The 101,979-nt window shown below is 36.9% G+C and overlaps 5 protein-coding genes across 10 annotated transcripts; 2 read left to right on the plus strand and 3 right to left on the minus strand.

Moving 5' to 3' along the window:
• Positions 1–7,857: 7,857 nt before the first annotated feature.
• Positions 7,858–45,085, minus strand: NLN (neurolysin). Of its 2 annotated transcripts, none has more exons than XM_065739793.1 (13): positions 45,053–45,085; positions 33,018–33,274; positions 30,793–30,941; positions 24,291–24,398; positions 22,754–22,856; positions 21,686–21,846; positions 20,192–20,327; positions 17,663–18,029; positions 16,102–16,303; positions 13,159–13,345; positions 11,641–11,769; positions 11,040–11,176; positions 7,858–8,366 (listed from the first exon to the last, which is right to left on the minus strand). In XM_065739793.1, the coding sequence occupies exons 1-13, from the start codon at positions 45,076–45,078 to the stop codon at positions 8,232–8,234; spliced, it is 2,097 nt and encodes a 698-aa protein (XP_065595865.1). In that variant the 5' UTR covers positions 45,079–45,085; the 3' UTR covers positions 7,858–8,231. The 2 variants fall into 2 exon arrangements, with proteins under 2 accessions (XP_065595865.1, XP_065595866.1); XM_065739794.1 differs by lacking the exon at positions 45,053–45,085 and adding an exon at positions 39,686–39,847.
• A 174-nt stretch (positions 45,086–45,259) lies between these two features.
• Positions 45,260–61,831, plus strand: SGTB (small glutamine rich tetratricopeptide repeat co-chaperone beta). 2 transcript variants are annotated; one of them, XM_065739831.1, is made up of 11 exons: positions 45,260–45,339; positions 46,283–46,407; positions 49,474–49,577; positions 50,256–50,325; positions 52,482–52,581; positions 54,764–54,868; positions 57,644–57,782; positions 57,870–57,932; positions 59,568–59,605; positions 59,848–59,931; positions 61,171–61,831. In XM_065739831.1, the coding sequence occupies exons 2-11, from the start codon at positions 46,308–46,310 to the stop codon at positions 61,280–61,282; spliced, it is 915 nt and encodes a 304-aa protein (XP_065595903.1). In that variant the 5' UTR covers positions 45,260–45,339; positions 46,283–46,307; the 3' UTR covers positions 61,283–61,831. The 2 variants fall into 2 exon arrangements, with proteins under 2 accessions (XP_065595903.1, XP_065595902.1); XM_065739830.1 differs by having other exon boundaries at positions 45,316–45,339; positions 46,287–46,407.
• Positions 61,832–65,749: 3,918 nt separating this feature from the next.
• On the minus strand, positions 65,750–87,147 carry TRAPPC13 (trafficking protein particle complex subunit 13). Of its 4 annotated transcripts, none has more exons than XM_065739816.1 (13): positions 87,064–87,147; positions 80,133–80,201; positions 79,263–79,362; positions 78,386–78,470; positions 77,651–77,778; positions 77,384–77,456; positions 75,634–75,678; positions 72,399–72,416; positions 70,150–70,283; positions 68,889–69,087; positions 67,004–67,104; positions 65,981–66,128; positions 65,750–65,889 (listed from the first exon to the last, which is right to left on the minus strand). In XM_065739816.1, the coding sequence occupies exons 1-13, from the start codon at positions 87,107–87,109 to the stop codon at positions 65,782–65,784; spliced, it is 1,254 nt and encodes a 417-aa protein (XP_065595888.1). In that variant the 5' UTR covers positions 87,110–87,147; the 3' UTR covers positions 65,750–65,781. The 4 variants fall into 4 exon arrangements, with proteins under 4 accessions (XP_065595888.1, XP_065595887.1, XP_065595891.1 ...); XM_065739815.1 differs by having other exon boundaries at positions 65,981–66,131; XM_065739819.1 differs by lacking the exon at positions 72,399–72,416.
• SHLD3 (shieldin complex subunit 3) lies at positions 83,872–87,151 on the minus strand. The gene is made up of 2 exons (XM_065739835.1): positions 87,064–87,151; positions 83,872–84,952 (listed from the first exon to the last, which is right to left on the minus strand). Exon 2 carries the CDS (start codon positions 84,821–84,823, stop codon positions 84,074–84,076), a length of 750 nt encoding a protein of 249 aa, XP_065595907.1. The 5' UTR covers positions 84,824–84,952; positions 87,064–87,151; the 3' UTR covers positions 83,872–84,073.
• A 376-nt stretch (positions 87,152–87,527) lies between these two features.
• Positions 87,528–101,708, plus strand: TRIM23 (tripartite motif containing 23). Its single transcript, XM_065739802.1, has 11 exons — positions 87,528–87,644; positions 87,847–88,009; positions 93,406–93,527; positions 94,288–94,566; positions 95,101–95,283; positions 95,395–95,610; positions 96,603–96,737; positions 98,628–98,757; positions 98,874–98,984; positions 100,408–100,532; positions 100,871–101,708. The coding sequence occupies exons 1-11, from the start codon at positions 87,528–87,530 to the stop codon at positions 101,048–101,050; spliced, it is 1,761 nt and encodes a 586-aa protein (XP_065595874.1). The 3' UTR covers positions 101,051–101,708.
• Positions 101,709–101,979: the final 271 nt, after the last annotated feature.

A 101,979-nucleotide genomic window follows, 5' to 3' on the forward strand; every position in this document is an offset into this window, starting at 1 on the left:
AAAGAAGGTAACTCTCGCCATTCCAGCCTGGGCAATTGTTCTCATTCAAGAATTTACAGTGCTCAGGCCCTGGCCCTGACTTTAGACTTCCTGTCACAGGACTTAGGTAGGACTCTCAAACTAATACTGACTTTTTTACCTCAAAACTTATGGATGAGTTACCATGTATGTGCTTCTGTCAAAGAAAAAGCCCACAAGATACAGATGCATGACTAAACTGACTGAATTTGTTTATGGTATGTAGACAAATCTTTCCCTGTCATGAATGCGTTGTTTCCTGTGATCCTGGGTCAGCTCTTGGAATTCATCACTCAATTATTTATATTTTCTCAGCTGCTGATGAACAGTTTTTAGATTCTGTATTTGGTTTTCACGCATTTCTGTAAGAACAACCACCTTCATCACAGAAAGCATACTTTGTACACCACATTTACATTTTACCAAAGCAGAAGTATTATGACCCTGAGGCATTCTAAAAAGAATGTACCCAGTGCATTCCAACCCAGACATCATACTTTCTCTGATGAGCTCATTTAGGAAGCCTTTTTCCTTCTTTGTCTTCATAGCAAACATGTTCCTACTCACAACTTATCACACTGCAGAGCAAATGGTACAACAAGAGTGATAAAATTAAATCAATCCATGATTTAAGCAATTTCCTTCAAAATCTGCAGACTTGTGTCATCCCTAGGGTATGACAGATATGAAAGCCAGACACCTCAGATTTCATCAGTGTTACTGAGTACTCTGTAGCTGAAAAAAAAACCAACAATGTGATTTGGCTGTTCAGTGTCATAACAGAACAGAAGATCCTCCTTCAGGTTAAGAAGTGCAAGTTTGTACTGATGTTTCCAGTAGAAAAGTGTGCACATAGAAAACAACCTGGAAGAAAACAAAAACACAAGCCAGCAGTGTGCCCAGAGGGTCAAGGCCAGTGCCACTATGGTCTGTATCAGAAACTGTGTGTCCTGCAGACCTAGGGAAGTGATCACTCCCTTCTGTACTCAGTCCAGGTTAAGATCATACCTTGAGTACTGTGATCAGGTTCGAGCCCCTCACTACAAGAATATGGAGTTGCTTAGTGCTTTCAGAGAAGGGTAATGAAGCTGCAGAAGGGACTAGAGAACAAAATTCATGAGGAGCAGCTGAGGGGACTGGGGTTATTTAGCTTGGAGTAGAGGAGGCTCAGAGAGACTTAATTGCTCTACCAGTACCTGAAAGGAGGATAGAGCAAGGGCACCCTTGGCCTCTTTTCTCTGGTGATAAGCGATAGTACACAAAACAATAGGCTCAAATTGCACTACAAGAGGTTTCAGTTTGGTAACAGGAAGATAAAAAGGGTGATTCAGCATTGGAACAGTCTGCCTAGAGAAGTGGTGGAGTCGCCACCTCTTGAAGATATTTAAGAGATGTGTGGACATGGCACTAAGGGATATGGTTTAGTGGTAGACTTGGTAAGGTTAGGTGATGGTTGGACTTGATGTTTTTTAGTCTTTTCCAACCTAAATGATACGATAAAGAAGACAGTGATTGACCAGTGAATGAGAATTTCAGGTGTGTTATTTGCCTATATACAAATTCACAATTGCTCATTAAGTTCAGCCTTAAGAAACAGTGTAGGGATCTACAGCTGTGCTTAGCCACGGTTTACCATGTCTGATCAAAAACATACAACAAACATTTTTCAGTAAGATAATATTTACGGAATCAGGGAATTCTGAAGGGGAAAAGGCCAACAAAATCAATCTGATTTTTATTTCTCCTGTCATTCTATTTCACTGTTTGTCTGAATGAAGCCTAGTATCTTGTGTGTATCTTCCAGAAGAGCTTTATTTGTCTAGCTATGAAGACATTAAGAACTAACACAAACTGTACCCATCTTCTGAGCAGTTTTTTCATTATTCGGACTTCTTCACCACTAAAATGCTGTTATTTTCTCTTTCAAATGATGAAGTCAGCTTCTAGCTAACATTCTTCTACTAAACTGAAGAACCTTTTAGCATATGATGTCAATACCTAGTCTACAATTAAGTCTTCATAGAACCTTTTTGCTAAGCTGAAAAGGTAAAACTTTTAGAAGTATCTCTTTGAAGGTTTTCTCCATCTCTCGCTTAAGTTCTGTGGCTCTTTTTCCACAAGAAGTTTCACCTGGTACTACAGCAGATAAAGTGTATGCCTTAGAAGTGAATTAACAGATAATTTCTTCTATTATTCTGATCTTCACCTTGTAATTTGCAGGGTCTTCCCAAAGACGAAAATGGCTCTACGTATTTAGATACACTCCATGGGTTTCTCTTGCAAGACTGCAAGAATTTTGTTCTTGTACCTTGTTCTGAAAACACATAAAACCCATAGTTCTTAATCCATTGTGCATACTGATGCCACCTTGCCTTATTCCAAATGAAAATATACAGCACTGAGTCAAATAACCCTTAATCCTACCAACAATCACCTTAATCAGCCTTGTAAAGAGCACAACTTGTTTTTAGTAACACCACTTACACTCATTAATTACACTCACGGTTTAATTCTTCAACGTCAAAACTATATTGATTCTGATTATTTTGCTGAAGACAGATTTCAGACCACGTGAACAATAGCCACCTATTTGCTCACTGTTCTGGTATGACACCATATGCGTGTTATTCCAAAACAGACAGCACTGGTAAAAATCTATCCCCATCAATTCTTGTAGTTTGTAGAGTGCAAGTCACTCAATCCTAGTCATTCAAAGATGTTTAGTTTTCAGTAGATGATGCTTAATATACTCCTCACTTAGAAACAGACTGGAAAATACCTGACTGTTCTTGTTTGATATGATTACAGCATGTTGTTTCTTTCTAAATGCAGAAGACAAACAGTAATTAAAAAACCACATTTTCTTGCCATTAGCAAAATTAACATTTCCATCTATTAAAGGTTTATAATATAAACAGGATTTATTAGTTCTTAATATGTGCTACATGTTATTGGCTGTACACCTGGACAGTTATTTTTTCCTGATAGTTTTCTTTAACATTTTAACACTTTACAATTTCTCATTTTATAGCTGTTTTCTACTTCTGACCTCACTTCTGCTTTGCTTATTTTTCATTACTGGTTTTGCCTGTGAGCAGGTCAGTTCTTAGTCAGAATTGTTCTCTAATTCAATTGTGAACAGTATTGGCCAGTTATATTTTAAAGATGTACTACTTCTCATTCACAATTTCAATTCCACTTGATTTTTTTCACCAGCCCACTTAACAACTTTATATTTAGCCATTTTAATCCATCAGGAATATAACTCAAGGAAGTACTGGTTGAATCTATTCTTTGTTAATCAATACTGAACAAAATTAGGTTACAATTATTCGTTTCTAGGCAACTACTAATTTGCAATTTATTTAATCATCTTTATCCATCCTAGTAAGGTCTCAGATAGATACTATATTTTTCTATCATGATTAGTTATACAAGACTTCCAGTATAGGCCCTACAACTTGAACTTTCTCTGTGCAGCATCACACATTTTCCTTTCTCCGTTATTTGTATTATATTCATGAACAAAATACTGGTGGAAAAAAAAAATCAGCTCCAGATATCAGGAAGAAACATAAGCATTTAATCAACAAGCTGATTCAAAATCTTACGTTCTTTGGCATTCAAATAAAAATACAATAAATTTATTCAGAGACTAATATTTACATGTCTTGTTTCTAAGTCATTAAAAAAAATCGTTAGCCTTTTATAAGTCATTATGCATTAAGCTACTACCTTTTTCATGATATCTTCCCAACATTTACCCCAACCATTCTACAACTACTGCCCTAACACCCTGCTCAAACTTAGTTCTTCAACCTACTATTTTCCTACCTTTTCCTTTGCCATGCTACCACATAATTTCTTTATGTCTGGTCTTTCTAATCTCTCTCAGTACTTGATTCAGTTCTCAATACCTTCAGACATACAACTCCAACTCAGTACATCTATAGCTGCTAGCTCTGTCCTTACCACTCCCTGTACTAACAGCTTCATTACAGCTTCCCTGTACTAACACTTTCATTTTCTAGACTATCCCTTCAGGAGTTTCCATCTAACTAACCTTCCCACAGCTAACCACCACAGATAGCTGAAAATCATTTTATTTTTCAGAGGGAAAACAAAGATCTTGACTTTGTGATTCATTTCTTGCTGCAGTAATTTTACTTTTCCCATACCAAATGTCTACAGTTCCCCCTTATCATCTCTTAAAATAGGGTTTAACAAAATTACTTGTCAAAAAACATCAGCAATTGACTGACCCCAATTACTGATTAAAAAGAGGATGCTTTTATACTAGTAACATACAGCACAGGGCTATTTGGGTGGGAAAACTAGAGAAGTACAGACTCCAGTTGGTCTCTACAAACATGGACTCTCTACATCTTAATGCTTTTTCTACTAAGTTAGCAAAATAACCAACAGCCAGTGCAGTTCACAGAGCAAAATTTAAACCTTTTCTTATGGCCTGCAAGCAATTCAGACAGCCTACATGCTGGATGTGTATCAGATGACCAGCAGTAGGGATGGGTGAGGCCACTTCCTAGCCTTCTTGTGACCCGTTTGCATGGCAACCCATCCTATCTTTTGCAACAAAACAGCAGAATGGGAAAACCATTACCTGGTAACCACTTCCTGAGTGCTTAAATCAATTCTCTCCCATATCTCCCATCTTACCCTTTCTGTTGGTTTAAACTTCTGTAGTCAGGCCAAAGTGTAATACGAATTGATGAAGAAGAACAAAAAATCTAAATACAGCTAAGTTCTAAAAAGAAGCATTTATAACTTCAAAATGCAGCTGATTTTTAGACCAAAATTTTGTTACATTATTATTAATTTACAGTGAATACTTTAAGTTGGGTTGGAATAAACACTGGTTTTTAATGTTTTGAAATTGAATTCAGTGGATACATGAGTCCAGCAACTATGATACAGGCATTTTTTGCCAGATACCTATGTCCTGGCACGTTTGAATGTAGGTAATTTTTTTCTGTACAGTGTTAAGACAATTAACTTGTGTTTCTAAAACAGAAGATAGTGATCATATCACTTGCTTTCTTTGGGGATTTTATGTCACATGCTTGGAATAGCTTGGAATTTATTGTTTCACATCCAGAAAAGGTTTCATGTGTACAACAGAGAAGTGCAAGACCAGGAATGTGGTTTTTATCCAGAGGTTATCTTTCCCATTTCAAGATCAATTCTTTACAGCTTCAATTTGATTCAGAAGGTCTTCAAAAGGTGTCATGGTTTTATGATTTTTGGTACTCCACATCATAACATCATGTACTGCAGTAAGAGTTAATGCTCCAACTCCATGGATCATCGATAGTTATGGGTATACCTGTCTGAGACAAGAACTATGCTCCCCACAGGACTTTGCATTGCTTTGTATTTTTACATATTTCTGCTCAGAGGGAAAGATAAAAACTGTCTGTGGTCACGGGACACTCTCTTTCCTTTGGGATGGACTCAGCAGTGGGTGCTCGCTGCCGTCCGCCTTCAGCGTTAGTGTAAGGCCTTCGGTTTATCAGACACTCTCTCTTGCTCATTTTATTTGATTTATTAGCTTCAATTCCAATTATATTGTATTATATTGTGTTATTTTGCTTTCTGATATCTTATTTAGTAAATTAGCTTTCCTCCTCAGATCGTTGCCACTGTTTTGTTCCTAGGCCCATCTCTCTTTTCCCTTTTTCCTTTCCCCCTTCCTCTTTCCCAGGGCGTGGGTCTATGGGTTCCCTGCCCTAATTGTCACGGAACCAGGCCAATCCAGCCTGTAAACCATTGACAAAAGGTAACATAAAAAAACAGCAGATTACTTTGATACACTTCTACTTTAAGATGATTTCAAATCATTTTAGAACATTACACATTTCTTTCTTCAGAGCAATTTTATCCATAAGATGACCTTAATTGCAACCTGATGCAGACTTTTGGAGATGGATTCTACAAAACAAAATTGCAGAAAAATGATACAGATCATTCTATTTATCTTTGTGAGCCACTACTTGGTTTTAGATTTTCTTCTTCCTGCACACCTGAATATCTAGCTGATATCCGTACAATCCTGTAGGCATTTTCATATACATGTAAGAGCAGGCATTTTACTGCACTACAGTATCTTAGTCAATAAATAACTTTACTATAGTATAGTTACTATAAATTTTGTTATGCACACACACTGAAGAACAGAAAAATAAACAAGTCAAATTGTCATCATCAACATCAGTACCATCCTAAAATTAACTATTATATTGTTAATTATCACATATTTTAGCTTATAATTAATGAATTTCCACCTATCTACCCTGATGGGAATCTGCTGGTTTTGCAGAGAAAGGTCTCCCTCATGTGGAAGTCTGCCTGACAGCTGCAAAAGAAATACTGCGTTTTATGTCTTAATAGAACTCCTGTTACTTACTTTTGGAAAATACCACTGAAGATCCTTCTAGAACATATTAGTTCATTGAAAGGTGAATGGAAAAAAACCTTTCATAAGAGAGAATCACAAGAATTTTAAGAGGTTCTAATATAATTGATTTTCATGTATCACTTGCAGATGACCTTGCAAAACTCAGGTCTAAAACTGTAACTATTACAAGCATTGGAGCTGACTTAATCTTTTGGAAGGGTGAATGGCTTTAAACTAATGAGGGGAGATTCAGGATAGAGGTGAGAGGGAAATTCTTTACTCAGAGTGCAGTGAGGCACTGGCACGGGCTGCCCACGGAAGTTGTGGATGCCCTATCCCTGGAGGTGTCCAAGGCCAGCCAGCTGAGCTGGTGGGGGGCAGCCCTGCTCATAGCAGGGGAGTTAGAACTGGATGATCTTTAAGTTTTCTTCCTTCCTTAGCCATTCTTTGTTCTGTGGTAAACCTACAGTTAGTATGTTTTTGCTACAAATTTTTGTTTCCTCCCATTCTTTTCTCATAGTGAATGCTTTCAGTTTTCTTTTGCTAGAAAAAGAAGAAAACTTTTGCATTCACCAGGCACATTTTCTTACCTTGCAGCTGAACAAATAAAAAAAACAAACATGGTTACAGCTACAATTCAAATATCTAAAATATATTAGCTAGTAACCAAAATTAAAACTTTGTTAATTCATGTGTTATAAAACCAGAATCAAGGTAAGTATAACATCTAATTATGAGTGCATTTGGACCAGCAATTTTGTATTAGTGGTGTAGAATTGGCATGTAAGATTGATTTTTTCAGATTGTGCAGGAAAAAAAAAGGAAAAATAATTATTAATTAACAAATATTTGATGGCTGAAAACATCAAATCTATGAGGCTGTTTAGTATTACTTTTGCATTTCAGTACACTGAAAAGGACCAATAAGAAAACACTGTTTTTTCAATTGGGACGCATGTTCTTCCTTACTTTCCTTATATATCTCAAGGTTTTTCACAACCCAACCAAAACCATTTTAATTGCTTTTAGTGCCACTGTTGATACTGCTTGGAAAACAGAACCCTGAGTTTTGATCAACAACAACAAAAAAAAAGAGCAGATGGGTAAAAGATGAGAAAATTACAAACATCATATTTTGATTTGTTGTTCCTCTATGAAGGGAAGAAAAGAATAGCTGGACTCTTTTTTTAAAGTTATGCTGATAGGTTTATAAATCATACAACAATTTAGTATGCATCAAAATGAAATCTAAACATATCATATAAATGTGTGTGCTGTAAGGCTGTCTTGTCCAGGTTCTCTTTCTTGGCATTTGTCAGAAAGCTAGATGATGAAAGCATAATGATATCAAACACTTCCACTCTATCAAAAACATTTGTAAGCCATTGATACAATAGAACAAAACAAAAAAAACCCCACCAGAATATAAATGAATGTTTCTTTTATTGCTGGTAATGTCCCTTTTTATCCCCAGTTTTAAGATCCATTCACAAGACAGTTTATTTAAGTGCATCTATTAAAAGAGAAACAAGGCATCATATCCCCATACTGATTCGTACTATAACAATTCAAAAAAGAAGTTACCACCCAAGTTTTTCAACTTCTGCACACCTCAGAATTTTTTTTCCCTGATGTTTGCATTTTGTAGTCCTGTGCCATTTAAAAACCACATTTTTATAAAAAAAAATCATGAAAAAGTAACCCAATTTGTCTAGAATGATACACAGTTAAAATATGAAACACATCGACATTTCCAGCTCATCCCATACATACATGTCACTACAAAGGAACCATAGTTTTACTGAACACACAGTCCCTTACTCAATAGGAAAGCTCTCTGGCTTGGTTTGCGCTCCAAGAAATTTTGAAGCATATCCATCCCATCCAAAGATCCTCCAGGTTTCAAAATAAGATTTCTGTATTTCATCCCAGCCTGATAAAAGGTAAAGTAGAATGTTAGTATCTCTTATCTTGAAAGCTGCCACTTTCATGTTTTTGCCATGTCTAATTGTGTAGGTTTTTAAATACATCTCCTCTCTTTCCAGACACTCTTAACAAAAATATACTGCAAAAATAATTTAAATCTGTTGGAAGAATTCAAGATGGGAGAAATTTAACCTATTACCTAGCAAATCATTTTTTCTTTGGTTTTGCATTATTTTGGGATTTACAATCACATAATTTGCCCAAGTTATAAAAGTCATTCAACAAGCTATACTATGACCAATAGGCAGGCAAACAGAATCTAAACATCCATTCTCCCTTAACTGACAATTTCTCTTTCTTCCATACCTATTTGGAGACGTATGCATTACAAGTATATTACATATCCATTACAGAGATAATCAGAGATAGCAGTGAGGAATAACACTGCACATATACACATTTTATATGCATAACTATTTAATATATACACAAACACACATGATTTCCCAATTAAAATATCTTAAAGCAATGGAAACTTAACTCAGTTTATATTCTCAGAAAGAGCAGTATTAATGCAAGAGAAACAGATTCTGTTAGATAAAATGAAATGAACTTCTTAGACAACATTAAATTCTTAAAAGAGAACATACTTAAAAGAATGTATCCGGAGAATTAGGGGCCTCGGAGGCACATGTATGAATGAGAAAATATTTTCTCAGTGGACATCCTGGCTACTTTTAGTATTACTTTTACAAAGCTCTTCCCTTCAGTCACTGTACATATACATATACATTTCTGTCACATGTCAAAGCTATGAGACAGGACTATACCACTTCCTGCTCACCACTCCAAAATCAGGCTTAGGTATTTACTGACTGTCTTGCTATGACTTAATTGCATTCCAACTGCACTGCTTGAAAGAGCAGCTCAAAAAAGCTAAGACAATATATCACTGAAGAAGCATTGCTTACATTTTGCTATTTGTGTTAGATTCCTGACTGTTAATAGAAAAAGATCTATATTGTTCCTCTTGGTTTAAAAACACTATTTGAGTAAATTGACTTTTTGCTGTTGTGTTTCCAATCAGCAGATTACTCAGTTCTAGAGAGACCAGAAATAATTTCAGATAATGTGCATGAACTTAGTGACAATTAACAGTATTAGTGTTTGCTGAACAATTGTTACAGATAGAGATGCTTAAATGAGTTGCAGTAACTGCTGCTCAAAACAGGAAGAGAAGTCTTATTCTAACAGGAAGAGGTAAGCCAAACTTCTAAAGCCCTTGTCATAATACTGTACTGACTTCCTTTCCTGCTGTTGTGAAAAGTAGTCTAAATCTAGATATATGAATGACTTCAAAAATCTCACTAGCATCTATCATCTTTTATAATAAGATCATTTCCCCACCATAGAGAACTCTGTTACACTTAAATACCAGTACAAAAAACAAGTTAAAAGAGAACTAACTTGCGAAGATGGTATTACCCTGAAGTACAGCAAATCTCCAGTGGAAGTTCCCCCGAGGTTATGTGAACACCCAAACAAAGTGTGTTTGCACAGATAAGAGAGTGAGCATGGGACACGCATGGCCATGCACGCGGATACACATACACAAATAACCGTTTTGATTTCTATCTTCTTAGCAGGAACAGGAAGTTTCATGTTATAAGAAGCACTAGTTGCCTCTTATCTGCAAACACACTCACTTGGTCCACGTGTAACTAAACTCTTCTCAAAGTGCCCTGTTCAGAGACTGAGAAAGAAAACAAAAACCTACACACACAAAATCAGAATAAACTGCACTTTCATCCCTAGGGTGTAATAAAGGTCACAGAGCAATTGAGTTAAACTATGGCTTAGCGTTTTGACTGCACAATCACTCAAAAGAGTTCTGAAGGCCAGGACCAATGTTGACAGAGAAAAAGTCTGTGATCACCCTGGAGGAATGTGAATCATGTGAAGAGGGAAGAGGCAGGAAAATCAAACGGTCTTCACCATTACAGAGCTGTCGCATCTCCAGTTAGAAGTCTAATGCTATAATTGGTGAGAAATTAAAAAATATTCCAAATTGGTAGGACTACTAATTACAACACTAACTGTCCCTCCCCCTTTCCTGTTTGAAGTAGAAAACGCTGATGAATTACACAACAGAAAAAAGCCCAGTAAGTCTAAAATCCATCAATGGCTTGACCTTCAAAAATCACTTGGGAAAAAAACTAAGCAGGAAAAAAAATTAAGTTATACTGTACTGAGTAAGAACAAAATAAATTCAATTTCTTAAATAACACCTATATAAAATACCACATATTTGAGGCACTACTCAAGGAAATAGAGCACTATCACTATAAAGCTTTCATAGTGGAAGAATACGTATCTACACTTACAATGGAGAAGTATGTCTTTTTCTGTTTAAAACTGAAGAGGAAAGTATTAAGATACATATGTTAACATCTTAGAAGTCATAAAACAATACTAAATATATGACTTTATATATTAAAATCCATGCAGTCCTCAAAATTTCAGGATGATTTTCAAAAGAAATTATCTGTACACCACTTTTTTCAGTTGATCTGAACTTGACAAGAATACTTAAGATGTTATTTTTATGGATCCTAACTGCAATAAATGTGGCTTTAGAGACAAAGTGCACTTTATTCAAAATAAAGTGTTTGTTGCCTACCTTTGGATTCATTATGCCTTCCTGCTTAAAGCAGCTATAAAAGATGTCCATGGAAAACACTTCACTCCAGAGGTATCCGTAGTACTGTCCATCATAACCACCTGCAAGATGCCCAAAGGTAGCTGGCATGTTTGTTCCTTAAAAAGTAGATACATGTTAATCATTTTAAATCAAACAGAATAATTTATGTATAAAATATACCGAATTTGAAGAAATTAATGAGGAATTTGTATGAGATAATTTGAAACTTCTAACGTAACAGGTCTGAGTACATCTCTAGAAGCATCAGACAAATTTTGGTGACTACAAAAGGAAAATTCCATTTTGGTCTACTTGTACATCCAGCACAGATGTCACAGAATATTTAATAAGATATTCATGTCATCTCACTCCAAAAGATAACCTGCAAAAGTACAGCTTTTGATACCTTCACTTTCTTTAGAAGAGATCTTCGGGATTATTTCAAATTTCAAAATAATTATTTCAGCTTCACAAATTAGATACTTTTACAAACAACAACTTTGCTTTTTTTGTAAGACAAACTTATTGGGAAAGGAAGGCATAATCGAATAAAGCATTTGGGCATACTGTGCTGATATACCTGGGGTGGCAGGAATTCCTAGAATCTCCGTACAGTATTTGGCGTACACATCTCCTGGGTCAACAGATGGCTTTGTATGGAGTGCCTGGTCAACCTTGCTCAAAACAATCTGGCGGAGGGTTAAAAGACCTGGTGGAATAAGAACATTCAATTAAGTAACATCAAAGGAGCTGGAGTTTCTTCAGCACATTTCATTCAGCGATCTCAAAAAAACATTCTAAACTTTTAGAATTTTAACTACAGAAAAAACTTGGAGGTATGTCTTTCCATTCAAAAGCTTTAGCTAAAAAAAAAAAAGGTAAACAAGTGTAGAGAGGAATACTTTTGAACTACTATTATAAGGTCCATATTTTCAAATGTTACTTTCCTCACAGATTAAAGACTCACTAAAGCAGGTATTTTAAAAGCAAACATCAGTACTTAAAATTGTCTTCTCAACTGTCATCGGTTCTAGTTACCATTTCATTCAGGCTTGCACAGGTGATGGTAAGTGTGCATAATGAGACTGCCAAAGAATGGGAAGAAATGCTGCCACTTCAGGCTCTTCTATTTTGAAGAAACAAGATATGAACCTCTACTCTACATAAAATGCTTATGCAGCTGCAGTGCTTGTACAAGCCAGAAGGACAGGCACTTCTTGTTCAAGATAGGGAAGAAGTATGAAATGAACAGCAGTGCTTTAATGACATAAATTACACCATAAATAATGCTTTGAGGGGAGCTCTGACAACAAGGACAGAGTGGTAAGAAGGACAGAATAATAATGAGACAATCGGCAATAACATTTGATTAGTCTTACTTTGGAGATAGCAACAATGCGGAGACAAGTTGAGGACAGACAACAGAAGTGGGACCCTGGTTAGGGAATGCAGTGTACCTACTGAAGTGGGGAACATGGAGTTAGGATTCTAGATAAAGAAGTTCAGAGGCTGTTTGAGCAATGAAAGCCTGCAACACTTTGTATCGCATTTGTAAAACATATGTTTAGTAAACTTGCAAGCAACTTTCATTTCTGCCAAATAACATGTGCAAATGAAATGTGTATTATTTATGCAGAAAATCTGATACTTCTGTATCAGTAATGCAGTGTCCGCCCTGGGCTACTAGAAAAAATGGAAAACCATGGCTCTCCCTCACCAAGCATTAAATAAATGGAGTAAAAATAAATAAAAATAACAGAAAAAACTGTAAAAACTGTAAAGGTACATCAATCCTTTGGATAAGTCTGGAAAACCAGAGCTGCTGATGTTACTGCATGCAGTGGTATGTGACAGAACAGCCTTTATTGATGGTTGTAACTAAGCAAATAAAACCAGGAATTATTAAGACAATAAACTAAGCTTTTTGGTTTAAAATGCTCACTCAATTATTGATAGTACTGACAGCGATAGTGTACACAAAGAAGAAAAGTAATGGGCTTGTTATATTTTACAGAAGATATTTTCTTTAAAGTTTCCAACCACATTTTTTAAGAATTATTCATTTTTTACACATACAAAGTGTGAGAGAGATAGATACCTGTATTAGCCAGCCTAGAGGCAGCAAGTTTCTCAAGGAGAGCATCTGCAACATGGCTCTCATCTCTGTAATGTCTTGACATTTGCTGTAGTGGTTCTTTTTCCCACACCCAGTTCTCAAACATTTGTGAAGGTACCTCTACGAAGTCTGTTTCCACATTAGTTCCACTAAACCTGGCAAAATCAGTCTGAAAGGAAAAGCCATTGTATTAAATCAAAATAGAAACCAAGATTTCTGGATGAAACTTTCAGATATTGAAATTTAAGTGTTTCAATTTCAATAAAATTTCAAACTTTTAAGAAAGGAGGACATAAATACACATACACGACAACTAAAAAGCAACAAAATAGATTATGCAATAGTTATTTCTCCATTCTATACTAGTGATTCTCTACTTCAATTGTTTTAGTACTATTCTTTTCATCTCTCAGGTTATGACTGCAATACAAATGTTCCCATGGCATCTTATGACAATGACACAATTTGTTAACTTCTATAAAATTATGTTATATAAGTAAAAAAATTAACTCTAATAATACATTTGTAAAATTGTTTATTGTATTGCAGTTTAACACACTCATTTACAGATTTTACATGATCAACTTACACTATCCAAGTTTTCCCTAATAACTGTCTTTATTTGTAAAGCATATAGTTAACTTACTGGCCAATTTTTGGGTCAGTAATATGTGGTCTGAAATAAATGAATCCTAGCAGCTTTAGCCATGAAAGGTCCCCCAAACTGACACTAATTCATTGACAGAAGAGTCTTCAGTTTGAAAGACAAGTACATTAGATATTTTTCTCTTCTTTTATTTCACTGTACCATTGTCAACCACTTCATGTTTAAAAAGTCCACCACAGATACTGACTTCGAAGGAAAGCTTCATGCAGTCAAAAATCCATAAACATATATTCCAAACTCAAATTACTCCTGAAAAGATGGTAACTTTAGAAAGATAAATGTTCAAATATCCACAGAAGTTACTTCATCTCACTCTTGACTTGCCTGGTGACTCTGACTCTTTTGTTAACCCAATTTTATTCTTTTTCCTTCTAAGCAACATTCTAATAATCAAAACACTTCAGATCTAAAAAGGAAAAACAAGCAAAGAAAACCTCCCAGCTTTCCAAATGGGGAAACGGGCATAGATATTCCATTGCAAAACAATGCCCAAAAGAGGGGTGGCTTTGGAACTTGCTTTCTTGCAGGGCTACCAAGAAAATCACGTGTAATAACTGGGCATATGTTGTACTGATGACTATGTCACTTGCGTATCAAAAGAACAGGAGAAAAGAACATTTACCTTTAGTAACGCCCATTGACAACTCAGATCTAAGGTTGTAACAGCTGTCGTGATTTTATGATTAACTCTTTATCTCCCAATGCCTTACATGATATTACGATGTGGAATACCAATAACAAAAATCATAAAATCGTGACAAACAGCCTAGCCCTCCCTCCTACAGCTGCTAAACAGTAGATATGAAGATAAGTGAAGAACCATCAGATAGGAATACATTAGTATTAGATAGAAGTAGCTAGAGTAAAAGGCAAGGAAGTGTGCAGGAGTTTGTTGGACAGCAGATATTCTCATTTACTCAAAAATGAGAAAGAAAAAAAAATTTGGTTCAGGTTCTTGGTTAGCTGTACTTCCCTAACATCATAAAAAGATCCTGTCTCTACCCCGATATTTCACATGCCAGCAGACTCCCAGCACAGTACTGCCATTCAAACACTGACCTCTATTAATTACTCACAGATTCCCACTCAGCCAGATCCCCCTACATCCTTTAAATGGCAAATTTTAACATGCTTAACAAAAAAATAAAATAAAAAAATCAGCAGATGAAACAAGATACTGCTTTGCATATGAGAATCCCAGAGTACAGGATGTTCCTGTGTGGGACTGAGAAGTTATTTGCAGGTATATATACTAATCCATTAAATTATTCACAGAAAATCCAACAGCAGCAAGCACAGTAGCAATGCAAGCAGAGTACAGCACAGCAGTGAGAAACACTTGGACAGAAAGCTCCCTGACCTATGTGCAATTTGCAGCAAGTGGATGAATATGTGCACAGTGAGGCTGTTGGCTGGGCTGCCCAGATGCAGCTCTGCAACACCCAGGGACATCTTCATTGGCTACCAAAATTTTGCAGTAAGACTGAACGTGTCTCATTCATAAACACCTTCCAGTTAATTGAGGGAAAAGAACAGGTTTTATTTCTCAATTTCTTGATTTATTTCTCAATTTATTTCCCGATTTCTCAACTGTCTTCAGGGAAAGATGATCAAATTATCACCTTCAAGATGCAAAAATATAACTGAATGCCTAGCTACTTGTTATTAAATGTGCTTGAGTATTATTTGTCTAATTCTAGATTTAATATGTGGATTTGTATGTGTCTATTTGCTTATTCCTCAGTCCCAGGTTCTGGGATTGAGGACATAATTAAAATGTTTTCAAAAGGAAGAATGATAGCTCTCAAATGTACTAAATGCAAAAATGCTGGAGGGTAAGGACGTAACTATATGAAATCATAAATCAATTGCACTAATGAGGATAGTAGACTTTTTGTGTGTTTCTCATCTCTAGCATGCTACTAGGAGTAGTAAAGAGTTGTTAGAGAGCTGTAACAAAAGTTACAACTGAGCACTTTCTCTACCTTGCGCATGGATCAATTTACTTGTCACTAATACCCACATGGTGCAAATGCAAAAGTATATGCTCTTCTGAACATGGTTTTTTTTTTTGAAGTCTATTCACTGCTGTGTTCTTTTCAATTGAAATTAAAAACAGACAGAACAACCAGTCCCTTTGAAACATAACCAAACAATTCATATATACTTTGCTAAAATTATAAGATTGCCAATAAAACTTATCTCTTGCTTCGAGGCTGTGAAAAATGTAAGAAAATTGGAAATGAAAGATCACTAACCTGTGCACATATCTGATGCATTACGTGACCAAATTCATGGAAGTATGTCTTTACTTCATCATGTCGCAACAGAGATGGGCAATCTGATCCTGGTTTTGTGAAATTGGTTACCAGAGCAGCTACAGACATCATTCTACTGCCATCAGAGAGAAGACAGCCAGGCTGGAGACCAAAGCACGCTGCGTGCCCATACTTTCCCTCTCTGTACAAGAAAATGTATCAGAAGTTATCTTGAAATCACAATACTGCTCTTTGGAATATCCAAGAACAAGGACAATGAACTGGTGTCTCTTTAAAGTCTTAAATGAATAAACTATGTCTTTTCATTAGGATGACCATACAGAATTCCTATTATGACTTCTATGAGTCACTAGGCTTAAGATTCTGCTTAAGAAAAGAAGTGGGGATATAACAGTACCTAAATTATACTATTTTAGGATTCACAGCAGCATTTTACAAGAATCTGATTTTTACTCAAATTATATATATTTTAGATGTCAATTCTATCTTGAATTGCTCATAAACACTGTAACAATGAGGACTCTGTTCTATCCTCTGAAGCAGTAACTTTTCTTTCATTATAGGAGACAAAAGAATACAGTTTAAAGCATTTGCAGTGTGATCCAAGTTTAAGGAAGAATAATTTTGAAATGTCAGACCCAGACTCAGATAATGGGGTAGTAAAAGCAAAAATGTCTTACCAACAAATGTTTTCAGAAATTCACATTATATGCAGAAAGGAGTGAAGAGACAAATGGGTAAAGCAGAAAATACGTGCCTACTTTTAAAGCAAAAAATTATATACTACTGCATCCACTAACTTTCTTTACCCATAGAAGTGTTAAATAAATGTATATTTGTAAAAATAATATCTATTAGTAAATAGATATTATATTTTTACAAAATATAATAATATCTATTACTAAAGAAGAAATTAAAAAAAGCAAGAAACAGACAAAACAAAAAGGAATAGCTGAGAACCATTTTCGTCAAATTAGTCAACTCTCTTAATCTCTAATAGAACACAGATCATCCTGCAAACAGCTAAAGAGGAATGAAGATTAACCTAGAAGTAAATTTCAAGGTGTGCTCAACAGGAATCTTTTCTGGGTCATAATCTAACTGACACCTTCTTTAGCAATTTACAGAACTGGCTACACAACAGGCATACGAAGTTTAAAGAGGAAATGGGAGAAACTATAAATGGTGAGCAGAAAGGAACATAACTGATCTGAACTGTTCCAATATTAAAGAGTTGTCAAACATATTTCAGTCGGAAAAAGAGAAATGGTGGGTAACTGACTAATCAGCAATAATACACAAAATGAACATAGTTTTAATGCTTCAAAAAGGGAATATGAACAGGAAATATGTTAGTACTGAAGAAAAACAAATGAAGTAGATTATCTCAAAGCAGCCCAGGCAAAAACTTAATGAAAGAAGCAACAAGCTCACCAGTGGGACAAATATTTACCTCCCACATTTAATTTCACCCTCACCAGCAACCCATTAAACCAAGTTCCAATTTAAAAATACATGTAAAACACTAAGTCATAATTACCGAGGGTAAAGGTCCAAATAGAACTGTCCTAATGTTTCTCCTGTTGAACTGTCCTTTACTGTATAAAGAGTAACACTGTCATGCCACACATGAGCACTTTCTATTTGTTCAAATACAAGTCCAAGCAACTTCTGGTAAATATTCAGTAAGCCTTCTGTAACAGCCTCAATTGGAAAGTATTCCTTCAGCTTTTCTTGATCTATGGAGTACTTCAGTTCTTCTGTTTTGTTCATATAATAATGAAGATCCCATGCATTGATTCTTCCATCATAATCACAGTTTCTCTCTTCACACTCCTTTTTCTTCAAATCTAGAATGAATTCTCTTTCCTTCTCTACCAATGGCTTTAGCTTCTTACTTAAATCATCTGAAACAAAGATTGCCTATCAATCAGCTTGTTCCCTGCTATAATGTATATTCTCATAAAATGCAATCACATTTATGTAGCACAACTTTAAGCACACGTCTCAAAAGTTCATGCTTGAGTTTTCTGTCTGCTAATGAACAGAAAGCAAATCGCTTTTTTGTCTTAATGAGTTTTAATAAAGACATGCTGTAAACAACACACAAACCCAGGGGGTCTTGGAAGTACTGTGAAGGGTTTTGGTAAATTTAGACTTATTCAAATACATCAAAAATGGAAAGTAACACTTGACATACGAAGTAGTACTTGACATGTGCTTGAAGCTTTATAATTTACCTCAGCTAACCTCAGTTCTTTTGTTGTCTTCCCGCAGTAGCAGTATTTGGCTGCTTCTGTTAAGTTACTGGAAGTGCAACAAAGAATTCACTTTTTTGGAGATCATTGAAAAATCAGAATCTGACCTATTTCTAGCTAGAGTTCTATTAAACAGCAATAAACCAGAAATTCTTGCCTATATGACAACTATCTACTCTTCTAGCAAAGCCTCTGCATACAAAACTTATCAATCCCAATTTTTTCCAATATAGCTTTTATTGTACAAGTAAGGGTCATTAGCACTATGAAAGCAATACACTGAATATAAAATGTGTAAGTTAACTGAAACTCCCTTGAAGTACATGCTATATCTGTTCTATTCTGAATATTTCTAAGCTACCAGACACTATTCTTTAAGATTTGAGGTTAATGGTCTGTCTTGGCATACAGAGTGTAAAATTTAATTATTGTCACTTCTGTTTTTAGTATGGCTATAGGTCACTATATTCTTGTACATGGCTGATAAATACTAATAGTTCGCAACTCAAAATACACTAAATTACCAAATTCATATTATATTATTGAGCAGAATGGTAGATTTTCCTTCTAGCCATAAGATCAACTTATAAACATTGATTTAAAACATGAATATATATGAACAAAATGTAGCAAATTATACTTTCATGTTTGTGACTAAAGATCAATCAGAATTACTAAATTAAAGCTTACAGTTTGATGAACATTCTCTCTCTACCAAAATTACCACAAAATATTTTTTAATAGAAATATATATGATCTTGTAAAAAGCTAAATTTTCAACAACTTCAATATTTTGAGGTATGACAGCTTCAAAACAACAACAACAAAAACACAGTATAATGTAATCCTACTTAGAATTAGGGTAGAAAAGAGTTCAAAATATTGTAAATGTACTTAAACTCAGGCAATTTTAATAATTACAAATCAAAAGAGGCATAAGTTAATTTATAAATACACAGACAATTGGTGTTGCCAAATATGGAGCTAAACTCACAGCATAACATGAAAAATGTGGAAGAATTAAAGGTAAAGAAAGAGATGCATTTGAACTGTATAAATACAAAACAAAAACAAAAATAAAACAACATGCTATCATGAAACAACTTATTGCTGCTCTAATTAGTTTTGGGGGTTTAGATTTTATATGATACCTAAATATACAATATTCTTAATTAAAATGAATAGAAGTGCTCAGAAATCAACAGGATGGCTATAAAATCTGCACCACTGTCGAAGTATCTCAGTTTTCAGATCGAAGTCCATTAGAGAGCATTTGTCTTCAGAGGAGTCAACTCATTCCCAATTTAATTTATTTTATACAGTTCACTGAACTAGCATCATCAAATACTCAAATCTTTAATTATACTTATTGCTGTTGTACCAGTGTACAGAATGAAACACTTAAGGCTGCACGGGCAGAAAAAATTGTCACTAATGTAAAGGGAATGAAAAGCTGCAACTCTGATACAGCCTTCTGAATTGAGAGAATACACTGAAGCACTACATGTTATTCTGGTTCCAAATTAAGAAAACTGCATTTTACAGCAGATAATGATAATGCTTTTTCTATATTGGTTACAAAGCAGTTATTTTCAGATTTTTATCTTATATTCCCCTACCATGGAATAATTTGTACTGCTATGATATAGAAAAAAAATTAAAAAAAAAAAAAACTCAGTGGTAACAGGGAGTTCTTTTTTCCACCACAATATGATGGATACTATTGCCAATTATGTATTTCAGCGTATCTTTACTGAGGAGACATCCTGCCAGTGCAAATATAAAAAGATTGTTTATAAATTAAAACAAACCTAAGAAGGTTGTTACGTTATCTGTGCTCTTTGCTGTGTTTACCTCCAGAACAAAGTTAGCATGTGTATTATAACCAAGCAGCTCTGCTACTTTTGCCCTTAGTGGAAGCAACTGTTCAAGAATTCTTGTGTTCTCCTGAAAAAGAAAGCAGGCCAGTCTATGAAATGAAACCAGGAAATCTACATTATCAAACAATTACGTGAATAATATCTGCAATCATAAGGAAAACATTTAAAATAAGAACCTTTAAGACATAAATATAAGAAAACACACGCTTAACTAGATTTTTGTAATTTTTTAGTCACAGTACTTGATCCTAAGTGGCTAGTTTTCTAGTTGATATGAACCATTACATTCCCCACTATAATTAATAATATAATTAATTTCAATTAATTAAATAATATACCAGTTATTTTTAGGGTAACAAATCCTGGACTCTTGCAAAAAGATTATTTTACCAGCCATTTACATGTCACAGACATGGTTGACAAAATTCTTAATTGCTTGTTAGTTAAGTTGGACTGCAAAGCTATTGTGCTAACATTCAAAGCTTGTTTGCAAATTTCCCTCTTTTGACATTATAACAGCAACCAGAGAAAGGGATCAGAAACACAAACACCCCGGGCCCTGACCTAGATATGGTGAAGGATCCCTGAGAAGCCGAAAATATAATCATGTTAACTTCCTTTACTGGTAAAACATGATATCTCAGGAAAAAAACTTTTCCAGGTATATATAATGTACCAAGTTTGAAGTTGCACCCCTAGTTACAACAGCCCCTTTAAGTGTCCTGACTTACAGCTGTCGGTGCCATTTCATCTTACCTTGTGTTCTTTACATTTCACAGCATTTCAAGTACAGAAACACAAATCTGACATTGTTCTCTATTGAACGGTTGGTACAATTGCCTGCTGAAAGACCCTTCTATCTTTTCTAGCCTTTTCATCATTTTTGTTCCTATTTAGGTGTCTGCTCTCATCAGAATCAAACAAACTATTTGTAAAATTATCTCTTCTTTCAATAAAGTATATTTCCTGATATACACTAAATGAATCTTTTTTAATAAGGGTTTTTTTTTTAAATATACAATTAAAGACCATCTCAAGATGTATTGCATTAATTTCACATTTAATCGTGTTTCCCAATTAAAACACATATTCAAATAATCACTGCCATTCTGAAGAATCTGAAGTTCTATACAAACCCTATTCTGAAAGTGTCACCTGTGAAGAAAGTGCAAGCAAGTGACTACAGAGCACTGTAGAGAAATTCATTATTTTCTCAAAATCCCACTTCTATAAACAGTACCCACTGACTTTTTAAGACACATACATACACACACAGTTGAAGCAAGGAAATGCTGAACATCATTCTAACAGGTTTTAATTTCACAGAACTAGACAATATACAGAGCTTAAATCAAACATTCGAATGTCCACCTCTATACTGTAACCCCATCATTGCCCTATAAATAAAGGGAATATACAATGTACCTCTTTGCATCTTGTGTTAAAGGCAGATTCCATTTTTCTCCTTGTTTCTGAAATGGAGCATTTCTTCATGACAGGAAAATAGTGAGGATATTTTAAAGTTATTTTATATTTTTCTTCTTCAGTCTTCTCTAAACTCTTAATAAAGTCATCAGGAAGGCCTTCTACAGAACACAATTTAATAAACAACGTTCACCAGAATTATCTACTTACCTCTTTTTTATTACATTATTGCATTTCTTTTGCTGCAACTCATTTGACACCAGGAGTTTCTATAGAAATACAATTCTTCTATCTGCTAATACTAATGATGCTACTATTTGCTAATACTTGCTAAGCCAAGCAAAATAAGTTTTACTGGTATGCAAAAGAGAATAAATGTAAAGATATCAGATAAAAACAAATCATGACATATCTTAAGTTATATTTTATGCTATGCTCTCCAGAAATGCACCTCTAGGTCTCTCTGTTATGTGAAATAGGTTTAGGTCAGCTACTAGTAGGAAATTCTTTACTTCTAGGGTAGTGAAGCACTGACACAGGTTGTCCAGAGAAGGTATGGATGCCCCATCCCTGGAGGCATTCAAAGATAAGCTGGATAGCCCTGGACAGCCTTATCATGTGAGTGGCAATCTTGCCCACAGCAATTGGAATGGGATGAGCCATAATGTCCTTTCAAACACAAGCATTCTGTGATTCTATGACGTCTATACCAATTTAAATGATTTCAGTGGCTTGCATGACAGAAAAGTTATTCAGATAACTGTAATGAACATAACACATGCTGGATTGCCTGACATTGCAGAGTGAGAAAAGAAGCAAAGATCAGTAATGTTACAGAAATAAAAAAAATAGAGCAGATATCTAACTTTATGCAAGGTATACACTTCAGTAAGCACAAGTCTACAAAGAAATTTCAAGGTTGGCAAATTGTAATTCTAAACTTACTTTGAGGAAGAATGGAATACAGCTGGAATTTAATTTTATCTAACCACCTTTCAGAGGGCCAATAAAAGACTACTTGTAATACTGGAAGGTGAAGAAATGACAAAATGCAAGGATAGTACTCACCAAGTTCTTCTTTGGAGAATACAAGAGAAGTGTTTTCCTCATTCAGGTTTTTGTTGAAGTCTATACACAGCTCGCTTAATTTTTTCTTCATTGTCATTATTTCCTATATTGGGTATAAACTAAAATTAGTGGGAAAAAAATATCAGCTGGCAATTAGTACCTTCTGCATGAACAGTATTTAATTTTTTTTCCAGTTAGGTTATCTACTAGTCTACACTGAATGCTGCCACTGGCTAAGGATAATACCGTAGGAAGTATCACATCTCAGTTGCCCCTTGGCTCATTTTTACCTTTCTTTTGTCTAAAGTAACCTAGTTGCCAATGAACCCAAGGCTGAGTCTAGTGTTCCAACAATTTCAAATGTGTTTCCAACTGAGACTGGGACTGAGAATGTAAACAAATAAGTTCTCAGACAGCATTACATGCTAACATCCAATTATTTTATTTTACTTGAAACTTTAGGTAAAGAGACATGCTCTGAAATCACAAAGAATCAAACAATTAAAAATGGATGCAATCTGTTAAGAAACACTTTGAACAGAGTACAGGCAAAAAGGAGAATACCCACACAAGACAAAAGCATTCCAAATCCACTTTAAAATCTTCATGCACACCCATCTGAAATATTTTCTAATGTATTTTATAGCACGACTGCCCTTTACTGGCAAGCACTCATAAACACTGTAATCACAAGGAACAAAAATATCAAACGAATATGAAATTTGGCACAGAATAAAATTAGTAAAAATTTTACTTAAGTATAGCTCAACTATTATCTACTTATAAAGTATTTAAAAATCCCTTTAGAAGAATTGGTTGTCATTTAGGTAATGCAAATACACATGAAACAACATTCTCACTAATTTACGTATGTGCATTAAGAATTATTATTTTCAGAGAAGACAGAAGTGTACTCGAGAAGCATAAATCTTGATCGTTAGATAACATCAGTTCTGAATTTAAAGAAGATTATGTCAGCCTCTAAAACACTAACAATTTTACTTCTATAACTTTAGGAAGTGAAAAGTGCTTTTATGTACTTAAGTTCTCCTTTAATGGGTCCAAGATTCTCCAAGCTCCCTTGAAGTTACCTAGTGCTAAAATCTTGGAGTCATTTTACCATGTTTGTTAATATTTGAAATTAAAATATCTGGGACTTGATAACAATTACTACATATGTGGTTCTGAAGTTTGGACTCACAATTAATGTTCTTGAGAAGCCTTTTAGTCATGAATCTAATTTAGACATCCTCTATAGTCTGAATATAAAATAAAACTTTCAGATAGCCTTCCAGAGTTAAAAAAAAATATGAAAAAAAAAGGTAATGTACACCATCTCCATCTACTGAGTATGGTGGGAGTCCAAAAATTAATTTTAAAAACGTAAGATAATTGGAGTTTAAAGGATGGATACAGAGCTAAGAACAGTTAAGATAAGGGCACTAATTAAGCAAGACTAGAGGCACAAATGCTTAGTACACAAGAATAACATAACCTCTTCAACAGGTTTCCCTTATAAACTATGAACCGTATTTACATGTTGTACTTCTTTAGGAAGATGGAGTCCATTTCTTTTTCCCACTTGAACTGATTTGTCTAGGTACCGCTTAGTTTCAGGCTTTACATTTTCAAGACTGCAGGTTTGCTGAAATGACAAATACAGCATTATTTAATTTACAATACATTTGAGATATAAACACTGAGGATTTATAAGGGTCTAAATAGAAAGCTGCTCTTCAGAACACCACCATAGAAACAATGTAGTATCATGAACTCTAGTGTGATGGTGTCGTGGCTTTATGATGTTCATTATATCACCTTGCCACGATCTCGCAATGGTAAACTTTATGTGCTCACCATGGTGGAGGTGACCACTGGGTGGCTTGAAACATATGCAGTACCCCATGCTACCACCCAAAACACCATCTTAGGGCTCAAGAAACAAGTCCTGTGGCGACATGGCACTCCAGAGAGAATTGAGTCAGATAATGGGACTCGTTTCAAAAATTCTCTGGTAAATACTTGGGCCAAAGATCATGGCATTGAGTGGATTTATATCATGGTTTTATGATTTTTGTTATACTATTCATATTCCACAACATAACATCATGTAGTGTATTGGGAGTTAAAGAGTTAATGCTCTAGCTGTGGATCATTGATATTTACATTGATATACCTGTCTCAGAAAAGAAGTACTACATTCCCCAGAGGACTGTGCGATGCTTTGCATTTTTACATTGTTCTGCCCAGAGGGAAAGATAAAAACTGTGTGTCACAGGACACTCTCTTTCCTTTGGGATGGACTCAGCAGTGGGTGCTCGCTGCCGTCCGCCTTCAGCATTTAGCATAAGGCCTTTGGTTTATCGGACACTCTCTCTTGCTCATTTTACTTGATTCATTAGTTTCAATTCCAATTATATTGTATTATATTGTGTTATTTTGCTTTCTGATATCCTATTTAGTAAATTAGCTTTCCTCCTCAGATCATTGCCACCTATTTTGTTTCTAGGCCCTTTTCCCTTTCCTAGGGTGTGGGTCCGTGGGTTTCCCGCACCGTCACGGAACTGGGCTGAACCAGCCTGGAAACCACTGACAGAAGGATTTTCCAAAAAGTTATTCTACACAACAGTATTCTCATATTGATGTAGCATGAAATTTTCAATAACTGTATATCTCAGCAAGAAACAGGAACATAGGCATGTTCTGTGTACACTTTCCCAAAGTAGCACATTTATATGCTACCATAAAAGCGAGCCTTTTTAATTACTACTGCAGTACACTGAAGCTCCTTCTGTAGAGGTAGCTTTTGTGTATATCATTAACTTGAAGAAATCAGTGCCATAAGGTAATATCATAGCTTAAAATTTGAAGGGATTAAAATAATATTACTAATTTAAAAAATACTTAAAATGTAAACGTCTGGAGAGTTAACTGGAAGTTTTCAGGAAGTAAAGCTAGTATATCTCTCCACTTTACAGCAAAGCAACCCATAGCAACAAATAAAATTGTATTTCTGTGTCTGGCTGTGCAGTTACAGAGATTCTTGAATGACCATTTTCTAAAGCAACCAATATTAAGAGACAAGACACTGGTTGTAACAGAACATGGACCAACATCACAAGGTCTTCCTTCTAACTGACTAAAGCTAAACTATTTAATTCAGAAAACTGTAATTTTATCCTAAGTTGTAAATGCTGCTATAAAACAGCATTTTACATTATAGCTTTGTCTTCCATGGGCTAAAAATAAACATTATAACAAAATGCAAGCTACAGTACTTGCTAAAAGAGATATATTCTATTTAAGTTCACCTTTAAAACAGGAAGCTATTGGGATTAGTTCTGACTTGTCTTAACAACCACCTCATCAGCCTACCTACATACAATTACTTTATGACTAGCATATCTGAAAAATAAGAATGTTGAAACATGCAGACTTTATGTAAGAGCTTAGAATGGTTTAGCTCTCCCTTTAGACTGAAAAGAATCACAAGTCACAGAAGCATTACAGCAGAACCACTAAGCATTACTGCAGTTGTATATAATACAATGTCCCAGGGACATGGCTTCCCCCACACCTGTGGGCAACCTGTTCCAGTGCCCCCACCAATCTCACTGCAAATGACTTTCCTTATATCCAACCTAAATCTATATTCATTTAGATTGAAAGTATTTCCCCTTGTCTTATCACAACAGACCCAGCTGAATAGTCTGTCTCCTTTTCTGTAGCTCCCATTCAGATACTGAAAGGCTGCTATCAGTTCTCCCTGAAGCCTTCTCTTCTTCAGTCTGAACAGCATCAGCTTTCTCAGACTGTCCTTGTAGGAGAGGTTACATAACTTGGATCATTTTTGTGGCCCTCCTCTGGACATGCTCCAAGAGGTCCATGTCCCTCCTGTGCCGAGGACTCCACATGTGGATGCAGTATTCCAGGTGAGGTCTCACCAGTGCAGAGCACAGGAGCAGGATCACCTCCCTCGCCCTGCTGGCCACATTTCTTTTGATGCAATCCAGGATATGGTTGGCTATCTGGGCTGCAAGGTCACATTTCTGGCTCATGTTCAGCTCACCATCCACCAGAATTTCCAAGTCTGCTTGTATTGGCAGTGCATTGCCTTGACCCAAGTGGAAGACCTTGCACTTGGCTCTGTTGAACCTCATGAGGCCCATTGATCAAGCCTGTCTAGGTCCCTCTGGATGGTATCCCATTCTTCAGGCATGTCAGTTATATCACACAGCTTGGTGTCAACTACAAAATTGCTGAGGGTGCCCTTGATCTCACAGTCAGCCTACGTGATGTAGGTATTAAAGAGTGCTGTTCCCAACACTGAGCCCTGAGGGGCACTCATCACTGATTTCCATCCAGACACTAAGCCATTGACCATCACTCTACGGGTTCAATCCCACAACCAGCTCCCTGTCCATTGAACAGTTCACTCATCACATGCACATTCTTCGAATTTGGATAGAAGGATGTTGTGGAGTACTGTGTAAACAACCTTACTGAAGTCCAGATAGATTACATCAGTGGCTCTTCCCCTGTCCATTGATGCAGTGATACAATCATAAAAGGCTACTAGGTTGGTCAAGAAGGAGTTGCTCTTGGAGAAGCCCTGCTGGGTCTCCCATATTGCCTTGTCTTCCATGTGCACAACTTCCAGGAGGATCTGCTCCGTGATCTTTCCCAGCAAAGAAGTGAGACTCACAGGTTGGTAGTTCCCAGGGTCACCCTTTTTTCCCTTAAAAATTTGGGCGCAATTTTGCCTTTTTTCCTGTCACCATGGACTTCACCTGACTTTTTCAACTAAGACTAGCGTGACAGAAAAAGTACAACTTCACTGTAGTAGAGGTGAAATATACAGACACAGTCACTTCATTAATGTTTATATTGTGCTAACTGCTGAATGCTCAGAAATAAATGACAAAAAAAAAAGAAAAAAAGGAATTCCTATAACAACAGTTAGAGACAAAGGATTCTCAAAGATTTCAGAGTATAAAGGCCTTGTAAAGAATTTCCCAACCTCAGTGTCATGGATATTTGAAAAATGGAACTGCCACACTACTGAAAATCTCTTGTCCCAAACAGATTTAAAGAAGAAATAGAAAACTCATAAATACTAGTTTTATGTCCTTGAAGCCAGATAATACTGGTTCCTTCTACATTAAGCTAAGTAAGAGGAAGATTATTTTAAGAAAAAGGGAGTGAAAACTGAATGAGTGTTCTTCATTTTTCTCTTATTGACTACATGACTACATATCTCTCCATACACTTTTAAGATATCAGTGTTAAATAGCTTCTAGTATTTATGGTAGCTAGCTTGTAGTATTTATAGTGGGCTTTGAGCAGTTTTATCTGCATCGAAGATACACTTAAGTCAAAGACAGTCCACATTCAGAAAGACCTGCCAGGAGTTTAAGGATAAGGCCTTGTGAGCACCAGGGAACCAAGTGTACTCCCTGGTCAGGAAGAGAGCCCCTATGCAGTTCAGTGAACAGCCTTCACAACTGAAGTACTAATTTTGAATATGCTAACACATCTGACATTTTGGAATTTTCCAGAAGTTTTTAAGTGGTCACTGTTGTTGATTCTATACGCCATTTCATATTTGTTCTGAACAACCACGCTACCTTATTCCATGAGGCAGTCTTCAGGCAGAATAAGAAACAGAGCCAACTTAGAATACTGTGAACAAAAACTGCAGCAGCTGTTTACATCAAGCTAAGATTCCTGAGTATGTGTGGGTGGAGAAGATTGGCAACATTCTTAAGCATGCCTATGCTAGCCAATATGCACAGATGTTAGGAGTAAAACAATTTTAAATGATAGCTTCCCTACTAAATTCACTTTTATTCTGGAATCTGAAGCCTGGAATAAAAGTTTTCTAAAGAGCGAGTTCCAGGGTATATTTGATAACATAAACCTATGAAGAATTTTTCACCTTACATATGCAGAAAAGAAAAAGGCTACATTTTTTTCACTTTTTCAAGCTAAATACAAAAACCTCACAGATCTTCCAACATCAACAGTTCCTAAATAATGCTGAGCTAATGAAAGTTTAGTCCTTCCTCAAATGTCGATTAAATGTGGCATATTTAGTCCTCTTTTTGTGGAGTTCTTGTATTATAAATAAAATACAAGAGCACAGGGCTTCAATCTCCACACTGTATTTCAGCTGCCCCTTGAGTAGGATCATGACACTGATTTCTCACATCAGAACTATAACAGAACACTGAGGTGATGAAAAGCGTGATTTACTCAAAATATTTTGCTAGCTTCTTTAAACTGCTGAAAAGATTGCAGGAAAACATATCTGTTTGTTGTCCCTTTTTGTCCAATTCTGGAACCTGACTTCTTAACGAAGAGTTTCCAACAGGATAAAAAGATAGAAGTTTAGTAGAAATTAATAAGAATTCTGTATCATTATTTGAAAATAACAAGACTATCAGTCTGCCACTGTTGGCAATTTCACAGGTGTTCTGAAGAAAAAGGGCACTATTACTACTTTCATGGTTATTATGAAGTTGACACATGCTCAGATCTTAGTGCACTTCACTTCCCTGGAGCAGTGACTGAACATTAAAGATGCCTGCATGCCGCAGTTAAGCCACATACAATCTAAGAAACACTAATAGGAGATTTAAACAACAATTGTAACTACTACAGAAGTCAAATATTGCTGAAGGGAAAACAAAGAAAGTATTAAATGAAAAAGATTTTAAGAAGAAGTTTAACAGAAAGTAATACTACTTAATAACAGCAATAAATTTTGCTAGCTACTAACAGAAATACCAGTAAATTAAAAACAGACAACTACACAAATATGGTACATTAGCCCTGGATGTATCTGTGTGTACTATACAGAGGGGTGAGAAAATGGAAGAAAATAATACACATATCAAGCATTTAATTAATAGCAACTGATTTGGGTAACTGACACCTCAACATAAGGCACTGTCTGTCAAAACATACTGGAAGATACTCAAAATGACACTATGAAACACCTACACACACACTTAAATAACAATATCCAGTTGGAAAAAAAAACACTAGAACATATGCCTGGTAAATACACAAACAGAAAACAGTGCTACTGAAAGATTATTTAGTAAGGTGCTGCTAATATTACTCATGCTACCAATTTCAACAAAGCAAGAAGTACAATGACTTCAAGAAATAGGACTCAAGTGTATGAGTCCTGCTCCAAAAGTAATGTCTCCTGTTTTACTCTGTAAGTCCATGACATCACAGGTGGGTATTAGTAGTGTGGTAGAAGTTGAATTTTTCCACCAATATCACTCTACATTTTGTTGCTGAGTGTCAGATGGCAGCAGATAGGCATTCTAACAAAACGGTGTCTGATGTGGAAGTGCAGATGAAGCAAAGCTGTGCCACCGAATTTCTCCATGCAGAAAAACTGGGACCCACGGGCATTCACTGACACTTAGTAAATGTTTATGGAGACCAAACAATGGATGTAAGTACAGTGTGGGGGTGGGTGGTGCACTTCAGCAGTGGTGACAGCAGGTCACCTCCACTGGAAGATTTTTACAAGCTCAGTATGCAGGCTCTTGCTCATTGCTGGTGAAAACGCATCGTGGTGACTGTGTTTAAAAAGAGTGTTTTGTAGCTGAAAATTTGCTCTGTCAAACAGTGCTATTGCGCTCTTTGTACCTGTTGTAACTTCCAAGGAAATAAATAGCAGGCATTACTTTTGGAGCAACCCACATATTATTATCATCACTAGAAGTTTAAAAATTGGCAGGGTTGAAAGGAAAGATTCACACTTGGACCATGGACAAATGTACATTTTTTTTTTCTTGGTTCATGTTTGATAGTCTCTGCATTATCTTTATATTACAAGTCTGGAGATAAATATTAAATGTTCCTAGATGGATTTGAACAAACAGAAATGTTATTCCTGTTTTAATTAAATATGAACTACAAAGGAAACAGTGCAAATAGAGAATACCAGGTTCATTTAAGGAGTGACAGGGACTTTGAAAAGCACTGTGCATATACACTTCTTTACTGTAATTTACCTGCAAATAAACAATCTTCTGAAACACATCTTCTCTCATGCTCATCTCCACATCGAAATTGGAAAGCTTTTTGTCAGCTTCTGTACTTGCTAAGCGTATCTCTTTGTCAGGTGAGACATGCTGGGGAAAATCCAACATGCTTCTTTCTACTGTTTAAATAAAAGGCAATGAACACTTAGACAGAAGGCTAGAAACATCATGGACAAAGAAAATGTTCCTCCCTCTTGTGATATTTATAGAAGATGAAAGAAACAAGAATCAAAAGCCACCAGATGCTCAAATTAGGCTTGAAGGACATAAGTTAACATAAAATTGAACGAGTCATGGGATAGAATTGCATAACATTATAACAAATAAATATTCCACAAAAATAATCCATTGCCTAAAACTAATTATCACTTTTGTTCTTCTGTAAATTCAACTGAAGGTTGTATAAATAGGATACAAAATTTTTGGAAAATCTAACACTTGTAAGTAAAGACTGACAATGTTTTATAGCTGGCAAAGAGGCTTCCATACTAGTCTTTAAAGTGAAATATTCAGAATCTTTCAAACATGCCCATCTGTCCTGAAGTTATTTTTAAACTGGTACAAACGAACAGTGTCAAATCACCATCTCCTTCTACATGTTCAAGGGAAAACAATTCAGTAACATAAAGATGGTATGTATTCTGAACTTCTAGAGATTGTAAACTACTGGTATTTTTAGAATACCAGTACCTTCTTTCTTATTATTTTTTTGCAATGAAGTAAAACCTTACTCACTAAACACATACTGTATCTTTCTAAGGAATAGAACTGCAAAATAGAAATGAATTGTTTTGTCTAGCTGAATTAACTTAATTCAATTATAATTTAATTCCCCTCTCTCCAAAATGATGTTTTAGATTAACAATATCTTGAGATGATGTTGTAAAACTTTACGATTTTATTTACTCTGAAGTTGTTTATAAAGCACTATTCTCAGTGCTTCAGAAACCTTCAGAATGCACACACGGGCATACAGTTCTTCATGAAAACCACTGAAACTTTTTTTTCCACTCTCCTGTTCTCAGGCCACTGTGATTCAAAACAATAAATTGAATTCTGGCATTGTCTAAGGAAAATGAAATGTGCACCTCTTCAGATCATGAGCTCCAGTTATCGGAGTGATGCTATTTTTCATGCAGCTGTGAAAGGGATAAATGGGACTAAAATCCAAGATCCTAACCAAAATTTTACTATATTAACATATCATACATTAATGCTATTTCAGAAGTAAGTCCTGGTAATTTCACATACAGCTTTGATGAATGGCATGAAAAGGTTAGATATGACCCAATTCTGCACTGGCAATTAGAAAAGGAAATACACCTTAGACAGACAATGCATGCAAGTCTCAGTGGCTCTGCTTAGAGGCTTATGGCCACTATTTTCTGAATAAAATAGATTTGAGTTCTAATTTAATTTAAAGCAAGGAGGTTTATACATAGGCGGAAAGAATTACAATAGCCGTACCAAACACAATTATACAATTAAAACTGAATCTGACAAAAATCTGTTTGGATAAAGATTACTCAGTCTATCCACCAGCATCAATTCCAGACAATTCACTGTGAAATTCGGTAATGTAGAAGCAATGTACTAATATTAAAATGCAATCATTTGTTATACAGGCTGCTCCCTTCTGGTAGATGAAGACTGAGCTCCATGCCAGAGCACCTGTTTTCAGCGCTCCTCCTGCAACTGCAGTTTTGAGAATTTAAGACAATTTGGTATTTATTACAGAGACTACTACTGGGGAAACATGCAACCACTGTATTATAGGTTCTTCAAAACAAAGTCACTACAACCATAGTTTTATTATTCCCACCTCCTCTAAGATTATTAACAAGTTAACTGACTGACCTGTGCTTGATCATATATTGCATCAATACATAGGAAGCTCTTGGTAATTTGTTCAGAACAGTCTAGATGTGACTGAGAAACCAATAGCTCTCCTGTATTGCTTCAAGTCCTTACAGGACATAATGTAAAAGTGAGTAGGTAAAGTATTCTTTTCTTGAAAAATCAGTGACAACATTTCTCCATTCTCATCTACCACCTTTTCTCCACTAAGAGCGTCATCAGTCTTTCAATTGCTCCATTTGAGTAGCTCATCTCAGTCATATTCTACAGCAACTGAGATAGGCACTGCTTTTCAGACTTGAAAATGCACTTTGAGGAAAAAAGAAGTGTGCACTAACCTGCATATTCCACTTCTATATCTGCCAAGGCCTGTACAGTATTTTCATGCGTCACTTCTTCAATATTAAGCTTGCCAACAATGTCATATACATGTTTTGTCTTCTTGATTAGTTCATCCGTTCTTGATCTGATTTGCTCTGGTGACAGGTCCCATCTCAAAAGGTTTTGGCCTGGTGCTATGTATGAAGAAGCCTTGAGCTGGTTAGTGATTTCTGCTCCTAATGTCATTCTCAACAGAAGTCGAGGCCCAATGGACCTGAAAGAAGAAAAGATCTTTTCATAAGAAGACTCTCACTCATGTGGAAGTTTATATTAAATACTATAAAGGCAGCAGACCTTTAACAACCGCTTAGTATTTTTATACAAGTAAGAACAGAGTCCTACTTAAAACCATGTGTTACTTTTCCAGCAGGACCATTCACAGTTGTCACCCTTATGAGTCTAAGTTTAGGTAAGACAAAGGTTTGTCTTATACCCTTTTCCATACAAGTGCCAAATGTTAGACAGAGGCAAGAACTTTGATACTGAAAAAATAGATTGAGTTACTATTTAATATTGCAAGAAAAACAGAATTTCAGTTATTGAAACTTTCAGACAGTATTTGCATTTTTGAAATTGGGAATAAAATCTACAGTAATTTGCATATTATTATGGCCAAGAACTACAAATGTGCATACAACAAGATAAAAAACAACACATTTGCTTGTGTTCACTATAACAATTTTATATTTGTATGCATGTCTGCCACATAAGCAGTGATAAGAAAAAACTTCTGGTTCTTATCTGTTGAAAACTTGCTCTTAATTTTTGTGGATCTTATATAAGTAGCTTCATTCTTGCCAAAACAAGCTAACTGTAATTTACATACTATCAATCCTGATTTGTATCCATCAGACATATTTCAGCATTAGTTAGCAGAAAAACTCACATAACTGATCATAACTGTGCAGTGCAATTACTGCCTGCCTTTTTTTACTAACTCTTGTGATAGTATTTAAAAAGATATATCTTGAAGCAATGAATCCAAATAAAAGTTAAAAAGATACTGGCTTTGGAAATACCGACTGACTTCCACACTCCTACACCCTTGCCTCAAAAAAAAGCAACACTCAACTTTGCAGTATAAAGGAGAAGTAGGCAGGTTTGGGCAGCTGACTGAAGCTGAGCTAACAAAAAAACAGTCAAAAACATATCACAGTAATATCTCACTTATGGATAAACTATTTGCTGAAAGACATAACAAATATAGTAATTAAAAGTCAACTTCAATTCAAGAAGTAGAATGCCACAGAGTTTAGTATCTTAAGAGAACAAACCCACACCTTCAGAAAAGTAACAAGGACCATACATTTGAGTTAGTAAGTACAGCTCTGGATGGCAGAGGCTTATTATTTGCCTTTCAATTTCATTCACATAATTTAAAAACCAAAAGCATATATTGTTACAGTAATAGTGACAATTTATGACATTCAAACATAACTATAGAACTATAAGAACACACACAGATTGCTCCTTTCTAGAAAGGATGATTTTTCACAGTTTTGTATGAAAACCTTTTTACATAAGCACCACTGTCTTGCCTGTACTAATTTTATTGCAAAACCAGTCTCGTTGTGTACTTAGAAAGGTTTTGGAATACCATGCAGAGAGCTTACATTAAAGGACCAGCAATTATGGCTTGAAGGAAAAGCAAAGTAGACCGGTGAAGCGCTAACAACCTGAGAAGAGCAGCATGCAGAGCTTCTGTTTGAAGGCAAGACGTCAAATAAAATGTCTCACTGGCCTAAACAAGGAATTTTCTAGATATGGAATATTAAGATACATAATGTTAAGAAATATATTTATTTATACAGGACATAAATGAAAGGCAACATCCCTGATCTACATTTTATTCTAATATTTTTTCCCCTTATTTTGTTTTTCAAATCTTCCCATAGCAGTGTAGACAAGATGTTTCCTTTTAACTTCTACTGGCATACAAAAACATCAATCTCTTAATAGTATTAAACTACCAAACTCTGAAAATGCAGCCTGAATAAAAAGCTTTCCTTCCATCTCTGCTATCTCTCTCCAGTACAAACACAGATCTGACCAGCTCTTCCTCTGGACTACTCTAAATTGGAATCTCATCCAGAAGTTTCTGATAAATGAAGCTGCTTTCATGAAAACAAAAGGACAAGTGTTAGCATTCTCAGAATGCAACAGTTTCCAAGAATCTAAAATTACCAAATTCTACTCTGAATCTATGAATCTATTACAGAACAGTACCTCATTAAGCCTGCTTCTGCTCGACTGTGTGCTATGTCAGTCTTTAACACATTGTAGCCCTCATGAGTGCTGAAGGGAAAACCTCCTCAAAGCAATTCCAGGGCTCTGAACACTCCCTTTCCACCCTCCGGAGGTTATCAGAATATGAAATGCACCAAATTAAGGTCAAAATAAGAGTGAAACATGATCACAAGAGAACAACAACCTGAAAAAAATAAAAATTCATGTCTATGCTAAGGTGAAGAAAATAAAGCTAATATATTTTTAAAGGGAACCTACAGCTTTCTGTAATTCATTACTCTCACATACAGAAAACACAGCTCTGCTACTGACCAACAACTAGTCCCAGAAACAGTGACTAAACAGACATGGCAACATTTAATTTCAGCCTGTCAAACAAGTTCAATTAACAAAGCTGGACATGTTTAATTAATTAAGAGTCCCTGATGGCTGCTAAGCACTTCTTTTAAGCACCAAAAAAGATCAGACCACCTGATTTTGTTAGCACATTTGCTAATTACATGGTGGAACTCAGAAAAATCAATACCTTCATAAATGACTGGCATAAATGCATTCAAGCGAATGCCTATGCCTACTTGAGACAAGTAACCACAGAAAACTGGCTTTGTTTTGTATTGCTGACACCTTGTCTCCTTCTGATGCAACGATGCAGGCATTTATGTAGAATAAAGCCAGTGAAAACTCAGAAGGACCCACAAGTCTTTCTAACTCACTAAACCAATGTGGGTTTTGTAACACATACTGTTACCTTGCTGCCAGCTGAGCAGGCTGTACTTTGGGCCAATGTGACTCACATACCATTAATGAAAAGCCACATGCAACTGAAGTACGTGCACAGGTGAAATCTTATTCCAGCTATTTCTTTAAGTGGATGAGTATTTCATATTTGTTGTTTACATAAAATTGTAAGCAAATGCCTGAAACTTCAAATATCACACAACAAAATTAAGAATGCCTTATTTGTTCAAGAGAGAAGCAAAGAAACAACATCAAAGTAAAATGAGAGATTAAACAGAATATAAAGGAACAAGAAAGGAAAACATAGCTAAAAAGATAATGAATGTTTCAAAGATGCTCTGCAGCTGTATTTGTCATGTTATTAGAAAATGTGACTGTAAGTTCTGCCACTGAGATGAACCTTAATTTCCCAGATACAAACTGGAAAATAAAATAAATTACACTAATAACAGTAGGAACTAGATGAAGCAGCAAGCAGTGTTCTTCAAGAAGTAAGTGAACCAACATGTGGCAGTTGTATAAAAGGACTGCTTTTGGTAAATGACAGCAGCATCATTATAGGGGAGCCAGCCATTACTCAGACAAGCCATTAGGAAATGATTCAGTTTAAATTGGGCAGAAGAATAAACAAATGTAGTTCTGTAAACAAGATTATGCATATACTGCAATTTCCTCATGTGGCCATGGGTATGTTGTTGCCAGTGTGTGAACTGACCAGTCCAGACTTTAAGACATTACATTTGACTGCAGTGGAATGTGGAACTGTTGGCATATCTGAACAAGCACAGGTTATGGATAGAGCCCGCATTCAGCAGTTTAAGATATTTCTCTTCCCTCCTTCATCCTCTGCTACTTATTCCTGCCCTGTACACAACTTAATCTTTGATGGCAGAATAATTGCTACCAAGATCATAATTCAAAAAGAGACAGGATAACATATAGGTGAACAAAATGAATTACTGAATGGTTCTGACTGGAAGGGTTCCTAAATATCACCTAGTTCCAACTCCCTTGCTGTGGGCAGTGACACCTTCCACAAAGCCAAGTTGCCCAAATCCCCATTCAGACTGGCTCTGAACACTTCCAGGAACAGGGCAATATTTTCCAGCAACTCATCACCTCATAGTAAGTAACTTTTCCCTTATATCTAATTTAAACGAAAATAATCTAAATTTAGAACTTGTATGCCTTGTCCTACCACCACAGACCGTGATGGAATCTCTCTCTTTTTTCATGTAGGCCCCCTTAAGTACTGGAAGGCCACACTGAGGTCTCCCCACAGCCTTCTGTTCTCCAGGCTATATAAACCCAGCTGGTAGAGAGCTTCTGCAGCCCTCTGATAATCCTTGTGGTGAACCCCCTCCAACAGCTCTACATCTTTTTTGTGCTGAGACCCCATATCTGGATGCCAGACTGTGAGTGGGGCTCACAAGGGCAGAGCAGAGGGCAACAATCTCCTCCTCCTCACTCTGCTGGCCACTCCCCTCTTCTGATGCAGCATAGAGCACATCTGTCTTTCCAGGCTGCAAGCGCACGCTAACATCCCATTGTCAGTTCTTTATCAACCAAGACCCCTAAGTCCTTCTCTGCAGTGTTACACTCAATCCATTCTCCACACATCCCATATCTGTGCTTCAGATTGCACTGACCCAGGTGTAGGACCCTGCATTTGGCCTTGTTCAATGTCAGGTGTTTTGCATGGCCCCACCTTTCAAGCACATCCAAGACTCTCTGGATAGAATCCCTTCCCTCCAGTGTGATGACTTCGCCACATCTGTTAATGCCATCCACAAAAAGACACGCACACACACAAAGAAAGGACCAGGGCAAGCTTTTTTTCCTTTTAACCCACAACATGTAACTTCAAAACAGTTAGGCCAGCATAAACAATCTATCAAAAGATTACCAAAAGCCACCTAAGCCTGCACCACTGCCTGAAAAGACATACAATGCATGAGTTTAGTCGAGCAAACAAGTCTGTAGATGATTGCTAATGATAATTTCTAACAAAAGCAGTGTACTGTAAAAAACTCAGTACCAACTTCCAGGGGGGTTGGACTCAGTGATCTCTAGAAGTCCCTCCCAACCTCTGTAATTCTGTGATTCTGTGTGTGATGCTCAAACAGGATTTTTAAAAAGAAAACAAAGCCTCTAAGTCACAGACTGCAATCACTGCTATTTTTGCTAGAAAGTCAGGTAATTTGTTTTGCCGACAGATCTAAAATTTGATTACTTGCTGCTTCTGGAAAATATGAATACAATTTGATTTTAGAAAGAAGGAGGACTTTTATTATACTGTATTAGAGCAATATAGTGGCCAACATAACTGCTGCAAAGACAAGCAAAGCAATTAAGTTCATAGGTTGATTTTTAACATGTGCTGTAAATACTTCGAACTTACTAAACATTTATGTAAGCCTGGTTTTGTTTAAAAACAATTTTCCACATCTGCAAGATGCCTAACAACCCTTTGTAACAACTCACTATTAAACAAAAAAAGCCTCAGACTATGAAGCAGAAGTAGCAAATGGTAACACCAGCTTAAGAAAATACAAGCACAAAAACCTGCAACCTTGTCCACAAGGTGCTTCTGCTACCAATGATCACTTTATAACAGGTTCACGTTCGTAGTCTCTAAATGAGTGAACCATGACTGTAAACAGACAGAAATCATAGAAATTCTTGGGTTGGAAGGGCCCTCAAAGATCATCAAGTTCCAAACCCTCCATGATTCTGTTCAAGACTTGTTCTTTGTTCATACTTTCAGTTTTCAAACTAATCTTTACCTAAACAGTATGAGTTACATTGACACGTAAGGATCTACAGACTAACATAATGTATTTACAAATGTGTTTCTGGGAATATATACAGATTTATTGCACATGCTCACAGAAAATTCCATGTAGCCATGCAAAAATCTGACTGTATCATCTTCGTGAAAAACTATGTAGGTTGCTGTATGGGAACTGCTGAATCACGGCCTGAACCACTGATTGGTCACCTGAGGTGAGCACCAAGTCAGCCATGGGGCCACAGGTGAAGGTGATATTCCTGTGTGAGTGGAAGGGGTGGAGCCTGGCTCCACCTCTCCCAAACCCCATTTAAGGGCTGACCACCACCAGGGAAGGATCTCTTCTTGGAGATCCCTCCCATGTGGAGTCCCCTGCAAGCCTTGTCATCCTGAAGGTGAGCCATCTTCTCTTTTGTATTATTTGTATACTGTTTATATAGCACTACTTAAAATATACCATCCTCTATACTATTTCTTTGTGGAGTACCATCCTTGGGAGTTATTTACCCCACAGCTGCTTTGAAATTAATGCTGGCTATTTATTTCCATGCAAACTACAACAGATACAAAGAATAAGGGAACACTGTTTGACAGAGACAATCCTCAGCTTCAGAACACATTTTTCAACAGTCACCACTATGAGCTATGCATTTTTGCCAGCAGTGAACAACAGTCTGTGTGCTGTGCTCATAAAAATCTGTACCAGGGGATGTGACCCACTGTCACTATCACCAGTGCTGAAATAAACCACCCTCCACCTCACTGTACTCGTGTCCACTGTTTGGTCTCCACAAACTTGCAGCAACTACCAGTGAATATCAATGGGTGCCATCTTTTTCAGCGACACACCTTTGCTCCATGTGCCCTTCTATGTCAGACCTTATTTTGTGAGGCTGCTTCTCTGCTGCCATCCATCACACAGCAACAAAATGTAATGTGATACTTGTGGGAAGGTTCAGCCTCTGCTGCCATACAACCAACATCCACCTCCAATGTTGTGGAATAATGAAATAAAAGAGGAGGCATTACTCTTGGAGCAGCCATATTCACTTCTGATAAAAACTGTGGGATAAGTTTCAGGGGTAAAATGTAAGCTGAGAAATGAGATTAAATTAAGAATAAAACAGGCTAAGAGAGACGCAGGCAGTGTAATTCAGAAGTGTTAGCACTGAATATATATTCCCACAGGTTTATACATATCAATTTAAATCAAAATGGAATGTTACACTTTGTGTGCTTCTGTAAGTTAAAAAAAAAGGGTTCTCAACTTAAAAATTGCATCAAAATGTGTGGATTTTTTACACAAATGAAACTGCCACACACATTGTCATTGTCTTGTTTTTAAATATGCTTAGGCCAAACAAATGCTGAGCTGTTTTTCTTGTTGAACCCCATATACACTCTGGGGAGAATTCCCAATGATGCAAATAAGAGTAGATTTGCAAATCACAACAAACACAATGAACATATCTTTCAACTAGTAATTCACTTTATAAAGCTTCCTAAGAGTGCCTAATCTGAAAATTAGAGCAGCAACAGGAGCATTCTGTTCTTTCTAACTCTTGAAATAGCAGATTTTAGTCAAACAATACTTCCTAGTCATGTGGTTTGCAAGAGAAATAGCACTGCATGCTGGAAGCCATCGTTGTGAATCAGAAGACAAGATTAATCAGGTGACTGCAGTCAGCACTCACAGGGCCTCAATGCTTCAACGCCACCTAATGGTCTTGTTTACATTAAAAAAGATATGTTCCATTAATGCAATATAAAAAAACCTGCAGTTTGCCTCAGGAACACTGACTTAATTAATGAATAAAATGTGATATACTGGCATTTCCCTGTGAGTGCTAGCATACATATATATATGGTAACAGATAGGCATGATTTACATAAACCTTTGAAACAAGCAAGTTTAGAGTCACAGATTTAAGCAAGGTTTTTATTGTTATTATTTCAGGGTAAAGAAAGAATAAAATCAAGCAAAGTCAGCAGAGGACTGAGTAACCCCATGCAGAAAACAAAACAAAAGAAAACAGAAAAAAAGAAACCAAACCACCACCCTCAAAATAAAGTCCGAAAAAGAGCAAACTAACGAAGTACAGCTGTATTACTCAGAGTTAAATCACAGCATTATTTCAATTAAGCATAAGGAATGGGACCACAGACACAGAATTTAAGTAATCACTTTTTTCTGCTGGACAAACACTTCTGAAATCATTATTGCACTTCACCTCTCACTCCCTTCATTAGTTTGGCTCTTGACAGCGTCTGGAATGGTGAACACATCTTGAATTCTTGGGTGATTTTCCTTGGCAAAGTGCTTGGCTCTGTGTCATGACAGAGTTTGGGACAGACAGATCCCACTACGGCAAGAGGACAGCATATTTTGTATTTCCTAATCTAAAGCTCCAAAAACTTAACAGTTGTTAACAAGAATCTTACTCATCTTAAACAGTGTTTGATGGAATAGAAGATGATCTACATTCTTTCAACACTAAATAATTAGTTTTGTCATTATATCTTTCAGGAGAAACATTATCTGCAACTCAGTTCACAATAAATTCTATGTTGATCATACTTCTGTATTCTTTTTGCCCTTCAAGCCAAAGAAGCTGGAATTTAGACGAACATTTCAGAATCTTTACTTAAACACATTTTTCTTCATTCTGGTTTTACAGTCTTAGCAGCTCTCAACAAAGGCCCACTGGTTTCTCTGGTGGAAGTAACACCAACAACAGTAAAGTAACTGAAAAAGATACATCATATCAACTGAAAAATGCAGACCTGAAGTAGAAATTTATACACGTGCACAACAAGATACACGTGGCTCAAACCCCAAGGGCCTTACTACTTGCAGCCTCTACCCACGTCGCCTGAGATCTTCTCTCTTTCAAATCTTAAAATTCTAGTACCCGTACTTCTAAAGAAAACAAACCAACAAAAATACACAACTCTTACTCTGCCTGCTAAAACTGGCTTTGAATCCAGTCTGTGAACTGAATCCATGTGTCATCATGGTATACTTCCATACCTGCACACTTTGCTTGAAGAATCTTAAGAAGGAAGTGAGAGACTTACCAACATGTGCATAGAGACTGCAGGTGAACTACTTATACTCCACTGGATTTGATTCAGGAGGCATGTATCAGGTATCTTCTACTACACAACACAGTGGAGAAAAGCATTCACAGTTCTCTCAGGTTTGCTGCATGAGCAACTATCACAGCTCTATCATGCCTGCAATCTAAAACACGTAAAATGTATGCCCTGTAGTGAAAACACCACACACTGTTATCACCAGGGCAATTTGGTATGTGAATGTAATCAGTTTATGAATTAAAAAATAGCCTTTTGACTCCAAATAAAAAAGAGGTAGTACAGCAAGACAGAGAAAACTGTCAAGGAGGGTTTCTAAATATGCAAGGCAAATACATACATACTGGAAAAGAGCCTCCTTGACAAAGGGAATTCATGACTCAGTGACCTACTGGAATTCTTTGAAGGTTTTTTAAATAGACAGGGGTCAGATAGTGTCATCTGTTTGATTTGCAAAGACTTTTGAACGAAAAGGTCCTTAAAAAACTGACACTGCTATGAGATGGTAAAGAACGTCATCTTAAAAAGACTGGAAAGAAACAGAACAATGGAACTCAGTGACCTGAATAGTTCCAGGTTGGGTTCTGTATTTTTTAACATACCTAAACCTCATCTAGAAAAAGATGAGATTCATGAAATTACAGCACTTACTGATGTCTGTGCGTAGAAAAATATGGGACTAAGCGAAGAGGTATGAAAGATCAAAATACTCTGTAATACGTGAAGCACACACACTATGAGCAGTTCTGCCGCTCCCAACCATTATAAACTCTCTTGTTCTTTATTCTTCCACTTGCGCAAATCTTTCTCCTCTTCTACCACGTTCATAAAGATCAATGAGGGATTAATTCCACTCAAAGAAGAACTAGATGGGAATTCTTCCCTGACAGAAACAGACAAACAGAAGTTTTTAGGAAAGTTACACAAACACAAGAAGTGTTTAGATGAGGTGCTAAGGGATTTGATTTAGTAGTTCAGTGGGTAGGCATGGTGATAGGAGGATGGTTGGACTAGATGATCTCGTAGCTCCTTTCCAACCTAATGAACCTATGAACCTATGAACAAACCACACAGAGGGAATGAACAGTGGTCAGTTCTTTTCCTGCTACTTCTAACACAGAATTTTTTTGTTTGGTTGTTTTTTTGCACAAAATCCTGAGACAACTGTCTTGTATTGGCAAGTCCCCAAACACACAAGATGATTCTGCACAGGACTGCTCAGAAAAGTGACTGCAGTGTGTTCCTGACTGTCATATATACGTCCTCATATGTCCTCAAAAGATGATATCTGCATTGATTTTTTTAGTGTGATCCAACAGATGGCCCATAGGTGAAATTCAGGCCCAAAGGTGAAAGTCGGGCCCACAAAATGCTTCCAATCACAACGTGTTTGACTCAGGTCCAGGGAGCAGTTTTGATACGCAAACACACTGCTGAGAAGATGAATTGCTTTTGTAGATTCTGTTGCAGTTAAAAAGGTGGCAGCTCTTGCTTTTGTCCATGGGAGACAACTACTGACAGACATACGGAGGAAGCTGTGCAGCCCCCGGTGCACAGGGAAAATGAAAGATGGTCTGTTTGCCCTGTCTGGACCTTGCCATCGTTGGCTTTGGACCTGACAGTTTAAGGAAAGCACACACCTGCAGTACGGTCACAAATACGCTATCAGAAAGTGACAGCAAGAGTTTTTCCCGCTCTTCTGCTATCCTCCTGACTTTTCCCCCAGCCCTGTTTTCTGTTGGCTTAATTCATTTTCAAGAGAAAAGTCAGTGCTCAGAGTACCTTTCCAAAAGTGAAAATCGAAATTTGACTCTGAAAATTTTGAAAGAATATCAAACCCTGCAGAACTATTTTAGGGTAACATTATTTAAGTCACATTTTCCACTTCTGCTTCCCAACCCCTCCCCCCCATTACACACAATATCCTCAAAGCGTAAATAGACTGCCATGCTGACCTATGAAGTCTCTATTTGGCTTTTGAGATCACTCTTATTTTGTGAAACAATTACTTAGGTGCACTCAAATGATGACTGACCAATCAAATAAAATTACAAAACAAACCTCATTCCTAGATGTACTTATGACAAGTGATGAAAAAATAAAATCAATTCTGAAATCAATATCAATACTTTGCTATTACTTAAGAACTGTCTTCACTTTCCAAACACAAATCGCAAAGACAGATCTTTTGGGTTTTGTTTCTTTTTTGCACGATGGAATAACTTCTATCCTTTGAAGACTTATTTTCCTATTTTTGTTTCTGTTTGAAACATCTTCAAGACAAAGAATGTCAGACAACATTTGTGATCGACGCACCATGGAAAACAATGGAAATGACTGTACGAAAAGAATGCAACAGAGTCAATCGATTAATTTACAGCAGTGGTAACTGTGTGAAAGAAAGGATTCTTAATCTTATTTCCTAACTGCTGGGACCCTCCCAGCCTTAACTCAGCCTGAAGACGCCGTGAATTGGGGCAGAAATGACAGCTCCCACGAGCCAGCCACGCCGCACCCAGCCGTCATTTCTCAGAAGCCCAGCAGAGGTAAGCAGCCACCTCCTCCTTTCACCCTTCAGCTCAGGTCCATCCACGCTCCCACACGTCGGGAGCCCGTGCCCACCCGGCCCGGCCCTTTCCGTGACCCGCACGCTGTGCGCTGCGGCGCAGCTCCTCTCCTCCCTTTCCTTTTTCACCTCTCGCCGTCTTCCACGAGGCTTCCCTCGGCCCGCCTGGAGACAGCGTTCACTACAGAGACAGCACTCCTTCCCTCCTCTTCAAACCCTCCGCACCGCGCCCGCTTCACGCCCCAGCCCCGACAGGCGGCGAGCGGAGGTACCGCGCCCCTCCGCATTGTCCCGCCGCGCTCCCCACGGCAGCTCCGTGCAGGCCGCAGGAGCTTATCTCCCGGAAGGCGTGCGAGCCGCAGGAGCCGAAGGCGTCACCTGGGCACGCCGTGCAGCCCCGGCCCTATTGTTTGCCCGGCCCCGCGCAGCACAGCCACAGCCGGGGAGCGGCGGCAGGGGCCGGGCCAGGCGCTGTCGGGACGGCCGGCCTGAGCCCAGGGTCGCGGCGGCGCGGGAACGCCCGGGCACGGCGCCCTAACCCGCGGCGCGCCTACCTGCGAGCAGCACGCAGGGCCAGCATGGGGGAGGACGGACACACGGAGGGAGGGACGGAGCAAGGGAGGGCGGCGCGAGGAGAGGCGGGGCCGCAGGACGAGGACGAGGAGGAGAAAGAGGAAGGGCCGGCGCCGCTCCGCTGTCACCGCCGCCGCCCTCCAGCCGGGCGCGGGCGCGGCCGCCGGGGTCGCGCTGCCGCCTCGCGCATCCGCTTCCGCCGGCCCCCCGGCGCCTCTCCGCCCCCGCCCCACGCGGCGCCGACGGGACGCGCTCGGCTGGCCGCGCGGTAAGGCCACGCGTGGGGTGGACGCGCTCCGCGGGCTCTGCCGCCGGGCCGGGGGAGCTCTCGGGGGGGCGTGGCGGCCTTCGGCCGTGCCCGTGGTCCCGGAGCCCGGTGAGCCGGAGGCGCTGCCCGGCCCGGGAGAGTCTCGGCGGGCGTTGTTTCGGCTATTCCGTCGGGCGCAGCCCGCGGCGGCCGACCTCGGCGCTGTGGTGTGAGCTGCGGGAGGTGGGGTGGGGATTGAGGATTTCGCCGGCGCCGTCCCTGGCGTTGCCATTCGTCGATCGCTGCGCGCTGACCGCCTTTCCCCGAGGGCTGGATGACAGCTTGTGCGCGTTTGATTCAAAAAGGTCTAGGAGAAATAGCTTAGAAAGTTGGAAATAGGGTTTTCCTGAAAGTTATGTAACTGGCAGCTGATGCGGAATGCGAATCGGAGCCGCCCGTGTCCCCGATCCCCGCGAGAGCCGCGGGGCGGACGTGCAGCTTCTGACGGCACGGCGTCCGGGGCGCGACGGCTGCTGCCCGAGTGCGTTTCATCGCATCGCCGCTCTTAGCGTAGGTCTTAGCAGATTATGACTCAGGCGTGTTTTCCCTCTTCAAATTGCGAACGTCTTCGGAAAAAAATAAATAGATCCCAACGGTATCCTTTGGAAACAGAAGTTCACGAATTATCCTCTGCGAACCCTCCAGCAGAAATGAATCTGAGGAAATCTGAGCCCTTCTGATGGCAGGTTGGAGGTGCCTGTAACCTGCGCAGCCCAATGGGTTGTTTCAAGGTGGTGTCATATTGGGCTGTTTGTGAAGGGTGATTTTTCGTGTGTTGTGTGCTCTTCTAACTGAGGTGCTCCAGGAATTCACAGCTACGCCCAAAGCGTATGTTCTGACATAGTATAAAGCTTTTCTCCCCTTTTTTTCTTTCTCTGAAATAAGAGATCATATTCTTTTTAAGACAGGAGAAATTCATCAATTTAAAAATGTCATCAGTCAAGCGCTTGGTTTATGCCTTCATCCATTTCTTGAGAGAGCAAAGTCAGATAGAAACTTTCACTCCAGATGAACAAGAAAGCTTGGAAGGTAAGTGGTGAAGACAACAATACCTGGACAGGTACTGTGCATGCATACCTTACATTATTTTGTGTATGTTACCGTAGGAAGTAAGAGGAGTGATCTAACTGAAATTGCCACAAAATGGCATGTGAGTAAGACCACAGTATTTCAGAAATGATTGATTTAAAACCATCTCTCTTTTTATGAATGTTGTAAAGTCACAGAAGCTGTAGTGATTTTAAGTACTAGATACTTTGAATCACATCAAGATAGACAGTGCCATAAAGCAGACTATGGGAATGTATATGCATTCTTGTATGAATTGGTCACATTAAGAGTGTAGTTGTAACACTGCTTGCCAGAGCCCCCCTCACAAGTTCCTAAATAGACATCTGCCAGCATTTCCTAAGACTGACACCAGACAGCTTCATACACATCTAAAAGGAACAGATGAGTTATTGAAGTAATGGACAGAACAGGTTTGGGTCTGCCATTGATAAATGAATCAGCTGCAGTGGTGCTAAATGTGCGATGATTGTGCCAGCAAGATGCATGCCAGCCCAGGTGCCCTTTTTAAGAAGGATAAAAAGGATGATGCAGGTAATTCCACAGAACTGGTTTTGCATCATTTATTATGTTGGCTCACAATGTCAGAGGCAGATGTTGGTGGTACTGGTTGAAGTTGAATCCATATTCCCGCCACTGTTCCATTCCATGTTGTTGCTGTGTGACAGATGGCAGCAGAGGGGCATTCTGACAAAATGGTGTCTGACGTGGAAGTGTGTATGGAGCAAAGGTGTGGCAGTGAATTCTTCCACATGGAAAAATTGCCATGCACTGACGTTCACAATGCTTGCTGAATGTTTATGGAGATCAAGCAGAGGATGTGAGCATAGTGAGGCAGTGAGCGGTGTGTTTCAGCCATGGCAACAGTGACAGTTTACCTCTGCTGGTACAGATTTTTACAAACACTTCATGCAGGCTCTTATTCATTGCTGGCAAAAAATGCATAACTAATGGTGGTGACTGTGTTGACAAATAGTGTTTTGTAGCTGAGGATTTTCGCTGTCAAATAGTGTTACTGTGTTCCTTGTGTCTGTCAAAGTTTATGTGGGAGGCATTACATTTGGAGCAACAGATATGCATGTAGAAAGTGAATTTAACTTGTATTAGGTTATGATAATATTATAGTGAAGTTATATTCAGCTCATGAAAGAAAGCAGTATTTTTTGAAATTGTATAATAGATGAAGAATTTTTTTTTTTGTTCTTATTATACCACTCTTAAACATTGGGTTATGGCTGTGAAGATTTACCTAAATACATGTTTTAAAGCAGTCTTAGGCACTGTTTGCCTGAAAGAATCAACATATTACTGATTTTATTTTCTGAATATAAATATTATAAACCCTCACTTAAATGCTTATGTAAAGTTCACCATTTTAATACAGATATGAAATCCTAATTTTAGAGCTGTACCCTGCCAGCAGTTTCTTACCATATGCTATGTGTTAGAGGATCAGAGGCAAGCATTCTGAGTAATGGACTCATTTTAATTGTGCAAAAAATCTTTTCTGCATGTGGAAAAGCAATAGTCCAGGTCTTACCCATGGAATTGGTTAATGTCGGGTGGAAACTCAAAGGACAAATTAATTTGATTGGTATTTTTCATTGGTACCTTACTTACCTTGGTGTCTGTGGAAAAAAGAAAATACAGTGTGGTAAGTGGCTGTGCAAGGAAGGAGTTTAAATATTTTCTATTTCCCACAAAACAAGAAGTAGAACATTACTAATAAAATTGAGAATTTATCAAAATTAAGTCAGGTATATATTCAAACTCTGTATGTTTGCATTATAACATGATATTAATGATTGTGCAAATTTCCTGTGCTTGCATGATGAATAGAATGCCTTAATTTAATAAAACAAGAATAATCAGAAGGTAGACTGGAGAAATATATTCTTCTACAGTCCAGAATCTAAATGAGTGATAGAAATCTCTGTTGGCTAATGCTCAGCAGTATTGTATGAATTAGCAACTTTACTTCTGCCAAGTTGTATTTTAGATAGTGTATTTAAGAGGCAGTCATTTCCCTTTTGTATTATGGTTTATACATGTTGTTCCTGTTTGTAGCACCTATTACCATGGAATTAAAGCAGAAACTCTATACAGATGGAGAAAGGCTGTGATTTACTTAGAGAGGCTGTGATTTATTTATTTTTATTGATTCTTACTGCAGTGAGCTCTCTAAGGCAGAGCTTTTGAAACTGTACAGTACACTCCTTAAGGTGAAGGATGCATGCCTCACTTTGGATGAGGGATAGTTATATATAAGATAAAGTAGGTTGACACTGAGCTGCACTGATAAGGAGTATTATTAATGCAAAATTCAGAATTCAGCATGATCAGTGCTAACTTTACTAAAAGTTCTTCTGCTTAGCAGGAAACAAAGGTGAATAACTTTAACTCAAGTCATTCAGCACACCTACTGATTAATTTTTTAATCTGACAAACCAATGTATGTTCAACATTTATAGGCTGTAGGAGCAATTTGTGTGTGCATGTTTAACCTTTAATTTTAAAGCTTTAAAACTTTAATTTTGTTACACTTGGTATGTTATGCCTGTACAGATAGGGCATCCACAACCTCTCTGAGCAACCTGTTCCAGTGTGTCACCACCCTCTGAATGAAGAACTTCCTCTTAACATCTAACCTAAATCTCCTGTCTTAGTTTAAAACCATTTCTCCTTGTCCTATCACTATCAACCCATGTAAACAGTCATTCCCCCTCCTGTTTATATGTTCCCTTCAAGTACTGGAAGGCCACAGTGTGATCTCCTTGGAGCCTTCTCTACTCTTAATGAATTCTTAATGAATCAGATGATTCAGGGGATTGAAAGAAATATTATACATCTGTTTAAGAATAATGGTAGAACAGCTTTTAGTCAGTCCTATGGTGTGTCCCATACTGCTGCTCTTAGTAGCTGAATGGAGGTGTGAACCACAATTTTGTAAGTACATTAATGACATTACATTTCTGTTGAGAAACTAGTGAATTAATTTTTATTATTACTTTTTTTTTCCCCTTTAAGTTGCAATTCAGTGTCTGGAGACTGTTTTTAAGATTAACCCAGAAGATACACATCTTGCACCTCCACAGCATTTGATAGAAATGTTTGTAAATTCTTTCCACAAGGTAAGATTTAAATTTAATTTTTAGCATTGTTCTGCCAGTATGTGATAAGATTTTGTGTCGTGTACACAGCTTTAAAGTACTGTGTAGTCCAAAACTTAAGGAAAGTCCAAGCTTAAGGAAAATATGTGGAAAAAGTAAAATTTCTGTAGAACGTAACAGAATGAACTCTTTTGGGACAGTAGGAGGAATTAATTTCAGCAAGACAAGGACAATTCCTTACAGAAGATTACTAAACATTGGAGGTCAGGTTCTTACTTGAAGGACTTTATTCCTCAGTTAAGCATTTTGCAGTTCCCAGAGGCAATTGTTTGCACAGTGCTTGAGGTCATCTGCAGTTTTCTGTTGCTACTTGTTCCATTGTGGAAGTAATTTAGATGAACACTAACCTTAAAGTTGGAGCTTTTCAAATGTGCTCTAATAAGAGTTACCTGGGAGTTTGCAATACAGGAAGCACAAAAACCATGAGGAATTGATTCCATCTTCCTGATTTCCTCAAAATGTGTGGTGACCCATAAGGTTTCTTTGGTAGTAGAAGGCAAACTATCTTTCTCTTCTGAAAAGGTTTTAGTGATGTTTTAGTTCTTTCATGCTTCCTCTGCAATTCAGAAAATCTGCTTGTTGATAGAATGGTGTCCAGGATTAAAGATTTTTTTTAAATGCTTATTTTTTTCCATACAGAATGATAAGCTGCCTCTCTCAGATTCTTTACCAGAGAATATTGAAAAGGCTGACCATCTGAAGGATGAAGGTTTGTAAATTAACAAAGAAAAAAATCTTTTAAGTTTTTTTTTTTGTTGTTGTTATTATAGATAATGATGGTAATGCATCTGTGCTGAGCAACACAACCCATACAAAAAAAATTCAGCTTATTTTCCATGGTGATCATTATGTTCTGAGGGAACTAAGTGATGTGCTCTGTCTGGAGTCTGAGAAAGTACTTGCAGCTCTTGGTATGATTACAGGACTGTGAGGATACCCAGCACTTTGTAGACATGGGTATTAGGGAATTCTGTGAGCTTAATCAGTGTCTTTCACCTCCTTATCTGTCAGGCCGCAAGGGTTTGTGAAATGGAATAAGATTTTTTTGTTTTGTCTAACATAAATGTGAAATATTGCAGTTGCTTTTCCTTTTGTCCTGAATTTCTTAATCTCGGCAGAAATAGTAGGTCTCTGTATTTTCTGTTTCCTTTAGCCAGTTTTTAGCTGGAGAGAGAGACCAATAGGTACCCCTGATACTTTAGTCTCAGGTCACCTTTGGTTCAGAGCAGTAATAAAAATTCCAACTTTGATGGCCATCAGTAGTTGTCGTGTTTTAGAGAAATGACAGGTCGTACAATCTTGTTGAGTGCAGGTACCTTGTGAGTCTTAACTCTCAGTAGGATTTATCTGTGCAGAATATTAACTTTAAAAAATGATGTGTGGGTGGTAGGCCTGAAAAATTTTGCTCTCACAAACCCCACCTAGAGATTCAGACATGTGAGAGGTATGGACTGCCAGTGAAGACTGAGGCAAAGAACTTGCTGAGTACTTCATTTATCAGAGGGAGTGCACTCTCTTTGGACTGCCTCTGCTGCCCAGTGTACCTGTAGAATCCCTTGTTATTTTTCACATCCCTCACCAAGTGTAGTTCCACTGGTGCCTTGTCCTGTTTCTGCATGTCTGGATGGCATCCCTGTGTTCTTTCTATGCCATGTGTCCCTGACAATTGCAAATGAGCAATTACAGTTTCAGTTTGGCTTATCACTGGTGGGGACTGATGACTAATTACAGTCTAGTATATCATTATGGGGAAGGGGTGTACTACATTGTACGTTTTTACTACACTGATGATACTTCATTTCCTAAATCTGGTTTTGTTTATTAAGTGTTCCATGGTCACAAACAAATGCCATTATAATTGTTTTCAGTCATTACTGTCACGTAGAACTACCTGTTCTACAGTCTTGCTTTATTTGCTTTTATGTGGTTACCTATGGCTTTAATAACCTGTTGGCCTGTCCCTTTTCTTCCTTATTCTGGGAGAGGGCTGACATATTTTGCCAAGGTGCAGGGAAAGCAGTTGAAGTATGTAATTTTCCTGATAACTTCTTGACATTGTTGGGGACCCAAGGCTTCTATGGGATCTAGCAGGCCAAGAATCCATAGTGGTGGCACCAGGGATGATGTTAGGCTTAGGCATCCTGTAGTAGGACTTTGTTTATCTGTTACTTTGTTATAAAGAGTGAAAGAAAACACCACAACTGCCCTATGTCGGTGAGGAAGGAATGTGGAAAATAGCTTTTGGTTTGAAAGAACTTGCTTCAACAGTCTTTTCCTATAGAAAGGAAGAGATGTTACTGAGCAGAATGTTGGTGTAAAAGAAAACAAACAAACCACCTTTGAATTGCTTTTAGGCTGCCTCTGCTACATATATCATTATCCTAACTAATTAACCTTGTAGTGACATCACAGAAGTGTGGCTTACGTGCTTGGTTTTATGTTTTTATTCTCCTTACTAAATGAATAGTTACAGTGAAGATTTTTGATTGATGTAAGACCAATAAGGAGTTAACAAATAGCCTACTGGATTACTGGTTAATCTATATTGGAGTGGTACTGTAACTTTCTCAACAAAGTGATCTTTACTTAGCAGCAAAAGCTATCTGGAAAGTATGAAATAGCAAAAAAAAGATAAGAAGAGAAAGGCTAATGTAATGGACTGCGATGTACTTAATAACCTTTACAGTACATCATAAATGCTTCTGTTTGCTTTATTCCATGCCAGTTACATTTTAAAGAATATATCTCAAAAACCATGCCATCAGAACTGCCTTACTGAGGTGCTATAATGTGGCTTCTCTACTTTCTTCGAACATAGTGATGTGTCTTCTAAATACTTAAGAGGTTTTTTGTAATTTGCTGCAGGTAACAATCATATGAAGGAAGAAAACTATGGTGCTGCGGTGGATTGTTATACTAGGGCAATAGAACTGGATCCAAACAATGCGGTCTATTACTGCAACAGGTAAAAACAAAATAATACAGACATTTTATCCCAAACCTCATAAACATTTTTTAAAATATAGAATATTAAGTAGATCAAAACCATGTGAGGCTAGAAGAAAACTTATACGTGTAAGTTAGCATGGTAAATTAGTAGCAGATGTAAAGCAGAAGTGAGATACTTCAGCAAATCTGTATGAGAAGGTGTCATATGGGCTTTAAAATTACTTTGACACTAGTTGTCAGCTTTTTGTGAGTGAGGAGGTTTGGAATAAATCATGACATAGGCTGTGGTTCCCAGTGTGTTGAGAATAATAACAGCCTTTTCTTCTGGTGGTCTACCTGTCATTTCTGTCTCCTGTAGTATTGACTAGCCTTAGAAAAAAGCACTAATGTAGGTACAACATTTTGGAGATGTCAAAGATTGTATAAATATTCTGTAATTTTGTGCATGATCTGCTGAGAAGTAACAAGACCACATTCTTATAATTTTGTTGTATAATCAGTTCTTCACCTTAGTACTGACATGGGACTAGATGAAGTCCGGAAGGGCTTGTCATTGCTGCAGCAGCAGCAGGTTGCATTTTCATTATATTCCCCTGAGGACCAGTGTTAGAACAAAGGCAGTATATTTTGAGCCCATCTGCAACTAGAGGCTCTAGAGGCAGTTATGCCCTGCCTCTGCAGCAACTCTGTACTTCACTCTTGAGTGCATCTGTTACCAGAAGGACTTAAAAATTTGAGTGCTGTCAACCTGTCCTTGTGGTACTGCACAGTATGGATTTTTCCTTTCTGGGGCTGTGCTTCCATTACTCCAGAGTATAGTTTGTCATAAATACAAGTGAGACAGTGTTTTGTGGCAAACATAAAGAGAAAGGGGATGTACAGCATAGTAAAATTATTTTCCATCTTGAAGATGGTAGTTACAAATGTGAAAAATCTATGTTAACTGAGAAAACTGATCACAGGAATGATTTTAGGTATAAAATGTTAATATAAGACCTGGTTCTAAAGTCACAGAAAATTTCTTCAGTAGAATGAGCTTCAGTAGCAAATCCATAGTCGGCAAAAAGGTAGAAATTTTTCATTCTTTGTGCAACATTTGTGAGAAACAAAATGAATCTTGATGTCTGGGAGCATAGTATTGTACGAAGTTACATAAAAGAAGACTGGCAGTTATCTGGAGTCCCCAGAGGTATGCAGTATCTGAATAAGTACAGCCTTTATTCTTCTCAGGAGTTACTGCTTCCTCAAACATTGCTTTTTACATGCAGCTCTGCAAGAAGGAGAGAGATTAGATACCACTGAAGTTTAACTGTCTGCACTGTTTTGTTCTGTTTTTGTAAATATGGAAAGAACATTTAAAATTTTCAAAACGTGCTACATATCATGGAAATACTTATTCCTACTACAGTCTTTTTTTAATAAAGGAAGGATAAATCAGACCTTTCAAAGTGTAAAAATATTGTGTGTTAATTTGTTACAATCATCTTTTTAGTTTGGGGCAACTGCAAGTATACTTACCCGCAGCATTTAGTGTTACTGCTGTTATAGAGGTGCAGTTTTTATTTAGTAATTCAGAAATTGTTGACAAATGTCACCCCAATTTATTTGCAGGCATGGGTTTTACTGAGGTATAACTGTGCAAAATAAATGTGGCTTCAGTTCAAAAGTGGCATGAAGCTATTAGATTTTTCTCCTGAAGCCAGTTTCAGAGATAAGTGGGATGGCTTCAATGGGAAGGCAGTTCTGTGCTTCCTGAAGCACAGACTCATAACTGGTAAAAAGAGCAGAGGGAAATTAACAGCGTTCCTTTAAACAGCAGTAAATATATACTCTTTACTGGAAAAATGATTTTACTTGAGAGTTTCACTTCGTGCAATAGGTTTTGTGATGTATTTTGTGCATGGTCAAAAGCTGGTTGTAGAACAGTTTCTTAGGATTGTTTCTCCTTTGTGCCTTCAAAGACAAGTGAGTTTTCCAAAGCCCTAGTCCAGCAGTACAGCTTAGCGCATTAAGAATGTTCACTTGTCCTACTTTATTGAGGAAAGCTGACACATTACCTAAATAGCAAATGAAAAGTCTAAAAGATTAAACATGTATGAAGTTAATCATCAACAAATGAAAATGTAAGCTTGTTTTGATCTTGCTGTTACTGTTTTATTTTGACTAAGCTCTCTCCTTTCTTTCCCACTTTCTCCTAGGGCAGCTGCTCAAAGTAAACTCAATAAGTATAGTGAAGCAATAAAGGACTGTGAGAGAGCCATAGCAATAGACCCAAAGTACAGCAAAGCATATGGAAGAATGGGGTAAGCTATTGGAAAACTAAGTAAATGCTGAAAACCCATGTGCAGATCAGTGTATTTTTTCAGAAATAAGTGGAGCTATGTTGTTTTGCTTAGTTGATGTTCTTATTCTGGAAGTGTAGCAATTTTCTGAGGATGACCCTGTTATGGTGTCAGCTTTAAGTTTTATTAAGTTTTAATTAATGTTAATTTTTTCATATCAAATCTTGTCCATTTTTTTGGTTTTGTTTTAATTTCATTTTGTCAACATTGCAAACTTTGTTTAGGATGTCATTCTGTGTTTTTCTTTTATACCTCCTACCTAATTATGACTAATGTAAATTCTGCTATTGGAAAAAGGAATCTTTTAATGAAGCAGTTAGAGAACAGCATCTTTTAAAGTACTGGGACTTCAGCACTAGCAGTAGAAGCCTGATCTTTCTGTTCAGTAGCTCCCAGGAAGCAGATGTTTTAGCACAACTAAGCAATTTCCTTAATCTAGGCTGAAGAGTTAACAGGATTGTCCCTTTAGGCAGAGGATCTGTTAAATACAGACTGAAAAAGAATGTCAGAAACGTTCTCCTAAATGAGATATCTATTTGTGTGAAGGGCCATACTGCTAAGATGTATAACTTTGCATTTTTGATAACCAAGCATATTGTGAGGATGTGGGGTGAATACTGCTTCAGCCTTTTGGCTTTTGAAGCTTATCTATACTAGTAAATTTAAAAGTGCCTGGGGTTTTTCTCTGGGGGCAAAATAACCCATGTCCATATTATTCTTTAAAATTGAGTTATGGTGTGACCACATCCAAACTGCCTATTGCTAAATTGCATTGGCCTGTGTTTAGCTTCTGAACCATGTCCCAGAATTGTTTGGGCTAGTTGGCCTGGGACAACACCGTCACAGGGAACATTTATTTAAAATCAAAGATGATAAAGTTCTGTAATTTGAAAGCCTTCCCAGACAAAGTTTATTTTACTAGTACAAATGTAGCCTGGCTGGCCTTTGAGATAGTGCATAATTATTTCACTTTGATATTGTAAGGATTATGTAACTCTTCTTAAATGTTTTACCTGCATGTGGCAGAATTCAAGGTCTTCAGATTTCAGTGAGATAGAAGGAAACTACAGGTTGATTTCATTAGAAATTGGAGAGTATTTTAGAGTTTTGGATGTAAGATAGGTGTACTGTTTCTTGTGTCAAGTGGAATCATTCTCAAGCACTCAAGCTTTTTTTTTTTTTTTTCTTGTTTCTTTAAAAGAAGATATAGTCTCAACTACAGGTTGCTGCTCAGCTCAGCAGCTAGAAAGTAACATATTTGGCATATGCTGAATGAGGATACAGTGAGTGCTTTTTAGTAATAACTGGAGAAGAAAACTGCAGAAACTGCTGTCCTCAAAAAAAAAAAAAATCCACAAGAGAATGCTGATTTTTCTGACTGTTTCAAAAGGGTATTGGTTTTTCTAAGGATTTGAAGTAAAATTCTGTGTCTTGATGTCACAGAAATAAACAGAAGTCCTACAGAAATAGGCAGAGATGAAGCTTGTAGACAGTTAGAAGACATGCTGGGTCTGGAATCGTGAGCGAGTCTTGCCTGCTGTTGGATTGTAGTGCATAACAAGAAGCAGAATTTTACATACTTTTTCCATAAATCTACAGAATCGCATCACAGAAATATTTGATTGCATTTATCCTCTGGTCAGAAACTGCTAATTTATGGGCCAAGAGGGAGAACACAGTTCATGATAGTGACTGTGTTGAGAAAACATTAATATTGCATGAGTTACTCTACATGTTTTATACTGTTACTGAGTTTGTTATAGCTGGGAGTGATGACCATAAGTAATGTACCTAACACACTGAGCTCTACTGCCTGCAATAAAAGACCAAGGTCTCGTAGTGGTTATTAGCACAAGCTTATCAAACCTATATGTGTAGCTCAGCACATAGTAAAGGGGAACTGGAGTACTAAATATTAATGGAAAGTTTACACAGATCTTTCACAAAATGTGGAAAAACTCAGTTTAGCTTTGTGATCAGCATAAATTGAATATACAGCAGAAGGCAGAACTGGAACTGCAGCCAGATGGACTTCTGGAGTAGCTCCAAGAAAGGAAATGTTGTAAATGTGGGAGCTAAATACATTTGAAAACAAGTATTGTTTCAGTAGTAGTAGATAATCCATTCTGTGCTCTCCTGAGCTGCTGTAAAATAATCTTTTTCAGAATATTAAGCAGGTTTCTCTGAAACACATCTTTTTTTAAATATCTTGCTACCATCCTCTATAGTCTATTTGTCAAGCAGTGAAGTAGAAGGTCCAAGAGGAAAACCTTACACCAATCCAGTGCAAAAATGCGTCCGAGTGAAATTTATGGTTTTACACTTTGTTTTGTTGCAGCAGCAGAGTTCATATTAGAAGCATCTTAACTCTATTTATCTTCTGAATATACCTTTCCAAATAACCTCCTGGATCAAAAAGACTGGAGGAAACAGTGAGAAGAATTTGTGAGCTCAGCTTTTGCTTTCAGAAACTAAATCATTTGATAACGCCAAAGAGTTTTTAATGGAACTTCCATACATCTGGAGTAGACAACACCAGATGAGTTCTTGAGGATCATCTGTTCTTTGTTAATAAAGGCTTTCTCAAAGCAGTAGTAACACAACAGCAAAATGTCCTTTAACTTAAGGCTCAGGTTAAGAGTTAGTTGTGAGAGACTGGTAGACTTGAAGCAGAAAATGTCATTATCTTTTGATGGTTGTTAATGTTCTACCTGGGATTTCTTTATTTCACATTAGGTTGGCTCTGACCTCAGTGAACAAATATGAAGAAGCAATTACCAGTTACCAAAAAGCGCTGGATCTTGATCCAGAAAATGACTCTTATAAGTCAAATTTGAAAATAGCAGAACAGAAACTAAGAGACATATCCAGTCCTGTAAGTTAGCTCTGAATCTATTTATTAACAATGGTTGTAACTGGTATTTTGAAGGTAAACTTACCTTCAATTCTTTCTCCTTTTTAGACTGGGACCGGACTGAGTTTTGACATGGCAAGCTTGATAAATAATCCTGCATTCATTAGTATGGTAAGTGTATTTCAGGCCTTATATTACATTGCTTTTAAGGCTGAAGTTGTAAGAACAACTGTTGTTTAATAACACAAGTGATTTTAATGCTTATTATAATAGATAAGTTACTTTTCTAAGTATTTTTCTAACGGTTAAACTTTTCTAAGTCATTTTGTATTTGAACCAAGGAGGGGATAAATTTCTTCTAATGCTTGTCAGGCTTCCAATTGATTCTAAATTAACTTTGAAGAATGGAATTTGCAGGAAAGAAATGTAAAAAATACTTATCTCTTTTGAGAATCCAGTTAGAACTTTTCTACCCTGATGGTAGCTTCTCTCTGTTAGAACGTTTAATGAGTACTTCAAAATGGAAAACAGAGATCAATACATAGAGAGACAGTGAGCAAGAAAGAAGTGATGGATGAAATAGCACTGGAACTCTGTGTACCACTTCACAGGCTTAATGTGTGCTGCTACTACGAAAGTGACTATGTGGGCAGCCCAAGTCTCTGTTCAGTCAAAAATGTACTCTTTCATTATGGAGTAACTATGAAGAAAGGATTTGATGTATCATTTCTGAAAGAAGGTCAAGTGAACAGGACACAGGGCATTCACCCTGGAATAAATAAACTTCTCCTTTGGTGGCAGAGGGTTCGGGGTTTGTTGTGTTGTTTCTTTGTTGTTTTGTTTTGTTTTAAGGAAAAAAGCGACTTACCTTGAGAAAGCTATTTCTGACCTCCTTTTTGGTCTCATAACCTAGATCAAACCTCCTATTGACAAGAGAGAGGAAAAAGTCCTGAATTTCCCTTAGAAAAGATCTGAATTTGACATTTTTATATCCAAACATAGATTAGATAAAACAGCTGATTTACTTTTGAGAGGTTATTTGAAGATATATTAGCCTACTAATGTTTTCTGGTGGATTTTTTTGTTGTTGTTTTTTTTTTTTTTTAGTACACTTAATAAAATAGTGAATGGGCACATTATGCATTGGTCTTTGGCCCCAGATTTACATTACTGGCTTTAAACCATCGCCTGATTTATTCTATGCTACCTGTCTCTGTACATTCTTGCACTACAACAGTAAACACAACAGAATTTTTGAGGTACCTTGTGAATTGTAAGTATAAATAACCACATGCTTAAAACAAGGAGATACACAAGATATACAAATAACCAAAGAAAATGTGTTACAAAACTATGGTACGAAGTAAATTCATAATCTGGTTTTGCTCTGCAATATTTTGCTTAAGAGCTTTGGCTTAAGAGCTTATTCCTACTACTTAAATAGCTGCAAAAATGATTTCTGCAGCCTGGGAATTTTAATACAGAAATTTTTCAATATAGAAAACCTTTGCACCTAGAATTTTTTTAATTTTTATTTTTTTATATTTTTTAGGGTACAAGGTTTTTATGACTTGTCATATTTTTCTCGCATGAATCTTCAATGTGAATCTGTTGTCTAATGTGAAAAATGGTCTCAGCATCACATCTTTCAAAAATTTAACTGTAATGATTCTTTCTGGTGGAGATCACACATCTTTGTACTTGTAATAAAACTTGGAATACACCTTGTTGTTTTTTTCACATTTTCTTCTGTGACACCTAGGTAATAGAAGGGTAATAATTTTAGCTATATATTGTCTATTCTAGGCAGCAAGCTTAATGCAGAATCCCCAAGTTCAACAACTGTAAGTATTAAAATTGAGTACTATTAAAACAAATGCCTTTAAGGTTTGAAGTAAAAGAAGTGGTAGTTGGTACTGAATTCCTGAAAATGTACTTCTGTATTTGTTTACTGTAAATAGAACTATAGCAGTTTCTTCCTCTTACACCTTAGTTCCTCCCTGCAGTTCAGCAAAGAACTACAGTTTATTGCTTGCTGTAAAGGTCCCTGCAGACCCCAATGCCAACGCTGTGCTAACTGTTCCAGGATGTCAGGGATGATGTCAAATGCCATTGGTGGCCCTGCTGCAGGTGTTGGTGGCCTGTCAGATTTGTCCAGCCTCATCCATGCGTAAGTATTATGAATCATAACTTCACTGACATGTTTGTAGAAAGTTATAGTGCACCATGTATTAAAAAGGGACAGTATAAAGCCAGTTAAACTGTGGTTACTTGTACCAAGTGCATTTCAAATTGTGTTATCAGTATACTACCTGACATCTCACTCTTAAAAAAGCTACAGATTTACCTAGTGTAGGCTGCAACAAGCTCTGACAATTTCTCCTGGCTGACAGCACTCTGGGAAATGTGCATTTAAGGGCTCCAGGGAACTGAGATAAGAGAGTGGCTTTTACAAAAGCCAGAACCCCAGACTCTTATAACATTATAATGATGCATGTGGAGGAGTCAGAACAAAAAACGTGCAGTCACTTACATGGCAAATTCTAGTAGTAGTCATAAAATTTTATTTTCAGTCTTCTAGCCTGTTTCAAACTGTTTTAAGTTTTGCCTCATCAAGACAAGAATAAATTATCATTGGCATCACAGACAAGACTGTAACCATTCAAAACCAAGGGCCATTTTTACAAAAACCATGCTATGTACAAAAATGTGCCTAGACTTAACAAAAATGTTGTCTCTTCTTTAACGTTCACTTTGGTTGAAAGGAGTCAGATTAACCTTTGATACCTGAGCAAAATGCAGAAGATTGAGCATCATGGCTATCCAGGTGGTATCAGATTTTATATAGTTGCTTTTTGTAGTAAATCAGTGTCATGTTTATCTCCTACGTGGAATTAATCTCAACAAGAATTCTGGTCTTAAGCTGCAACTGTTACGGAGATGCATGTGCTGTAACTTCAGTCATGTAAGAAACTTTCTACTGTTGAGCTCTTCCTACAAGTTGCCAGCCATGTATTATGTTTCTAGAAAAACTAACATTAAGGTTGCACTTCAACCTTAATTCTCTAAGAATAGTTACCTTTAACTACCGGAATGGATCTTTTCTAAGAGAAGGGAGCAAATCACAGCAATGTATTTGCTGCTGTATCTTAATTAGTAATATAGTACTTTTTTTTCCATGTTACCAAATAGAAGTAATAGTCTATAAAACCTGATGAGGAAGAGATTGTTTGGTGGGATTTTAAGTAGATAAAAGTCTAAGACTGTAGCTACCTTGCTGAATAGTCTTAATCAAGGTATCTTTTGTCTTAGATTTCCTATAATGCAGTTTTCAACTCTATTAGGTTATCTTATTTCGTTATGAACCTCTGTATTTTTTCAATTAGTCATTTAAAACTTTTCAACACAGGGGACAGCAGTTTGCACAGCAGATACAGCAGCAGAATCCAGAGCTCATAGAGCAACTGAGAAATCATGTCCGGAGCAGATCATTCAGTGGCAGCACTGAGGAGCATTCCTGATTTAAATGAGGCCTGTGAATTGAAATGGTATATAACCCCAAAATGCATACCATAGTTAGTAGCAAAAGCACCATTGTTAACTCTTCTGCTTGAATAGAAGACTGAAAATTATTTGTGCGTGTTTGCAAACAAGAATAAATCTGTTAAACAGATCTATTGCACATAACATCATTTAATGTATACTTAACCCTCTGAAAATCAATATAATACTAAATACATTCAGTGGTTTATTAAAATCTTTATGTACAAGTCATTTTCAGTATGTGCATTAGATTGATCTCCGGAGGTGCTGAATGGCAAGGAGTTCTGTAGTTGGCTGACTTTGTGTAACATCTTAATTGTAAAATCCTAATGTAAAAGGCATGTTATTCTGATCATGAAAATTGCTACAACTTTTGAAACAACAGCTTCATCAGTCCTTTTGAGTTACATCTGATGTGCCCTTCAATAATGTGTAAATCAGTGCTGGAGCATAGAATGTACATAAAACCACTGCTTGAAGTCTGTTTATATTGGTGGAGAGGCTGTCAATGGTAACATGAAGTACTTTTTCAAACTTCATTTGGGCTAGAGAAAAGGAAATAAAGGAGTACTAGGAATTGTAGAAAGAAAGACAATTCCCGGGTGGTATTATACATATACCGAAATGCAATCTGGCTTGGTAAGGAAATAGTATTAAAGTTTCTCAGGCATCTCAGCTGCCATGTATACTCTCAGGTCAACCCTGGAGGCCAGCAGTGTGGCTCTGTTTTCACGGGCATTGCAAACTCTTACATTCTGTATGTATGCAGTATTTAACATAAGCTTAACACTAATAACTGTAATAAACTAAAACTGATTGTATGACTGTATAAATAACCAGTATTGAAAACTTATCAAAAGTAGTTGCCTTAGAAGGATTCTCTTTCTGTTGCTGTGTGATTAATCACTGGCATCAGATTCATTGCATGTGTCTACTTTTAGCAACATTTATATGGCCAATCTAAAGATTTTTCCAGTTTTTGTCACTTCTGTTCTTACACTGGTGTTCTTATTCAGCTAACCTCATTCTGATAGAGACCACTGTTCTTCTGTACTTCCCTTTAAATTCTGCTGGCTGCTCTCATTGCTTTGTTTCAGTTCCAGGGAGGTTAGGTTCTCAACGACTCCCTTTCTAAATCGAAACTAATTTGAGGAGCCTGCTTTAATTCCTAAGTGCCCTCTGCTGGCCTCTCAGACGAGAGGCAGCCTGGAAGAATAAAATAAGACTCCCAAATAGAAAAAGACACAGTAACTCCTTGGACCTTACACATTTTATCTGATTTATCTTGTGGGCAAAACAAACGAACTCACCAAACCTCCCCCCAAACAAAAGAAAATGCAGAAGTGGGACTAAGTCAGGCACTCCACTAAGAAATGTGTGCATCCGTTGTACAAGCCTTCAGCAGTTCAAACACAGGATAGAAAATGCAGCTGCGTCCAAGGAGAAATGAAATGGAGAAAACAGCAACAAAAATCCCACAGACGCAAAATCCATGTTATCATCTGTTGAATACTTAAGCTTAATACAGCAATATGAAGATATTCATAGTTTCTTCAGCAGAGCAACCCTACACACAGCACTTTAAAAATAATTCTCTGTAAGTTGCTGTAGCTGCCTTTTTAGGGCTATGGAGATACTTAAGCTTCCCATTGGATACCTATCCAAATGAAAACTGTTAACAACATTTGATGACAAAGAAGATTTTTAACATGATCTTCTTTCAACAGTAGTTAAGATTCTGAATCTAATCTGTGAGTTACATTCAGTTACACTTAATAGGATAGGATATCATTTACAGGAAAGGTCGGTGTATGTGTGTACTAAGTGGGCTTAAGCTACTGTACAAGCAGTACTGTGTTGTGTCAGGAGAGAAGCTTTGCTCCTAGCACATAACTCCTGATAGTCTTCATATTTCCTTAATTTTCTTCCATAGTGACTTACTAGCTTTGCTAAGGGGAGAGTAGTAAATCCAGGAATGTCTGGATAGCACATGGGGATCTCTCTCAATTTATTTATACTTGCATTGGCAGCATTGTTGATGCAGATCTCTTTCTACTTTAAAACAGCAAGTGTGAAGAACTTCTTGAGAATTCCTTAAAAACAGCAAAACGTGGTAACACTGATAAACTGTTGAAGAGGTTGTACTGTCTTCCATAAATATACTTTTATAAAAAGAAATTGTTCACTGATATGGTCCTATAGTTTATTGTATTTATCAGAGTGTAATATATAATCCCCAAGGTAAAAGAGAACTGACTTATTTATTTGTTATTTGAAAGCACTGAAATCATCTTTATGGAGATTTTATGTACTACAGTATTGTCACTTTTAGGTTTTATGCCTGTACAAATCATACGTAACCAGAATATGTATTACAATGATGGCATTAGCAAACCCTTTTGGAATGTGCTACGACTCGTGTAATACTTGTAAACACTCTTTGTTTCTTGTGTACTAACAAAAAGGGCTTTATAGCCTCAATAAAGGACAGTGCAACCAATAACAGGAGCTGTTATTGCATGTTTTTCTATTGAACCCAGGAACAGAGGGATTATTTATGCCAAAATCTATTTGGCCTCGAATAGACCAAATTGTTTCACAAAGTCACACAATATTTAACACAGGGTGAGGAAGGGATCATTTTCCTGTGTAATAACTGCACTGCTGTTCTGCACTAAATTTTTTCATCCTGATAGATCAAGTGGTAAACCCCAACCACAGTAAATACTGTTTTAAATTCAAGTCTGTTGCAGTTTTTCATTTAACTGAACAAATTCACATTTAACACCAATTTGGTTTTGTATCATTATTATTCCATCACTGTGTTAAGTATGAATGGTTGGAGAAGAAAAACTGCTGAAGCCTGCTTCATGGAAATATATGCTAACTATGCCTGATCAGAGAGACATCTAATGAAATATTCACCATAGAAATTGTTTCTGTTGCACTTTTGGTTTTCTAATGAGTATCAAAGTAAACTCATTCATACTGAGATGAAATACAACTTCTGAAGAAATCTTCTTACACTGTTTGAGGGCTAACAGTAGTCATACTGACAAAATACAACTTGTCTACCACTTCTGTGCCCCCCCACCTCTTATTAGTATATGGGCACATCTTCAATTTGTGTCAGTTTAACTTGAAAACAGTAAATGAAGTTATGTTTTTTGTTTGGATAGTTGTGGCTTTACTCTTTTAGCTTATTGGTACCTCTGAAAATAAGAAGTAGGTAATTGGTTGGTATGCATCTTATTAACGTGAAGGGTATAGTTTTCTTCTCTAATTTAGTTAACTGGTCATAGATCTATCCAGTATTTTAAAATGATCGTTAAGATTGAAAGATTCCATGTGCAGTGAAGTCTAGAGCATATGCTTTCAAACAAACTACAGTTAATAAATGGTAACGTGGTTTGACAATACGTGAAAAAGAATCTTTACTATTGGATGAACACTAATTTACTAGTAATGTCAGCAAACATATTCTGTATTAAAAGACTAACTTTTGGTGACCTTAAGATATTTTAGACAAAATGGTTTCAATCGTATATCAAACAGGGGTAAGTGTATTTTAGTGCTTAACAGAGTCCTGAAGTCCTTTGTACATGTGCTTTGCAGACTTTTATCTAGGACACACTCAGTTTTCTTTCTCATTTTCTTAAAATTCTAGTTAATGTTGACTTTTTGGCACTTCATTCTGGCATGGAAAGAAGAGTTTACACCACCACAGTTTAACAATCAAAAATACCAGAGTCTTTAGTTCCCTTGTAACAGGAAGATAACAGAGCTGTTCACAGGGATGCACACATCAGTGGAATTTCGTCATCCATGCTGCACAAGTCAAACTAATTGGGACATACTTTCTTTCCAACAACTAAGCCATCATGCGCACACTCACTGATTGATAATCTAGTCCACTAGCATCCCAATAGTATTAGGTGCTCCCTTTCACCTCATGGCTAGACATCGTTCTCATGGCTAGATATGTGCCACGCAAATATACTGCCACTCCAGGCACCCAGAATACAGTACTACTTCTGGGATGTGAATTCCTGGAACTTCTCTGTGAAAGACTAAGACTTTCACACTAAAACAGTTTTGTCAGAACCACAATTTAATGACTTCAAAATGTTCAAGATAATTAAAACAACAATAAATACAGTGTACTGCTGTTTTAAATAAGGAGATTCAAAGAAACTCCTCATCAATCCTTACCGTCACCCAACACAACATTAACTTAATACAATTTGCTAGAGCTACACTTTTCTCAAAGGCTTTATTTTCATTAAGATGCATATGCATCTTTTCAGAAGACATTAAAAAAATGTCCAGAGAAATTAAATATGTAACGTGTTTATGGATATATTGGGGGTTTGTTTTCTCTTTACACAGTATGACTCAACTGGAAAAATGTGAGAAGTTGGTCCAAAAAAAAAAAAACCAAAAAAAAAAAAACAAACAGCAGAAATAAAACTTTTCTTCAGCCTTCTTGTTTGACTTTTGAAGAAACAACACAGACTTGTGCAATATCATCATATTCGTACGTTCTCTTCAGAAATGTGTCGGTAAGTCTTAAGCCAGAAACACTCTAGAAAGGAAAAAAAATTGTAAGACCCATTACTAGAATTACGACACTCATAAAACTGGTATTTTATAGCACATCTATGCCATCAACTTACTTGTAATCCTTGCACTGAGGACAGTAATGTAAGCGCAAGACGGAGAGAGGAACTTGGATGCAATTTTCCAAGTTGTCTTCCAGAAACTCCACACCAGTGGATGGAAGTAGTATTGCACATTTCTAAAACCAGATCCATTGTCCTTTCACTGCTAGAGGAAATTGAAAAATGAAAATAAATCTGTGGGCTTTTTTTTAACCATTCAAGAATTGCAGATATTTATCAGCTAGATAATTATTTGGGTTGTTAATGAAACACTTAAAATTAATCTACATAATTATAAGAAGTCAAATAAGATTTACTGGGATGTGCACTAATTTATTTACACACAGCCTTGGCTAGTGTGAGTGGTCGGTCATGGATTTAGTTAAACTGAATAATAGTGTTTGCCTTTCCAGTGAACTTCAAGACAAAAAATGTGCAGTTCCTGCAGACCAGGTATGTGCTTTATTTCCTGGCTTCACATTTTATTTAGAATTACTTTACAGAAGTGTTGCAGGAGACAATAAAGGCCTACCGTAGATCAGAGTGTAAATACAAACTAAGTCAAAACATGGATAAAAACCTACAAAAGACCACTTAAGACAATGTTTACGAGACATTCTAGGGGTGGTACAGAACTAACAGTAAAATCAGACTGGCTATAAATGATAATTTTTTCAGAATAAGTATCTGTAGTTGAAGCAAAACAAATTAGCACTAGTTCTGTGAAAGAACTAAGAAGACTTCTGCTTTAAGTAAGCAACTTAACTGTGAAATCTTACATGATACTGCAACCAATTGTGCAAATTACACTCCTGATTTCTGTCAGTCTACTCATTAAAATACTATTAGCACATAACAATGGAAGATTTGTTTATTCATTTAAATCACTGTAATCCGAAAGACATTTAAAGCAATGAACCAGCAAATTGGTGGTGTTCAAAATCAAACTCCACGTCTGAAGTGTTTCAGAAGAAACGCCCTGAAAAATGTAATATCCACAACTCAAGAAACAGAACAAGAATCCCATGACATCATTACCTGCAATTGGTTATTTTACACGTAATATCAAAAGGCTCTTCCAAATTTACGGTGTCTGGTATTGTCTCCAGAGAAAGCCTTACATCACCATAACCAGGAGCCTGGGGAAGTACAAGAATACACACTGCTCAAACACTGGCTCATAAAGTTGGAGTTTTTACTATTCAAGTTTTCATTTATTACAACAGGCTTAGAATAACAGAATGTGAAGAGGATTGTCTTTTCTCACTCAATCAACATACCATCCACTGTGATCACTTTTCTGATAAGATTTAATAATTCTCTAGTCAGGATGACCTGCATCAAGTATAATGAATTTATTTACAGGGAACAATATGCACTTGGTTGTTAAGTTTTTTGGCTAGTTCACTCTCTCAGAATTCAAATACTCATATACTGTTCCTGATCAATGTTTGTTTCTAAGACCTCCCTATAAGATAGTCATCAGAAATGCTATGGGTAATACTGTTTCCCTGCATTAGTCCTTCCTTATTTTTCATCTTTAGAAAAAAACATTGTTCCTAAGAAGTAAGATAGTGCATTCTCTTGTTATTTTAGTCACCCAAACCTCTGCCAAAATAATCAGTTGCCACCAGTTAGAATGGTGCACGAATACTTTCATGCTATCAAATTCTGTAAAAAGCCAAACACATCTCATCTGATTTACTAACAAACCCACAATATACACCCAAGTTATTACAAACTCGGGCTAATTGTAAATCTAAAGCTTCTTCTGTTCAATCTCCACAAAAGATCAAGTGACAGAAGAAAAATAAAGGAAAAGTTTATTCTGCCTGTCAAGTTGTAGTCATGACATGCATTCAAATTCTGCTCATAAAATGATACTGTGCTAAAAGCTACATCTACAGCTTGACTAAAAGGTATTCCCAGTGCAGCCCAGAAAGTAAGCCGTGATTTGACAGCTTGTGGACAGATTTTAGTTATATATGGCTCATTACAGACTGATGACGGATGACATTTTAAAATGCGTATTAAATTGGGCATTGAGTGAGCAGTGTGAAGACAGAGAATTTCAGATCAGTAGACCAACGGAGCTTTGGAAACCTGCAAGAAACATAGTACGTGAATTACAAGACTAATCCAAAACCAAACCAAGTTATTCTAAGAGGGAAGATCCAAAAAGTTGCTTCAGAAATGCATTCCTGACTGTGATCAAAGTAATGACAGAAAGAAACAGTAAGGGCAAAATTTTGGTCTTGTGAAAGAAACAATGGCTTACTAAGTAGATTAGGAGAAAAATGATCAAAGCTGAGTGGAATCTAGACATGAAATAATCAGATAACACAAGATAAAACAATGAGAATAATCACAACCAGAAAAAACAGCCTGAATCAAATCTGTAAATCTGAACCATAAATAGTATTACATACACTACACAAAGATTATTACTCATTGAAGCTAATATGTCTGTATGAATTAGGGAGAAGAATTCCTTTTGTATGCTGTTGACGCAGGCATTTTTTCAGTGCTTTTCAGCTTCCTGCCAAACAGCAACCAAGAAGTTCACTTTATTATGATATACTTTGCTATACACTACTTGATTGCAGCAGTGTACAAGCCATTGTTACACCGTTCAGTGTAGTGAAAAAAAAAAAAAGACTATGTGCCAGAAAACAGCCAAGAGAATGAGATCAAAAAATAGACCTTTCATGCACGTGACCAAAATGAAAACGTCTGTTTAATTTTTCTGCACTTTGTAGACCAACCATATGATCAATATTTATATAAAATAACTTTCCCATATATATATATGAATTCAGACTGAGATCCAGAAAGTAAGAAGCTGGAATTTTCTTTCAAGTTACTGTTCAACTATTCACTGAGTTGCCTTAAAATTAAGTTAAACTGATGCTTAAAGACTTACCATTCTTTGGAGCTGGCTAGTTTGCAGCCTTCCTCGTTCACCTAGATTTGTTTTCCACACGATATCTAATTTACCAATCACCGTTACACCTTTTATTACTCCAGCCTTCTCTGCAAATTCCTGCTTTGGTTTCAGGCAGTATAAATACTGACGAGTGTCCATAGGTTGTAAATAAGTTCTTGAGCCAAAAGTTGACTCACTAGAACAAAAAACATTACACCTTCATTTAAACAGTTATTTTACAGTCCACTCAGGAATTTAAGGAACGCTTTGTTTTGCCTCTCCCACCTCCTCATTCTTTAATCTTCTCTTTACCACCCTTGCCAGCTTTCATAGAATTTTCTTCATTGCTAAGATGCCAGATGGCAATGGTCATCAAGTGGAATTGGATCCATGAGTGCAGAAGTATATTGCAGCCATGGTATTCACTAAGACTCAATATGCGAGAAATCAATTCACACTAAGTCATTCTAAATATATAAACTCTTATTTGACTCCCTTCCCAGAAATTCCAAGCTCTCTCAGTTTTACAAGCTCATGATTCAAGATCAAGAGAAGAAACACGACACTGGATAAAAACACTGTATTAACAGCACTCCAGTTCTCTGCAGCTAAATGCTTTGACAGACACGGAGAAGACAGAACTTTAAATTCAGCTCCCACTACAGAGCATTCAAAGAACACCTCTTCCAAAAAAAATCCAATCAACTCCACATTGCAAGTGGACAAATCTGACATACACCCTACAAGATTTTGTGTCCATAGTAATTTTACTGAACACAGCAGACAATTCTGGTATTTGGTGTTTATTTTAATATGACAAACATCTATGTTACAAGCTGGAATTCCACTGATTGACCTTGTCTGCTGGTTGGACAAATTTTAACTAATTTTAACTGAAAAAGGATATGCATCTACCAGAAAAAACAATGATAGAATGGTCCTGTATCTATGCACAGGATAGATCAGATAGATCAGAATGGTATGTGGACTAAATTTTATGAAAGATATACTGAAAAAGTAGTATGTTTTCAATGCATCCATGTTATTATCTGAGGGATAAAAGAGACATTTGTTTGCTTGGTATAATTTAAAATTATTAAAATTAATTTCTATAAAAAGAAAACTTTTATAGTTAGATACATAATTTGCTTTTTTAATTATGCAAATAGATGCAATCCTATAGCTACAAGCAACTCAGTGATTATAATGCTTACAACTCATGAAGTCATAATACAACGTTTCCTCAGTCTGAACATACCTTTCCCCTGATGAGTCAACAGTGTTCAGTTCTGCAACATTGTACATAATGGATGGCTCTAAAGAAACCTTTTCCATGAACATTGGAGAGGTAGTGATATTCTGAATCTGAGCTTCCAAAAAAACTTCATCTGTCTGAGGGAAAAAAAAAAAAAAAAAAGCAAGATCACAAAAATGCAACTGCTACTGTTAAGTAGAATAAATAGTCCCATTGTTAAAAACAAAACAAAACAAAAAAAAAACAAGTCGTGTGTGTTTAGTTCATGCCTGCAAATCAAAGTAATTAATGCAAGAAAAACCTTAGTCCCAGTTACCATTAATAGGAGCAAAAGTGTTAGTGAACAGATATCTTGCCGAACAATGGATGTGGGATAATTTCTGTATGTTCCAACTACTGCTTATTTTTAACACTTCAGATTGCCACTTCCCAAGATATTCATCAACTCAGTAACAACTGAAGTTCTAATCCAAATTATTAAAAAAAAAAAGAAACAAGGAATTGCAATGCACACTAATACCATGCCATGCCAGATTACTACTGCTGTATAAACACAATTACAGGAAGTATGCATGTTTTGCTTGAACTGAAGTGTAACAGCTCAGGTACATGCTCTGAGATTTTTGTTCTGCAACATTTATGTGTCAACTAAAAAGTAAAACAGCTTCCCCTTTCACTCAGCTTCATCATGCCAATGGTCATTAGTATTATATACATCCAGCAATTTGGTGGATACTCAACTTTTAAAAGGTCCTATGGGATCTATCTGTGCTCGAGTGAAGCTAATGCCTCAAGATGTTCTAGTACAGAATGAAAGGTACAGACTCTTATCCTGAATATACTGGGAAAAAATCCTGAGTATACTGGGAAAAAAAATATGAAACTGGAGTGTTTTTTGACTCTGCTTCTCTAGAACTGCAGGCCATTTAAGTCACCTTCAAGCTCAAAAACATGATGGCAGAACAACCACTGAAGGCCAGGCTATCGAAGATATCAGCTCCTGGAGAAGTGCCAATTACAAAAAAAAAAAAAAAAAAAAAGTGTGCTGGAAGGGGGAATACCAAATCTGCATTTACAAGACAGTTACCAGTAAGCTGTGTAACAAGCTTAGACAGTACGATAAATCTAAAATATATATTTTATGGAGAAATGGGGGGAAAAAAAAGCTTATATTTTCAATCAGTGTAAATAAGCTAGAGAAGTCCTATTTGTAAGTTACAGAATATATCTGAACTATATTATTTTCAAAAGAATCTCTGTTAGAAGGAGAAATACAGACTGGTACTGGAACTATTCATTGTGCCTCACAAACATGTTATGCCCGTATCAGAAAAATAGAGGAATGGAAACAGCAAGCTTAACAGGCTATAGACAGACCTTGAACTTCCAGGAGCTGGAAATACACCCAAATTAAACATGGCTCTAGGCATTCATTACTGTTGCTTACCACCTGACTGTTGCTTAAATTGACACTGTTTATATCCCATAAATCCATTGCTCAAAATCTCCATTAACCCAAGCTTTAGTTGGTCTAACGCAGCAACCATAGGCAGAAATTTTGAAAAAGCTCGTTTGAAAGGGAAAAGAAAAAACAAGCAGCATAATGAAAAAGCAAGTTAGCTTTATGTTATTCTGAGATGTAATTGTTTAAATATCAGCTGAAAAAACACCTTAAAGTAGTTCACCAGAACACAGCCTGCTTTAGTACAATGCACACCTTGAAGTGAAATCAGACAGCAGAAGTACCATACTAACTCATCAACTCTTACATGCAGTTAAAGTTGGAAAGCAAGGTTCCAGCACAGGAAAGAAAGAATATCCAGCTGCTGCTCTCTCCTCAAACCCACTGTCTCCACTAACTGGATGGGAAACGTTCAGTCACAGCTTACACAAGCAGTGCTGTAGTTAAAACTACACTTCTGTGGTTCCAAACTATTGTTTTAAAGGTGATTAACTCTTTTCCAGTTAAAAAGAAAACTTCTATCTTGTCAAATTTTTGTGATGTGTCCTACAGAATAGTGCACATGAGAATTTGAAATTAACAACTTTCAGTTTCAACAATGGGTATTAAAGAAAGAGCTAACCATTGAAATGATTAGCTGCACATATGCAGGACAGATGGCAAAACATCAGTTTATGATATGCAGAACAAACATTGCTTTTCCATTATGTTTTTAAAGTGTCAACAACAAGCACAGAGACAGACAGACAATTAAAAAAGCATACAGATTTATAAAAAAAATAAAAATTACCACAGAACTGAGGTCACTCTAATGGGAAAATAAAAAAGAACACATTAGAGAAATCAGGGTTAAATGTTAAAGAAAAAGGAGGCTAACTTTCAAACAAAATGCATTTCTGCATTTTTTTTGCACCATCTAAACACAAGAGCATTAGTAAGACAGAAATGTAAATTAAAATGGATGCAAACAAAGATGACAAGTACATTTCTATTAAGTGGTAGCTAGTATTGTTACATGGTTTACTAGCTTTGCTTCAGATTTTACTAACTGCTGCAGAACCAATACAAAACAGAGCCTAAGGCATACAAGCCACACAAGGCATGGTAGAATGAATTAATTACAAAAAAATAAAGCAGTTTCAGAGCAGGTTTAAAATATGTCTTTAATTTAAATCCATGCAATGGGTTGAATATGAAATGGAAAAACAGTCCTTGTCACGTCACAGATAATTTGAAGTATACATATACTTAATGTCTCAAAAATAAAAATCAGGTTTTAATATGTTCTAGGAAAGACACAATATTACAGCTTGCAACAAAATTTCGCATCATTTAAATGAGGAAAAAACATCTTTTTTGTGGGGGGATAATCTTCATTTAAAAGAAAAACAACCTCTATTGAAAACTTTATTTTCTTGAGTGTCTGGATGTTTGCCTTCCTATGAATGTTTGCAGGGGCAGAACCTTTTCCAGATCCTTTCCAAGGCACAAAAATGTCAGTGACAGACTTCCCAAAGACTGCGTCAGGTAATTCAGTCACAGGATTGCAGCAGGCTAGGATGACAGGACATGCATTTTATGCATGAATTTCAGTGACCACCATGATTTGGGTGTTACCGCAACATGAGCAACATGCAGGAAGATTAAGTTCAGTGTTATCCCTCGTCTTAGAGTGATGAAATAAAACTAGAAATTGTAATTCATAATTATAGTGATAAATTTTACAAATTGATTGCATCTCATCTTTAACATTAATAGTTTAACAGGTTACTTAACTTTTAAAGGCCTCTAGTTAATCAACAACCGACACATCTTTCTCTAACCCCCGAGGAGAAGTCCTTCTTAAAATTCAGAACGTAGTCAATGGTGCTTCTGATAGCAATACATTACCACATGCAACATTTTCCCAATTTCTTACTTCTTTCTTATTTTATTTATCTATCTTTTGCTGTTACATCACATAGCAGAACTTCATGTCCTTTCAGAAGTGAAATTACAATCAGTTTGCTAGGTAAATGAAAATCCTTCGGTTAATATTATTCACAATGTTTGATAAAAAAAGGAGGTTTTATTCAATCATATGAATACTAAATTAGTGAAGTTGTACAAATATGCAGTCAGAAAGAACAAAAGGCAACAAAGCAGTCTTTTCAAACCTTTGTGGATTAAAGAAGAAGCAAAAAAAAAAAAAAAAAAGGAAAGAAACCCATACCAGCTCACCAAAATGAAACAAAAAAATACAAAAACCACAAACAAACAACTAACAGCCCAGACACTTCAACTTCTCAAAATTTTAGATTTTTAATGAGGAATTGGTGGCTAGCTGAGGGATGGTGGTATTTTATTCAATTCTTTATCGATGCCACTCAGAAAAAGAAAAAAAATAAATAAATCAGGAAAAGAGTAGCCATGACATGCCAGAAGTCATCCTGAAATTAAGAATTCGTTTCAGCACAGAACAAAATTTACATATAGAGAGACAATAAGGTTGCAGACATCTGTCCCTCTTTAACCTACCATGTATTCTGTACCTGAAACACGAGCCAAGTAGAAAATGAAGATTTATCTTATGTAATTCTGAAGATATTTCCCGTTTCTGGAATCTATGCGATATCTATGAAGCACTCAGTTAGTAGTACACACTCATATTCTGATCCTCTCAGGTATCTCTCACAGTCAACCTAACTACTGAAGCCTACATGCAGCCAGGTATTTTTAAGAAAATATTCCCCTTTTTCCTTTGTACTATGATATTTAAATTCTTTCACCTGAACTCTCTCTGTAAACAAATCACAAATGCTATATTAAATGGCTTATAATCTACATGCTTTTCAGATACAACCAAGAAAATCCTCGGGGAATCTCCTGTCCAACACAAAACATGTCTGATGTTTGCACCTAAGATCCTCATCTGTAGACCAAAAATTATGATGCCATTTTCCTGTTTTCTCTGTTCGTTTTATCAGAAATGTGAGATTATGGCTATGCAGTTGCAAAACATACAGGATGAACCCCATATGTGAATACGATTAAGATGAATAATAAAGACAACAGATTTTGAGACACTGCTTTTCTACTGAAAATCTGCAGCATGTATTCGCTCCATTAAGAACAAACTGGACAGCAAAATGTTTTCTATTAACACAAATTATTGTCAGATCATCACATTTGCCTTTTCTCTTCCACTTACTCTTTACTACAAAGAATTTTCTGCAATTTCACTCTCATTTAAGCTACTTCAACTGAAGTATTTAAGATTACTAATAAAAATATTAACCAAATGACTGTCAGGGTAACAGTTAACCATGTTTCAGAGGTTATGGCATAAGTTAATACTCACAGTGGAAGCTCTTTGCAAGTATCAGTCTGAATTTTATACAAACAATACAGAATATGATGGACTTGCTCATTATCAGTTATCAACTACTTCTAATGGGATACAGGAGAAGCTGACATTGTGCAAAAGATCTATACAATGCATATCTATAGTGAAAGTCTACAACTGAAAAGAATGACGTATGTAATTTGCAGGCATTTCCACATGCACTTATCAGTGCTACCTTCGATTAGACTTCTAACAGTAAACAGTCAAAAAGAGATACTTAAGTATGTCCAAGTAAATATTTACAGTCATTAGGTTTTGAAGTGCTGTGCGTAAGTGATGCAAACCTGAAAATTAAATTACCTAAAGGAAGGGATATATATTGGAGAAAAGATTATTTTTCCCACTGTGGGAAACTATCATCTGTCAAACTAGAAATACAATCTGTAAATGCAAATATTTGAGTTCATGTGATAGCAGAAAATAGGAAAATTTTTCAGTTACATCAAATTCTTGACATGCTAGCTTTACGTATGCCATTTCTTTCCCTTTCACCATGAATATGTGTTTTTAATTTACACAATATAAATCCCTCAGCAAGAAAATGGTGATTAATAAGCTCTCTGAATTTAATCTAAATACCTAATATTAAGTAATAAACAGTAAACCAAAACAAACTGAAATACAAATAGCTCACATTTACCTCCGCATTGTAGAATTTGGTTTTCACATCTAGTGGTTTGAGCACCTGAGTGAAATGGAAGAAAGACGGGTTGACAATTGGTTTCTCATACATCTTTAGCAAAAACTGTTTGTAAGTGCAAAATTTTCACCAATGTGTTTTTCTTGGGATTTTTTTATATTTTTTACCTTAAGCAGAACAGGTACATAAAGGAACACAACACAATCAGCTAAAAATTCAAAATCTGCTATATGCTAGCCACTAGTTATTACTGTCCTGACTGCTTCCCTACTGCCTGAGTAGACTTCTCATACTGGCAACAAAAACTTCTGCAATGTCCTCTTATGAAATCAGACAAACATGATGTAGCGAGCAGATTTTGTCTTTAAAATAACATCACATCTGCCTTGTATGTTGAAGCAGTCTCCACTTGCTTTCAAGAGGGAACAAGAATCATCTAACAGGCCCTTGAGCATTTTGCACTGAACAAAAGGTGCCGAGGACTTCTCTAAAAATAAATGAAAGAAACATGCATGTGATTTTCTTAATGAATCATTACTAGCCTTGACTTCCTTCTTGAAAACACAACTGTTAACATTATTACGAATTGGAAAAAAAAATAGACACCACCCATTTTAAATCTCATAATTCTACAGAAAAAAAATGATGACATAAAAGGAGATAATAAAGTGATAGTTTTTAAGTGTTGTGTATAAAGCCAGTATCTTCAACTCAAAGCAGTTAATACTTACAAAATGAAAATACATTGATGATATTGAAAGAAATAACCTATCATATTTGTAAGGAAACAAGTTTCAATTGTCTTGCTGAGAACATTTATTCTCCTACACGTAGGGAAGGCCCACAGACACTAATAGCAGACTGATATTTTGTCTGTACCACATGGCTATTTAAGCCTTCTAAAGAACGAAATAATTTTGTCTGCAGTGATCAGACTGAATACAGGCTAAAAGAGTGAAATGAGATCATGTGCAAATTGGAGAAGACATAGGTCTAAATGATATTCCATGGGTCTTGCTCACGTATTGTCAGAACCTCTATAAGAATATCCAAAAACTTATTAAGTAAAAAACGTCACTCAATCATCCTTTGTTATAATTCCTCACGCAATTATCCAAGTCTCGGTATATTCCACAATAAATCAACACCCATTAAATACACAGTTAAAATATACCTTCCAGCCAGAACCAGCCCAGATGATAGTAACTTCCTGCTTCATCAGTTATTCTAATCAAGTTTTGATAACTGTGTGGTCGAATAAAGACTTTCAACTCTTACCAACTCTTTATCTTTCTTCTTACGATATTAGTAAAATATAACACATCAGAATTCTTAGTTTCCTTCAAAAAAAACCCACTCTGTTCCATTTAAAAAAGTTTAAAAGCACTAAAAGAAAAATCAGATTTTTACAATTCAAACTCACAATTTTGATCCATCAAAGTCAGACTGAACAAGACTTCATCTGTTTTAAAAAAAATCATAAAACTGGCTGCTATGAACACATTTAAAATCGACTTTACCAATCAACAAAGAAAAATAAGAATATCTATTACTTCTGAAATCTTTACCTGCATAGTAATTATAAACCATTGGTTCATGCAGTTTGAAGTGATAGCTTCTACCAGTTCGATTTCAAGTGTCAAATACATAACAGCATGTAAAAATACTTTTAAAGTATGAACTGTTATAACATTAGTTTTCCTGATTTACCCGCTTACTACAAATAAGGGTAGAATGCTTTGTATTATACCTGAAATTTGAAGAACTTTCTGAAGTACATCTTCTCTCCTGTTTGTGTAGTGTAACTTACTGCACAAACTAAGCTAGAAGAAAAAAAAACAACAAACATTAAATTCTGTACAATATCAACGAAGGCACAGAGTACCGGGCATGTGCTGGTAGATGATTCTATGATTCTATGTGCTGCAGTTTCACAGTTTACTGTAGCTCTGCAGTACTAAAATTAAATCAACAGAAGCAGATAAAAAACACCAAGTCTGAAGATTTAAAACCTTACATGTGTGTTCCTATTTCCTTCACTTCATGATGAATCACATCATCTATACAGCAGTCAGGCTTAAGTTCTGCCACTGCAGCAGTAGAAGCTGAAAGGTTCAAGCGCTGAGAACTTGTCTGAAGATCAGCCTAGGAACAGAAAAACAAAGCATCAGGTAACACCACAGCTGCTTAAGACAAGATAAACAGCTTCGGATGAGAAGCATCTGAGGGTTTTGTATCCTGCACATTTTTACATATAAAATACAACTGTGCTTATTGTAAGATAAGTTGCTTCTATGTATTTTAGAAATGGTCTTTGACAAATCTCTCCGTTCTCGAGGAATTCTCTGTTCAACAAGAAATGCAAAACACAGTGTACTAGGAAAGAACTCATTTGAAATACAAGCAAAACAAGTTAATATATGCTCTAAATAGACTTGCTTTGATTATCTGAATGAAAGTGCAAATAAAAGAATACAATTTTTTTGGCTTTGAAAGTTTTGCTACTAATTCTCCAGAGAAGCCTTACACTTTTTAATACAAGCCCTTTAAAAAAAAAAAATTAAAATATTTCTTATCGTCCCTTCTATTTTCATTTATTTTTGTTTCCTGTTGCAAGGGATATTTTCTGGATCAGAAAAAGGTTACAAATAGTCTGCATATAAAAGATGCAAAATGTGCTGATATTACAGTGAGAAAACAACCAAGATATTTTGTTTTCAGTAAGTCCAGTGTATAGATTTTTTACACGTACCTTCACCAGTATGTCCTTGACAACTTGATTACTATCATTATGCACACTAATGTAACTGGAAAACGTTTCTCCCAGAAATATATTTCTGTGTTATAAAAAAATATATAAAGATGTTTAGCAACAACAAAAAAAAAAACAACAATTCACAAAATCCTATTTTAATATATTTATTTTAAGTTGTTAAGCAGCCTTGCCAGCTTAAATTACTAGCTTCAGTTCTTAAAATGCAAGAAAGCAGTACCTTGTGAAAAGTCCTAGGAGGGACTCACAGAAGTTGTACTAAATCCCATGTGGAGTATACTAACCAACACAGTACTTAAACTATGCAGCAACAGTCAACAAGCTCACTGGGGGAAATCCATTTGCTGCCCTTACTTTTTGCACTTTACTAGAGTCCAGAAGCAAACGGAATTATTTATGAGGTTCAAATTTACGAATAGCTAAGGAGGCTGCCAAATCAAACCTTAGAATGTGTTGACAATTTCACACCCATTCTTCTAAATTTAATCTTCCTAAGAGCGAATTTCAAAAGAAAAACAAGAAAAACAAAAATTTTACAAGATAAAAACACAAAGACAACATTACACACAAAATAGTACACAGTACTATTACACACAGAAATCATTGCAATAAAATCTATAAGTTGTGTTTTATAGCAGCATTTTATATCAGAACTTCACCCAAATTTTTTCAATCAGGCTACAGACAACATCAGGCAGTACAAGTTTGTATGTTACATCACATTCAAAACGAAATCACAGAATGGTTTTTAAATGATGGAATATTTTATTGTATAAAAATGACAGGCAACAAGAAAAGCAAGTAATAAACACATCCTACAATTGAGACACTGCATGTCATAACAATTCAGTCTTACCCAAAATTCTGAGGCAAAGTCAGCATTCCTCCCAGCATCAAAGCTTCTGCTCCTTTTACAGTAGAAGGATCATCTTTCATGAGCTGGTTAAATAGATTACCTGTAGAATGTCAAATTGCATACATCTTAGTATTAGCCAAGTCAAAGGCTTTGTCTGCATTTAAGATAGGACACGTCTTAATTTTATGTAATTTTTAAGGACGATCTCAAATAATAACTAAACTTAAAGGGAAAATCTATCTAAATAAAGCATGCTACACAACACAATTGATCAGCCCCATTTACCTTCTCCCCTGACTGCCTTGCATTTCTACGCAGGTCTCTTTTCTTGGATCTTTCCCTTTTTCTTATACTTCCAAGTTTCAAATACTATTGAGGGACAATCCAGGAATTTGAAAAACATGACTCTCCATACACCACATATAACACATTCCAAAACCTGTGATTCTTGCAAAGTAAGTTTCCACAGAACATTAATGTGTCAATTATAATTAATGGGTCATTTCTTCCAGACGAAGATATTAACAACAAACTTTTGTTTTCTACAATTACATGTTTTTCTCTGTTAGAAATGCTTACACTATTAAAATAATTGCATGCTCCCTTCCTCACAATAACAACTATAGAGATGGTATCTTAATTGCTCAGACTTAAAGTTCATATGTTTGCAACAAAATCACTAAGTTTTCAAGGCTGCAGGTAAAGAGTTATATAGTGTATTAGCTATAGGAAAATGACAAACAAAATATAGTGGCATTTCAGATTGCTTTCTATGGAAGGTCAGAAGAATTCTTTTGACATCTAAGTCTTAGATGCACTGTTTAAACTGAACAATACATGCACAATAATCAGTTAGTAGGTAAAACATACCTGGCAAATCTCTTTCTTCACAAGTCACTGGGATATTAGTGAATAAGGTAGGTTTTGTTAACCTCATCACTGCAAAAGCAGAAAATAAACTGTAGGTCAATGAAATAAGTTTGTCTGTTTCAAGCACAATTTTGTCTTGCACTCCCTCCATAAAAAAAGAGCAACAAGCAAACAAACAACAATGCTACCAAATCTCAGCTCAAATGATGTCAAGATCTTTGTAGTTCATCTGATCATTCTCAATAGAATAAATTCCTTGCTACTCTAATCCAAGCATAAAGGTGGTGGTGCAATTGGTCCCTCTTCCCTTATTTATTTGGTCAGTAATTTCTACCATTTTTTTCTTAAATTCTAATCTGTCTTATCTGTTAAAGTGTTGCACTACGCATTTTGTGGACATGAGGAACACACCAGTTTCATTCTGGATAACCAATTAAGTCTGCTTACATGTTTGTTCTGTGATTCTAGATACCACAGAAATGAATGAAATGACTAATCTGGTTCTTGTCAGCTATAGACACCAGGACAGAACACAATTCACATCCTGATCTCCACAACATACATATGGTATTGATATAATTAAGGAGCATAGATAACTAAGAGAACTCGGTTTTTTTGTTGTTTTTTTTTTCCCTCTTGTAGTCACAAACCTGAAAATCAAAACAGCAAAAGTAACAAAAATTCTCAAGAATCCACTCATAAAATCTCTTTTATCAATACCAATGAAATAAAAATAAAAAAATCAAGATCTTCCTATTCAAACAAACAAACAAAAAAAAACCCCTACTTCAAGAAGGTTTATTTTCAATGGCTTTTTCTCCTACAAAAATAGAGAGCTGAGATTGTTGAGAGTTGAGTTCTCCTCTCCTGGCGAGGAGAAGGTTCTAAGAAGACCTGATTGCAGCCTTCTATTACCTATAGAGAGGGATACCATTAGGGAATGCAGTGATAAATGGTGCAATAGTTACAAACTAAAAGAGAACAGATTCAGATTATGTATTCTGAATAAATTCTTTAATCAGGGGGCAGCGAGGCCTCAGCACAGACTGCTTATCACTGAAGGTGTTCAGTGTAGGCTAAATGGGTTCCTGGGCAGCCTGATCTGCTGGGACGTTTCTCTCTTCAAGCCAGGGGGACTGGAACTAGGTGATATTTAAGATTCTTTCCAATCCAAACCATTCTGTGATTCTCTAACCTTACTTCAACTCAGAATACACAAGGTCACACAATTTCCATTTGCATTACATATTTAAGATTCTTGAAATTAAAAATTTCCACCCTACCAGCATAAATCAATGCATCTTGCATATTGCTATACATGAATGCATCCACACAGAACTCAAGTTTCACATTTGCAATCTCAAATGTTCATTCAAATATGAAAAATGCTACATTTCCTTTCTCTTCTGAACTTATGAAGCATAAAACCACATTACTTTGTAAAGAATTCTTTATAAAGAATTAACGCATTTCTCTTGAATACAAGATGTTAAACAACAATCTTGCACTTAAACATGTACTGCAATTGAACCTTTATTGTACTTCTTATATGCTGTCTCAGCATTCACTATTTTCAATTGTATAAAAATATTCAACTGCTTTCATATAGTAGTGGACTGTGCTGGTTCAAAATAACTATTGCTACCATACAGCAAACCTATACAAGCTAGTATTCACACAAACACATCTTAGTTTTCAAATTTAAAACAACAACTTTAATAATTCTCTTTTGTGTGTGTGCGTGCATGTAAAGGTTAAAACTTAAAATAAATATAAAAAATATAAAATACCTCTGAAGTCTTGAGGTAAACAAAAAGTCTCAAAACACACAAAACATAAACAGAGAAGTGGATTCAACACAGGAATTGAAAAAGGTACATGTGCATATGAACAAATCACTTCAAGATAGTTCAAAATATAATTTTTTATTTCACTTCTACATTGGTCCTACCCAAAGCAAATAATTCTATAGGAAAACTAACTGCTGCATTCGTTTACTACTGTTTAGTTCTCCAGCTGTAGTGATCCCAAGTAGCATGGTGCATATCACTGGCCATAAACCAGCTAAGACAAAGCAGCAGAAACCTGACAACTACAACTGAATAGTGGCACTGATCTCTGCTCCAGTTTCAGAAGACTGTAGAATATTGAGTCGAAGGGATCTACAAGTGTCACAGTGTCCAACTCCTGGCTCCACACAGGAGCATCCAAAATACAAACCCTGTCTGAGAGCATTGTCCAGATGGTCCTTGAGCAGGACTGGGGCTGTGATCACTGTTCTCAGGACCCTGTTCTAAGCGCCCACTGCTCTCTGGTGTGGACCCTACCCCCAGCTGCCCTCCCCTGGCACAGCTCCATGCCGTTCCCTCGGGCCCTGTCGCTGTCACACAGAGCAGAGCTCAGCGCTGCCCTCCGCTCCCTGGGAGAGCTGCAGCCGCCATCAGGCCTCCCCTCAGCTGCTCTGCACTAAGCACACCCAGGGACCACAGACACTCCTCACACACCTTGTCCTCCAGACACTTTACCACCTTCACAGCCCTCCATGGACACTCTCTAATAGCTGTAAGTCCTCCTGCTATAGCCGGGCAAAAACTACACCCAGTGCTGGAGGTGAAGCCACAAAATGCAGAGCAGAGGGGACAGCCCCTCCCTTACCTGCTGGCAGTGCATGGCCTGGTGCACCCTAGGGCATGGCTGGTGCTTTTGGTTGCCATGGCACAGTGCTGCCTCATGGTTTAACTTGCCATCAGAAAGAACTCCTCTGCAGCCTCTCATCTCCCAGTCCGATGCAGGGAAACCGAGCAGGTTTCCCTGCTCCAGGCACAAAGTATGGCACTTACTCATTAAGACTCAGGCACTTGGTCACCATTGCCCAATGCTCCCATTTGTCAAGATCTCTCTGCAAAGCCTTTCTACCATCAAGGAATGTTTAGTTAGTTCTGTCCTAAGAATAGTAATAGCATATAGCAGGGTTGTAGTAGACAGTTACCTAAATGTATTCAAATCTACAATAAGCTTATATAATTTGAACTGGCTGCTTACAATGGAATAGTCACAGCTCAAGTTTAAAACAAAGGTAACAGCAATAAAAATAAAAATATACACCACAGATTGAAATAAAAATGCACCAATTAAAATACGTAGATTACTGTATTTAATAGGACTACTAAAATAACATTAGGAAGTATCCTGTCCTTGTAGAATTGCACATTATCTCTTGCTTTCCTTCTCAGATTCTAGATACAAATATAACATTTAATAAAACATTCTGCATTTTACTCCATTGTATCTCTAAAACTCCTGACAGCACAAAGTAATTCATTACTATTATCTATAAGATCAGAGAAGTAATTTCATTTATCTAAGTTGGTTTCATATGCTTTATAACAGCATCAGCTAATTACTTCAGTTTGCGTTTCATATTAGTTTTGCTAAGTGGTAATATTAAATCTCACACACACATCAGATTACAACACAGAACATTCAGCCCTCAGTTGAAGCTTAAAAATTCATGTCAGCGTTCCAAGTTGAGGGATATCCTTAAACTACAAAGAGGCATGCATTGTCTACAATACAGTATTATTATTTAAACATTATCACATCAAGAAAAACAAGCAAAATTCCAAAGGGAATTTTTTGGAAAAATTAAGTGTGGAAGTTCCGTGGTTTTTTTTCTTTAGGCTAAGGATGAGGAAAAAAAAAACAAAAACCTTATTAAATCAAACAAATGTACTAATCTTAATTGCAGCGGGCACTCATGCTTTTCACAACAGAACAAACTTATACACATTACTAGAGCCTGAAAACTGCAGCAAAGTAACCAAGTCACTTCTCCTCACTAACTCATCAGCTTTGTACTCTGCATTCTCTGAGCTCCTTAAAAACTCAACTACCTAAAAAACTACTTCAGACAACAATATTGTTATGAAACTGTCTTACAATCATAAACTAAATATAACTCCAAATTTATGTACAAGCAAATTCATTTTATCAGTAAGGCTTAGCTTTTCCCTAAGAATATTTCTAACATATTCGCAGTATAGTATATCACAGAAAATCCATATCTGTCCCAAAGATCTTTGGATAGTAGCATTGCAAGATGGCAATTCATTGTGCTTGATAAGTCTATTCAATTTTATCCAGATGTCCTCCAAGTTCTGGTCATTACAATTAGACTGTTCAATTGTCCACTTTGCTCTATAAAATGCATGCAGTTTAAGTCTTTCCAAATTGTATTGCAGTTCTTGAGACAGAGGAAGAATCTTTTCTTTAAGCTTAGGGCTACAGAGGGAGACACTCCAAGACCTTTTCAATTTCTGTTTTTCATTAGGTGCTGTTTCTCCTTGATTCTCCAAGTTAATTTGCCTCTGGCCATTTTGTGTGTGGATTAAAGTCTGCCCATGATTCACATTAGACTGAAATTCAAGGAGACTTTTTGTGCAGTCATAATTAGGAGATCCTACAATACATTCTGAAGGTGTAGAAAGTTGTTTCAATTCTTCTGCTTCTTCAGAAGAAATAACAGGTGGTTGCTTTTTTGGTTTGAGCGGAAGTCTGTACAAATCATTTGGAAACCAGGGTGTGAATCTTGGTAACTGACGAATGGGAAATTCCTTCACTGCAGCTTCTGCAAATTTCTGCAATTCTGTCAGATCTCTCTGATGTGGTCGATAATGTAAGACCACTTCCATGCTTGTGCAGTAGGAATCCAGTTAATGACAAGAACAGTCTCTTGATCAGGATTCATAAGTCTAGACTGAAACATCTTATTTACAAGAATTTCCTTGCCCCATGCTGCAAAGATCAGTGGGAAACAGGACCTAAGGCAGAAGTATTATGAAGAAAAAAATAAGACTACCAAATTAGGAAAAACATTACTAGGATATTTTGTAAAAAAGTAAAACGTGGTAAAAACAAGCCAGATATGCGTACATTAACTTTTCTACTTTACTCAAGCTAACTACAGCAACTGTGTTCCATCACCACCAGCATAACTTCAATACTCTGAACGTTACCCACGAAAACACAGTTTAAGGAGTACTGTCCCTGCTCTAGAATATTCTTTTTACTGGAACCTTCTTCTTCTTGCCATCCTCCTGTCAGCCTAGTTACATTTCTGTGGTGAATATTAAAGACAACTCAGAAGTCCTCAAATTCCAAATCTTACATGTTAAGGCAAGCATGATACTTTCTTTCCAAAGACTCTGTAAATGTATGATTTATGAACATGTGTATTATCAAAACTGGAAGTAATTTAAAACATTATTATCTCTAATAAGACACATCACTACTGCTGTATTTCATCAAATTTGCCAATCAAGTGTTTGTTTATTTTTAAAAGTATTTTCCCCCCAAATTTCAACAAACTAAGCCAAGGCATGTGAATTAACTACAAAATATACCATGCATTGCAGAAGCCATTCCTGAAATAGTACTGATAGATGTAGCAGTTCTTAAAGTTGACAATAAAAGGGAAGTGACTAAACAGACTAAGATCTGCACTTTTTCCCAGATTATACCATGTTCACAGATGTTCAATTCTTGTCATCATAGCTTCCAAGGAATACATGAAACCATTCTCTCAGAATATCTAACTTTGGACATAAAAGTCCTTAGAGATTTTATACACTAAAAATATTTATGTTTGCTCTTTCATTTAATGACCAAATTAAATGCAAAGAAAAACAAACAAACAAACAAACAAAAAAACAGCCTACAAATATGACTATAGGACACCAAAACATGCACACTCATTCCAGCTTCTCCTCTCTGCCTATGAAGTTTGCAATCATTTCAGGTCCTCTATCAGACAACAGGAATATACAGTGATATTAGAGTCAATAAAATTTCAAATTGCTTAATTATGTTATTGTCAACATTTTGCATAAAGTAGGGAAAATGCAAAGATATTCAGATGTCCTTCTTTCTTCTGTTTGCAAAACATGCAACCTTGACAACTGTATCAAATTCAATAGAAGCCCAAAGATTGCACTGATATCTCACAAAAGCAGACTAATATGCCATACAACTTGTTCCTTTGTGTAAATTCCTAACAAAATGTTCTGGTAATGGTAGCTGACAATATTTCACGCTCTTACTTCCTAACTTAGATGCTGTCTGTGCCCATACAAGAAAAAGTGGCTGCTGATCTCTAATATAATCAATCAGTTTTACTATGAAATGCTGAAAAGCCTCTCAAAAAACACTGTGAGGCCATTAAACAAACAGAAGATGGAGTCTATCATCTGTGCACCTGCACTGCTTTATCTATCTGAGCCATCTCACTCATAATACATATGCAATTGAAGCTTTAACTGTTCCCTACTGCAACTTAAAAGCAACGCTTATTTTCCAGGCAAGCACTGTTCAAGAGAAAGAAGATGGTATTACTTGTGTTGACTGCAACAAAGGGGCAGCTAGATCCAGGTTTTTCAGTGCATCACTTCCTCACCTGACTGTACCCAAGTGCCCGTTGGCTCGACCAGCTTCTTTGCAAAAATCTACTAATTAATTTCATTGCTATCAGCTCTAGTTCTGTGAGCTCATGAGAACCATCGATTATTTTCTCAATACCCACATTTCCTGAATTAAGAATGCAAGAACGCAAATCCACTGAGGGCAAAAGCCAACAAAAGAAGACAAAAAACAACAACAACAACAAAATAACAATTATGAGGGATTTAGAAAAAAATATTACTGCAATTAAATAAAACAAAAAAGAAGTCGGAACTGCTGAAGCCCTTCTGCACACCGCAAATACAGCGGGGAGCCCCAAGTGCCCCGCCAGGCCCGGCGCGCTCCGCCCCGCCCGCTGCTCGCGGGCCCCGTCCTTCCTCAGCCCTCCGTCTCGGACCGGGCGCGGGAGTCGCGCCAGGCCCGGCCCGGTGGGTGATGGCAGGTCCCCGCTGAGGCCCCGGCGCGGTGCCCGTACCTTTCAGGGCCAGCAGGTGCTCCTGCTTGGGCTGGTTCACGTCCATGGTGCAGCCGCGAGGCCCGAGCGCCGCAACCACGGCAAAAGCGCACGAACACGGCGCGGGCGGGGCAGCTAGCGCTGAACCCGGAAGCAGCTGCTCCAGATACGCTCCGAGCGGCACCTCAACAGCGCGAGAAACTACATCTCCCAGAGAGCGTTGCGCCCGCTCACCCCTCCCTCCTGGGGGAGGGTGAGCCTAGCGCAATGCCTTCTGGGGCATGTAGTTCTTGTTGCGTCCCCGAAGCGGAAGTCTCGCGGGGTACGACGGGAACTGCAATTCGCGTCTGGTAGGAGGAAGCGCGAGCAGTCCTGCCCTTACCGTTGCGGAAGAGCGCACGCGCACACTTGCCGGCGGGCGGTGCTGTCTGCGGTGCCTCTGCCGGTCCCTTCCGCTGGGCCCTCCGAGCTCCGCCCTCTCCAAGATGGCGGCCCTGGCTGTAAACAAGGCCGGGGCCGGGGCCGGGGCCGGGGCCGGGGCCGGGCCGGACGGCAGCCGCGGAGCCGGCAACAGTCGTGGCTCGGCCGGTGCCGCTGTGAAGGTGAGGCGGGCTGCGCTCTGCGCGCTGCTTTTCGCCCTCGAGCCTGCGATCTGCCCGCGCTTTGGCGGATGGTGCCATGCTCCCGACGCAAGGCACCTCCGGCGTGGGCTGCTGGGTGCTGCTGCCGTTTGTCCTTTTTGTTTTGTGTTTTATCGTTTATTTGGCCTGGAAGCAGGTAATGTTGTCTTTTCTGAAATCATAGGTTCTTGAATGCGGAGTCTGCGAAGATGTGTTCTCTTTGCAAGGCGATAAAGTTCCGCGGCTCCTTCTGTGTGGCCACACTGTCTGCCATGACTGCCTGACCCGCCTGCCCCTTCACGGCAGAGCTGTCCGCTGTCCTTTCGACCGACAAGTTACTGAGTTGGGTAAGGAAGCTGAAGTCTGAATATGTTAAGGCCAGTCAACCCAGGACGTTTAAAAGGCTTGCAAGTCTAGCTAACGTGTGTTAATAACGTGCAGAGCCAAATGGCATGAATATGCTAGTTGTGGTGGTTGTCTTCCAGCATTCCTTCTGTACTGTGGAATATTTTTTTCATTGAGAGAAGGCAGATCTCATAAAAATTAAGTAAACAGTTTTTATCTTCTTCGAATGTAGGCTTGCAAACACCTTAATTGTACTTACAAAGTGGCCAGTCTTTTACAAATCCCTGTTTAAAGATTCTTGAGATGATATCAGTTTCTTCTTGTCCTAAACGTTAAAAAAAGCATATGTTATATAAGCTGTTTTTCTGTCAAAAAAAATTGGTGTGGATTTGTGATGGAATAACAAACCTAAGTACCCAATAATTCTGATTGTGAGATAACTTAAATTGGCAGGCCATCTACAGGGATTTTATTACTATAGGAATGTCTCTAGAGAGTATTTGAAAGGATCAGATATGTTTTTTATTCCATAGTGCGAGTTTATTTTGGGCAAAAGATAGCACATGCTTGTAATTGTCTTTTCAACATAGGGTTACAGAGAAAACAAGTTTCTAGAAGAGTTTGTACCAAGGTTAATTTTCGATCAGAACTGACTGCAATAGGTTTGAGTAGCACAGTGAATAAAAATCTTAGGATGGAAGAGAATCCATGGGGCAGGAAATCTCAAATGTAATAATCCTTGAAATAAACATACAATTATCAAGTTAGCATAAATATGTACTTTGAAATGAGAGGAATGCTGGGGCACTTAATAGAAACAAAAGTTATGACAGTAGAGTTTTGTCTGTGGTGGGAGCTGTGGAACATATGTGATGAAAAGAGTCTCTGTTTTATTTTTTTATCTGTGACTGTACAGCTGTACAAGGTTTCTTGTAAGTATGTGTTAATAGGGAGTAAGTATCAGTCTTGCTGTTGTGAAACTTCATTGTCAGACAGGTGTTTGTGTCTTGTAATCCAAGAGCAGAGCCTCGTTTCTTTGAAGCCCTTGCTGTGTTTTTCACCTGATAATTGAAAGAAAAAAAAAAAGGATAATTTTAGCAAAACAGCTTGAGAGTCAAAGTACTTCTGTGAATAAAAATATTCTGCTTGGTGATTTAAAGCAGAAGATGTCTGTAGCCAAATGTAATATGTTCTGTAAGGAGTGTCTCAGGAAATAATACTTAAAGCATATAAAAATGTGGTGTACTGTGGAAGGCATCTTGTCATGATCTCTTTTTGAATATCTTGTGCATTTGTTGTCTGCCCTGTTACTGTTGTTAGTTAAATCTCAGCTGTGGTTCAAAAAAGAACCGCACTAATCAGTGCCCTAATGAGTGGAATTGGGAAGGAGGCATGGCAACCCTGCACATGATAAAAGCAACTTCTGGTTCTTCCCTCGCCTCCATTTAAGTGCCTGTTAGAAAATAAGTTGTACATTCACCTATTTCTGCAGTTACAGTTCTGCTTTTTAATGAGTTAAACTCAAGACAGCTGTTCAGTAACTAAATCTAGGTTGAAGGAAGAGCTGTGTAATTGGAGCATAAGAGTGCCTGTGTTGAACAAGTTGTTACATTACTAACTACAGAATTTATGTATGCTTTTAAGCTAGTAGATATTTATACTACACATTTAAGCAGATAGTTACTTGTTTTCCCTTACAGCTCTTACAACTGTTAGATTTTATTACTAAATCACTCAACTCTACGTTTAAGTATTCAGAAGGATTCTTAAGCATGAAGAAGGACGTGCTTATGTCATAGCCTTGAATGCTGGCTTTTCACTTTACCTTAGCAGCTCTGTGAAGGAAACCTTTTAGAGTTTGTAGCTCAGGTGAACTCTTCCTGCCATCATAATATTACAGAGCTTGAACTACTTCCTGTCATTAAAGCTTGTCCAATTAACATGTTCAGACTTTGACATACATCATGGTATCCATTCCATTGGCGTACTTCATGTATTCTTTTGCTGGAGTGCTAAGATAAAACTTCAAAATGCTGCACAAAAGAATGTGGCTATAGTGTAATATACTTTCTCCTTTGTTTGGGTATTTAGATGCAGGTGGCTCTTTTGTTACTCCTGTTACCTCCTGTTACTTATCATTTTTTCCCATACAAGCTTCATCCTCTTGAAAATGTTATTCATATGTGGGCAGGAGTCCGTCTTAGTATCTTCACACAGCTCAGTCACTGTCTCGTTCCTGGCAGTCATGCTTCCTGCTATTCATGTCTTACTCGTCTTTATTGAAGAAATAGTCAGATTGTGTGGTTGTTTTGTAATGGGCACAAACTTCCCTTGTATGCATGCACATATCTCCAAGGTTATCAGTGTAGTAATGATGCATAGCATATATTAGCAAATTTCAGCAGTGATTTAAAAGAATTAGAATGAGTTTGTTCCTTCTAACAAGCTTAAAATCTGACCTAGAAAATAGAATGTAAGACAGAATGGCAACAGGCATTGTGGAACAGGAGAATAACATGATTAAAATCAGACACTAGAATGTAAACAAAGGGGAGAACTTTTTATTAAGGAAATTTTCTTGGCTTTTAATTTTTTTTAATAGCGTACTCTATCAAGATAGAACAGCTTCTTCATCTTTCGGCCTTATCCAGTATTTGCTTAAAAATTCTTCTATAGGTGTATTTGATAAATAGGTTTATCCTTTTGGTGAGTGTGTGTCCGTACATATTCTGTTATTAATGGCTCTCTGGATTAATGACTCATTGTATCTTTGAGAGCTACTCAAGCATTAACATTCATTGTATGGGTGTGCTGTTAATGTGCAGGTATTACACTGTAGTAACTGAAGTTTGTGCACAGTCATTTTGGTATGGGATAGTGTTACTCTAAACAATATAGAAGAGAACCATCCAAATGCTGTTCTGTAATTACTTTTTGGGTGTTAGTGTTCAGAAGTCTCTCTCAGAATCTATGAAAAAAATATATTAAAATTTATGCGTGTCTGGCAGTTCTCAGTATTGAGGGGAAAAAAAATGTCTCAGTTAACTGAGATGACATCTAAACTCCAGAGGGACACAGAGGACGTAGAGCTACCAGGTCACTGCAGGGTATTGTAATACAGGACATTTGAAACAACACTTGGGAGAATTGGACTATTAAAATAGACTGGACCTTCTTTTTGGGGAGATAACGGGGTTGTAGGTTCTGTGAGGTCATGTCTTTGCACCTGAATTAAGAGAAGCCCCGATTTTTTTTTTTTCCAGAATCTGGAACTATTTTCTAAAATGTTGTTTTCTGCTTTCATGGCTAAAGCAACATTTAAATCATTACTGAATAAAGTGACAAGCCATTTTATTTAATTTTTAAAATGGCTTAATGAATAGGGTAAATGCACCGATGGATCAACTTATAGTCTTACGCTGGTATATTTACTTGGACTATAAATATTTGAAATACAAAAGCAGTGCATTTGTGCAATTTTCTCTAGATAATGCTGCTGCCTTTTCTTGTCTCAAGAGTACAATATGAATGTTCAGTAGATGAGTCTATATCAAGTATACAGATTTGTATTTAGAAACAGAAGGTACTTCCAGGCTTTTACTTACCTACATGAATGTATATATGTCAGTTCCCTGTTTGTGTGACAGAACTTTTCTTATATTTCAGTGCACAAAAGAGGTGCCAGTATGTAGAAGTGTTCTGTTATGTCCAACATTACTACTGAATGGTGATTAACTAATTACTTGACCTTTCCTTTAGTCTGTGACATGTGGCTTCAAAAGTTGATGAAAATTATTGTGAAATCATAAGCATTCATGGATTCAGTGATGTTTTTTAGGAGGGGTTTAGCTTATTTATTAACTGTTCTACTAATTTTGGTGAACCAGATCATAATAAAATCCCTACAATGCGGGAAACAACTTCTTTGCTTTCCTAGTAGTTAAACCTATACCTGTTGGTTGTATGCAGTGTATATGAATAACCTTGTTAGTGTTAATTGTGACTTAAACTGATCCCAAATTCTGCATTAACATGGTTACAGTTTAGGCAGTATACACATTCAAAAGTAGATTGGCCTCTGAATTTAAAAAAATGCAGAAATAGCTCTGTCATTCAAGAAATCTGTAGAGAATTCCACACCGAACTCCTTTAAAAAAAAAACAGATATCCAGCTTACCAAATTTACTAAAAGTTTGTAATCATGAGTCAGGAGTGGTAGTCAGGCTGCAGCAGTTAATCAAACATAATTATCTAGATGTTGTATGTTCAGATTCTGTATACTTGGTCTTTGAAAACAGCAAACATCCCGTTTTAGGAATGTTCCATAGCAGCTTTCTTAAATAAGTATTATTAGTTTATTATATGTAATAACTCTTAGAGGAAGGTGCTAGATGTTTATTTTCCTGCGTTAGAAATAAGTAATTCTCTCAGGAGAGTGATAGGAGAGAGATTGGAACAACTAGCTGAAGGGCAGCTTTCAGAAGAGGCATCTTGTGGTTCTAGTTTTCCCTTGAAGCAGTAAATGCTACCAGTTTCTTAGGCTGTGTTGGGAGTGTTGACAGAAAGTCAGGGGAGGTGATCCTTTTCCTCTTCTTGGCACTGGTGAAGAAACAACTGGAGCACTACATTAAGTTCTTGTTCCACCAATATGTGAAAGACCTGGACATGCCTTGGAGTGTCAAACAAAAGGCAACTGTGATGATGAGGGGACTGGAGAAACTTTCCTGCAGTGACTGTTCAGCTGGAGAAGACAGAAGGGAATCTTTAATCAATTTGAAAGAATACTTGAAGGGGAGGATGCAGAGAGGACAGAGCCAGACTCTTCTCACATTGCCCCATGCCAGGACAAAGAGTCTTCTGCAGAGTGAGGTGTAGAAGTGAACTTCTGATTTTCTGTAGAAAATATGACTGTATCAGATAGTTCTCCACATAGGTCCTTCTTTCCAAATATTGTTTTCATTTTCCTTCAGTTTTTTGCTGAGATGAGGTCTTCAGTAGGTACTGTATCCTCTGACTTAAGGAATATGAGGTTAGTGAATTCTTCATACCTTCTGTTAGTACAATAGAAATGGTAACTATACGTAGTCTGCAAAATGCTTTAAATTTAATTGATAAACATTATAGTTTGTGCTCCTTTTGGCATTTCATTGTTAGTTTTTGCAGATTATTTTATAAATGGCATTTCTTAAGTAGGGAAAATCTGCATAAGTAGTAAATAATTCCATGATGGAAGAGGATGGAAAGGTATTGTGAGCTCACACAGAGTGGTTGTGATATCTCACTGGATTTATGTCCTTTTTAATGTTTGTTAAAATCTTGCCTGTGGTTTCTAAAACTCTCATTATGTTATTTGCTTGGGCATTTTCCTCCTCTTCATTTAATTCTTTCTCAAAAACAGGAGATTCTGGTGTCTGGGGATTGAAAAAGAATTTTGCTTTGTTGGAGCTCTTGGAGCGATTGCAGAATGGGCCTCCTGGGCAGTGTGGGACAGCAGAAGAAGCCATTGGTCTGTCTGGAGAGGTACAGGTTTTGAAAAAAACAAATAACTTTGCTACATTTGCTTAAAAGATGAAATGGAAAAAATGACATTTTCTTGTTATGTATAATTTCATTAATGTTTCCTTTCCGTATCTAATATCAATATTTTCAGTAATGACTTCATAATTAAATTCTAATGCGCACTGACTAATGTGCACTAAGGGAGTTACTCATTAGAACACTTCAGTTATAATAATTCTAGAGGAGTTTCTGGAATTTCTTAACAACTCTTTCTAAAGACTTTAAAGCTGCTCTTTCCAGATAGTTGCCTTTTATAGTCATTCGATATGACTGCATTGTGTAATAGCATCTTCAACAAAAAGGATGGCTTTAAGCACCTTGGTTTATTAGCAACTGATATGCACAAAGTATGCAGTGCAATTTTAGGAGCAGGTCATTATTCTAAGCACATTTTTCTGTTTGTGTTTTGTCTCTGTAACTTTCTCATTCTTCATTCTATAATGCCTGTGTTGAAGGAGTTGTCTGGACCCTGAATTACCTTAGCATCAAAAGCTTTTTCACATCTGCTGAAGTTCACATTTACAGAATCAATGAACTCCTCAATCAATACCCCTCTACAATAATACTGGAACCTAAAGTAAAGTGACTTTTTTATCACTGTTATTTAACAAGAAGACAGGTTTTTACAGTAGTCTATATTGATGTCAGGTCTTCTGATTTTTCCAGTGTTAATGGTATCAAATATTAACAATTTTGTTTTATGTTGGTGTTACTTTTCTAGAGTATCATTCGCTGCGATGAAGACGAAGCCCATGTTGCATCTGTTTATTGCACTGTTTGTGCCACTCACTTATGTGCAGACTGTTCTCAGCTTACTCATTCTACAAAGACACTAGCAAAACACAAACGTGTACCTCTTGCTGACAAGCCTCATGAGAAGACCATGTGCTCCCAACACCAAGTGCATGCTATTGAGTTTGTTTGTTTAGAAGAGGATTGTCAGGCCAGTCCTCTCATGTGTTGTGTCTGCAAGGAGTATGGGAAGCATCAAGGTCATAAGGTACTGCTAAGAATCTTTTACTAGTTGTACTGTTGAGTGAGTTGCATATTATTTATCCAGTTCAAGAAAGGAGAGTAGAATCTTGATGTGTCTTTATAGAAGTACTGTCATGCTTTTTTTTTTCCTTTTTATTTGGAGAACTGTCAAGGTAAATGTTACAAGAACAACCATTGTGGATAAGACTACATTAAGTTGTTTATGTGTAAGTTTGATGCTTTTCAGAACTTCTCACAGTATTAAATGGCTTACCCTGAAAGTTGTTATTCTTCTTGCCGTTGGTTCACCCAACTGGTTGCATTCCATTCACCCTTTTTTGTTTTTTTTTTTAATAAATACTTGCACAAACAAAAATTTGCCTGTTTACTACTTATGTAATTGCTAACTGCCTGTCTTAGTCTTAGCATAATGTGTAGCTCCTGAATAATGCATGCATGTAATTTACTTAATTCACATACTCTATATCTATTAAGATGTAGGAGGTGGTTAAAGAAGATATTTACGCCTGATCACTGATACATTGCTTTTAATTAATAGCATTCTGTCTTGGAACCAGAAGCAAACCAGATTCGTGCATCCATTTTTGACATGGCCCGCTGTATAAGAACTTTCACAGAAGAAATTTCAGATTATTCCAGAAAATTAATTGGAATAGTTCAGCATATAGAAGGAGGAGAACAAATAGTTGAAGATGGAGTTGGAATGGCCCATACAGAACATGTATGCTATCTTTTTTTGTTTTGTTTTCCTGTGTATGTGAAAATGAAAAATACACTCGTACGGTCGTATGATATTTGTAATCCTCTTGATCTCTTGACTGTGACACTGTAGGTACCTGGGACTGCAGAGAATGCTCGCTCATGTGTCCGAGCCTATTTTTCGGATCTTCATGAAACCCTTTGTCGTCAGGAGGAGATGGCTCTCAGTGTTGTTGATGCTCATGTCAGAGAGAAGTTGATTTGGCTTAGACAACAACAGGAAGATATGACTATCCTGTTGTCACAGGTTTCAACAGCTTGCCTTCATTGTGAAAAAACTTTACAGCAGGTAGGTTGGCAAGTGAGCTGTAACATCTGTCAGAAGAAATAGAATGAATTGTAAGTTCAGGCTACAAACAAGAAGGTTAGGTGGTACTCTTCATTTTCTTTCCTTTTACAATTTTAAAACTGTAACTATATAGCATGAGATTAGCCAACTCCTCCAGTTGCTATAAATTCTGTGGTATGATTCCGTAGTCTGGAGTAACTTTTGGTTGATTGTGAGTGAGGTTTTTATAACAGAGGTGAAACTGAAGCAAGAAAAAGTCTATGGGATCTATGGGAAGGATTTTATAGTTGCAGTTGCTGATACAAGTGTTCGAAAATTGTTACGTGAGGCTGATAGGAAAAGACAGTTTTATACTAGATGTCTTGCTCTTACAGTTCTTGAAGCATGGGTAATTCAATGTCATATTAAATGAAGAACGTGAATGTATAAGACTGTCTGGTATGTTATTCTCATTATGATAACAAAAAGTAAATGGCACGTGTAATGAATTGAGTCGGAGAAATTGCTTCATTAATATGTTACTTGCAGTAACTATTTTAGTTTATTTGTATTTAGTGTCTGATTGCTTAGTCACACATACATTTAACTTTGCAAATCTTCTTGTCAATAATGTCTGGATATTGATAATCCGTTTCATGAATTATGTTAGTGTGTGCTGCAAAGCTGCAACTGTATTTCAGGTGCTGAAATTGTGTGAATAGTATAAATATTCTAATTGTTGAACTTTACTCTCTTTTATTCCTTGAACTCTTATCCTTTATGAATATCAATTATAAGTTTTTTAAAGAACACAGAACTGCTTAGTATTAGAAAAGAATGACAAAACCTATATATTTTTTTAATGTTTTAAATGTTTTTCTGTAAATACTTGTTTAACTAAAGCATTTCTATTTAAAATGAAAGCTTGTTTTCTTTCCAGTTATTGTGTTTACATTTGTTTGGTTCTACTCAATAAATTACTAGAAAAGTATGCTTTTGTGTTTTTTGTTTAGGATGACTGCAGGGTAGTGTTGGCCAAACAGGAAATTACAAGGCTGCTAGAGACATTGCAGAAGCAGCAGCAACAATTCACAGAACTTGCAGATCATGTCCAGCTGGATGCAAGCATACCTGTCACTTTTACAAAGGTATTTTTAATCTCATGAAAAATGTAGCTACCCAATTTATGAAGTTCAAGACGTGCTGTAAATGAAAGTGAGAATAACATATCTTCATTGCAGTGCTGTATTTATTGTGGCAGTTGGAGGCAGTTCAGCATGAAGTTACAGCATGTTATCACAAGATGAGTGCTTGCTGGGGCAGCAAAACCACTATGCTAGAAGTAGTATAAAAAGCAACATTTAACATGGGCTATATCAGTCGCTTTGCTTGAGTGTCAGCTGTTTTTCTTTAGATGTTTAGGTTAGCATTTGTGAATTCCAGAATCACCTTTCTTTGGTGGCATTCCTGATGTGCTGTGCGTTCATCTCAGACTAACAGTTCGTTTTCCATGCGTAAAACCTACAGAGTACTTATTTCATTTTTTTAATATTGTGCAGCTACATTTTAAAAACTTGAGTTAATGTATATTTCAGTTTGTATGATTCAAAATAGTGGGTGCTGCTCTGAAAATAACGCCTCCTATTTTATGTTGGTCCATGATGTTGGAGGAGGATATTGGAACTATGGCAGTGAAGGTCGAACCTCCCCACCAGTATTCCATTAAACTTTGTTGCGATGTGACAGATGGCAGCAGGGGGACTGTGACAGACTTGTGTCCCCTCACTACAAGAAGGACATTGAGGCCCTGGAGCGTGTTCAGAGAAGGGCAACAAAACTGGTGAGGGGTCTGGAGCACAAGTCTTATGAGGAGCGGCTGAGGGAGCTGGGATTGTTTAGTCTGGAGAAGAGGAGGCTCAGAGGAGACCTTATTGCACTCTACCACTTCCTGAAGGGGGGTTGTGGTGAGGAGGGGGTGGGCCTCTTCTCCCTGATAAATAACGACAGGATGAGAGGGAATGGCCAGAATTTGCACTGGGGAAGATTTAGATTAGACCTGAGGAAACATTTTTTTTCTGAAAGAGTGGTCAGGCACTGGAATGTCCTGCCTAGGGAGGTGGTTGAGGCACCATCCCTAGCGCTGTTCAAGAAGCGTTTAGATGAGGTGCTAAGGGATTTGATTTAGTAGTTGGGTAGGGATAGTGATAGGAGGATGACTGGACTAGATGATCTTATAGGTCCTTTCCAACCTTATGAACCTATGAACCTATGTGTCTGATGTCGAAGTGCAGATGGAGCTAAGTGTTACGCAGTGTTAGTGTGTTCTTGACAGCTGTCAAAGTTTCTGTGGAAATAAATAACTACACTATAATACTGCACTACATCTGGAGTGATCTACATGTTTATTTTAATTTACTGATTGATGTCTTGCAGTAGCCTCGTGTTCACTGATAGTTTGGGCTGTGTATGTGTTCTTTGGTTTTATTTATTGTTTTAATCATTCAATACTATTTCATCTTTGAAAATTATGAAATTATCCGGATTTTGATACTTCTGACACTTTAGATCTAATTAGAGGAGTTTGAGAATCTGCAGAAGTATGTCAAGTTGTAAAAGATAGGAAATGTCTTGAAGTGAAGTATAGCTGTGGAGCCTTTGACAGTGGAATAACTCTGTAGGGTGTAAGTATTAATACTATGAGAAAACATAATGGAAAAGTTACAACCAACAGATTTCTCAGGTCTGAGAATTCTAGTTGCTTTGAGAAACTTATTCTTGGGTCAAAGCCCCATGACAAAAGAACTTGAAATATAAACAAGCATGAGCCTGGATGTCTTTCTGAAGGACACAAAAACTCAGGCAGAAGTTGCGATGTTGTGGACTGTGTTATTCCTGGAGATGATTGGGTGATGACTGTGCCTTGTGCTTCTGATGTTCGTCCACGTAATCACTTCACAATTAGTGAGAACATAAGCATCTTATATCCTAGGCAACTCAAATTAGAAAATCCTTAACTTTCTGTGTGCTGCTTCTTCTAGGACAACAGGGTACATATTGGACCAAAAATGGAAATTCGAGTTGTCACTCTAGGATTAGATGGAGCTGGCAAAACTACTATTTTGTTTAAGTTAAAGCAAGATGAATTCATGCAGCCAATTCCAACAATAGGTTAGTCGCAACAATTTAAATGTAAGAATTTTGTGAATGTTTTATTTGTCTGTGGAATTTGGTTATTTTACATTCATACGGAACACGGTTATAAAACTTGAATATTTTTAATTTAGGTTTTAATGTTGAAACAGTAGAATACAAGAATCTGAAATTTACTATTTGGGACGTAGGAGGAAAACACAAGTTGAGACCCTTGTGGAAGCATTATTATCTCAATACCCAAGGTGAGACTAATGAAACTTTTAAACCATATTTTCTCTTTTTTTTTTTTGTAAATTTCTCTGAATTTACATTTCAGAGCCAGAAAGATTGTAGTAGGAAACTTATAACTGTAAAAAAAAAAAAAAACTTTATCTAATGCAAAATTCAGATGCTAGGTTCATGAGCTAAATATTTTGATCCAGTTTTTTACTGTGATGGGGGTGCACTCTACATAAATCCATCAGACAGTTCATGGAGCCACACAAAATTAGAATCTGAGGCTTTGTCTGACAACAGAGAAGGTACAATGTTCCAAAGTTTGCGTAGTGAGAAATAGTACTTGCCAGATACAAACTTTAAATAGCACTGGAAATGAAAACACTTGGTCTTTAGGAGCCTCTAGTTGGCAACTTAAAAAATTCTGCCAAGTTTTTTTTACTCTGTACTTGGTATTGTAGACTTCAGATTCCAGATTTCAGAATCAAAGAGTTTATTAGTAAACTTCATTATTGCTGATTGGAAATTAGTGCTATCCTTCTGTAAGTGCTCAACTGTTCTTTTCCAATCCAGAAAGGGATTTCTCTTCACTAATATGCTGTGAATTGCCTGAAATACTTAGGAATGGCAAGTGTTGATTTTAAGTGTCTAGTTTTATGTATTATTTATCCTTTGTAGTAAATTTCAACGTTTGCAATCATATCATCCTTACAAACTTTAAGGAATTTTGTGTTCCTGTTGTCCTCTTAAAACTCACCTTATAAACACCAGTAGTTATGTCTGCTTTGAAGAGCTGTAAGTTGGGATGGAGAGTAATCAGTTAGGTTGATGTGTATCTGCTGTAGGTTTTGTTTGATTTTGGTTGTTGTTTTTTTTTTATTATTAAAATAGAAGGAGTTTAAATTCTGTTTCCTAGCTCTGCCTCAGAATTCTTCAGTTTTCTGGCACTGTGATTACCGTTTATGGTGCATAGTAAAATTTTCAGCTGCTGTGTTGGGTCTATGGAAATCTCTATTATGCATAGTCTCTAGCTCAGGAAAGCAGCACTGGTTTGACTTCTTAGATTTTACAGCCAGCTAAGTCAAACTGAAACCGTTGTATGGGAGTCTGTAGAACAAAAAAGAATCAAAAATGGTTTGAATAGAGATACTCAATTCACACGGGTTAAATCTGGTTTCAGAGCAGAACAGTTAAAAACAAAAAGCCTTATGTTAGACTAGACTGAATACTGCAGAATTTTTCTTTGTTATAAGATGAATTTCAGTTTTTTGTATGAATTATATAAGCATGTATGGTATCTCTCAGTCTTCCTGGACTTGAAAGTGAAGTTAAGCACTGCTGAGAAATTTGACGTAGAATGCTTCTAGGAAAAAAGTTGTGGTTTTCAGCTGACATTACCCTTTGTATACAAATGAGTGTAAAATGCTTGTTGTTTCTTTTCTTTTATAGCAGTGGTGTTTGTCGTTGACAGTAGTCACAGGGACAGGGTCAGTGAAGCACACAGCGAACTTGCAAAATTATTAACAGAGAAGGAATTGCGGGATGCCTTGCTCTTGATCTTTGCTAATAAGCAGGTACTTGTGATTTTTTTTTCACTCTTACTCTTTGCTTGAATTTATGATATTCAAACTTTCTGAATTCTCTGCTGTAGGAAGGGAATGGTGTTGTGAAAAGGATAAAATGTAAACATTCCCCTTACATTTAATTTTGGTAAAGTAAGTGATGCTGGTGTACTCAGTAGATTCAGTAGTCTGTTTTTGTTTTCTTGTAAGGTATATTAAACTTGTAACTGTTTGACTTTCGTGTTTGGAAAGCTTTCATGTGATCCATAACTTCAGTTGAAGACATCAGTTAAAAATCCTTTACAAATATAGTGCAGAAGAATAATTGAGTCTGTCTGATTCTGTTGCAGGATGTAGCAGGTGCACTTGCAGTGGAAGAGATTACAGAACTGTTGAGTCTCCACAAACTGTGCTGTGGCCGTAGCTGGTATATCCAGGGTTGTGATGCTCGGAGTGGTACAGGACTCTTTGAAGGACTAGACTGGCTTTCAAGACAGTTAGTGGCTGCCGGTGTCCTGGATGTGGCTTAATTTCAGAACAATTAAATTTGTAGTTTACAATTTTGTTTTGTTTGCATGATTTAGAATTTTGTAACCAAGTCTGCTGTCTGAAGAGGGGATTTCCTTTAACTTGGTGGTTACAGAAAAGTGTAAGACTTCATACAAGATCAGATAATTGCTTCATTAAGTTTGTGCAGAGTTGGTCCTTTTCAAACTCAATATGTGTACAAGTAGTGAAATGGGCTAGTTACATGATGTGCCTTGAAATTCCTTTTGGTGGAATTAGCTTGTTTCACTTACGAAATAAGTTAGAGTTTATCTAATAATCATAACAAAGTTACAGTAGTTAATTGATGTCAGATAAATGTTGAGTGATTTGGAAATGTTTTCCCTAGAAACTATTCCAAAATCCGTTGCAAAGTATTAGAACAGCCAGCTCTGTCCGGAAGGCAGAAACAGATGATGCTACTGTTAGATCTAAGACAGGCATTAATCTAAAGCTTGTTTTGAAAATTACATGCAGCTACTCTGCTAATGGTAAATGTGTCGTGCATTATTTATTAGCTTCCCTGTTCCTGTTTGTAAAGGAGGATAACAGGGCAAAGGAAGCTGAGAGTGGGGAGCAGTCTAGTTTTAGTAGGAGTGTGGCAAGAAGTGTTGAGCCCCTCCAAAATCTCTGTGAACAAACACGACATAACAGCCTTCTAATCGTCACTGTCCACCATCAATATCAGCCCCAAAAGAGCTACTAAAACAAAACTCAAATGTGATGTAGAATAGTACAGGCTCTGTGGCTGAAGTGAAATGGAACTAGTCCAACTTTGATGGAGATAGTGTTGTACTATGCAGACAGATGGCGTTTGGCAGGCTGTTTCCTAGGGGATTTTTTGGTGCTTTTTTGTAAGTGTACATATACTGAATTATTTATGGATAGAATATAGTGATACTACATTAAAAAT

The sequence above is a fragment of the Cyrtonyx montezumae genome, unplaced genomic scaffold (genome assembly GCF_038088225.1).
Source record: "Cyrtonyx montezumae isolate F1298 unplaced genomic scaffold, pur_monq_1.0 scaffold_25, whole genome shotgun sequence".
In the NCBI taxonomy this organism is placed as follows: Eukaryota; Metazoa; Chordata; class Aves; order Galliformes; family Odontophoridae; genus Cyrtonyx; species Cyrtonyx montezumae.

Bases quoted from the DNA above. Each gene is read 5' to 3' on its own strand.
- NLN (XM_065739794.1), bottom strand. From the start codon at position 39,747: ATGGCAGCAGAGAAGCAGCCTCACAAAATAAGGTCTGACATAGAAGGG. The intron at 30,942-33,017 runs GTTAGTGCACAC...TTATTTAAACAG, and splicing joins TATAGAAGTGGAATATGCAG to TAGAAAGAAGCATGTTGGAT. The intron at 18,030-20,191 runs GTTTGTTTTAAT...TCTTTGTTTCAG, and splicing joins TAACGTAACAACCTTCTTAG to ATGATTTAAGTAAGAAGCTA.
- SGTB (XM_065739831.1), top strand. From the start codon at position 46,308: ATGTCATCAGTCAAGCGCTTGGTTTATGCCTTCATCCATTTCTTGAGA. The intron at 46,408-49,473 runs GTAAGTGGTGAA...TTCCCCTTTAAG, and splicing joins TGAACAAGAAAGCTTGGAAG to TTGCAATTCAGTGTCTGGAG. The intron at 57,783-57,869 runs GTAAGTTAGCTC...TCTCCTTTTTAG, and splicing joins TAAGAGACATATCCAGTCCT to ACTGGGACCGGACTGAGTTT.
- SHLD3 (XM_065739835.1), bottom strand. From the start codon at position 84,823: ATGGAAGTGGTCTTACATTATCGACCACATCAGAGAGATCTGACAGAA.
- TRAPPC13 (XM_065739815.1), bottom strand. From the start codon at position 87,109: ATGGACGTGAACCAGCCCAAGCAGGAGCACCTGCTGGCCCTGAAAG. The intron at 75,679-77,383 runs GTATAATACAAA...CATTTCACTCAG, and splicing joins GAAAGTTCTTCAAATTTCAG to GTGCTCAAACCACTAGATGT. The intron at 65,890-65,980 runs GTAAGTTGATGG...TTTCCTTTCTAG, and splicing joins CCTCAGTGCAAGGATTACAA to AGTGTTTCTGGCTTAAGACT.
- TRIM23 (XM_065739802.1), top strand. From the start codon at position 87,528: ATGGCGGCCCTGGCTGTAAACAAGGCCGGGGCCGGGGCCGGGGCCGGG. The intron at 87,645-87,846 runs GTGAGGCGGGCT...CTGAAATCATAG, and splicing joins CGGCCGGTGCCGCTGTGAAG to GTTCTTGAATGCGGAGTCTG. The intron at 100,533-100,870 runs GTACTTGTGATT...ATTCTGTTGCAG, and splicing joins TGATCTTTGCTAATAAGCAG to GATGTAGCAGGTGCACTTGC.